The sequence below is a fragment of the Lynx rufus genome, unplaced genomic scaffold (genome assembly GCF_022079265.1).
Source record: "Lynx rufus isolate CCGP_SWC_20201006 ecotype Redwood Valley unplaced genomic scaffold, mLynRuf1.p SCAF_5, whole genome shotgun sequence".
In the NCBI taxonomy this organism is placed as follows: domain Eukaryota; kingdom Metazoa; phylum Chordata; class Mammalia; order Carnivora; family Felidae; genus Lynx; species Lynx rufus.
In genome coordinates this window covers 154,549,916-154,693,449 of record NW_025814867.1, presented here as the reverse complement: position 1 = coordinate 154,693,449, position 143,534 = coordinate 154,549,916, and the positions used below count along the sequence as shown (strand labels likewise).

At 50.9% G+C, this 143,534-nt stretch overlaps 1 protein-coding gene across 2 annotated transcripts; it reads right to left on the bottom strand.

Annotated features, from left to right (window-relative positions):
• Positions 1 to 38,970: 38,970 nt before the first annotated feature.
• BACE2 (beta-secretase 2) lies at positions 38,971 to 131,796 on the bottom strand. 2 transcript variants are annotated; one of them, XM_047099796.1, is made up of 9 exons: positions 131,506 to 131,796; positions 92,319 to 92,407; positions 80,664 to 80,880; positions 76,658 to 76,786; positions 75,141 to 75,275; positions 73,691 to 73,792; positions 68,761 to 68,910; positions 63,584 to 63,752; positions 38,971 to 40,461 (listed from the first exon to the last, which is right to left on the bottom strand). In XM_047099796.1, the coding sequence occupies exons 1-9, from the start codon at positions 131,794 to 131,796 to the stop codon at positions 40,208 to 40,210; spliced, it is 1,536 nt and encodes a 511-aa protein (XP_046955752.1). In that variant the 3' UTR covers positions 38,971 to 40,207. The 2 variants fall into 2 exon arrangements, with proteins under 2 accessions (XP_046955752.1, XP_046955753.1); XM_047099797.1 differs by lacking the exons at positions 38,971 to 40,461; positions 63,584 to 63,752 and adding an exon at positions 63,765 to 64,041.
• Between the last annotated feature and the right edge of the window lie 11,738 nt (positions 131,797 to 143,534).

The following is a 143,534-nucleotide window of genomic DNA, read 5'->3' as shown; positions in this document are numbered from 1 at the left end:
ATTACCTAAAAAAAATTTAAATAACTAAGTACTACAAGATATGGAAGCAACCTAAGTGTCCATCAATAGAGAGATGGGTAAAGAAGATGTGCTGTAGATATATAATGGGATATTACTCAGCTATAAAAAAGAATGAAACCTTGCCATTTGTGACAACATGGATAGACTTGGAGAGTATAACGCTAAGTGAAGCAAGTCAGACAGAGAAAGACAAATACGACATAATCTCACTTCTATGTGGAATCGAAAAAACCTACCAACCAACCAACCAACCAACCAACAAAAACCAGAAACAGACTCATGAATACAGAGAACTGGTGGGTGCCAGAGGAGAGGGGGCTGGGGGGATGGGTGAAACAGGTGACGGGGACGAAGAGGCACAAACTTCTGCTTGTAAAATAAATAAGTCCCAGGGCTGAAAGGTACAGTATAATATTGGAATGCCTTTGTATGGGGACAGACGGTAACTAGCTTGCAGTGAACGCTGTGTAGCAGTAAGGCACAGAATGCTGACTCATTGTGTTTTACACCTGAAATGAACACAGCACACAGTTCCCCCTCAATTCCGCATGCGTCTGTGGGCCACCTGGGCCACAGGCTCATCCGCACAGCCCTTCCCCCTCAACAGGCCCCTTCCCTCCGCTAGGTCCAGGGTTCCCTCCCCAGAGTCCCCAGAGACAGCTACTGTCCCTAGCATTCCCCGTGGTCCTCAGAGCCTGTCTCCACATACGCAAGCCTGCGTATATCTCCCTCAGCCTTTTTACACAAAAGATATATTGTACGTGGTGTTTCACAACTTACCTTTTTATGTTAGAATATCTTAGAAAGCTTTGTACATAAACACACCCGGGCTTTGCTTATTCTTCCTGAGTGCTGTGTTCGATTCCATGGTTGGGTGAAGCACGTCTCTGTCACTTTTTTTTTTCAAAACTTTATTTAAATTCTAGTTAGTTAACATGTAGTGTATTTTGGTTCCAGGAGTAGAATTCAGTGATTCATCACTTACACACAACACCCAGGGCGCATCACAACCAGTACGCCCATCACCCATTTAGCCTATCCCCCCCCCCACCTCCCCTCCATCAACACTCAGTTTGTTAAGAGTCTCTTGTGGTTTGTTTATCTTTCTCTTCTTCCCCCCACGCTCCCCACCATGGTAAATCATATCTTTAAGCCACACCCTTTATTTTGGGATGAACATATTCTTTAAATAGGTGTAGAAGGGCAGTTTTGGTTATTTTTAGTCTTTTGCACTATTAACAATGCTGCAATGAATAAGCTTCATGTATCCACGTTGGCATAAATATTGAGAAACGTTAAAAACAGATTTTCTAAAAAGTGACTGCTCGGACTTCAAGCTATACTACAAAGCTGTAACCATCAAGACAGTGTGGTAGTGGCACAAAAAAAGACACTCAGATCAATGGAAGAGAATAGGGAACCCAGAAATGGACCCACAGACGTGTGGCCAACTCATCTTTGACCAAACTGGAAAGAATATCCAGTGGAATAAAGACAGTCTCTTCAGCAAGTGGTGCTGGGAAAACTGGACAGCGACATGCAGAACAATGAACCTGGACCATTTTCTTACACCAGACACAAAAATTAACTCAAAATGGATATAAGACCTAAACGTAAGACAGGAAGCCATCAAAATCCTCGAGGAGAAAGCAGGCAAAACCTTTTTGATCTTGGCCGCAGCAACTTCTTACTCGACACGTCTCCGGAGGCAAGGGAAACAAAAGCAAAAATGAACTATTGGGACCTCAACAAAATAAAAAGCTTCTGCACAGAGAAGGAAACAATCAGCAAAACTAAAAGGCAACCACCAGAATGGGAGAAGATATGTGCAAATGACATATCAGATAAAGGGTTAGTATCCAAAATCTATAAAGAACTTACCAAACTCAACACCCAAAAACCAAATAATCCAGTGAAGCAATCGGGAAAAGACATGAATACACGCTTCTCCAAAGAAGACATCCAGATGGCCAACCGACACATGAATAAGTGCTCAATATCACTCATCATCAGGGAAATAGAAATCAAAACCACACTGAGATACCACCTCACAACTGTCAGAATAGCTAACATGAACAACTCGGGCAACAACAGATGTTGGCGAGGATGCGGAGAAAGAGGATCTCTTTTGCACTGCTGGTGGGAATGCAAGCTGGTGCAGCCACTCTGGGAAACAGTATGGAGGTTCCTCAGGAAACTAAAAATAGAACCACCCTACGACCCAGCAGTTGCACTACTAGGCATTTATCCAAGGGATACAGGTGTGCTGTTTCAAAGGGATACATGCACCCCAATGTTTATAGCAGCGCTATCAACAATAGCCAATGTATGGAGAGAGCCCAAATGTCCATTGATGGATGAATGGATAAAGAAGATGTGGTGTATCTATCTATCTATCTTTCTATCTATCTATAGATAGATATATGTATCTATATACGTATCTATATATATATATCTATATATGTATCCATAGATATACACACACGCACACACAATGGAGTATTACTCGGCAATCAAAAAGAATGAAATCTTGCCATTTGCAACTACGTGGATGGAACTGGAGGGTATTATGCTAAGTGAAATTAGTCAGTCAGGGAAAGACAAATGTCATATGACTTCACTCATATGAGGACTTTAAGACACAGAACAGATGAACACAAGGGAGGGGAAGCAAAAATAATATAAAAACAGGGAGGGGGACCAAACAGAAGAGACTCTTATTAAATATGGAGAAAAAACAAGAGTGTTGCTAGAGGGATTGTGGGAGGGGGGATGGGCTAAATGGTAAGGGGCATTAAGGAATCTACTGAAATCATTGATGCACTATATGCTAACTAACTTGGATGTAAATTTTTTTTTAATTTTTTTTAACGTTTATTTATTTTTGAGACAGAGAGAGACAGAGCGTGAACAGGGGAGGGGCAGAGAGAGAGGGAGACACAGAATCCGAAACAGGCTCCAGGCTCTGAGCTGTCAGCACAGAGCCCGACGCGGGGCTCGAACTCACAGACCGTGAGATCATGACCTGAGCCGAAGTCAGACGCTTAACCGACCGAGCCACCCAGGTGCCCCTTGGATGTAAATTTAAGAAAAAAAGCGATTGCTCTGGTATACTTTCGTAGGCTTAAAAGCCATTTGTGATTTGTATTTCTTTTTCAGGAACCATCTAGTCATATCAATTGCCCAGTCTTCTATGAAGCTGTTAGCCTTTTTCTTTTTGAGTTGTGGTAGCTGTGAGAAATACTTTGTTGACTAGACAATACATTTATATAGTCCAATTTTTTTAAGTGTCTTAAAAGATATATGGTGATAAATCACCTCCCTACTCACGTGTCCTCTTTACCTAGTAGAAACCCGGAGTTATTAATTTCTTGGATGTCCTTCCAGAATTTCTTTTGACATACCCAACCAAACCCCACCGCACACACACACACACACACACACACACACACGTGAACAAACTGTCACATACTCTGCCCCTGCCCCCACCTCTTGCTTGTCAAGATATCTTGGAGACTTTTCACTTGTGTCTACAGAACTCTCCCTCGTTCTTTCAACAGCTACAAAGCATCTGACAGCATGGCTGGACCATAATTTATCTAGCAAGCTCCTCACTAGAGACATTCTTTTCCACTTCTCATTAGGACTAACACTGTAACAAGAATCTTGGGGCGCCTGGGTGGCGCAGTCGGTTAAGCGTCCGACTTCAGCCAGGTCACGATCTCGCGGTCCGTGAGTTCGAGCCCCGCGTCGGGCTCTGGGCTGATGGCTCAGAGCCTGGAGCCTGTTTCTGATTCTGTGTCTCCCTCTCTCTCTGCCCCTCCCCCGTTCATGCTCTGTCTCTCTCTGTCCCAAAAATAAATAAACGTTGAAAAAAAAAATTTAAAAAAAAAAGAATCTTGCACGTAGAACGTTTCACTTACGTGAAATGAATAAAACAACAATAACAAAACTATCTTGGATGTTGGGGCGCCCAGCTGGCTCAGTTGGTAGAGAAGGGCAGTCTTGGTCTGGGGGTCACGAGTTGGAGCCCCATGCTGGGCATAGAACCTACTTTAAAAAAAAAAATCCTAGAAGCGGAACTGCCGAGCTTCTGCTATTTGTAATTTTGATAAAAGTTTGCCAAAACGGACCTGGATGGCTGTTGCACTCATTGACAACCATGCTGATGCACGTGTGTTTCGTCATAAAGTCTTCTCCAGGATAATTTTTCCTACTCTTGATTTTCACTTTACTTGCTTACTTGGGAAAGCACTGCCATTTAAAATGGGTCTCCCCTTATTAAAAATTTTTAAAAAGGGGGGGGGGCGGGTGCCTGGGTGGCTCAGTTGGTTGAGCGTCTGCCTCTTGGTTTCGGCTCAGGTCATGATCTCATGGTTCCGTAGGTTCAAGCCCCGCGTCGGGCTCCGTGCTGGCATCACAGAGCCTGCTTAAGTTTCTCTCCCTCTTCCTCTCTCTTCCCTTCCGCTACTCATGCTGTCTCTGTCTCTCTCAAAATAAATAAGTAAACATTTTAAAAAATTTAAAAAATGAAACAATTGTCTGATTTTTTGTTTTTACAGCTTTGGAGTTTTGCCTTACTTAGAAAGGCATTTCTCCCCTTCCCCACAGTTTCTTATTTTTTGATTAAAATATTTGATCCCTCCATATTAACTCTGATGGAGATTTTATTTTCTTCCCCTCTGGCTGGCCGGTTGCTTGCTATTTGTTGAATGATCATTTCCTAATATTGACTGAATTGCCCCGTCACCATATTAAGGCTCAAGTGTACTTGTTTTGATGTCTGGACTTTATATTCTGTTTTCTCCGCCTCGTCTCCCTCTGCTCAGGTATGAGTGATCCTTGCGTGTTCACTTTACCCATGAATTTTGGATTCAGCTGTCACTGCTCATGTTGGCTGTCCCACTCCAGCCACAGAGCCCCCAGCATGGGCCACACTCTGATCTGGAGGCTGGACCGAGAGATCTTTTTCAGCCCTCACAACAGCCTAAAGGGAAGTTATCTTAACCCCTTTACAAGTGGTAAAGTGAGAGGCGCCTGGGTGGCTCAGTCAGTGAAGCGTCCGATTTCGGCTCAGGTCATGATCTCGTGGTTTGTGAGTTCGAGCCCCACATCAGACTCTGTGCTGATGGCTTGGAGCCTGGAGCCTGCTTCGGATTCTGTGTCTCCCTCTCTCTCTACCCCTCCCCTACTCGCACTCTGTGTGTGTCTCTTTCAAAAATAAGGACTTAAAAAATTTTTTTTAATGGTAAAATGAAGCATCAATTGTCACAAAAGCCATCAGTTAGGGAGTAAGGATTCCAAAGGATTCTAAGTGAGTCCGAATGTACTAAGTTCTCCTTGAGTGTATTTGCTTGCTGAAGTCACAGCACAGGACAGGCCAGGGCCTCCTAATCGCAGTACTCTATAGTCATGGCCCCTAAGTTCTGTCTCCTTGGATCCTCAGAATGACCTGGCTTCCAAATTCTCCATCTCAAAAATCCATAGCACATAAAATGCTAAGGCCTTTTCACTTTTCTTTCAAAGAATTAGATTTAGCCTCTTAACAACTAAGCCAGTTGTTTTTCTTACTGATCCCATAGCTGGAGACTCCACGTGTTGAAATGCCTGGAAATTTCTGGAAACGAACTTCCCTTCTTCTCCTGGGGCAGGTGTCAGACGTCATCACTGTGTCTCCACATCACTCACCCTTTATTCTGCACCCTTTGGTTTCTCTACGCTGCACTATGTTTATTTAGCTTTTTGTGACTTTCCGGTCACTAATTACATAGCTCTATCTAATCTGCTGTTAAACGTGGTCATTTGAGTTTGTTGTTATTGTACAGACTTTTATTTCTAGGAATTCGATTTGGTTCTTTTTCAAAGCTACTTATAATAGAACTTTATATTATATAATTTTCTGTTTCCTGAAGGTATCTTAAAGCCTGATTTGACTTTAATCATAATTAGTGTAGCCAGGTTAACAGTCTAGAGCTATAACCTAGAGATTATTACAGTCTATACTCTGATTACAATTTGTTTGAAATCTTTGCAAGCTGTTTTCCTGGTTTGTAGCTCATGGAGATTTTTGCCTGACTGGCTGTGCATTGGGCATTGTACTTGAAAAAAAAAAAATGTGTGAAAAAACGTCTTCAGGCCAGTGAAAGTAATTTGCTCCTGAAAATATTTGCGTTTGTTTTTGCTGGGATCTGAGTCATGACCACTCTGGGACCATCTATAAAAATATACATATAGGGGTACCTGCATGTCTCAGTTGGTTAAGCATCCGACTTTGGCTCAGGTCATGATCTCAAGGTTCACGAATCTGAGCCCTGCCTTGGGCTCTCTGCTGTTAACACAGAATCTGCTTCAGATCTTCTGTCCCCCCTCTCTCTGCCCTTCTCCATCTGGCCCATGCGCTCTCTCACTCAAAAATGAATAAACATTAATATATATATATAAACATTTATTTATATATATATACGTATATATATATATATACGTATATATATATAGTCAAGGCTAGAAAACTCATGAATGACCTAGTTGATTCAAAACTGGCTATAATTCAACATAAGCTGTTCATCTGAGGTTAGTGTCTACCCTGATGGAGCTGGGCTCCCCACCCCCCCCCCCACTTTTTTTTTTTTTTTACATGGAAGGTCTGCTCTCATACTCCTTCGTGCTAATTTAGGGGATTAACAGTGCCCTTGGATAGAATGCGGCTTCCTGGCATGCTGCCCCCAGAGGTGGGGGTGCATCTTTGGGGAGCATAGGGAGGTGGTGAGCTCAGTCTGGAGTAGGGGGCACAAGGTGACTGGGATGCTAGAGAAACATCACGGTAAACAAGGAGGAACGCATTGTCAACAGGGATGCCGTCAACTGTAAGGGACAACGAGCAGGAGACAGAAGAGATAAGGGCAAGATCAGTCTACCCCCGTGACTGGTGGCCGAGGATAATGAGGACTCCTACATGACATTGACACATGCCCACAAAGGGGTCTCGGCAGAGAAGCCTTCCCTGCGCACCCAAAAGCATAAGCCCAGAGCCCCACTCCTCTCTCCCTATCACTCTTCTTCAGTGCACTTAGCACCAGCCAAGTTCTTTGCCTTGTTTGGGGAGCCGCTCAATGCCTCCTTCATCAGCACATAGGCTCCACCAAGGCGGGGCCACATCCCGCGCACTGCCGGCCCCCGGGTGCCCAGCACAGAGCCTGGCACAGAAGCGTTTCTCAACAGATCTCTGGTGAACACGCGAGTACGTGAACTAACGAGTGAACCAAGGATTCCACTGAATGAGACACAGGTCAGGAGGGCGGCAGACCGAAAGGGGAAAGGAGTTAGGACTCTGATTTAGGTACTGAGCGAGCAGGTCAAAGGCTGCCCAAAGGCAGAGTCCATAAACAGGAGGATTTACAGGAATCTGGAAAGAAGGAAGGTCACAAACAGGAAAGGAGTCATCCAACTAAAGGTAATAAAGACCCACCTGAGTTTTCTTCTGACCACGCGAGGGGCCACAAATGGAGGACACGGACAGCAGACCATATCTGTGGCCACACCGCACTGTCTTAGAGGCAAAATATATACCAGGTGTCTTTTTTTTTTAACAATTTTTTTAGAGCAGTTTTAGGTTCATAGCAAAATTGAACGAAAATAGAGGTTTCCCATAGTCCCCCCCCCCCCACCCCGTCAACATTCCCCACGGGAGGGTACATTTGTTACAAACTGATCAATCTACACAGACATGTCATAATCACTCAGAGTCCACCGTCTACACTAGGATTTGCTCATGGTGTTGTAAATTCTGTAGGTGTGGACAAATGTATAGCGACAGGTTTCCAGCGTCATAGTATCACGCGGAGTAGCTTCATTGCCCTAAAGATCCTCTGTGCTCTGCCTGTCATCTCTCCCTGCCCCCCAGCCCCTGGCAACCACTGATCGTTTTACTGTCTCCACAGTTGTAGCGAGAATGTCCTACAGTTGTAATCATACAGTACATAGCCTCTTCCGACGGGCTCCTCTCACTTAGCGATCTGTGTTTAACTTTCCTCCCCATGTCTTTTTACGACCCGACAGATCATTTCTTTTAGCACTGATTAACCCATGGTTGTTTTGGATGCACCCGCTGATCTCTTCACCGACTGAAGGACATCCTGGTTCCTTCCAAGCTTTGGCAATTATCAGTAAAGTCCCGAAAAACAACGGTGTGTGGGTTTTGGCGTGCACGTAAGCTTTCAAGTCCTTGGGGTAAAGATCAAGGAGCGTGACTGCTGGGTCATTCGGGAAGAATACGTTTAGTTTTTTTTGTTTTTTTTTTTCCAACGTTTATTTATTTTTGGGACAGAGAGAGACAGAGCATGAACGGGGGAGGGGCAGAGAGAGAGGGAGACACAGCATCGGAAACAGGCTCCAGGCTCCGAGCCATCAGCCCAGAGCCTGACGCGGGGCTCGAACTCCCGGACCGCGAGATCGTGACCTGGCTGAAGTCGGACGCTTAACCGACTGCGCCACCCAGGCGCCCCCGTTTAGTTTTGTAAGAAACCCCCCAAATCGTCCAAAGTGGCTCTACTGTTTTGCATTCCTGATCCATATCCTCACTAGCATTTGGGGTTGTCAGTGCTCTGGGTTTTGCGTATTTTAAACAGGTGCTTAGCGGTGTCTGTGTCTTAATTTGCACTTCCCTCAGGACATATGATGTGGATTATCTTTCCATTCACTTATCTGACATTTGTATATCTTTGGTGAGGTGTCTGTTAAATCCTTTGGTCCATTTTAAATTTAGTTGTCGGTTTTCTTATGGTTGAGTTTTTAGAGCTCTTTGTATATTTTGGGTGACAGTGCCTTGTCAGATGTGTCCTTTGCAAATATTTTCTCCTGGACTGTGGCTTGTCTTTTCATTCTCTTGACACTATCTTTTGGAGAGCAGACATGCTGAACTTCAATGAAGTCCAGCTTATCAATGATTTCTTTCAGGATCGCGCCTTTTGTGTTGTATCTAAAAGGTCATCACCATACCCAAGGTCATGTAGGTGTTCTCCTAGTTTATCTTCTGGGAGTTTTATAGTTTTGCATTTCACAGTTGTGTCTGGGATCAGTTTTTCTTTTTTTAATGTTTATTTATTATTTATTTTGAGAGGGAATGAGATTGCGTGAGTGGGGGAGGGGCAGAGAGAGAGGGAGAGAGAGAGAATCCCAGTCAGGCTCCGAGCTGTCAGTGCAGAGCCCGATGCAGTGCTCAATCCCACAAACTGTGAGATCATGACCTGAGCCAAAATCAAGAGTTGCAATCTTGACTGAGCCACCCAGGAGCCCCCGGGATCAATTTTGAGTTAATTTTTGTAAAAGGTGTAAGGTCTGTTTCCAGATTCGGGTTTTGGGGGGGGGGGGGTTGGGTCTTTTTTTTTTTTTTTTTTTTGCATGTGGATGTTCCATTGTTCCAAATCATTTGTTGAAAAGACTACCTTTGCTCCCTTGTCTTTGCTTCTTTGTCAAAGATCAGCTAACTATATGTGGGTCTATTACTAAGCTCTCTAGTCTGTTCCATTGATCTACTTGTCTATTCTGTCACCAACACCACAGGGTTTTAATCGCTGTAGCTTTATAGTAAGTCTTGAAGTTGGGTAATGTCAGTCCTGAGACTTTGTTTTTCTCCTTCAATACTGTGTTGGCCATTCTGAGTGGTTTCCTTCTCCATATAAACTTTAGAATCAACTTGTCAATATTCACAAAATAACTCTCTGGGATTTTGATTGGGATTGCAGTGAATCTACAGATCAAGTTGGAAAGAACTGACATCTTCCAAGTATTGAGTCTTCCTATCCATGAACATGGAATATCTCTCCCATTTACCTTTTCTTTGATTTTGTTCATTAGTGTTTTGTAGTTTTCCCCATATAGATCTTGTACCTATTTTTTTTAGATTTATACCTAAGTATTTCATTTTGGGGGGTGATAATTAAATGGTATTATAGCATTTTTAGAACTGCTGAGATTAAATGAACTGATATATGGAATGTGCTGGCACAGACAGCCCGAAGCTAGCAGGCACTGAGACATGTTATTGTTTATGCACACTGCACTTCGTCCTATAAGGCACTGAGGGTTGCCAGAGAGTCTGCTGAGTTGGGAGTGAGGTTGTTCAGAGTCCAGGCCAGCTGACCAACCACAAGGAAAGTAAAGGCTCTCCATGTCCTGGGAGGTCTCCTAGGAAAGCCATAGGACAATGGAAGAGCCGACCCTTCCAAGTTCTTCCAACCTTGGAAGAGGAAATGTTCATCTTTTTTTTTTTTTTAACATTTATTTATTATTGAGAGACAGAGAGAGACAGAGCATGAGCAGGGAGAGGGACAGAGAGAGAGGGAGACACAGAATTCGAAGCAGGCTCCAGGGTCTGAGCTGTCAGTACAGAGCCCGACGCGGGGCTCGAACCCACACACCGCGAGATGCGAAGTGCCTGTGATCTGTTTCCTCACACCTCCCCGGGGAATGGGAGGTTTGTGAGAAACAAAACCAAAAAAACAAACACCCAAACTCATTTCCTTTGCTGCTGGTTTTCACTTTTTATGAAACAATTTTTGCTGGCTACAGTGACTGAAATTTGGAGGATGAAGAGCATGGAAATCGGATCAGACTGACCCTGATCTCCTAGCTCCATCTCTCAGCAGCTGGGTGGTCTGGAGTGGGAGCTACTTTGGAGGTGGGGAGCAGATGTCCACAACACCCACCCCAGAGGTGAGAGAATACAGAGAAGGTACCAGAACGATGCTGGATGTAAGACAGGAACCCATAAATGGTCACTATTATTATTTTTAAGAGATTTTAGGAGTTATTTTATTTCTCATTGTCACAAGCAATCAAGATGAAAAATTAGCTGAATTTCAGCTTTGATCTAGAAAAAAGTTGGGGCGCCTGGGTGGCTCAGTCACTTAAGCATCTGACTCTTGGTTTCGGCTCAGGTCATGATCTCATGCTTCCTGACACGGAGGCCCCCATCAGGCTCTGCCCTGACAGTGCAGGGCCTGCTGGGGATTCTCTCTCTCCGTCCCTCTCTGCCCCTCCCCGGCTATCTCTCAAAATAAATTTTAAAAATAAATAATAAACGGAAAAAGTTAAGTAAGAGACTACCACAAACACACCGTGGGACACCTGTCCTAGAATATTCCGACGAGAAAAGATGTTTCCTAAAGGTAAGTCCTTTGGCAAAGAACACAAACCATGTCAACAGCGCGCGTAATGGTCCCAAAATGCTAAAAGGAGGAAAACACAGGATTTCTGAAACTCGGTGACTGGGAAGCGGGACCAGCTGCCATACGTTGGCGGTTGGGAACCTGGGGAGGACTGCCCTCGTCCTCCACCGCACCCCCAAGCCGTCACCCATCACTGCCGGGCCCCCACGCGGAACCCGCAGCCCCACTTTCTCTTCCACCCTCCTGTGAGGCACCCGAGAGACGGTGGCCCCCTTCCCAGCCCCCCAGACAGCTGCCCCCCCCCCACCTGGGGCGGGATCGGAGCCTGTCTCGGGATGAGTGACGCCTCACTTGGGACACGACGTCCTTTCGGGAGGGGGGGATCCTTGGAGAACTGAAAGCATCAGCAGCGAAAGGAAGGACAAAGCGTCGCACAACTCACCGCAGTCCCGCACCAACACGGGGGTCCCCCGCGGCCCCACTGCCCCGCCCGTCCCGCGCCACGCGGTTCTGGTGACGTCACTCGACCGCCCCCCCCCCTACCCCAGCCCCGCTGGATGACCCGGATGGCACACTACAGGGGCCCCCCTTCGCCGCCTCCCCTCCTTTCCGGATGCCCCCCGACGTGTCTCGTCCGCCCCGCTTTCAAGGAGAAGCACGGGTCTCAGGCCCCAACCCCACGCGCGACCCCGGCCGCCCACGTGGGGTCAAGCCCGGAGGCCCTGGGTCGGGGCCGGGTGTCCCGGCTGCCGAGAAGAAGGGGCCTGAGTCCTCCGACCCTCGCGCCGCATCCCCGACGTGAAGGGCGGCTCCCTTCCAACCCCGGGGTCCCGCCCCTGCCCCGCCTCGCCCCGCCTCGCCCCGCCTCGCCCCGCCTCGCCCGCGCGCTCTCACCCTGCCGCCGCCCTTCTCCGTGGGCCGGAGACGGTGTGCGCCGCCTCGCCATCCCCGCCGCTGGGGGCGCCTCTCCCCCCTCCCTCTTCCCCCCTCCCCGCCGCCTCCCCACCGCGCAGGCCCCGCGGCGCCGAAAGGGGACCCCACCGCCTCTCCTGCGCCCCCCCCCCCGAGTCCCGTGGGCGCCACCCCCGCCTCTCCTGCTGGGCGGGCCCCGGGGAGCCACAGGCGGACCACCGAGGCCTTCCCTCGGCCGCCCCGCCGTAGGACCCCCTCAAACTGCCTTGAGCTTTTCTGCCGTTGGGGTCGCTGAAACTGCTCAGCCAAAGGTCCCTGCAGGAGGGTCCCACAGCCAGAAGAGTGTGCCCCACAGCGGCGGGGCCTGCGAAGGGCCCCCTGCGGGGTAGTGTGAGAGCTCTGGGCCTGGAAGCCCCGTCACTGCTCCTGCTACCCGCAGGCACACACCGGCCAGGGCTGCTCCAAGCCGGGCGTGGCTTCCTCCCTGCCCTTTATAATCACCACTCATTGTTGGAAGGTAAGAGGAGACTCCCTGGAAGGACTTTAGAATTAAAGTGCTTCTGAGAAAATGCTCCATTAGCGGCCTCAATCCTGCCCGCGCAGTACTTCCGCGTATAAAGTGGGATCGGGGACTTCTTTGGTAGACACCCCCGCAGGCCCGTGGAAGGCAGGGCCTGTGTTTTCTCTGGGTCCTTCTCTGGGTCCCCAGTCCGCCTCCCTGGGTGGGGCACTCGGGGAGCGCTGGGCCACCACACGTGTGCTGAATGAATGCCTCTTGAAATGCAAAGCTGGCCCAAAGTCCAGGCTTCGCCTAACTCCACTCCTTCTGAGCAGCTGTACCAGTCAGCTCGGGCTAGAACAGGACACCTCATACTGGGCAGCGAAAACAGTACAGGTTCATTTGCTTCCAGTTCTGGAGGCTTCAAAGGGTAGGACCAAGGTGCATGAAGATTAGGTTCTTGGGGAAGTCTCTCTTCCAGGGTCACGGATAGCTGCTGCTCTGCTGTGTGCTGTGATAGAGAGGGAGAGAGAGAGAGCACTCTGGTGTCTCTTCCTCTTCTTAGAAGGGCACTAATCCTATCAAGACCCTCATGACCTCATCTAGGCCTGATTATCTACCATTGCACGGGGGGTTAGCACTTTAACATACGCATTTTGAGGGGACACAAGCCTCCGGTCCGTAACAGCGTGATATCCAAACCCAGCGCCCCGCAGCCTTCCAGGAGGAAGTTATGGGGAGTTCCCCCCCACCCCACCCCACCCCCGACCCCTGCCCCTCAATGCTTTCTGTTGCAGATGAGGACATTGGGAACCCAGTTAAGTGACTTGACTGTGGGGTATGCTGTGACTCCTGTGCTATGTATAAATCCTGTCCGTTTGAAGTCCGGATCTTCAAGAGCCCCATGTTGGATTCAACTGGGAGAAATAACAAGGTAGTATTTGGGGCACCACACTTGTGGCAGAAAACAATGCTTTGCACTCCTACCAACCAGTAAACTGTAATTTGAGTTCAGGCCACAGGGATCAGGAAGGTGATGTCACACCTTCAATTCTTCCTGTCATCAGTGTTGACAGGTAAGGTGTGTTTGATCAAGGATTTGGCTGGAGGAAAGCTGTTTTCTGAGAGAAACAAAACCAGTAAGTTCTTTCTCACAGTTTGCTCTTGATCTTAGTGAACGAACAAGTCAGAAGGCCTGGTTAAGAATGCAGAGCAGGGGCGCCTGGGTGGCTCCATCGGTTAAGCATCCGACTTCGGCTCAGGTCGTGATCTCACGGTTCGTGGGTTCGAGCCCCGCGTCGGGCCCTGTGCTGACAGCTCGGAGCCTGGAGCCTGTTTCGGAGTCTGTGTCTCCCTCTCTCTCTGCCCCTCCCCCACTCATGATCTCTCTGTCTCAAAAATAAAATAAAACATTAAAAAAGGTTAAAAAAAAAAAAGAACGCAAAGCAAAAAGTCCTCGGTCACATTGCCTTAGAGCAGCCTTGCCAAGCAGCCTGGCTTACTTTGTCCCGATAATGGTAAACCTCCTTTGAGATGCGAGCAGAAAAGCTGCTTTTCCTTTCTAGAGTGAAACAGTGATCGGCAGTGGTTAAATTAAATACACATGCACACGTCTTGCTTAGAGATGACGAGAATTTTCAAAACCTGGTTTTTAAATATTTTTTATGTTTATTTATTTATTTTTTTTTTTAAATTTTTTTTTTTTTCAACGTTTATTTAGTTTTGGGACAGAGAGAGACAGAGTATGAACGGGGGAGGGGCAGAGAGAGAGGGAGACACAGAATCGGAAACAGGCTCCAGGCTCTGAGCCATCAGCCCAGAGCCTGACGCGGGGCTCGAACTCACGGACCGCGAGATCGTGACCTGGCTGAAGTCGGACGCTTAACTGACTGCGCCACCCAGGCGCCCCTGTTTATTTATTTTTGAGAGAGAAAGAGAGAGAGAGACTGAGAGCGAGGGGGGGAGGGGAAGAGAGGGGGGAGACACAGAATCCGAAGCAGGCTCCAGGCTCCGAGCTGACAGCACAGAGCCCGAGGCGGGGCTCGAACTCGCAAACCAAGAGATCGTGACCTGAGCTGAAGTCAGATGCTTAACGGACTGAGCCACTCAGGCACCCCACAACCCGTTTAATAAGAACGCCTGCTTTCCTTCTAAAGGGAAAAACAAACGAAGTTATTACTCTTTCTTTGATTCAACTTCTTCCCATCACCGTGCACCTTCCCTTCCGCCCAGTGTGGTAGAGAGGCCGTGAGTGGATGAATCGACATTTCCTGCAGACCTGTCGCTTCGATGATTTCAACTTACAACCACAACAGTGCAGGAGAGCGAAGTTGCTGTACCCATTTCACAGATGAGGCCGCTGAGGATCAGAGAGGTGCGGTGAGTTGCTCAGTGTCCCACAGCTGGCGGGATGCAGGCTGAGGGTAGCGTGACGGTCCGCTCCTTTGTGGTCCGCCAGGGGCATCCATCACCCTGCGTCGTAAGGATCGGGTCCCCTCATGTGCGTGGGCACGGGCTCTCCAAGCCTTGTTCGTCCAGCCACTGGAAGGATCCTTGGCACACACTGCAGATTTTTCATGCGTCTGAATGAACAAATGAACGAACGACCGCGTGAATGAGCGAACAAATCAATTCTGTGGAAGGTGGAAGAACGGTGGAGATTTCATGTGATTCGACCGTAGAAGTTCCAGGTTCTGATCCCAGCTCTGCCTGTTTTCTAGGCAGCCCAGCCCGCTCTCCCGGCCCCTCATTTTCTCGCCTGTGCAACCACAGGACGATTGTTGTTATTAACCATTCACCCCCTATTTTCATAAAAATGAGGTGAAAACTCCCGTGTAGTGTCTGTGCTCCCGGAAGCCAATCACGGCCAGGGGATGGGGGGAGGGGGCAGCAGGGGACCCGTCAGCTCTCCCCGGGGTGGAGGCTGAGCCCCCCCCCCCCCCACCACGCGCACAGAGTGGCCCTCGGGGTTTTCCCAGGTCCTGACGGAGCAGAGCACAAAACTCGGTTTGTGTTCGGGCTGCTCCACACCCTGGCAGCTGATGTTAGTTAAGAACGTGTGCTGTGCAGCCAAGCAGAGGGCGTGTGAAAAGCCCCAAACACCAGCCCTCGCCCCCAGCCCACGGCTTCCATCGCAGCGGTCAGTGCTGGTGGAGGCCTGCTTCTCAGCCGGGGTTGCACAGCGGACCCGCGAGTGCATCTGACAAGTACAGAACCAAGGTCTCACCCCCGAGATCGTGATGTCATGGTCTGGGAGAGACCCCGGGAACCGACATTCTTCGAAGAACCCGAGGTAACTCTCACGTGTCCACGAAATTAGGTCCTACTGAGTTGGGATGTAGGACCCTATTTTCAACCGGGACACTATTGATGTTTGGGGCCCCATAATTATCCGCCGCGGGGCTGTCCTGGACAGAGCGGGAGACTCAGCAGCACCCCTGATCTCTGTCTGCTGGTCGGCCAGCGGCAACACCACCCGTCGTGACCCCCAACAATGTCTCCCCGGTAGGCCTAAGGGCCCCCAGTTGAGAGCCACTGGATTTGAGAATGAGGAGGGGCCAGGCACCCGGGTGGCTCAGTCGGTTAAGCGTCCCACTTCGGCTCAGGTCATGATCTCCCGGTTCGTGAGTTCGAGCCCGCATCGGGCTCTGTGCTGACAGCTCAGAGCCTGGAGCCAGCTTCAGATTCTGTGTCCCCCTCTCTCTCAGCCCCTCTCCTGTTCGTACTCTCTCTCTCAAGGATAAATAAACACTAAAAATAGAATGAAGGATGGGAGGAGAGAGACTACCGTGGTATTTGATTCTCAGTGGACCACCCCAGGTCCTATATCACCTGGGAGCTTGTTAGAACTGCAGACCCCACCCCCACTCCACCTGAAGGGGGATCCTCACATTCTCAAGATCCCTGGTGACTCACGTGCCCGTGAGTGTCTGAGAACGCGGCCAGGGCTCCAATGTTGCGATCGCTGGGAAGCAGCTGGCTTATTGCAATAGTAATTCACCGTCAGCATCGAGAGAGTAGGACATCAGAGCCTTGGAAGGTCAGCGTGCAAGGGGCGGGGAGCCACCGGAACCTCCCAGATGTGGTGGTTTGCTTCCCTGCATCAGAGCTCCGCTGGGCGAGTGGCAGGGAGGCAGGGGAGAGGTTGTCCCTGGGGTGTACCTAAGATGAGCTTTGCTTGATGGCGCTTGATGGGAGGGCCGTGGGTGGGGACAGCCCAATGAGAGGAACCCTAATGACCGTCATCACCAGGGAACTGGGTGAGCAAGTCTGCCGTTGTCACAGGCAACCCGAGCCTCCTACGTCTCCCTCCTCGACACCGCGCAAATGACAGTCATGTGAGGCCGGTGCTCCCTGCCGAGTGAAGGGGCCTGGCCCCTGGTGCGGTGAGGGTGAGGGAAGCGTGGGAGGGACTGAGCTGGCCTGGCCAGGGCCATCAGGGCACAGCGTGGCGGGCACAGCCAGGGCCACAGCCGCCGGGGAGCAGAGGGCAGGCCTGCCAGCTGGCTTTGCACTCCGTCCCCTGACAACCAGGCCTGGGTTGCCCTCCGGCCTCCCCCAGACACCTGTGTGGGCGAGAGCTGGGCGGGACACGGGTGTCAAGGGCAGCTTGGAAGGGCAGGGGAGCCACACAAGGGCAGCCTTGGGGATTTATGGAAATGGGATGGCGGCCCCATGATAATTATCCTGACTTCTCCTCTCCCCTCCCCCACCCCCCAGCACTGAGCACTGACGGCAATTATCTCAGGCATTTCACTGTGAACTTGGCTTGTTACCTAACCCTTCTGCCCTGGGCTGCGAGCTCCATGAGGAGAGGGTCTTTGACTCACTCAGAGCTGCCTCACCGGGGCCTTGGGTGGGACCTGGGCCACAGTCCCCACTCCCTAAATGTTTGTCCAGTGGCTGGAGACAGGAACGGCAAATAAGGTAGACAGGCATCATGTTGATTTTCATAACTGCGGAGGCCGCCTCTTCCTCCTTCCTCTTCCTCCGATGACTTGCTTTTCTTTATATTTCCCTGCTTTTGTGAAGTTAGTTGTAAGTGTTTATTTATTTAGTTTGAGGGGGAGAGAGAGAGAGAGAAAGAGAGCAAGAAGGGAGGAGGGGGAGAGGGAGACACAGAATCTGAAGCAGGCTCCAGGCTCTGAGCTGTCAGCACAGAACCCGACGCGGGGCTTGAATTCATGAACCGTGAGACCATGACCTGAGCCGAAATCGAGTCTGATGCTTACCTGACTGAGTGAACCAGGCACCCCATTTACCTGCTTTTTAAGAAGTTACTTGAGGGGCGCCTGGGTGGCTCAGTCGGTTGAGTGTCCGACTTCAGCTCAGCTCATGATCTCACGGTCCGTGAGTTCGAGCCCCGCGTCGGGCTCTGTGCTGACAGCTCGGAGCCTGGAGCCTGCTTCGGATTCTGTGTCTCCCTCTCTCTCTGCCCCTCCCACACTCATGCTCTGTCTCTATCTCAAAACTAAATAAACATTAAAAAAAAATTAAAAAAAAAAAAAGTTACTTGGGAGGAGGCACCTGGGTGGCTCAGTAGGTTAAGCATCTGACTTTGGCTCAGGCCATGATCTCACAGTTTGTGGGTTTGAGCCCCAGGGTGGGCTCCCACAGAGCCCACTCGGATCTTCGGTCCCGTTCTCTCCTCTGCCCCTCTCCACCCTTTCTCAAAAATAAACAACTACAAATTTTTTTTTAATAAAATAAAATTTTTTAAATAAATTTTTTAAATAAATTAAGCTTTTTTAAATAAAATAAAAGGTTACTTGGGGTTTCCCTAGCCAAGGACCCAGAGGGGTGTCTCCATCTTTCTGTTGTCAGGGGCCAGGGGCCAGGGGCCAGGGGTTTGCTTGCATTCATTCTCTTCTCTTTCAGAGACGTTAAAAACCGCTTGTAGGTGCGCCTGGGTGGGCTCAGCCAGGTGAGTCCGACTCTTAATCTCAGCTAGTTCACGATCTCATGGTTCATGGGTTCGAGCCCCGAGTCAGGCTCTGTGCTGACGTCGTGGAACCTGCTTGGGATTCTGTCTCTCCCTCTCTCTGCCCCTCCTCTGCTCTCTTTCTCTCGCGCGCACTCAAAATAAATAACTAAAAAAAAAACCTGCTTGTATTGGGGCGCCTGGGTGGCTCAGTCACTTAGGCATCCGACTCTTCATTGCAGCTCAGGTCATGGTCTCATAGTTTGTGGGATCCGGCCCTACATCGGGCTCTGCCCTGACAGCTCAGAGCCTGCTTGGTAATCTCTCTTCCTCTCTCTCTCTCTCTGCCCCACCCCTGCTCACGTGCAAGCACACAGTCTCTTTCTCCCTCTCTCAAAATAAACAAATCCTCTTAAAAAAATAAGAACTCCTTATGTCAACACTTCCTATTTCTTCTAAGAGTTCAGCTTAGCAAATGCTTCCATCCATCCATCCGTATATTCAGTGACAGAATAGGGACAAAGGTGAGGAAAAGCATGCCCCGGGTCACCTACGCCTGAGCCGCCACGGGGAGGCGGGTGTTGTATCTCCATCCTTCAGGGAGGGGTTATCAGACGGGCCCCGTCCCCCTTCCACTCACACAGCTGCTCCCCGGGAGCCTGGGAGGCCCAGGCCTGAGGCTTGGAATGGGGGCCAGTTTTAAAGGATGAGGGAAAGAAAGGCCTTATTGACAGCCGAGGCAGGGATCACGACACAGGCCACCGGGGCCGTGACAGGCATAGACCCGGGCTCACGGCCTCCTTCCTTCCGGAGGGTTACGTTCAAAGCGCCGATCCCTGCTAGATAGCGGCTGGGTGCGTGGGTGGGCATGGGAAGGGGCTGGGGGGTAAGCGGATTCGTGGGGAGGGCCACAGCGCTTTCTTTTTTTTTTTTAATTTTTTTTTTTACGTTTATTTATTTTTGGGACAGAGAGAGACAAAGCATGAACGGGGGAGGGGCAGAGAGAGAGGGAGACACAGAATCGGAAACAGGCTCCAGGCTCTGAGCCATCAGCCCAGAGCCCGACGCGGGGCTCGAACTCCCGGACCGCGAGATCGTGACCTGAGCCGAAGTCGGACGCTCAACCGACTGAGCCACCCAGGCGCCCCCACAGCGCTTTCAAGAGTGGAACCGACAAGTTTTTGCCAAGCGCGTGGCACAGAAATGGATCTCAACACACGCCCCTAGTCCACTGAGGGTTTTTACCGTCTGGAGACTCAAAACGTTTTAATGAGGTTATAAAAAGCATAGAGAAGCCCAGATAAGCCACCATGCACTCACTGATCTAGAAGAGGCATCATCTGCCCCCAGCCAGGCATGGCGCCCGATGCCTCAGCCTGCTTCCCACCAGGCTGGACACAGGCCCAGCTAATCAACATGCTTCGGGGGGAGGGCTTGGTTTCTGTCCCATCTCAGGTCCTGCTGAGACGGCCTTCCTTCCAGCGGGAGGTGAGACCTGGCCGGGGTCTGAGAATGAGGGGCAGCAGCGTGTTTCCTGAAGGCAGGGTTGGGGGTGAGGGTGTAACCTAGGCCTTGTTACTTAAGGGGGACCCTATCAAGGGAGCTTGTCACAAAGGCCCCGCCCCTCCTGGGTGGCTCAGTTGGGTAAGTGGCTGACTTCAGCTCAGGTGGTGATCTCACGGTCCGTGGGTTGGAGCCCTGCATCCAGCTCTGCACTGACAGCTCGGAGCCTGGAGCCTGCTTCGGATCCTGTGTCTCCCTCTCTCTCTGTCCCTCAAAAAAATGAATGAAAATGTCAAAAAACATTAAAAGAAAAAAAAAAAAAAGGCCCCACCCCAGACACAGAATCCAAAGGCGAATTTTAACAAGATCCTGCCACGATTCACGTCATATTAAACCCCGAGAAGCTCTGACCCAGAGAATTCTGTGCAAAGAGTATCTGCGGTCTTGGGGGTGAGAGAGACTCTGGGGCCATTATGGGAACGAGCACGGGGCAGGTGAGTGGCAGCCAGGAGAGGTTTGAAAACCACTGTTTCCTCCATCTGTCCTCCTGAGGGGCCAGCAAGCCGGGGACTGGAGCGTCCCTGCTCTCAGCCAGCTCCCAGATCCTTCTCCTCCTTGGCACGGGTGCTTGTTCCCAGTGCATGGAGTGCAGTCAATAAACAAGATGTGGGGCGCCTGGGTGGCGCAGTCGGTTAAGCGTCCGACTTCAGCCAGGTCACGATCTCACGGTCCGTGAGTTCGAGCCCTGCGTCGGGCTCTGGGCTGACGGCTCAGAGCCTGGAGCCTGTTTCCGATTCTGTGTCTCCCTCTCTCTCTGCCCCTCCCCCGTTCATGCTCTGTCTCTCTCTGTCCCAAAAATAAACGTTGAAAAAAAAAATAAACAAGATGTGACTTAGCGACTCTGAGCAGAGAGACCTGCTCCTTCCCCGGCCTGCTGGGCTGGGACGTGCACTTCTCCTTGAACGTTCCTTCCTCACGCGTGCAGGGCTCAGCCTTCGTGCTCATCCAGCACAGCAAACCTGAGACCCCGAGTAGAAAATGGACCAAGAAGGGGCGCCTGGGGGGCTCAGTCACTTGAGCATCTGACTTTGGCTCAGGTCAGGATCTCATCGTTCGCGCGTTCGAGCCCCGTGCTTCTGATCCTCTGTCCCTGCCCCCCTCTGCCCCTCCCTGTCTTGTGCATTCTCTCTGTCTCAAAAAATTAAAAAAGTTAGAAAAAAAAGAAATTCTATTTTTAAAAAATGGACCAATGAAATGAAGCAACCGTTTGCAAAATACGTGATACACAGAACAAAAAATGCAATGTTGCAAACAAGCGGATACCTCTAGAACTAGGCGGGGCTTGACAGATAATATTAATATATGTCAGGCGACCAGTCTCATCCCACTGCTGAGAGGGGTATGAATTTGGGTATCTTCCCGGAAGAGTATCCAAATACCGACAGAGCGGACAGACCCTCTGTTTCCCAGGACCCAGGGCTGCTGTCTGCACTATCTTACGGCACTGCGAGAGGGATCCAAGGAGAACGTGGGGTCCAGAGAAAACAAGCCCAGAGACGACTGAACACGAGCGTTTCCCGCTAACACGTTCAAACGATCAAAACACGAATTGGGTGCTATAATGGTTGCCACGCAGGAACCTGGCGTTCCTATTCTCCCATGCTTCTAAGTTAGGGCAAGTTACCATTTTCTTTTTCTTTTTTTTTTTTTTAATGTTTATTTATCGGGGGGGGGTGCAGAGAGAGAGGGAGACACAGAATCCGAATCCAAAGCAGGCTCCAGGCTCTGAGCTGTCAGCACAGAGCCCGACGGGGGGCTCGAACCCATGGACTGTGAGGTCACGACCTGAGCCAAAGCCGGACGCTTAACCGACTGAGCCACCCAGGCGCCCCACGACGAGTGACCATTTTCTAGCATGGCTTAGAACTGGTTCTGTCTGGACCCGGGTGCTCCGTGCTTCCTGCACTGTCACGACCTCGGTAACAGGTCCTTCCACTGAACACCTGTTACGTTCTCGGCGGGGCAGAGTCAGCCAGCATTGGTTCTGGTTGCTGGGACGGTCACGTGGACCCAGGAGGGTGCCACAGGGCAGGGTATACAGAGATGGGAGTGCAGCAGGTGTGTCATGGGATAGAGATTCGGGTCAGGCTGAGGCTGGCCTTGAGTGCTTGAATTTGCCTTTTTTCTTCCTGCTGCTGCAGTAAGCCAGGGGCGGTGTTTAGGCTGGAGGTGATTCAACCCAGAGAGAAGGCGGTGTCAAGGTGGGACAGGCAGACGGCCAGGGTACAAACAAGGAGACCAACTCAAAAGCCCAGAAGACAGGGGCGCCTGGGTGGCTCGGTCGGTTAGGCATCTGACTTTGGCTGAGATCATGAGCTCGGGGTTTGTGAATTCGAGCCCCTCGTTCGACTCTCTGCTGTCAGCCCAGAGCCCCCTTCGGATCCTCTGTCCCCACCCCCCTCTGCTCCTCCCACACTTGCATTCGCTCTCTCCGTCTCAAACAAACATTGAAAAAAGAAAACCCTAGAAGACAGATCACTGGAGCACCTGAGTGAGAGGGGGATCGATATGAGGCCTCTAGAAGGTAGAACCAAGTGACTAATGACCCACCCAGGGTGGGGAATGAAGGACCAAGAGGACAGGAGAATGACTCAGGTTTCCTGCCCAGGCTGTGGTGGGGCTGCCATTGACCAAGACAGAAAGAAGGATCGAGGGAGAAGGAATCGAAGGAAGGATCGAGGGAGAGGGACAGCAAGAAATCAATGGGCAAGATTTTCAAATGTATTTTTTCATGGTACTTGCTGATTATAAACATATATTTAGGAAGTACACAACTTGTAAAAGAATGGTTTAAATCACCTGTAATTCCTTCGTCAACGTTTTGGTGTTTTTCTCTCCAGTATTTGGTCTGTCTCTGTCTGTACGTGTGTGTGTGTGTGTGTGTGTGTGTGTGTGTGTACATTTAAGATGGTGATCTCACTGCATAGACAGTTTATATCATTTTTCTCTTAGTATAATCATTTCCTGACCTTAAAATTATTAAAATAGATTTTTAAAAGTTGCCTTGCATCGCACCCTATGGGTGTATAACAATTACTCTATTCTGTTAGTGCTGGACACTTGGATCACTGCCTTTTTTTTCCACCTTGAAAAACACAATGGGGGCGCCTGGAGGCTCAGTCAGTTAAGCGTCCAACTCTTGATTTCGGCTCAGGTCATGATCCCGGGGTCGTGAGATCGAGCCCCGCGTCAGGCTCTGCACTGGTGTGGAGCCTGCTCTAAATTCTCTCTTTCTCTCTCTCTCTCTCTCTCAAAATAAAAAAAAGAAAAAGAAAAACACAACGATATGTTTGTAATAAAATCTTTATTCACGTTTCAATAAAAAGGTTTAAAAATATTTAAATAACCAAACAAAATCGTTCCGGTAGTAAAAAACAAAAACAAAAACAACGCCTCCCCCCCCGGCAAAAAAAAACCCATTGAAATGATATAAAAATATATACAATAAATGGCAAAGGCCAGACTCCCCGGCGCGTAAGTCAGCAACTTGTCCTTCTTGTCCTGGGAATCACAGAAGCAACATGAGAAACACGAAAGAATGGGAGCCACAGAGCTTTGAACTCTGTATTTCTCCGGAAACCAGGAGCAGAGATAAGCCCAAGGAGAGATAAGCTGCCAAGGTTAGAGCCAGGAAAGCCAGGAGGCTGTGTGAACTCACATGCTCTGTCCCAATGGGACCTCCTGTGGACAGCTGGTCCCCTGCTCCCCCGTGAGGGAGTGGTTTGAAAAGGAAATTGAGGTGCGCCTGGGTGGCTCAGCCGGTTGAGCATCTGACTTCTGCTCAGGTCGTGATCTCTAGGTTCCTGAGTTTGAGCCCCAGGTCGGGCTCCCTGCTGTCAGCACAGAGCCTGCTTCAGATCCTCTGTGCGCCCTTCCCCCACTCATACTCTTTCTCTCTCTCTCAAAAAGTAAATTAAAATATAAAAAAAAAAAAGAGAAAAAAGAAATAGAGCAGAACCGATGAGCCGATGTTACGAGAAATAACATGTGGGAAATCTTCCCATCTAACAAAGAACGCTTTCCAGAAAAGGGTCTTCAGAGAGCGGATGACAAATGCGAGCGTGCCTTTCATCACCAATTAAAACAAACAAAACCAAAAACACCTCACGGAAGCAATTCCTTCAGTGAAGGAGACCCGTAATGAAGGAAAGCAAAGCAAACGTTTGAGGAGAGCAAAATAATAGGAAGAAATGAAATCCAAGCTGACCAAACTCAAGAAAGACGCAGAAGAAAAAGACAAAGTCATCAGAAGACACACACGTGGGGGAAACAATGCTTAGGAAAACAGGTGCTTAGGAAAACAGAGTGGGCAACATGGTTGGAGAGAAATGAGGCCGGTAAAAAAAAATTGGGGAAATAAAGCAATATTTTTCAAGTATTATAAAGTGATGGTTATCAAAGACAAGCAAGACAGAGATCCCATATGTATACCTGAAGTTCACATACAAGTGGGGAGGGGCCAAAGCATCGGATCGGAAGAAACATTTAACTTTCCTGGACCCCAAATGGTCAGCGTGAGACAGGTCATTATATACACATTAGAGAGCTTTTGAGTTAAGAGTCTTTAGGGTAGCTAGGGGAGAAAAAAGTCAAGTCATATAAAATAGGAGGGATAAAAAGCTGGTATCAGTTTCCCCTAAAGCCGTGTTCAAAGCCAGAAGGCAGCCACGCTGTGCCGTAAGGTGCTCAAGAAAGGAAGAGGGGCGCCTGGGTGGTTCTGTCAGTTAAGTGTTAGGACTCTTTTCTTCCCCCCCAACATTTAGTTTTGAGAGAGAGAGAGAGATGCGGAGGGACAGAGAGAGGGAGACACAGAATCTGAAGCAGCTCCAGGCTCTGAGCTGGCAGCACAGAGCCGGACTCAGAACCTCAAGATCATGACCAGAGTCGAAGTCGGTCACTCAACCCACTGAGCCACCCAGGCACCCTGGTGTCAGGCCTCTTGCTTCCGCCTCAGGTCATGGTCTCCCAGTGGGAGGTCAGGCGCGCACTGGGCATGAAGCCTGGTTAAGATACGATTCCACCCGCACTCAGAGGAAAACGTATTGCCACAAAGCTTCTATCAAGGAAACAGAATGAAAATAAATGCATTAATCATCAATCAAGAAGCTATGTAAGCAAAACAAAGAGAAAAGAGATTCATAAAACAGAAATGAACAAGGACAGTAAACAGTCGAATTAATCGGTAAAACCTTTAGAACAATAAACCCTTCAAAAAATAAAATGGGTAAGTCATGAGCTAACTGACATAATAAAAAAAAAAAGAGCACAGGGAGGGGTGCCTGGGTGGCTCAGTGGGTTAAGCATCCCACTTCGGCTCACGTCATGATCTCACGGTCTGTGGGTGCGAGCCCCGCGTCGGGCTCTGTGCTGACCGCTCAGAGCCTGGAGCCTGCTTCGGATTCTGTGTCTCCCTCTCTCTCTGCTCCTCCCCCAATTGTTCTCTCTTTCTCTCTCTCTCTTTCAAAAATAAAGAAACAAAAGTAATTTTAAAAAAAGAGCACAGATACACAAAACGAAGAATAAAGGAAAAACAAGTTACAAAAACAGGCAAAATGGAGAAAGGAACCATAAGACTGTTATGCTTAACTTGTAAGGATAATTTGGCACCCTGAATTAAAATGCATAATTTTATAAGAAGATATAATTTATCAAAACCGATTTTAAGTCAAGAGAGAAAATCTAAACAGACTGTTTCCACGGAAGACACAGAGAAAGGAGTCAAGGTGCTAGTTGGCAAAACATCAGACACAGAGAATTCTAAGGAAAATCTACCAAACGTTTCAAGAGCCAGTAATCCCATTACCACACATAAGCTCTCCCAGAGCGCAGGAAAAGGGTAAACATCCAAATTATCTTTATGAAGTGAGCGCAGCATTGATAACACCTGGCAGGCTGCAGAAAAAGGAAACGATAGACAAAACACAGTTGTGAATATGGTTCAGAAGGTGTTAAGCAAAACACAAGCAAACAGAATCAAAAGAATCAAAAAGAAAAACACATCACAACCAAATACAGGTTATTCCAGAAGGGCAAATGGTTCACTATTAGGAAATCCGGAAATATAACTCACAATATTATTAAATCTAAGGAGATAAATCATGGCGTCCTCCACAGATGATAAAAAAAAAAGGACCTAACATAATTGTAAAATTTATGATAAAATTCTCAATAAGATAGAAACAGATGGAGGCACCGTGGGTGGCTCAGTCAGTTTAGCATCCAACTCTTGATTTTGACTCGGGTCATGGTCCCAGGGCCATAGGATCGAGCCCCGTGTCGGCTCTGCGCTGAACGCGGAGACTGATTGAGATTCTCTCTACCTCTGCCCCTCCCCAACTTGTGCACACATGCGTACGTCCTCTCTCTCTCTTAAAAAAAAAATTGGTGGTATACCAGTTGGGGTTCTCCAGAAAAACAGAACCAAGAGGATGGATAGATACATAGATTTATTTTAAGGAATTGGCTCACATAATCGTGGAGCTTGGCCAAGTCCAAAATCTGGAGGACGACCAGGCAGCCTGAAGACCCAGGAAAGGGTCCATTGGCAGTTTGAGTCTGAAAGCTGTCTGGAGGCAGAATTCCATCTTTTCTCTCTTAAGACCTTCAACTGAGTGGGCGAGGCCCACCCGCAGTATAGAGGGTAATGTGCTTTACTCAACGTCCACTCATCTAAACATTAATCTCATCTAAAAAATACCTCCATAGCCACACTGACACAAACTATGAGAAATGGATACTTCCTCAACATAATAAATCATCTCTTTCTCAAGTAGTATCAGGTTTAAAGTCATGAAAGAGGGGTGCCTGGGTGGCTCAGTGCGTTAGGTGTCTGACCTCAGCCCAGGCCATGATCTCACAGCTCCTGAGTTCGAACCCCACATCAGGCTTTCTGCTGTCAGGGTGGAGCCCACGTTGACCAAACTAAGGAATTCACTACGAAAGCATGATACAAAATCGGTATATAGAAACGAGCAGATTTGGGGGCACCTGGGTGGCTCAGTCGGTTGGGTGTCCGACTTTGGCTCAGGTCATGATCTCACAGTTTGCGGGTTCAAGCCCCACATCGGGCTCTGTGCTGACAGCTCAGAGCCTGGAGCCTGTTTCAGATTCTGTGTCTCCCTCTCTCTCTGACCCTCCCCCATTCATGCTCTGTCTCTGTCTGTCTCAAAAATATATGAACGTTAAAAAAAATTAAAAAAAAAAAAAAGAAAAAAGAAACGAGCAGATTTCATATTCAAAAACGACAACCGGTTAGGAGATGTAACTGGAGAAAGATCTCATTTGCAGTAACAACGACAAAAGATTAAACACCCAGAAATAAATTTAATAAGAAATTGGCCAAGACTTTTACCAAGGAAACTTTAAAACGTCCCGAAGGAACAAAAAGGGAGAAATTAATGACTAGGAACACATTTCCTCTTCTTGGATAGGATACCTCAACAGCAGAAGGGTGTTGAGTCTCCCTAAGTTCCACTGCAAGTTTATGAGATCCCAATAAAAATTCCAATATATGTTTGGGGGAGGCATCTATACAAACTGATTCAATTGTTCATATGAAAAAATAATAGGAAACATTTGAAAAAGAAGGGCAGTATGAGGGGCTCCTGGGTGGCTCAGTCAGTTAACCATCCGACTTCAGCTCAGGTCACGATCTCACGGTTCGTGAGTTCGAGCCCCGCGTCGGGCTCTGTGCTGACAGCCCAGAGCCTGGAGCCCGCTTCGGACTCTGTGTCTCCCTCTCTCTCTACCCCTCCCTCTCACTCACGGTCTGTCTCTTTGGCTCTCTCAAAAATAAATAAACTTTAAAAAAAATTTTTTTTAAAAAGAAGGGCAGTATGAACACAGTAGCCAGGACTATGAAAACTTGTGTAAAATTATAATACAGAGGGGGCGCCTGGGTGGCTCAGTCAGTTAAGCATCCAACTCTTGGTTTTGGCTCAGGTCGTGATCTCACAGTTCGTGAGACTGAGCTCCTCACTGGGCTCTGCATTGTCAGAGGTTGAGATCCTCCCTCCCTCTCTCTCTCTCTCTCTCTCTCTCTCAAAATATATAAACATTTTTTTTTAATTCTAAGACTGAAAAAGAAATTGTAACACTGAAACAACCAGGTGCTGGCAAGTCACAGAACAGACTGATGGAAAAGAAACACAGGGGAAAGAAAGAGAACGCACAGCACAGGGAACAGAGAGTCTGGAAGGAGGCACAACCCCACGCATCATTGGAGGCACAACCACACACAATCATGCGTGCGATAAAAAGGCATCGTAAGTCAACGGAAAGGGTGAGCTATTGAATAGAGTGAGAACTGGGTGCACCTTCCAATGGAAACGCCACACCTCACACCTTGCATGAGTTTCTTCCAAATGGATTGAAGGTGAAATGTTTACCAAAAAAGCAATCCACAAATATAATCAGAAGAAAACATGTGTATAAGGCTCTTTATAAACACCCAGGTGGGAAGGCTTTTCTAACAGACTTAAATCCAGAAGGCTTATCAGAAAACATTGTGTAAAGTTGAGTATGTGTGAGTGTGCACACCTTTCTCAAAGGCAAAAACAAAACACAACAACCCAAACCCATGATATTCAGTCAAAAGACGCAATGAATGGGAAAACAAAATTGCGACTGATAAGAACCCCCCCGCCAACCTGTCTACTTTATTATTTTATCTTATTTTATCTCATTTATTTTTAAGTAGGCTTAACACCCAGCACAGAGCCCAATGTGGGGCTTGAACTCACGAGGCTGAGACCTGAGCTGAGATCAAGAGTTGGATGCTTAACCAACTGAGCCACCAGGTGCACACCACCAGCCCCTCCCCTAACATCTTAAAAATGTTAAAAGCCATCATTTTAAAAAACCATCATCCCGGGGGAGGCGGGACTTCTTATGCTACCAAGATTAGCTCAGTTACTTTGTATACCAACCCTGGGAGGGAGCGTTAGTATTAACACCATTTCACAGCTGGGAAATTCAAGCAGGAAGGGTTAGTTTGCCAAAATCACACAGCATGAAGTTAACATGTAAGGAGACTTCGGTATGTAAATCCTGTAATATGCACACCGATATACACGTGATGGTTCCCCAGAAATTGACCAACAAAGAGTTCTATGGAAAAATGGCCAAAAGATGTGAAGAGCTCATAGGAAAAGAACTCAGTTTGCTTAAAAAAATTTTTTTTAATGTTTATTTTAGAGAGACAGAGCACGAGCGGAGGAGGGACAGAAAGAGAGGGAGACACAGAATCCGAAGCAGCCTCCAGGCTCTGAGCCATCAGCACAGAGCCCGATGCAGGGCTCAAACCCATGAACCATGAGATCATGACCTCAGCCGAAGTCGGCCCTCAACCAACTGAGCCACCCAGGCGCCCCAAAAGAACTCAGTTGGCTTTTAAATGCATAAAAAGATATCCAAAGTTGCTCATAATTAAAGACATGCAAACGAGAACTACACTGAAATGTCACCCTCCACCCATCAGCTTGGCAAACATTCTGCAAGTTAAGCTACCAGCTTCCTGATGAGAGAATAGGCACACTCATGCATTACTTGTGGGAGCGTAATCTGGAATAACCCTTAAAAAGGGCAATTCGACAGCGCTTGTGAGGGTTACACATGTAGCTGTCTTCTGACCCAGCAACTTCCCCTCCTGGAAACTCACCGTACACGTGGACCTGCCCACATAACGATGTTTGTACAAGGTTATTCATTGCAGCCACGTTTGTAGAAGCAAAAGAGAGCAAACAACCCAGATGATGTCACCGAGGGACCAGTTGCATCAAGAATGTACATGCATACTGCAGACATGGAGCATCTGGGAAATACACGGGAAGCAATCTCCCAAGGTGAGCTACGTGGGGGGCAAAAAAAAGAGAAGCAGAATGGTGTATATACTTACCTTTTTATATCAAAAGGAGAGAGAAAATAAAAGCGTGTGCTGATCAATGCCTAAAGAGAAACTGGAAGGCTACACGGCAAACTCCTCTAACAGGTTACCTTGGGAGAGGTGGAGAGCAATACGGAAGAGAAAACCCAGGCGGATGAGGAGTCGGGAGTGGGAAGGAGACTTCTCATCACGCTGTGTTTTGGTTTTTGAATTCTGCGAACATACAACCTATGCAAAAAGTAGGGAAAACGACAGCTCAAACATTGTATTTTATGCCATAACACACACACACAAAAGAACACAGAAGGCACAGATCTCAGAAAGGAGATAAGATTACCATCATTTGCAGATGACCTCATCGTCTTCCTGGAAACCCCCCCAGACAAGTCAAAGCAGAACAAAACGTGTTAGAAACAATAAGTTTACTGATGTGGTCAATTACAGGATGAACATAGAAAAATCCCATTCATAATGATGACAGAAAATTCAAAACCCTGGGGAATTAAGTTATCAAGAAATAGGTGTGGATCTACATGAAATAAAGTCTGCTCGGGACGGGACAGAGGACAAGTCGAGACAAAACGACCCGTTCCCTTGGGTTCAAAGTCTTCATTTCGTAACGATGTAAATTCTCCCCAAATTTATCTATACATTTAGCACGGTTCCAAAACAAATCTCAACAGCATAGTTTTAGAAACATCACCCAATATTTCTAAAGGATATCTAGGAGAATCAGTATACAACGTTGAGCAGGATGACTAAGGGGGGGGATATTATATATTAATTCTATATTAATTCCATTAACCATCCTATATGTTAAAACCATATTAATAAGTGTAGGGGTGAGTCGGGGACCACTGCTTTTTGTGAAAAGCCTCCTGAGATTATTTGAATTTTTAATAATGATGCCAATGTAGGACTTGAATAAAAACGAATTAAAAATCCCTAAACTATTCCTTTCACCCAGGATTCCCAATTTTTGAGGTAACAGGTTCGGGTGAATGTCATATACTCACTAGATTCTTACATTTTACACACTCGCGTTCCTATTCGTTTATTTCTCTTGAAAAATGGATGCGATACTGGCGTATCATTCAGCAAACTGCCTCTCTCTCTGCATCATTTCCTGGTTTGTCCACATTGCTATTTCTTGAGGATAGATTCCAGAAGTATCCATTCAGAGGGGACGTGGGTATTCTTCAGGCTCACTGGAACGCCTGCCCCAGCTTACACGCTGCCCCAGCACCGTAGATGGCTCACCTCGTAGGCAGCGACTGGTCATTAAAACCTGGGTTCACTAGGGGCGCCCCAGTGGCTCAGTTGGTTGAGCGTCCAACTTCAGCTCAGGTCATGGTCTCGCGGTCTGTGGGTTCAAGGCCCGCGTCGGGCTCTACACTGACAGCTCAGAGCCTGAAGCCTGCTTTGGATTCTGTGTCTCCCTCTCTGTGCCCCTTCCCCACACATGTTCGGTCTCTGTCTCCCAAAAATAAATAAATGGTTAAAAAAATTTTTTAAAAACTGGGTTCACTTGATTCCTAAGTATGTAAACTTCTGCACACATTGTAAGATCGATCAAGCAATTTCACGTTTCGTGACCATCCCCCCCCCCCCCATTTGCCAGCTTTTGTGTGTTTTTCTTCTCGGCTCTCATGTTCTTCTTTGGTGTTTAACGGGTAGCTGAGGTTTGTTTTAATGAGGTATGGTAAGACAGCAGAAGCAGAAGGGGCTGTCATGAAGGAAGATCCCTGGAGACAGGAGGCGTGGCATGTCATACAGGGCCACAGGGGGAGGCAGAGGGAGGAGGAGGGGGAAACAAGAGCCTTCACTCTGGTTTCCAGAGGAAGGAATGGGCAAGGCAGGGTTAAAAGGGGCTGTCTGGCCAGACTGACTGATCTCAGCAGGCTCTGGGGCACAGAGGTTGTCCTTAATTGTCTGGTACCTGACCCTGGGGTGATCCGGGCGGCAGAGGGGGTGGGGAGAGAGTGGCCCAGAGTGTGGGAACCAGATAAAGGAGGCCATTGCGGGGTATGGGCTCTGGCTTGCTTGGGTCACATTTGGAGCCAGTGTCATTTACTCTGGAGTGAGCTGCTTGCTCTCTCTAGGAACTGGCGAACTCCGGGAGCCCAGTCTCTCCACCGCCAATAAGGTACCACATGTCCGAGCGTCGGAACACAGAAAATAAAGACATGGTTAGTACCTTTGGCTTACTGGTATGAAATTTTGTATGCGAAGGGCAGCAGGTCTTTTGCTGTTATTACTATTTTTTTTTTCTTACCATGATGACACGCGTAAGACCTTGGCCTATGGGCAGCTCTTTCTGCCCACGGGTCCTGTCCCCGTGCTTTAATAAAATCACCCCTTTGCACACCCCCCCCCAAAAAAAGACCTTGGCCTACGGACTCTTCTCCTGTGGGCGAGAGCTTCCTTTCCCCAGACCTCTCAATTTCTGTCATCTGTCCTCTCTGTACCCTTGCCTTCCACGTACAGTTCACAAGATGTTTTTAGTAACGATGCGTACCTGCTAGGGCCCGATCTGAGGAAGGAAATGTCATCTCTCTGATCAGCCAGGCCAGAATTCATCGTCCAATAAATGTTTGCTTCATCCTTCTATTTATAAATACATACATATATGCCAATGTGTAAATACACAAATATTTCTCCCAATATCTACGCAGGTAGCGTTTTTATTTTAGCATACATCAGTTCCCGTTTTTAAAAATAGTTTTCTTGGGGCGCCTGGGTGGCGCAGTCGGTTGAGCATCCGACTTCAGCCAGGTCACGATCTCGCGGTCCGTGAGTTCGAGCCCCGCATCAGGCTCTGGGCTGATGGCTCAGAGCCTGGAGCCTGTTTCCGATTCTGTGTCTCCTTCTCTCTCTGCCCCTCCCCCGTTCATGCTCTGTCTCTCTCTGTCCCAAAAATAAATAAACGTTGAAAAAAAAAAAATTTAAAAAAAAAAAAAGTTTTCTTTTTGATTCTCCATGTTTAACCTCATGAAAACAGTAGCAGAATATGGTTGCGATCACGGGTCTGGTAATCAGACAAGGTGGTTTTTCAAATCTGGACGCTGCCACTGACAGCGAGAACCCGGAGAGCTTACGGCACGTGTGACTCAGTTTCCTTCCCTGTGCGGCAGCCAAATAGGCTAGGAGGTGAAAATGCACATGTGGGGATCACCCCCCAAGATTTACTACATTTTCTAGCATCTTTTGAAGATTCTACTTCAGAGTAGAATGGAAGAGTAAACATCCTTGGATAGTTGTGGGGTATAGTTTCATTTCATGCGCACACTTGATGAAATTTGCCAACAAAGGTACACAGAATGAAAAATAACTAAAAGCAGAAATGTTATTTCACAAAGTTTTGCAACAGCACCACCTAGTGATGAGCACACAAAACCACATCCTCAACACCACCCACCGCTTAAGGAAGGGCAAAATATGATAAACCAGCATAGCAAAAAAAACCCACACTGAAATCAAATTATCTCTTTCATTATAAGGAAGCAAACGTCCTGTTCTCTTTCTCCAGTGACTATTGCTTCACTTACTAATGGCTTGAAATTCCCTTTTTTTCCCCCCCTCTTGCCTAGGTATCACCAAACGCATCTATCTAATCATTGAAAGGGGGTCTTTCAAGGTTTGGCGTAGCGGCTAGATCACAGCTCGCGGGTGACATCTGTCTTCGTTCATTACTTCTGCTTCCCCCAAGTTGGCAACATCCCTGTCTGGAAGCTGAACCCACTCGGCTGGCCCCCGATGCTTCTGGAAGCTATGGCTCGGCACCGCACCTGGTGAGACAGTGTGGTGCAGATTTGCTCGGCAGGTGGACAGACCAGGGTCCCTTCCCAGGCGAATACTTTTCTGGCCGTGTGTTCCTGAGCGTGTGACCTGGGGCTGGTTGGTCTGTCGGATTCGGACACCATCTCCTTGCAGGGTGAACAGGGCGGGGCGGCCCGGGGATCCTGTCCAGTCCTTGTGACCCCTTAAACGTGCTGATCTATATACATGGTTTAGATGGTTAGACGTGGCCTCACGTCCCGAAGTACTCTATTCTCCGCCAGGTACATCATCCCCCTACCCTCAATTTTATCTTTCACGCTTCCCAGGAACCCATCTGGCAGCAGTGGAGGCGAGCGGAACATGACACGCGCCACGGCCAGCCACGTCGGAAGTGTGACTCGAACAAAAGCATGAAAACGACTCCAAGCCCAGTTAAGTCGAAAGCGGTGTTTATTCAAACAAACCAAGCTCCTCTGTTTCCTTCCCAACGGGATACATCTTAAAGTGGAGGAGCCTACAAGTGTAAAAAGACAAGGGCTTTAGAAAACCCGACTGTGAGGTGCCCAACCACGTGGACCGTGGCCGTGGCTGCGAAGCCACTTCCGAGGCGGGGCGCGTACCTCCTCCCGCCAACTGCTGGCCTAGCGCGCCCTCGGTTTCAATCACCGTGGCACGCCCCCAACGGAGGGACATCCCAAGAGGGACACCAAAAACAATCTTCAGCCTTGTCAGAAATGCAAGTTGCACGGAGGCGTGCACGGAAGATGTTCATCTGAGACACGCACGCCAATACGGTCTGCGAAGTGCTACGGTCGGCACCACTTGGGAATCCGAGGTTTGCAGCTTCCCGGCCCGAGCAGGCACACCCCAAGGCGGCAGCAAAGTCACCCTTCTTACGGGGGGGGGGGTGGGGGGAAAGAGTCACCACCTCCAGGGACCGGACGTGGAGATTTTAAGCCTGAAGTCTCCCTGACTGTGCAAATGAAAAGGAGCAGTAAGAAATACCTCATCGCGGATGGCAAAAATTCACCTTTCATTCACGCGTAGCAGATCCCAGCCATCGCTCCGGGGTTGAAACACGCTTATTACCGAAGTACAGATGACCTACGGGCACTCGCTCAGGCCGCCTCCTCCCGGGTTCCAGGTACCTCCCGGGCTACATAGGGCTGCCAAGCTCACGGATACAAGAATGTTACACGTGACACATTAGATGGTGCATGGCCTCCAATTAGGAAAGTGAAAAAACGATCCCGATTGTAACTCCCAGCCACAAAGCACACACGGTTATTTAGGAAGGCGGATGGACCCTCCCGGCCCAGCCTTTGGCTACGGGCAGATCTTCAAGAGAAAAACGTGCAGCCACATCACCCAGCACGATGTAGTTTAGAAACGCCAGACACGTGTACGTAACACTGACGCTAAGAAACCCAGAGAAGGCTCAGGACTAGGGAGAAACGCTGTACTGATTGGCTGAAGTCACGTGTCTTTATGACACTCGAAATTCACCCCGGGAACTCACGAGACTAGAGGTTCCGCAGACAGGCTGGCGTCACTACAATCCGGCCGACCCGCCCCCAGGATGACATTCTCCCCGAGGCAGGGCGTGGGCTCAAGCGGCGGCTGGAGTTCACTAGACACGTGGGGAGCCTACGGAACTGCGCCGATTCTGAACAGAACCAGGGTGAGCTGCGAGATGTGTGGCCTGTGAGATGCCACAAGGCCACGCTTGTGCACAGGGGCACAGGGGCTGACGCTTCTTTCTGCAAGTGTCTCTGACAGCAGGCGTCCCCCGAGGAGGAGTGCGGTCAGGGACCTGTCGGGATTCTTCCTGAGTCAGGGGGCTGCCCGGCAGGGTTGGGCGGACGTGACTGTGTCTGAGTCGCTCTGGCTTTCAAGGCAACTGTCTGATGCCCACACCCCTAAGGTAACTGCCAACCACCCACTCTGGCTGCGGCCCCTCGACCCTGCCCTAGGAACATCCCAGTGTACAACCTTGAGTCTACGGCCTAAGGACTAGGTCTTGCTTGGGAGTTCATGTGTCTCTAGTTGTGTTAGAATACAGGTGTTCTAATATGGCTGTAAAGCAAGTTTCCCTTTAGAGGTTCCTTTGGAAAATTCTTGGAAAGTATGGGTGCAAAAAAATCATTTCCAGGGGGTGGAAATGAGTTGCCTATGACATCCTGGGACGTCCTCAGTTTGCCCAGCAGATCCTTCACAGCCATCTGCCGACAAAGGATCCGGCTTCCTACCCCACCTCCCTTCTCAGATTCTAGAACCTTCGAAGTCCCAATCACCCCCTTCCCTGGTCCTCGAATGAACCAATCTTCACCTGGCTTGGGCAATGCGAAGTGTAAGGGGCCGCGTTATCATGTTGCCCATGCTGACACCTGACCCGTGACTCCGGCTTGAATGTTCTTGAAGTTTCGGGCTTGCTGCTGTAGAGAGTAAATCCCACCTGCCACTGATTCAGCAACCCTAAGGGTAAGAAACGTGAGGATTCCCGGAATTAATTCGAGCAGCTTTTCCCAAACTGCGAATTCCACTTATGTAGTCGCCATACTTTGGATTACGTGTTTATTTCCCTTCCCCACTCTTAAAATGTATTTTTCCAGTTTTGCCACGTAATTGGTCAACCGACAGAAGTTCTGATCGGAAATTCTTAAAACCCACTACAAATGTATGCGAGAGCTTCTGCTGTATGGAGTCTTCTTGGCGCTAAAAACCTCGTCCCTCTCTTGGCAAAACCCAAATTCTACATTTTATGATGTTTAGTTGTTTTTCCTAAAACAGAAAAAAAAAAAACCCTCTTGGTGGCAAAGTATTGGCTCTGAACAGTTGTGATATCAATTCTAATGAGTCTGTTCAAGACAAGAACATCTGGGGAGTCCACCCAAGTATCTGGTTTCCACGAAGAAGAATAAGTTGGGGAAACTCTACTATTGATGCTTATGGAACAGGTTTTTGGGCGGGGGGGAGGGCAGGGATTTATCTCCCGTGTCATCATGAGGCCCTGGGCCAGAACTCAGAACTGAACTGTGACGGTAACCCACCACACGGGGGACCTGGAGAGAAGAACGTCACAAATTTTCATTTCCACGGGGACCTATTAAACGATCAAACAGTCCTTCCTCACTTCTTAAATAAGACAACGCTAAGTCAGAACCTTTTGCAAGATCTATCACCCACGGCTCTGCAGAGATGTCAGTGGTGGGGGCACTGCTGGGGATTACTTTCGTGATTCTGAGCCGTAACTGACCCCACCTTGATCTCCAACCACAACACTCTGCATTTCACAGGGAGTCTGGTTCCAAGTTTTCAGGAGTGGGCTGCATTCACGAAGGACAGCATTCCCAGAAGTCTCATGCGAGGGACCCGTTTCTTTAATGCCAGATACTGGTTTTTGGTTTAGAAAAAATACAGAATAGTGTGGTACCAATCACTGTGGCGCTTTTTAAAACTCCCGGGGGGGGGGGCGCCTGGGTGGCGCAGTCGGTTAAGCGTCTGACTTCAGCCAGGTCACGATCTCGCAGTCTGTGAGTTCGAGCCCCGCGTCAGGCTCTGGGCTGATGGCTCAGAGCCTGGAGCCTGTTTCCGATTCTGTGTCTCCCTCTCTCTCTGCCCCTCCCCCGTTCATGCTCTGTCTCTTTCTGTCCCAAAAATAAATTAAAAAACAAAAACAAAAAAAAAAAAACGTTGAAAAAAAAAAAAAAAAACTCCCGGGGGTGGGCAGGGGGAGGACTCAGTCCTCATCTTGTTTCTTGCTAGTTTTCAAAGAGGTCTAGAGACTGAAGACAGGACTGCATTTGGGGCTTCCAAATAACTTACCGAGAATATAAAATATCACCCTAGTAAAAAAAAAAAAAAAAAAACAACAACAAACCTATGGTTCACAAAGAAGCATCCCACTTCTCATGGGAGGGTTGACAAGGTTTGACAAAAGCATAATGCTAAGTTGCAGCTTTCAAGAAAGGACTGTCTTCCAGCATTTTCCATAGCGTGGTATAAGGTAAAAATGACACGGTCAGACCATTGCTACTTCCCTTCCTGTTCAAAGCAGGCCTGCTAGAAGGTTTCCCAAGCTCCGTATCAATTTACATAACTCGAGGAGGTGGGTGTCACGAACCAGGGTTTTGACTCAACGTCCAATTTTCGACAGCAAAGCATGACAGAAAAATGTCCCACATTCCACTGTCTATTTCATTCTGGTTGCTAACTTACACTTTTGTAATCTAAGCATTTCCATTAAAATGTCACATCCCATGACATCTGGGATGAAAAGGTGGCGAAATCTGATAGGAAACCCACAGCATTACAGCAAACTTCATCAGCTACCCTAGAGCTTGAAACTGACTTGCTGTCATCATGCATTCTGGGGACAGTGCCTGCTGGTCTAACACGAGCCCGGAAACCCAACACGAGAGACTGGAACAGAAGACATCCGTGTGAAGGACGAGGCGGCAAAACCGCCCGGGTCACCTCTGCAGTTCCCTCGTTTTAGTGCACGAGCTTGGATTTTCACCGCCAAGGGAAGACCCGGTCTGGGAGGACCGCCATCACTTCCGTGCAAAGTGGACCACAAAGCGGGAACCCATGAAAAAGCCAACAGGACAGGAGAGTTAGGCTTCCAGAGATTTCGAACTCTGAAATGTGCTCTGCAATTACTACCTGTCACCTAGCCGAGACCGGACCTGATGAGTATCCGATAAGGGAACCCCCCTCCTGCCATCCCATCTCTAGAGGGCCTCGTAACCTGCCATGTTCCAGCTGTTTCCTGAACAGAGCACAGAAGATCCACACTCTAAGATCAACTCAAACCTTCTGTTGCTGTAGTGTCCACAAGGACACCACGACATGTATAAGTGGCCCCACATCTCTGTGGTTGTCTATTCCTCAGGACGGACGTGCCCTGGTCCAGTGAGCATAGCAAATGGCTGACCCCCCCCTCCCCCACCGCGATGTAGCCTATTCTGAATATACGTGACGGTCCAGCCAGAGCAGAAACTCCAGTTAGCCCTCCCAGTAGGATTCCTGCATCCACCCAACTCACCCCAGTAGCAATGCAAAGTGAACATGGACTTGGGCACCCAAACAAGAGAGGGGATACTGGCTTTGAACTGTGAACGCTTCTAATTACATCTGATCACAGAAGGCTGACTACAGAGCATGAAGGATTTTTTTTTTTTTTTTTGCGAAGAAATTAGTTTATCAAATAAATGATAGCAAGAGGGAGGTTCCCCAAATAAAGATCGCACTGCACACCCACCTCGTCGCCGGAGACCGAACACGCCAAAGGAGAGCAGCGCGCAGGTCACGGATTTGTTCTCGCGGGTTCAGATGGCTACACTGGAGTCTAGGGGTTTTGCAGACGCGGACACATGGTCTGGAAGCACGGGAAAAGCCGAAGTTCCTTCAAGTCCTCCGCACATCTTGCGTCTTCCTTCCCCCCGAGTGTTGGTCACAAGGACGGGCATTCGGCCATTTCCCTACCTTCCTAAAAGGTAATAACCCAACCTACCTTCAGAGATCTGGAAAAAACAAACAACCAAGCCGGCGAAATAGGATCTGTTTTTCTCACCCAAACCCCACTTGTTAATTTTAAGTACGAGGACGCCTGTGGGATGATGGCCAGCTGGGCCCAGCGGAATGATGAGTCTTCCAGCCGAGGGCAACAAGGGCAGCAAGCAAGCTGCCTGCGGCCCCCACCCGGGCGCGGGGCCCCAGGCAAAGTCTCAGCAGAGGTAGCTTCTTATTTTCAGACCCACGGTACTACACAAGCACGAGCACAAAAGAGGAGGCTTCCCTTGCACTCTACCATGATGGACAACAGGCTTCCCGTCTTCAGAAGAGGCTGGTGAAGACCGTGGAGGGATGTTCTTCTCCCGGAGGATTCGAGCTCCCATTCAGACCACAGAGAGACCCAGAAAAGGGTTCTGTTTCCAACTCCGAAGCGGGCAGGATGGTCATATCATCAGGCCCCAGGTTGCTCCTCCTGCCGCCATATTGCAAGGCTCCCGTACACTCTGATCCAGGTTGAGGCCTGGTGCCAAATACCCTTCCATGCAATTAATATGAAAAGCTTCCCATCAGCTAAGAGGAGTTACGAACCATACGTACTCCCTTCTCCAGAGACGGGAGGAAGGGGAGAATGAGCCAAAGCTGGTCTTGGCTGCACACTTAGCCAGTCTGGCATAACCAGTCACATAAAGCCTGAAGCCCAATTCACTCTGTTTTGGTTTAGAATGAGGTGTTTTTTATTATAATTTTTCTTGGAAGTGAGGGAGAAGAAGGAAGCTTTAAAATCAAGAATCAAAATACAGTGAATCTGGAAGGCATCTGGGAGCAGAACAGATTTAAGACTAGTGGTTACAGGAAGGAACCCTGCCTTATGACCCCGGCTGCTGCACCTGAAACGGAATTCTCCTAACAGAGAGTTCAAGGTCGCGCACGAGCTCGGACCCTGCTCTTCATTTCCAGCGATGCCGGACGAGCGAGGACTCATCGTTGACAACCTCGGGGTCCGGGGGCAGGCGCCGACACCGGAAAGGAAGTAGCAGCAGGACGATCAGGGTAAGAAGGATGATTCCACACACGCTCATGAGAGTGTAGGAGACAATCCACAAAATGGGCTCATTCAAAGGCAGGGCGGGGACGCAGTTGCTGGCTATGTCGTCTGTTGAGAAAGGCCCAGAAATTTCAGACACTGGAGCACCGGCAATTTCTGGGGAGACAGAAAGGGGGAAAATCCACAGCTGTGAGGGGCGCGGCCCATCTCCGCCGTGTAGCGAGAGAGAGAACGCCTGCTCTGTGAGACCACGGCCTCACGGGTCAGGAGCCAGTGGCTCAGGCAGGGGACCTCTGCGTCAGCACGTTGTCACGGCGTTCAGCGCCCGCACCCGAGCACGGCACGTCCCGCGGTCTGCAGGTGCTGCACCCACGTGGGGGAGAGCGATGTGCAGAAGGGCACATCCAGAAGCCTCGGGGGCCCCGGCGAGGCCTGGCAGGGCCGCGGGGCCCGGCGGGCGAGGGCGCATCGCCCAGCGCCTGGGGAGGACGACCGAGACGGGGCGGCTGGGAGGGAAGGAGGGGAAGGAAGTAGGGAGGACAGTGGTATCTACGGCGAGGAGCTCGGCAGAGCCTGCCCGAAGCTCGGGGATGGCCCCGGAGCAGTCCGCCTGACTTCATGCCGCCTTCACGTCAGCCTGCCCCACGCTCCCTCCGGGCTCCAAGACCAGCCGGCCAGACCGGCCTGCCCAAGAGAGTCCTCCCTGCCCCGCATCTGCCCCGCGTCCCCCCTGCAGTGTATGAAGGGCCCAGAATCAGGAACGGTATGTGAGTGCAACACTGAATTCGCAGGAGACACGACTCCAGACACCGGGCTAGAGCTCTTACCGCGGACGAGGTCGGAAGGGTTCCTTCCTTCCTTCCTTCCTTCCTTCCTTCCTTCCTTCCTTCCTTCCTCTTCCTTCCTTCCTTCCTTCCTTCCTCTTCCTTCCTTCCTTCCTTCCTTCCTTCCTTCCTTCCTTCCTTCCTTCCTCTTCCTTCCTTCCTTCCCTCCGTCCCTCCTTCCTTCCTTCCTCTTCCTTCCTTCCTTTCTTCCTTCCTTCTTCTTCCTTCCTTCCTTCCTTCCTTCCTTCCTTCCTTCCTCTTCCTTCCTTCCTTCCTTCCTTCCTTCCTTCCTTCCTTCCTCTTCCTTCCTTCCTTCCTTCCCTCCCTCCCTCCTTCCTTCCTTCCTTCCTTCCTTCCTCTTCCTTCCTTCCTTTCTTCCTTCCTTCCTCTTCCTTCCTTCCTTCCTTCCTTCCTCTTCCTTCCTTCCTTTCTTCCTCCCCTTCTTTCCTTCCTTCCTTCCTCTTCCTTCCTTCCTTCCTTCCTTCCTTCCTTCCTCTTCCTTCCTTCCTTCCCTCCCTCCCTCCTTCCTTCCTTCCTCTTCCTTCCTTCCTTTCTTCCTTCCTTCCTCTTCCTTCCTTCCTTTCTTCCTTCCTTCCTCTTCCTTCCTTCCTTTCTTCCTCCCCTTCTTTCCTTCCTTCCTTCCTTCCTTCCCTCCCTCCCTCCTTCCTTCCTTCCTCTTCCTTCCTTCCTTCCTCTCTTCCTTCCTCTTCCTTCCTTCCTTTCTTCCTTCCTCTTCCTTCCTTCCTTCCTCTTCCTTCCTTCCTTCCCTCCTTCTTTCCTTCCTTCCTTCCTTCCTTCCTTCCTCTTCCTTCCTTCCTTCCTTCCTTCCTTCCTTCCTCTTCCTTCCTTCCTTCCCTCCCTCCCTCCTTCCTTCCTTCCTTCCTCTTCCTTCCTCTTCCTTCCTTCCTTTCTTCCTTCCTTCCTCTTCCTTCCTTCCTTCCTTCCTCTTCCTTCCTTCCTTCCCTCCCTCCCTCCCTCCTTCCTTCCTTCCTTCCTCTTCCTTCCTCTTCCTTCCTTCCTTTCTTCCTTCCTTCCTCTTCCTTCCTTCCTTCCTTCCTCTTCCTTCCTTCCTTCCTTCCTCTTCCTTCCTTCCTTTCTTCCTCCCCTTCTTTCCTTCCTTCCTTCCTCTTCCTTCCTTCCTTCCTTCCTTCCTTCCTTCCTTCCCCTTCCTTCCTTCCTTCCTTCCTCCCTCCCTCCCTCCCTCCCTTCCTTTCTCTTTTCTTTTTTTTTTAAGTAGGCTCCATGCCCAGGGAGCCCACCCAGGTGGGCTCAGTCAATTAAGCAACCAACTTCGGCTCAGGTCATGATCTCATGGCTCATGAGTTCGAGCCCCGCGTCGGACCCTGTGCTGACAGCTCAGAGCCTGGAGCCTGCTTCGGATTCTGTGTCTCCCTCTCTCTCTCTGCCCCTCCCCTATTCATGCTCTGTCTCTGTCTCAAGAATAAACATTAAAAAAAAAATTTTTTTTTTAACGAAAAAAAATTGTAGGCTCCATGCCCAGAGCAGAACCCAACACGGGGCTTAAACCCATGACCCTGAGATCAAGGCCTGAGCTGAGATCAAGAGTCGGATGCTTAAGGGACCTAGCCACTCGGGCGCCCCGGAGAGGATTTCTCAAAGCAAGTCTGGGGGTTATCAGTACTGCATTTCTCTACCATCAGATTTATCTGCCCCTTTCAGAAGCACAGAATTTATGTGGCATTTTACGTTTTACTTGGAAAAAGAAAACGGTCTTGCCACCCACTTCACCCATGTTTAATCGCAGAAATGAATATTGAGCCCCCAAAAAACATTGTCACTAAGCATTTGATTTTTCTGTATCTGGAAGCCTCAAGACCCTAAGGTCTGCCACATAACATCTTTTTTTGGTGAGGAAAGAAAAAGTCAAACAAACAATGGAATGATGGCCTTAGAAGAAGGGTTTAAAATGGGGGAAGAAACAGACGTGATTGGAACATTTTCCTGTTCATGGGGATTGTGTGTGTGTGTGTGTGTGTGTGTGGACTCACAGCGTCCTCTGAGTCAGCTGGAAGAGCGCAGCAAGGGACCAGAGCCTGTGTGTACCCAGGAACACAGGGGCGCTGGCCTCCTGTCCGTCCAGACGGCAGGTGCCGCGGCTGTGGTCACCATTTAAACAACAAACTCTTGGGCCATTTATATTTCTATTATAATTTCTGCCTTTTTCTCCTGAGCTGTAAGTATCCTTCACGTAGTAGAAACAAGTGGCAAGTGCCTTTCCAGAGCAGGTCCTCTGTCTTTTTTTTTTTTTTTTTTTTAATTTTTTTTTTTCAACATTTATTTTTTTGGGGACAGAGAGAGACAGAGCATGAACGGGGGAGGGGCAGAGAGAGAGGGAGACACAGAATCGGAAACAGGCTCCAGGCTCTGAGCCATCAGCCCAGAGCCTGACGCGGGGCTCGAACTCACAGACCGCGAGATCGTGACCTGGCTGAAGTCGGATGCTTAACCGACTGCGCCACCCAGGCGCCCCTCCTCTGTCTTTTAAAAAGCGTGTTTACTTTATAAATTGGGAAGCATGCTTAGTGCAGGTACCAAAACCAGCACCAGTGCAGAACGTGAGGCAATGAAAATCACCTAAAACCACTTTTGCTTCAAGATGGAGTAAGAGGGGCCACATTTACCCCCCTACACACCTGAAGCAACTAAAATACTGGACAAAATATATGATGAAACAGAGATTATCTGAAGATATTGCAAACTGCGCAAGGAGCCTGAGTCCCGAGGGATAGAGGAAAGTGGCCTTGAGAACGTTTCTGGGTTGTGGTGCAGGGAGGGGGACACGGGCAGAGGTGGGCAGCCTTCTGGGCGGGGGCGGGGCAGGGCTGGGAGGTCCAGGCAGGACTGAGAGGAGGGGCAGGGCAGAGGGGCAGGGCTGCGGGGACAGGGCAGGGCAGGGCTGGGAAGCAGGGCAGAGGGGCAGGGCTGGGGGCGGCACAGAGCAGGGCTGGGGGTGGGGGGCAAGGCAGGGCTGGGGACTGCTGGGGTTCACAAGGGCAGTGAGGGGCAGGAGGCAGCTGTAGACAGAAATTCCACACACTTCCAGAGGGCCCCCGCTGAGCCTTCAGCAGAGAGCTGACAAAATTGAGCGGAGGGCCCAAGATCCACTTGAAAGGCCTAGAAGGAACAGGGCTTGGAGCTCCTGTGCAGAGCTGACTACTGTATCTACCGCCAACTGCTCTTTCTGTCTACGCCGTGTCCCAGTGGAAAAAAACCCAAACCCAACTCGCAGGGCATGAGTCAGAGTACTAAGGGTCTCTCCTCCATCACGGGGAAAGGAACCATAGACCGCACAGCGCTCTGGTCTGATCTTAGAGGCTTCAAAGCAACACGGGCCACGGGCGCCTGGGTGGCTCAGTGGGTTGAGCGTCCCACTCTTGGTTTCAGCCCAGGTCCTGATCTTGTAACTGCTTTTCTAAAACGCGGGGATCGCGTTCTGGCGGATGGAACCCACGATCAAGGCTGACGGCAGTCCCGGCACCCGGTTGATGAGGTCGGTTGATGAGGTGGAGAATGAAACCAAAGGAGTCTGGCTACCCGGGAGGGGGTCCTCCGCAGGAGGCCCGTTTAGACAAACATCCAATATATCCGGAGGCAGTTTATCAGCCTGATTAGTAGCCAAACACATTCTGCAAGAGGCCCTGAGATCGGGAGCCTGCTTTAGGGCCATTCACAGCTGGACGCAGGGTACCTCAGTCTACCTGTTCTGTTGCCTGCAGAAGAGAGGACTTCAGTAGTCAGTAGGGGAGTCTGATGAAAAATAGTGAAGGCAGAATTCCATCACGGTCCAAGCCACATTCCGACACATATATAGTCCTTACAGACCACTTCCTAGGAAACAGTCCTTGGCTGGGTTTTAAGTCGGTCGGGTCCTAGTTTCGGCCGGCTCCCAGTGGAGGTCCCAGGGCCAGAAGCAGCCAGACCAGGGATGTGGAGGGGATCACATCAGACCAATGAGGAGGAAATCTCATAGGCGGTCGTGAAGGTTGGCAGCCGTCCTGGTGACTTAGGTGGCTGTCCCGTGCCCAAGACAGACAACGTCGTACAAGGACAGGGATAAAGAGAGGGCATCCAGTTCCTGGGTCTTACTACCAAATCGACCGGGGTCCTAACTTCCAGCCAAAGGGCGGGCTTTGTCCTCCCCGTGAAGCAGCCCTGGACTAGAGGATTACAGCCCGAGCGATTGACATCAAAGTGTTCCATGAGGACCAAACTTCTCGAAAAGCCCCTGAAATGCGAGTAAAGGAAGAAGAGAGAGGACTCACCTAGTTCGCACCGAGGCGCAGAGCCCAGAGGATGGAAAGACTCACAGCCCCACGTAAGGGCGCCGAAACGATGAAATTACGGAGTGGGGTTCGTCAGCAAACGGCTAAGAAAGAATTCTTGTGACGTCTCTGGTGCAAAAGGTGATTTTCTTCCAGCTCGGGGACAGGACCCGGGGGCAGAAAGAGCTGCACCGGGCTTGTGAGGAGTGACTGGCGATATACTTGTAAGTTAGTGGGGGTGAGGGGCGGCGTAAGTCTCTAAGGAACTTGGAAGCTAGGCTTTCAGGACCTTGAGGGGCTCGCTGCTGCCAAGATGAGGTTACCTTTGGTCTTTAATAAAACAAAACCACCAAGGCAGTAAGGCAGCCAGGAGGTCCCTGAGCAAGGTCACACTCGGCACGTGTCAGTGTCAGTGGGCTGCGAGCTGTAAGGAGATTTAACTTCAGCTACATTTCTCTTGCCTTTGTTTCCCTCATCAATCTCGGGGTTCCCGAGATCAAGCCCCACGCTATCAACACAGAGCCTGCTTGGGATTCTCTCTCCCTCTCTCTCTGCCCCTCCCCTGCTCCCGCTCTATCTTCTAAAATAAAAAAAATAAGCATTAAGGAAAAAAAAAAAAAGCAAGACAAGGCAGGACTCTAACTTAAATGTGACCCAGGAACCCATCTGAAGCACATTTGCAAGAATACAGGAGTATTCAGCACCGTTTTGGATACCTGGACCCAATTTTAACAAGCTGGGGCTTGAGTCACCAACAGGCAATTCTCACACCCCAGCTGGGTGTCCACGAATTCAACTCAATTCTGACACTGTCTACCCGGAAGCAGCATCAGATCCCACGGGTGAAGGGCTCAAGTCCTACAAAGCTGTCCCCCAACCCCCGACCTTCAGACATCAGTTAAAAGCCCAGGTTGTTACCTATGCTTCTGACTGATGAACTACAGACTGGAGGTACCAACCACCCCCACCTTGAGCTTCATTCATTTGCTAGAGAGGCTCACGGAACTCCGAGAGACTGGGTTACTTACTGAATTACCGGTTTACTATAAAAGGACAAAACTCAGGGGCAGCCAGATGGAAGAGGTGGCCAGGGCGAGGTCTGGGGGGAGGGGGAGGAGCCTCCGTGCCTGCAGGTGCCGCTCTCACCGTATTTCCACACATCCACCTGCCCCGAACCCTCTCCTTTTGGATTTTCATAGTGGGTTCGCTGCACAGACCAGATGGATGAAGTCACTGGCCAGTGGAGATGGCTTCGGTGACCAGCCCCTCCCTCCCCGGAGGCCAGGGGGAGGGACGGGAAGTTCCAACACTAATCACAGGCCAGCCCCACCCTTAGATGCTTTCCAAAGTCACCTCACTAACATAACAAAAGACAACACTCCTTGCTGGAAATTCCCAGGGTTTTAAGGAGCTCTGTGCCAGAAATGCAGGCAAATACCAAACACGTATTTCTTGTAAACTGTAACATCACAAGCATCCAACAAGGTGAAATTCACAATGTCTGGCCTCCAATAAAAAAAAAAAGAAAAAATCACCAAGTGTGCAAAGGAGCAGGAAAACACAATTCGTTAATTCACACAGAAGTAGAAAAACACAGTTCATAACAAGGGGGGAAAGAATCAATCCTATGAAACTTGGCAAGGAATGACACCCATGGTGGAATTCGTAGACAAGATATTAAAACAGCTACTATAACTACATTCCACTCAGGACGCTGGAGGGAATATCGGGCGTGAATAGAGACACAATAGCTATAATCACGTCAGACGTGTTAAACAGACAGACAGAAGCTGTAAGACCTAAGTCAAATTTCTAGAGATGAAAACTGCAATGTGCAAGAGGGGAAATGCACTGCATGATATTAATAGAATATGTATCCGCAGGAGAAAAAGACCAGTAAACTTGACAACTCGAAACTAACCATGAAACACAGAGAGGGCAAAATCCTGAAAACATAAACAGAGAACGTCGGTAAACTGTAGGGCCACACTCAGAGGACCCGGATGAGGGGAGGGATGGGAAGCAGAAAACATATCTGAAACAATGATACCCCAAACCTTTCCAAACTTCAAGGAACCAGCAAGGTCACAGATCCAAGAGGCTCAGAGATCCCCAAGCATAAGAAGCACGAAGCAGATTACACCAGTGAACTGCTGAAAACCGGTGACAAAGGGAAAATCTTAAAAGCATAGAGAGCAAAACGAAACATTCTGTACAAAGGAACAAACAGAATTAGAGCGACTTTCATGTCAGGAGTAACACAAGCGACAAGACTGTGCGGTGACAGCATTCAAGTGCCAGAAGGGAAAACCTTGTCAATCTAGAATTCCGTACCAAGCAACAGGGTCTTTCAAAGTGAAGATAAAGATGTTTTCCGACATACACCAGCTGCAAGAATTTATCACAAGAAGAGACACGCACAGCCTTAAGAAAGAAGGAAATTCTGGGACACCTGGGTGGCTCAGTCAGTTAAGCATCCTAACTCTTGATTTCAGCTCAGGTCATGATCTCAGGGTCATGAGAACTGAGCCCCCGCATCAGGCTCTGCACTAGCAGCAAGGAGCCTGCTTGGGATTCTCTCTCTTCCTCTCCCTCTCTCTCTGCCTGTCCCTGGCTCTCTCTCTCAAAATAAACTTAACACACACACACACACACACACACACACACACACACACACACACACGGATAAACCTGGAGGACATTATGTTAAGTGACATAAGCCAGACAGAGAATCTGGCTGGATCTCACCTACACGTGGAATCTAAAATAGTTCAACTCAGCAGCAGAGAGTAGAATTGTGGGGGTAGATCTTAAGTGAAGGAAGGAAGGAAAGAAAGAAGAAAGGAAGAAAAGAGAAGAGAAAAGAGAAGAAGAAAAGAAGGAAGGAGGGAGGAAGAGAAGGAAAGGAAGGGAAGGGAAGGGAAGGGAAGGGAAGGGAAGGGAAGGGAAGGGAAGGGAAGGGAAGGGAAGGGAAGGGAAGGAAGAAGGAGGGAGGGAGGAAAAAGGAAAGGGAAGGGAAGGGAAGGAAAGGAAGGAGACAGTACCTTTGTGAGGTAGGTGATGGATATGTTAGCTTCCAGGGATCATTCCACAACATACACATCTATCAAAGCATCAAGTTGTATACCTTAAATGCATATAGCTTTCATCTGTCAATTATATCTCAATAAAGCTGACCACAAAAGGAGGAAACCATCACAGCCAACTGCACCAAAACCACGGCAAAGCCAGCCCTTCGAGCAGAAATCGGTGATGTCGGATGGAAACTGGGATCCGCACAAAGGGAAGACGAGCCCAGACTCGGTGACCACACGGGCAATTATAACGACTCTCCTTTTCATTTTAAACACTGAAGAAGATAACTGGCTGAAAGCAAAAATAACACCAGTGTAGGGGGCGGTTTCTAACACATGCCTAAGTAAAACGTGTGACAGCAACATCGGGGGACAGGATGGCGAGACACCATGCAAGAACACTGTAGGTCCCTTTCCTACCCGAAGCGGTCCCCTGTGTCAATCAAAGCCACAGGCTACGAACCCTGTACCACCACCACCACACAACAGCCACAGCTCATAAACTCGCCGAGATCAAGAGAAACAAAAGTATTCAATCCAAAGGCAGCAGAAAAAGGCGGGGAAGGGAGAGAAGAGGCCAACAGAAAGCAGGTAGCGACGCGGGAACAGCATTCGTTCCCACATGAATCATCACATTAAATATAATCTAAGCCGGGGGTCGGCAAACATTTCTGGGAAGGATCGGATAGCAAATGTGTTAGGGATTTTGGGGCCGCCTAGGATTCCTGTCCCCTTCTGTCCTGATTATTTTCACACCCCTTTAAAAATGTAAAACCGGGGCGCCGGGGTGGCTCAGTCGGTTAAGCGTCCGACTTCAGCCAGGTCACGATCTCACGGTCCGTGAGTTCGAGCCCCGCGTCAGGCTCTGGGCTGATGGCTCAGAGCCTGGAGCCTGTTTCCGATTCTGTGTCTCCCTCTCTCTCTGCCCCTCCCCCGTTCATGCTCTGTCTCTCTCTGTCCCAGAAATAAATAAACGTGGAAAAAAAAAAATTAAAAAAAAAAAAAAGGAACCTGCAGAAGTTTAGGGAGACCTGCTCTTATTCTCAGCAAGAGCGCACGCGGGCCAGGAAGTGAGTGCGGGTAGAGGCCACCCCAGCAGCACGACCCGTCAGCTTGACGTCACTGGCAATTACTCCGCCCACGCGGCGAATATTTTTTTAATTTTTTTTTAACGTCTATTTTTGAGAGAGAGACAGAGAGCAAGCAGGGGAAGGACAGAGAGAGAGAGGGAGACACAGAATCTGAAGCAGGCTCCAGGTTCTGAGCCATCAGCACAGAGCCCGATGCGGGCCCGAACCCACGAACCGCGAGATCATGACCCGAGCTGAGGTCGGACGCTCAACCGATGAAGCCACCCAGGCGCCCCGAAAATACCTTGCTTTCAAGAGCACATTTAACCAACACAGGCTACATTCTGGGCCACGAAACAAGTTTCAAGACATTGAAAAGAATTCAGTTCAGGGGCGCTTGGGTGGCTCAGTGGGTTAAGCGTCTGACTTCAGCTCAGGTCATGATCTCACGGTTGGTGAGTTCGAGCCCCGCGTCTGGAGCCTGCTTCCGATTCTGTGTCTCCCTCTCTCTCTGCCCCTCCCCCACTCATGCTCTGTCTCAAAAATAAATAAAAACACTTAAGAAAGTTTTTTTAATAAAAAAAAAAAAAGAAAAAAGAAAAGCATTCAGTTCATACTGTGTTCTCTGACCACAGTGGAATTAAGTAAGAAGTCAGAAACAGAGGGGCGCCTGGGTGGCTCCGGCAGTTAAGTGTCCAACTCCTGACTTTGGCTCACTCAAGTCATGATCTCACAGTTCGTGAGTTCAGGCCCACACAGGGCTCTGCTTGGGATTCTGTCTCTCTCTCTGCCCCTGCCCCGCTTGCGCACGCGCGCTCTCTCTCTCTCTCTGAAAATAAGCCTAAAAAATTAACGAAAGAAAAATCAAAAGAACGGGGCAGTCAAAAAAGTATGTCAACGAACAGCACACATGATATGATTTCACTTAGGTTAAAAGAGAAAAACCAAACAACAAAACCAAAACCAAGCCCAGATCTCCTAGGTATGGGGAGGGGGGGGTGATTAATTGATTCTAGCATTTGCTCTTTGCTCTTCAAGAGCATATACATTTTTCATATATACACAGATACAATAAAAATACATAAAAACCCTCAACCAACTCATATTTTCTTCCATGTACACGTATTCCTTTTTTTAATCAAAAAACATTTTTTTAAGTTTTTGAAAAAACAGCACCAATTTAAGGCGGCCAGTCAAAATGTATCATCTGGAAACAGATGCATCCTCACGTATTGCAAGCAGCTGCTTCACGTTAAAAGTCGGGCGCCCCTCGGGCTCAGCCTGGCTCAGCTAGAAGAGAGTGCAACTCTTGATCTCGAGGTTGTGAGTTGAGCCCCACGCTGGGTATGGAGATTACTTAAGTAAATCAATTTTTTTTTTTTTTTAAATGAAGGGACGGGGCACCTGGGTGACGCGGTCGGTTAAGGGTCTGATTCTGGATTTCCGCTCAGGTCACGATCTCATGATTCATGAGTTCAAGGCACACATCAGGCTCCGTGCTGACAGCTCGGAACCTGCTTGGGACTCACTCCCCCCCCCCCCCCCTCTCTCTCTCTCTCTCTCTCTCTCTCTCCCCCCCACTCTCTGTTCCTCCCCCACTTGTGCTCTCTCATTCAAAATAAATAAATAAACTTTAAAGTAGTTTACAAAAATTAAGGGAAAGTTGATTTAAAATTACTTCTGGAGGGTATTTTCCATTCAGTGGATGATCTGCACATTTCTTATATATATTAATTATTCTATGACCATGGAATAGATTTTAATTTTTTGTACTGAAATTATGAGGCCATCCTACATACTGGTTAAGAGCATGGACCCTGGGGTCAGACTTCTGGGGTTCAAATCCTACTTCCCACGTATGAGCTGTGTCACCTTAGCCAACTTCCTTAATTTCTTCGCCCCTCAGTTTCCTTATCTGTAAAATGGGAGATGGCAATGGTACCCACAAATCACGGTCTTCGTGAATGGGGACCAAGCTAATAGAAGGCACTTAGTACAGTGCCTGGGGTAAGGGCAGTGCTTCCTAAGCGTCACTTGTTAATATCTTGTTATTTTAAATCTTTCTTCAATGTCTTGGGTTAAAATTGTAACTATGTGTTTTCTCGGTTCTATCTTCCAGAAGACCCAGTTGATAATGAGCACCTGAGGAAGATCCATCAACTTACCAACTATAAAAATTATCACGGTTGGGGTCTTTTCTGCCATGGCACATCAAATAAAGTGATGGTACCGAGATGCCTTTCGAGCAGCCGTGGTTCACTTGGAAGAACATGCTGGAGTTCCAGGACAGGCATTCTAGACCCAGGGCCATTTTGTGCTGCAACTACACGAAAACCTCTTACTAACTACCCCAGGCCTCAGTGTTCTTTTTTATAAAACAAGGAATGGAGGCTGCATGATTCATGTCTTTGGGGCCCCTTGGCTTTGCAATCCTTTGATTATATTCTAAGTAGATGGCAGAGGCCTCGCTCTGAAACTCTGTTCTTAACAGCTAACTTTCCTATTTTTAAACATGAATATGTACCAGATGATCCATTTTCAACCTGCACAAGGAAATTCACAGCGAAACGACTGCCACAATCCATGGTACGTCTCAAGTTGTAAAAGCTCAACTCTATACAGCTCTTGGGTGTTAAATGTCTCAATCTATAAAAAGACATGAGTGGTATTTCAGAAGCTTTGGATACATTAAGAGAGATCTGTCAATCTTAACGCTCTGTTATCCTTCTAGCTCTAGGACACTTGGCCCAGCCAACACAGAGGCATCTGAAAGTGCACCGGCCTTGAACGTCTGTCTGTCTGCTGCTGACTTGTGAGACTATCTGTACGCTGAAGCCCCAGGCCGGCCAGCACTATGACACGCGGTGACCGCCGCCGTATTTATCCGGCTCTGATCTGAGACCAGAATAGTGATTCTTTGTAGGGGTTGGGGGGGGGGGTGAGGCGAGGAGAGGCAGGGCAGCACAAGAGAAGCATCTGTGGATCTTTTTCCAAAATAACCATCACCCTCCCACCCACCACCATTCTGATACACCCTGGCTGAAAAAGGAGGGGAGGGTGTGGGCCATCATGTATTTTAAAAAGCTCCCCGGCAAAGTCCTCAAGGAGCTCCCACTCGCTGCTCTCCTTCCCACCCTGTCCCAACCCTTAGAGACAAGCCGAATCCCATAGCGGAGTGTGGTGTGACAAACACCAATTATTACGGAAACCCAATAAAAGACATCAAGAGAAAAGGGAGGCTCCCAAAGGTCTGGGCTCCACCAAGTGCTAGCTGGCACCGAGAGAGAACGTCCTCCTCCTCCCACACATAGAAAAGATGATAAACTCATATTTTTAAATATGTAGATGAGCCCGGAAATAGGTGCTAGAACTGGGGATCCAAAGCCCAGGGACAGGGGTGCGGAGGGGGATGGGCAAAAGACTTGACCCCGGCACCACGGAGATGGCTGGTAGAGGCTGGCTCGCTGGGGGAGGGAGCCGGGAAATTTCTGCCAACCAGGAAGCCGGACTCACTCTGCCCGAGGTCTGGGGGCCGGAAGGGCAAGGAAGAACCTCCTGTGAGAAGCAGAGCTTCCCTGCCACCGCCTGGAGCAGGGCTGGCATCGAAATTTACACAGCTTGGTGTAGAAATCCTGAAGTGCTCATCGCCTCACACTCAGCAGAAACAAATGCAAAATTGGTTTATGGCAACATTTTTACAACCCAAGGTGCACTGAACTCTCTCCAAAGGGAAAAAAAAAAAGCTTTCCCACTAAAGATAAGCTCACAACAAGTAGTTGCAAACCAAGTGAGAAGAAAATCTGCCACCAGAGAACAGCAGACACAAAACCAAAGAGATCAGCTCTCCGTAAACGATAGGAAAACAGAATATGCTGGAGATTACACAATAGCGGTGTTTAAAAACTCACTAAAATACTACCAAGGCTTTTTAATCAGGCTGATTGAAAAGTTCATAAAGGAAAATAAAATTGAGAAAGAACAGGGGGGGCGCCTGGGTGGCTCAGTCGGTTAAGCGTCCGACTTCAGCTCAGGTCACGATCTCGCGGTCCGTGAGTTCGAGCCCCGCGTCGGGCTCTGGGCTGATGGCTCGGAGCCTGGAGCCTGCTTCCGATTCTGTGTCTCCCTCTCTCTCTCTGCCCCTCCCCCATTCATGCTCTGTCTCTCTCAGTCTCAAAAATAAATAAACATTAAAAAAAATTTTTTTTAATGTGGCTTTAAACCTAAGGGCCTTAAAGTAAAAGACTGATATATTTAAATACATGAAAGCATTTCTTCAATAAAATCCATTATCAGGGGCACCTGGGTGGCTCAGTCGGTTAAGCATCTGATGCTTGATTTCGATTCAGGTCATGATCTCACCGTTCATGAGATCAAGCCCCTCATCCAGCTATCGGCGTGGAACTTGTTTGGGATTCTCGGTCACCCTCTCTGCCCCTTCCCCACTCATGCATGTGTGAGCACATGTGCACACACTCTCTCCTGCTCTCTCAAGAGCAATAAATTAAAAAAAAAATACTGTAAGATATATCGATTGAACAGAATAGAAAATCCAGACATACAGACCTATCTCCCCAAATACTTACTGGAATTTGGTATGTGGTAATATTCAAATCAGTGAAGAAAATGTGGATTATTTGGAAAAATGTTATAGGAACATGGGATAATCATATGGGGGGGAGGTTTAATCCATACAAACTATGTCAAGGTAAATCAAACATAGAAGTACTTGTACAAATCACGAAATGATTTCAATAAACAAGGTCATTTAAAATGTGGCTTTAAACCTAAGGGCCTTAAAGGAAAAGACTGACATATTTAAATACATGAAAGCATTTCTTCAATAAAATCCATTATCAGGGGCGCCTGGGTGGCTCAGTCGGTTAAGCGGCCAACTTCGGCTCAGGTCATGATCTCGCGGTCTGTGAGTTCGAGCCCCGCGTCGGGCTCTGTGCTGACAGCTCAGAGCCTGGAGCCTGTTTCTGATTCTGTGTCTCCCTCTCTCTCTGCCCCTCCCCCGTTCATGCTCTGTCTCTCTCTGTCTCAAAAATAAATAAACGTTAAAAAAAAATTAAACAAAATCCATTATCAGCAAAGTTTCTAAATAATGTAGAATTGAAATATGGATTATAGCTTTTTTCCCTCCAAATAGCTAATTACTCCATTACACCACAGAGATTCTACAAATCAATAGAAAACAACTAAAAACCCGACAGGGAAAAAAAAAAAAAAAAACTGGGGAAAGGATATGAGTGCCTAGTTCACAGAAAATGAGAAACAAATGCCCTAGACATTTACTTATAAAAATAAACTCCACCTCACGCATACAAAGTAATACAAATTAAAAACTACACTGAGATAACCTTCACCCATCAGGTTGGCAAAATTCCCAAAGGGGTGACAACACCTTGCTGGTGACGCTGACTGGAGAGTCAGGCCACAGTGTACATTGCTAGGCAAATGGTACAGCCAACGCAGAAAAGAGCACAACCTCCTTAGAAGGCGCTGTGACGATACCCATCAAGATGACAAAATGTTAGGGCACCTGGGGGCTCAGTTGGCTGAGCGACTGACTTCGGCTCAGGTCACGATCTCACAGTTCGTGAGCTCGAGCCCCACCTGTATCGGGCTTGCTGCTGACAGGGCAAAGGCTGCTTCAGATCCTCTGTCCCCCCGCCCTCTCTCCCCCTCCCCTGCCTGCACACTCTCTCAAAAATAAATAAACATTAAAAAAAAGATTCTTATATGTTTATACCCTCTAACCCAGCAATTCTATTCTACTTTCGTACGTGAGAATAAACACAGACAAATGGGATCCACTGCCAACACTGTCTATAACGACAGGAGACTGGAAACAACTTCAATGTATCCATAAGGAATTGTTAAATGAATCAGAGAAGAGCAACAGAAGATTACCAGGCTCAAAAAATAATGGGGAGAGGGGGCGCCTGGACGGCCCACTCGGTTAAGTGTCCGACTTCGGCTCAGGTCATGATCTCGCGGTTCAAGAGTTCGAGCCCTGCACTGAGCTCTCTGCTGTCAGTGCAAAACCCACTTTGGATCCCCTGTCCCCCTCTCTCACTGCCCCTCCCCTGCTGGTTCTCTCTCTCTCAAAATAAACAAACTTAAGAAAATAATGAGGGAACACTTGAAGTCTTTATAATTGCCTCTAACAGAGCGGGGCACTATATAATGCATTGTAATTTGAACATGATCTGGCCGTTTTCAAAAATTAAATAAAATAATGGAGATAAAGGGAATACAAGTCACAACAATATTTACAGAACAAAACTTACAGAAAAGTAAACTTGTCTATTTGCAAAAGTACACAGTGGAATTGCCAGAAATGAAAAATACAGTCGATGTAATTAAAAGCTCACTGAATAGTTTAAGTGGTCGACTGAACACAGTTAAAGAGAGAACTAGGGCACTATGGGATGTATCTGCGGAAAACTACACAGAATACAGCAAAGATAAAGAGAAGAAAGTATGAGTGAAAGGTCAAGGGACATGGAGGAAATAAGGAGAAATCTCAAAATTTATCTCAGGAGATCCAAAAGAAGTAAAAATGGCTATGAGGTAATAGTGAAGGAGAAACCAGCTGAGAATTCTCTAGGATTGATGATAAAAAACACGAATCCTTAGATTCAGAGAGCACAATGAGTCTTGAGCAAGATGAAAAACAATCTATATCTACATACATCATGGTGAAACTCCAGAAGACTAAAAATTTAACCTAAGTCTGAACAGCAAACAGAGGAAACAGAGGACCCTTTTTGGTACAACTGAAAGTGACTTTTCATCAGCAGTAACGTTGGCCAGAAGATGTTGAAACATCATCTTCAAAACACTAAGGGAAAAACGGTCACCCTAGAATTCCACCCATAGTTAAATTATGATTCAAGAATTGGGGAAAAATGAGGGCCACCTGGGTGGCTCAATTGGTTGAGCATCCAATATCGGCTCAGGTCGTGATCTCACGGTTTTTGAGTTCGAGCCCCGCATAGGGCTCTGTGCTGACAGCTCAGAGCCCGGAGCCTGCTTCGGGTTCTGTATCTCCCTCTCTCTCTGCACCTGCCCTGCTCATGCTCTCTGTGTGCCTCTCTCTCAAAAGTAAATATTAAAAAATTTTTTTTAATTTTTGAATTTTTATTTATTTTTGGAGGAGAGAGAGAGAAACAGAGCATGAGCGGGGGAGGAGCAGAGAGAGAGGGAGACACAGAATCAGAAGCAGATTCTAGGCTCTGAGCTGTCAGCACAGAGCCCGACATGGGGCTCGAACCCACAAACTGTAAGATCATGACCTGAGCCAAAGTCGGACGCTCAACCGACTGAGCCACCCAGGCGCCCCCTAGAAATTTTTTTTAACTTGGGGGAAACAAGAAATTTAAAAGAAATCCTAAATTACATTCTTCAGCATAAGGAAAACTGCTGTGTCATAATGTTCATCCATTTTCCTTTGTCGGGCTTTGAACAGTTTTTAGTTTGATGAAAATGGCGGTTTTGTGTAATAATGTAATTACTGAATGATGTGCTTTAGTTTGTTTTATGAATAAAGCTGCTTCTGGTCAGGTCTTTGGGTGGAAACACACATTCATTTCCTCACTGCGTCTACCTAAGAGTGCCGTTGCTGAGTCATAGAGTAGGAATATGTTTAACATTAGCAGAAAATGTCAAACCGTTTTTCCATTCATACTAAACAATTTCAGCAAAGTGAGAATCCCTTAACGGAGGATTAGAAGGGAACTCCAAGAGCCTACTCCATGCACCAGACTATAGGACTGCTCTCACAAAAAATCCAAGTGACTAACAACTATTTTAAAAGGAGAATTTAGCAACGTGACTGGATAGAAGATTAATATACAAACAAACCCTGTGTTGCCTGTACACCAATCAAAATAGGTATCTAAGCAAGAGGTATATGCATAAGAACTTCTTGAAGAAAACTGCAAAAACTCTGTAGGATATAATAGAAGACCTAAACAAGTAAGACTTAGCACATTCAGGAGGAGAAGACTTGTATAATAAAGATTTGATTTGAGGGCGCCTGGGTGGCTCAGTTCGAGACCCACGTCGAGGCTCACAGCTCAGAGCCCGGAGCCTGCTTCAGATTCTGCCCCTCCCCTGCTCGCACTCTTGTCTCTCTCTCTCTCTCTCTCTCTCTCTCTCTCTCTCTCTCAAAAATAAATACACATTAAAAAGTAAATAAATAAAGATTTGATTTCTTCTCAAGTTAATCTGTACATCCAGTGCACTTGCAATCAAAATCCCAATAAGGTTCTTCAGAGATCTTGACAAGCTGAACAAAAGGACAAAAGTAGCCAGGACCATCTAAAGAAGAATAAGGAGAAGAGGTGAGCCCCTGCTGGATATTAGGTCTTATTATAACTATAGATATTAAACTATATGTTATATCACAGGGGCAGGCAGCTACACCAGTGGGATAAAAGAGAATGTTCAGAAGTAAGAGATCCAGGGGCACCTGGGGAGCTCAGTTGGTGGAGCGTAAGATTCTTGGTTTCGGCTCAGGTCATGATCTCACAGTTCGTGGGTTCGAGCCCTGAGTTCAGCTCCACACTGACAGCACAGAGCCTGCACAGAATCTCTCTCTCTCTGCCCCTCTCCCACTTGCGCTCTCTCTCTCTCTCTCAAAATAAATAAATAAACTTAAAATAAAAAAAAAAATAATAGATCCAGATTTATACTGGGTCTTGGTATACAACAAAGATGTTATTAAAATTATTTAATTATTTAACTTGAATCTAAACCAAGCCAAGTTTATAGAAATGTGAGGTTAAATGAACATGTTAAATGATACCATTAGGAAAAATCCAGACAAATCTAAATATATCCTACAAAACAACGGGCTTTTGGGAAAAAAAAAAAGAACAGCTAAGAATACCATTTGGGGGGTAACTGAGGAAATCTGAATATGGCCTAGATACTACACAATATTACAATGTAAATATTGTTGGTTTTTTAGGAGTCATAATGGTATTATAGTTATATACGAGTCTGTCCTTATTTTTAAGAGATATTTGTGGATGAGGTATTATGGAGTAAAATATTTAGGAGTAAAATGTCATGATATCTGCAACCTATTTGCAAATGGCTCAAACAAAAACTACATACACACATATACTAATATATATCAAAATATAAAAATTATTAAATCTAGATAGTGTGTATTTAGAATGTCATTATTTTTAGTCTTTTCTGTATATTAAAATTTTTTATAATAAAATATTGAAAATATCAGAGGAGAAAATATATTCCACAAATGGTACTGAGAAAATTGAATGCCCTTATAAAAATTAGATTCCTACTTCACATTATGAGAAAATGGGGGGGGGGAGAAGTATATAGTATCTCTAGAAAAAAAAATCTCTATTTTCTTAGATTAAAGAAAAATTTCTTAAATAAGGTACAGAGTAAAAGCCATAAAGAAGAGATTGGTACATTTTATTTCCCTAAATGTCAATAAATGTAAGTGAAAGCTAATAAAAACAAGTAAGAGAAATCCAGAGACTAGCAGATATTTACCCCACATTAGCCCCCCAGAATTAACGGATCAAATATTAAGACTGTGTAGCCATCAATAAAAAATATGGTAGAAAAATGTCCATAAGCTATTAGTAGAAAAATTCACCATAAGAGAGAAAGCTCAGACACCCCGAAAACATCCAAAGTTGCATCATCTCAGAAGTAATCAAACTGTGACACTATTTCACACATATAGATTGGCAAAAAGCAAAAACAAAAACAAAACAAATAGAATAGAATAGTTTGAGGAAATGAAAACTCTTGTAGAATACTGATGGTCCAGCTACCTTGAGGACAAATCCAACAGCAGCCAGGAATTCCAAAGACTGGCATACCAAACCATCTAGAAATTCCATTTTCAGAAGATCTCATTCACAGGCAGAAAGATGTTCGCTGCAGTAGTGTTTATAACTGCAAATATTAGAAACGATCCAGATGTTAATCAAGGCAGGACTGGGTAAATAATCTGGGTATATTCATCCAAGAGGATACTATACAGCAGTCAAAATGGGTGATCTCCCATCAACACGGAAAATCTAGTAAATGTAATGCTGACCGATAAAGCAGGTGGACAAAGGATATATATTATTATCTATAGTACTGTGTAGCATTCACATACATTTCATGTTATTATTTTTCAATAATTGTTTCCTTAAATTTTTTTAATGTTTATTTATTTTTGAGAGAGAGAGAGAGAGAGAGAGAGAGAGAGAGAGAGAGTGAGTAGGAGAGGGGCAGATTGAGAGGGAGACAGAATCCGAAGCAGGCTCCAGGCTCCGAGCTGTCAGCGCAGAGCCCCACGTGGGGCTTGAACCCACAGACCGCAAGATCATGACCTGAGCCGAAGTCGGACGCTTAACTGACTGAGCCACCCAGGCGCCCCCGTATACATTTTAAAACACCAAAAACCCACAACCAAACAACCTATGTTGGTTGTTATATGGTACTTATTTACAGGTATATGGGAGACAGCTTCTAAGGTGACGCCGACGATCCCCGCTCCCTGGTGTTTACGCTTGTGTAATCCCCCTCCCACAGTGCACCAGGGTGGTTCTGTGCGACCAACAGAATAGGGCGGAAGCAACAGTATGCCCTTTCAAAATTGGTTGGAAAAAAGACTGTGGCTTCTGTCTTGGTTGCTCTATTGCCCTTCTACTCCCTGCAATCGCTTGCTCCCGGGTGACCAGACGACTGTCCTAAGTGTGCTCGGGGAAGCCTGGTGTGAGGTCCAAACGGCAAGTAAGGTCCGGTTGGCAAGGTCCAACCACAGGAGTGAGCTTCCAAGAGTCCCCTCCAGCCTCACGAGAGACCCTAGACCACGAGAGACCCTAGACCAGAACCACCAGCTAAGCCACTCCTCGGCTGCTGACCTTCAGCACCTGCACAAGGTCAAGTACTGCTAAACTGGGGGCTAAGTTGTTACCAAGCAAGAGATGATGAATGCAAGGTACTCATACCTATGTAGTGAAATGTTACGTGCGTAGTAATTATAAGAACGTACACGGGTTTCAAGCTAAAGGGTAATTCTGGGGAAGGCAGTGGGGTGGGGCTCTAACTCCACTTACTTTGTTTCTATGACACATTTTTGAAGAAAATATGACAAAAACGTTAGCATTTGTTAAATCTGGGTGTTCCAAAAGTGTGTACAAAGCACGTGATTTCCTGTGACTTAAATCATTTTCTTTGTTATTTAAAGCAGGTTATGAATTAAAAATAAACACTTCTAGAAAGAGAAAAAAAAAGCGGTGTCTCTCTTCCATTTATTACAGCCCCATAGACCACTGTCTGACTCCTAATTGCAGCTTGGAGGGAAGGAATTACTTTAATGGCTAAACAGTTTGCACGGGAGAGGAGACATATCTGCGTGTATTCCCATGGCTGGTGAAATCAAATGTTTAAGTACCAAAACCCTAAATATATATTTTTTAAATAGTAACAGAAAAACTTCTATAAGCACACCTGACCAAAGGATTCATGCTGAAATGCAGGAACGAATGCTGCTTTGCCTGGAGACGCTTCGTACTAAACTATTTCCAACAGCAATTCACTTAGGAGACACGGTGATTCCGCTCCCTGCGGAATTAAGTGGACGATATACGGCTGTTGCCATAGCAGCCTCTACTTTAATGGTATTTAACAAGAGAACAGAAATTGTGAGGAAAACTGCTTTCGTTCTTAGTTCTCTGGGTTATAAGAAGTAAAACATTCAGGGGCGCCTGGGTGGCTCCGTCAGTTAAGCGTGCGACTTCGGCTCAGGTCACGATCTCACGGTTCGTGAGTTCGAGCCCTGTGTCGGGCTCTGTGCTGACGGCTCGGAGCCTGGAGCCTGCTTCGGACTCTGTGTCTCTTTCTGTCTCAGCACCCCCCCACTTGTGCTCTATCTCTCTGTCTCTCAAAAATAAATAAATGTAAAAAAAAAAAAGTAAAATATTCACATCCAGGAGACAGAGTAGCATCTCAGATTATACGCTCCCAGGTAGTGCCCAGAGAAAGGTCTCCCCCAGGGATACCTCACAGGCTAAAAACAGTTAATGTGCTCTCAAAGATAAACATTATCTCAAGGACTCTGAGCCTGCTCACCAATAAAGTCAGAGGAATCTGCGTTAACGTTTAAGAAGGTATTTGCAACAAGTATGTACGTGGTGTTGGGTATTTTCTTTTTTTTTTCCTATGTTTTATTTTTGAGAGAGAGAGACAGCAAGCGGGGAGGAGAGACGAGGGCGGGGGGGCAGACAGAAAATCCAAAGCGGGCTCCATGCTGAGAGCAGAGAGCCCACTTCGGGGCCCGAACTCACAAAGCATGAGATATGACCCGAGTCGAGGTTGGACGCTTAACCGACTGAGCCACCCAGGTGCCCCAGGGTGGTTTTTTTTAGACAGCACATGAGTAGGGCCAATATTCCGGATGTAAGTTCTCCTTTCACTATTTCTCTTCACCCACTCTCCAAATTGTTATGTTACCCTTCGAGAACGCCAATGTGTCCAAACGAGGCTGTGAGGCACCGCGACGCATCACTGACCTGCTTTCTTAACCAGGATCCCAATGTTACGACCACGATTTGGGTAGCAAATAATAACTGAAACCTCCCTCTCCGGAATAAATCAGCGGAGATCGTTTGACACTCTCCCCCAAATTCTCCCGTTGCTTTTAGATCCCAGGGAAGGTCTGGTCAGGGTCGAAGCGACCAGCACAGTTAGTCAGCCTTCCTGCCCATCCTGTCGCTACGTCTAGTGTCTAAGGATGCTTTCATCTAACCCACACACCTCCACCCCTGCACTGCATGGTGGTCTTGTATTTCACCCCAGCCTCTAATCTTCTTCGGTTCCACCTCCCTGTTGCCCACTCTTTGGCTGCCTCACGTCTGCTTAGTTTTTTTCCTCTCCCTTGGCATGTTACCCACCAACTCTGAATCCAAAGTGCCAGGATTTGTGAGTTCCCTGGAATCCTACCCAGAAGCACCGTGGCACCCGGCCACTGCCTGCTTATGCGTTCTCCACGCGTCCGGGTGATTCCGTCCCATGCCACGTCCAGCCCTGGCCTTTTCCACACCAGCTTGGGCTACTGCTAGACGTACTCGACCCCCCGCCCCCACCCCGCTAAACCATGCGCTGTGCGGACACCCCATTCTAGCAAGTTGTTCATCTACAGACATTCTCGAGTTTGGGGGGATTACCCGCCCATCATCTTCCCTGTCCTCTCCTGGTTTCTCTGAACACCTGCCCCACTCTCTCAAGCTCAGCTCTAGAGAGCCACACTGCTGACTCACCCTCAAACCAGCTCTCCAAAAGAATTCTAGGAGAAAAACACGCTCCTTGATCTCATTATTTTAGGATTTCAAGAAATAGCAATGATAGGCATGGACTTATTTCACAATGAAGATTTCTTGGAGGGAAAGAAAAACACACAGCTTGCCCGTGAATCTGCTTTATTTATTTTGATCTCACCGTCAAAAACCCTGTAATTCATCCCCAAGGCCGCGTATGTTTATTCTATGGTGTGAGATACCCTTTTTTTTAATGTTTATTTATTTTTGAGAGAGAAAGACAGAGCGAGAGTGGGGGTGGGGCAGAGAGCGGGGGAGACACAGAATGTGAAACAGGCTCCAGGCTCCGAGCTGTCAGCACAGGGCCCGATGCGGGGCTCGAACCCACGAACCGTGAGATCATGACCGGAGCCGAAGTTGGAATCTCAACTGACTGAGCCAGCCAGGCGCCCCTTTGAGATACCATTTTAAATTTAACCCGAGAGACAACTATCACGCTAACATTTACAAGCACTTCCCATGTGTCAAGCACAGGACTAAACGTCTTACGTGGATTGTCTCGCTTACTCCTCTCCACAATCTTACGGTACGTCTTACTGGTAAGACCGATCAGTGACGACAGGCCCGCACCGAACAATTCAGTAGCAACTGACACGCTACCAAGAATCGCTTCCAATAAAGCGCTCCGGTTAGGGTCCTCTGTCCAACGCACGCGTCGCTTACCTGCACAGGGGCTTGCCGCAAAGCCCACCCTCTTCCGAGCTCTGTCAAAGACCACGTAGAAGCCCTCCATCACGGTAGCACCGATCACCAGCGCGTTGGTGGAAGGTGAAATGCCGAATCGGTAACATTCGTAGTTCAGGCCAGCCCCCATCATGGGCTGGATGTAAAGCTACATAAGAGGACAGAGCAAACAGACAAGGAGGGGCATGAATCGGGCAGCGTCGCGGAGCTGTCGAGGTCACGCCGCGTTCGGAACGCCCGCCCCCGCCTCCCAGGTGCTGTGGGGAGATACACGGTGGGGTGGGGTGGGGAGGGGTGCGGGGACATCACCCTGCCATCCAGAAGCTGAGAGCACAAGCGTGGTGATAAGCATCGTTGAAAGTGACGAAGGCACGTGCTCCACCTGTAACTTCACGGGGGCGCCACAGTGATGTCCGTCCGTCCGGCCAACCAGCCAGCTGTTATTGACAGAGCACTTGGCATGGCTTAGATACTGCCTCAGGGCCAGCACCACAGGGCTGAAGGACACCCCGTGCCTGCCCCCTTGAAGCTCCCCATCTACGGAGGAGGCAGGAGGTAAATGCGGAGTCGGGGGGAACCGCTCCGACAGGCCCCTCCACGGCAATGTCGCCCAGCGAAGTCTCCCCCTCAGACCTCTTCCTTCGCTTGGCTTCTGAGAAAGGGTTCTCTCCTCTTCCTCCCAACTCACTGGCCGCTAATTTCTTCACTGCAAGCATCGGAGAACTCCAGGGCTCTGGCCTCTCCTTCTGGCTGTCCCCCTGGGTGACCCATGTGGCCCCGTGACCCTAAGCACACCCCTGGGCTCTATGCTGACCCCCGAATCTTGACCTCCAGGCAGATCTCTGCTGTCATAGCCACACTCTTACGTCTTCCTGCCCATTCGCCACTCAATCGGCATCTCAAATCTAATATTAAAAAAACTGAACTGGGAACATTTCCCCCAAATGTGCCTTTTGTTTAAGGTCTTCTGTCTCAGTAAATCCGTGATTCACCCCGTTACTCAGGCCCTACAACACCGGGCCAGGATCTCTTTCCCTACACAGCAGGCCTTCCTCTGAAATGGAATCCGAATGCAATCATCGCTCCCATCCCCATGGCTACTGCCCAGTCTGGACCATCGGCATCATCTTCTCTCCCGAGCAACAGCAAAGGCTCCTCACTGGCCTAGGACACTGTCCTTGTCATCCTCTGCCAAAGAGAGCTTCCAAGGAGGCAGCAAGGCAGAAGCAGGAGGATCTATTCCCTCAAAGAGAGAGAAGCCGTCAGAGTCAGAGAGAAGATATAGCACACCTCGCGGAAGAAGGGTCTGTCCTAGCTGAGGGCCATTTCTCGCAGGGGCTGTGAAGTTCAATAAACACAAACATGGCCCTTGAGGTCCTTGGGGGGGGGGGGCAGGGCACGGAGGGGTGGGGCACGAGTTCCAGAGGAAATGAGTCAAAACTTAAAACAATCAGAGAGCAAATCATCCTTGCATCAGTAAGAAGGCTCCCTTTGTTCTTTTAACAGCAAAGTATTCAAATGCAGGCAACCGAGAGAATACAGTGGCTTAGTAACACAAAATACCAAACATTTGGAAAATAAAGCGTAAGATTACAACGTGAGTAGGAAGAAGGACCTTCTTGTGAGTACTGACCGGCCCTAAAGGGCAAAAGCAGAGGAAAGATTTGGAGGGAAAGGTCTCGAGCCCTGGGCTTTGTTGCCAGAAGGAGTGTGTGTGTGTGTGGGGGGGTATTTTCAGAGGGTGCAGCAGGGAGGGGCTGTCCCAAGGAAGGAATGGTTTGCCTCCCGGCTACACCCCGACAGCAGGAGGCAGGACAGAGCACCAGCCACAAGGAGTGACGACACGAGAGCAGGAAAGGAAACCAGAAGTCAGAGAGAGTATCTGATCAAACGGACCCCTGAGGAAGAGGAACATCACTGCCCCAGTCAGTGCAGAGAAGGCGAGAGGGAGGGCGGCTGCAAGGCAGGGAGGCGAGCAAGGACATCGCCTGCAGCGGCTGCTGCGTCCACGGAACAGCCTTGCCCTTAGAACCCTACCCGACTGGTCTGTCTGTCTCCAAGCCCTCCTTCAAGACAAGGACCCATTCATTCTGTTCCTCACTGTATCCTGGTGCCTAGGCTTCTAGGGTACAACAGGCACACAGGAGGACCTCAGGAGGTGTGCACTACGTTGAGTGAGAGGGGCTAAGCCTCATCGGCACCAAATGAAAAGCACGACTTCCCAGGATCAACTCAAATTAGGCAAAGGCAGGGGACAGATACACTTACCTGCCGTCAAAGCACCTTCACCTAAGGTTCTGTAAGCAAGCCCTAGGGAAGTACACGAACACGAGCACACACACTCCCCCAATGATTCTATAATAAAACCCAATCAATCATCACGTTGTCCTGTAACAGACGCTACCGATACAAAAACACGCAGACTGAATCTGGGATCTTTTACTCTTCCTGCGTGTCTCCCGGACGACTTCCAGTAAAGGTTCCAGACTGTAGATGCTGGAACATGCTGGGAGAGCTGCAGGATTGCTAGATCTCAGAATAAACTGTCTGCCTCACGCGAAAATAGCACCCATAGACCAATCAGGGGTAGACTGGCATTATTTACATTTTTAGGGTTCTGGGGAAAAGAAAACCAGAATTCGCCTGTGGGCTGGGGTTGGGGGCCGCTTTTGAAAACTGGCCAAAACAGATTCAGCCCATGTGCTTTTGGAAAAGAGCGCCGGAGACGGACAAAATTTCAGAGATGCCTCTGACACAACGCTTTTCTGCACTAGCCAGCATATGCCCTCCAGTACTGCTGTCACCGGAGGTCGTAGGCAGGGGCCCCCCATTCTAAAACTTTGGGGACAAGGAGCCCTGATGGCTGCCCTAAATGTTAGGAAGTGGGGGGCAGGAGTATTAGGAGATGCTCCCCCCCCCACCCCCAGCGTTGACCCTGAGGGGTGTGTCAGTGGCGCCCGGAGCTTGTGAGATTCTCAGCAGGCGACAGTTCACAACTGCCCATCCAACTGCCTGCTGTGGACGTAACAGATTTTCCGCCGAATGCCTGTTTTCTTGGTTTCTTAGGAGTCCCTGATGCTGCCAGCCAACCCCATGCCATTAATTTACCATTACGTGCTCACCTTTGTCCTGAAGCTAGGATTCGACTTTAGTTACGAACCACGCTGGGGAAATGATGCCTACCTCTCGAGGTGTGCCCAAAATGCAATCACAGCGCGCAATTATTTTAAAGACACAGAAAACACAGCACCGTATGCAGTGAGAATGTCTCTGGCAAGTATCGTGAATCTTCTTTTATAGTTAAAGGGGCAGACGGAGAAAGGGCGAGGCGATCTGCTCAAAGGTACAGTGTGAGTCAGGGGCAGAGCTGAGAACGTAACCGAAGCCTCGGGCTCCGGCCGCGTGCATCCTCTGGGAAGCCTTCTCCCGAGGCTTCTGGGCTCTTCCCCAGCAACCCTCCATTCCTGGAAGGCACGTCCCCCCTCCCCCCATATACAGTCGAGAAGGAAAAAGGCAATATTATCACTTCCTTCTTTCCTCTGAAATGACTCCTCCTGCCTTACCCCCCACCCCCCATCCCATCCTTTATCCCCAATTCACCAAGTCACAACAAAGGCACACTCATCCGGTCTGTTCAAAAAACAGTTACTACCCACTAGCCTCCCCGGCCCAGTCATTCCTGGGAAGGAACAAGGTCTTCAGTCTCCTGGTTCTTATCTTCGAGGAATTAATGTAGCTGAGGGAGAACTCTAAGGGTGCGTGCGTGTGCTTTTAAAGAAAACAGAAGTCGAATGGAAAAGGCGGCAGCGTAAAACACACCCTACAGACACGACCGCATGCCAGATGAGACGACTAAACAACATGCATTATGAGTCTGAAGGGCAGCCTCACAACGGGTTATTCTGCTCAGCGGAGGGTCAACAAAAGAGGGTTTGTCTGAGTTGGATCTTGAAGGATGGGAAGAATCTGGATATGCAGAGGGAGTGGGGAGGAGAGGGCATTTCAGGCAGGGGCTTGGCAGGAGCAAAGGTTAAGCGATCGGAGCGCGCACAGAGCCCTAGAGGACGGTGACCGGTGAGTGGTGGGTCAAGGGCGTAGCAGGGCGCAGGCTGGAGGGCGAGGAAGGGCCCAGCAAGGCCCAGAAAGCCACCGGGAATGAGGACGTCAGTACGCACGGAGCGGGGACCCACTGATGGCTCACGGCAGGCAGAGCAGGCTCAGAGCGGCCACATAGACGATTATGTGGCAACGTTTTTAGGAGAGAAAGAAGGGGGCTGGGGTACATGGGGGGCACTTGGGAGGTTCCCGAAGGGGGACCAGAGGAAGAGCCAGAGCGAGATGGAGCAGGGCACAAAATGCTGTTCGATTAGAAGCTTAGGAAGAGGAGGGGGCGCCTGGGGGGCTCAGTCGGTTGAGCGTCCGACTTCGGCTCCGGTCATGATCTCACGGTTCGTGGGTTTGAGCCCCGCGACGGGCCCTGTGCTGACAGCTCGGAGCCCGGAGCCTGCTTCGGATTCTGTGTCTCCCTCTCTCTCTGCCCCTCCCAAGCTCATGCTCGGTCTCTCTCTGTCTCTCAATAATAAACATTACAAAAATTAAAAATAAAGTAAAAAAAAAAAAAAAAAACACCAAAAACCAAAAGACGTACTGGTGCTTTGGTGGATACTGCAAAAATGTCCTCAATTCCCGACCTTCCCTTGTTGCCAGGCCCTTGCGATGGCACTGTGCAGCCCTCCCGTTGGGAGGTGGGAGCACTTCCCCCGCCCGGGCCCCCAGGGGCAGCAGTGCCGGGGAGGTGATGGCCAGCTGTGCGCCTGCTCCGGGGGCTCCTGTCTCCCCTCTCTCTCCGAGCCCCGCCACCCCCGTGTGTCAGCCACTGGACGGTGGGAGCCACTAGACTCGTGAGTGAGGCCACCCTAGACCACCCAAGCGAGGCCCGGCCAAGCACACCAGCGAGCCTGAGGAGACCAGGCAACCCACCCAGACTCACGCTCGTGGACAGGGCTGCTGGCTTTTGCGGTCACCTGTCACACGGCATCACCGTGGCGATCGACACCCCACACAGACGTGCTATCTGTACCGGCACGTCCCGCACCAAGGGCCTGACTTCCGCACGGGACGCGATCCGGGAGAAAAGCACACGGGCCGGTTCGTACCTGAGGCAGGATGGTTAGGCGGAACGATCGGCTGGAGTTCTCGTCTCTCAGGTAGATGGAGATTTTAGGGAAGTAAGACCAAGGCGTCTCAGAATTCGTCCAGCAAGCCAGCTGGGACCCGGTCCAGAAACCATCAGAGAATTCTGGAATCTGGACAGAAAGAGAGCACGTGAGAAACCATGACTCGTCTGGCGCGTCAAGAGGAAACCGCTCCCAGCTCTCCTCATCCCCTCGCCAGATGCCCGTGGCGGTAAACAACGTTTCCTCGGGACGGCCTGGCCGAGACAGCAGTCTTCTGGAAGGCGAGCGGTGATGACGAATCCCCAGCTATTAAGATCCCCCAGGCACACGGAGTCCTTACAGTCCACACGGAGTCCTAAGTATCAGGCGCTGTTCCGAGCCCTCTGCAGCAGTAATTCCTTGAATTCTCAAAAAACCCCACCAGCACAGTATCACCCCACCCCACCCCACCCCCCAGCACTTTATGGGCGAGGAAACCGGAGCACGGGTGAAGTAACGCGCCCAGGGTCACAGCAGTGGCCAACGACCCTTTAGGAGAGAGAACCTTCCGAGCCTTTCGGGCATCGCCTCTCCTTTGAACTCCAAGCGCGGAACTCATCCCGGTGCGCAGCCCTGTGGGGGGCTCTCTGCTCTCCGGCGATATCGTTCTGCTCCTCCAGACATCAGCTCAGACGCCCTCCTGTCCAGGAAACCCTCCCCACCGTGCTGCTACCCCGTCAAGCAGCTCTCCCCCTCGCTCTTTCTTCCTGCGGTGGTTAGAATTTGACATTCGTTGGTGGAACTGCCGAATTTCTGTTTCCTGCACCACAGTCTGAGTCCTTTAAGGACAGAGGCCTGCTGTCTGTCCCACCTGGCAGTTCTAACACCGGGCCCCCAGGAGAGACTCAGGAAGCATTTGCGGGAAAAGCGAACAGCCAAGGCCACACAGCGTCCACCTGGGCCTCCCGCCCTGGTCTGGATGGACAACGCCACCGGCACATGCCCACCAGTTGCCGAGTCCGCAAGTCAAACGCAACTCCCATCAGCTCACCAGGGCGAGTGTAGGTTCCGGAGGACATCTACCCGCACCTGCCAGCTCAAAGAGGGAAGAACCGTGCCGGGTGTGCCTCTTCGAAAACGGCCGGCAGGGCGAGGGCCCAGCTCAGGTCAGAACGAGAGAAGTGTGCGACAGGAAGAGCTCTAGGAGTGTATGTGACAGGAACAGATCTAGGAGAGCCTGGGACAGGGGGCACAGCTGGGACTGTGATGGAGCAAAGGCAGGAGGGCATGGGAGGGGGCGGGGCCGGGAGGGCAAGGGAGGAGGCGGAGCTAGGAGGGCATGGGAGGGGGCGGAGCCAGGAGGGCAAGGGAGGGGGCGGAGCTAGGAGGGCATGGGAGGGGGCGGAGCCAGGAGGGCAAGGGAGGGGGCGGGGCCAGGACACGGGAGGGGGCGGGGCCACGAGGGCATGGGAGGGGGCTCAGCTAGGAGAGCACCCACTTGGAGTAACAGGTGCCTGTCACTGGGGAGACAGGGGGGAGAGAGCATCTCCAAGAAGCTGAGCTGAGCTAAGGGCGGGGGTGGGGGGCCAGCACGAGATGTGTCTGAGGGAGGACGGGCAGAGAAGCTGCCTCAATGGGTAAAACCGAGGTCAGCAGTGGAGGCTGGTGGGGCGGATCGGAAGGAACAGAGGGGAGACAGAGGAAATGATAGTGCCCTGGCATCTTCACCAGAGACCATTAAGAGAGATCTGAGCTTTGTGGCAAGCCAGTAAGGTGTCCAAGTGGGATCTGCACAGGCCGCTGGTTCTTGAGTCTCAACTCCAGGGGGCGGGCCTGGCTAGAGTCACCGATGGGTGGTGATGTGGCGTAGATGGAATCCCTCGGAGAGAACACAGGGAGAAGGGAAGGGCCTAGGACCCACCCTGGATCAGGCTGGCAAAGGAGACCCCACGAAGAGGGTGCAGGGACCAGAAGTCCAGGAGGAGGGTGTTATGGAAGCAGAGAGGAGGTAAGACAGGTAAGCAGGGATGGTGTGCAGGCCAATCGGGGCAAGAACTGAGAAAACTGGGTGTTGCCGCACAAACCCTGAGTGCCATGTACTACAGGACCACACCCGGCAGGTGCAAGCCCCCCTCCACCCCGTCCTGGGCCACACAGTGGGGAGAAAATGCCCCAAAGTTTTTCGTCCTCCCACGGAACATCCAGCATGAAACTTAGTGACTGATCTGTAAAATTTCTAATGTTGGCGTTAATATATTTTCACCTTTTATAAAAGTTAAGTCGAGGTGAACTGTGTATCAGAGGGCAGAATCCCCTGCCACAGGAGCTGAGAAGGGTGGGGCTGTCATCTGCTGGACCCAGGGACGCGCTAAGACAAGGGCGGCCGGGCCTGCACCCGGGGAAGGGGGCCCCACATCAGTGCTGGGAGCGACACCGATGTGCAGACGGAGGGCAGGCCCAGGGGGGTGCCCAGTAACTCACCTAAGGGGTATAGCTCTGAATCGGATGGGGGACCATCTACCTCCAAAGAGGTGTCTGTGAGTCCAAGGGCCTCCCGGAAGGCTAAGCTACGTGTCCTCGGGGGACAGTTTTGACCCTCAGATCACAGAGTTTGGGGTCAGAAGTCACCCACAAGCAGGTATCGTCCCGCTTCTGGATTTTACAGATGGGGAAGCGCTGGGCAGAACACAGGGCACTTCACCTAGGGGGACGGGGAGCCCAGGTCTCTGCCATACACAGAACTCCCCATGAGGCTCCTCTCAAATTACAGACCTGTAAACCACGCATTCCTAAAATCCCAGCTCAACAATCCAGGCCACGAGCCCAACATCTGCACCGCGTCTAACTCCCCAAAGCCGGCCATTTCCCGGGGCGCTTGGGTGACTCAGTCGGGTAAGCGTCCGACTTCAGCTGAGGTCATGATCTCGCAGTTTGTGGGTTCAGGCCCCGTGTCGGGCTCCGCGCCGATGGTGTGGAGCCTGCTTGGGCTTCTCTCTCTCTGCCCCTCCCCCATTTGTTGCGCACTCTCTCTCTCTCAAAAATGAATAAACTTAAAAAAAAAAAAAAGAAGTCAGCCATCCCCTTAACTGGAAAGAAACCCTACGCCACGACAGGCGAGAACACTGGCCATCTGTAGTCCACGTGCACTGACCCAGGGACCCCGTCTGCCCTCCCTGGACTTTCTCGGCCCAAGACAGAGAGCCTGCCCGGGTCCTCCCCTCCCTGACACAGGCTCTGAGGTCACAGGGTAATTTTAGACAAGGCAAACACGTTCTGTAATCTCATTCCTTCTACCTCCTGCTTTTCTCACAAAGTCCGTCGCCGCCGAACGGGGGCTGTGACGCCGTCTGGGGTCCCAGCGCCTGGCAGGCGTGGCCCGCTCTCTCCCCGCGGGGCTCACACAGGGGCTGGGGTCGTGGGCCCCGCACAGGCCGGGGCTGGCCACAGGCTGGCTGGGGTCACACGTACACACGCATCGAGCATTTCTGCAGGATAAGCCCGAACACATTTACGGCCCAGAATACTCCGTCTGAAGAGGCTCATGTCAGGTCTGCTGAGGACATTTTCACTACTGAAGAAAATCAGCATATGGCTCCTTATTTTAAGCATGGTCTGATTTTCAGCCAGCGTTCTGAATTTAGGGCACTAAAAACTTTACTTGCCACTTTTTTCTGATTCAGCAGATACGAGACAAGAGAGGAGCTTTACTCTGGCTTTTGACCGCTGCTGCCTGGAAATCCTCTCAAGCTCAAAAAGGGCCTCGGCCCTACGTCTGTTTCACGGCCCCTCTTCGTCCTCTCGGATCACCTGCCGCTCTTCCCATGATAGTCTCAGACTCTTGAAGTCTGGTTCAGGACAACCAAAAGCCCCGTGCTCCTCCCCACGCTTCTGCGAGAAGCTGTCACAAAGCAGCTGCTACGCATGTTCCGGTCACTGGTTCTTCGAATCTGGCCAGTGGAGCAGTGGGACGGTCGGGCCGGCATTCGTACCAGGAGAAAGACTCTGGGTGGGAGACGCGCGCTTTTGGTGACCCTGCAAGCGTGGCCCTGTGCAGACAGAGGCTTACGAAAACACCCAAGAAGCTGAGGAAAACGTATGGCACGCGTCCGAACAAGGAGTAGCAGCGGCACCGTGGTTTGAACATGAAACAGAGGCTTCCCCTCCCCGAGCATCACCGTGTGGGGGCTTTCTACCTCGGCCCTCACGACAGCCCGGCGACGAGGGCATGGAGACTCCGAGGGCCCGAATCCCACCCCGGGCACCTAGCTACGTTCAAGCGCTTCAGACCCCTGAAGCTGTGCCCTTCCCCAGTCAATGCCTTTGGTCCATCCCGTTGCCCCGAACCAACTGGAAAGTTGGAGCCATGCTGGAACACCCGTCAGCCAGTTCTCCAAAATGCATGCCGCCCTTGGCCGTGGTTTTAATCATGATTACGCGGGCTTGATTTTGATTGACCTTCGTCTTCTGTGAATCACATTCTTTTACAGAAGTAAGGAATTAAAATTCCAGCACAGCTTGGATGAAGGCCAAAAAAAAAAAAAAAAAAAAAAAGAGTACAATTTTTGGTTTATTTGTTTTGTTTTACAAGCTGCAAATATATCCTTGGTCTACCATGTACTTTAATATAGAGTATTACCAAGTGGATTTTTTTTTTCTTAGATTAAAAAAAAAAGTCCTACACCCACTACACTATTATTTGAAACACTAAACAGCACTGCACCTTCAAATCCAAGTCCTCTGAGGTTAAAGTGAAGAAATTCTTTGCTGGTTAAGAGTAAGACTGTGAACTTAATAAGTCATAGTTTAAAAAAAAAAAAACCCAACCCCTCAAAATCCTCGGATGACGACTATTGGAGTACAAAGCAGTACCCCTCAGCACGTGGTCATGACCTGGTGGTCCCCGAGATTTATCAGCGCCCCGAGGACTCACCAGAGACGTGCGGGCCACGGCTTCAACAACCGCATCAAACACCTTCTGGGGCAGGCGCAGAAGTGTGGTGCCGCTATCCACGATGGCTTTGTCTGCATTGTACTAGAACAGAGGAGAGTTGGCGGGGAAAAGGCACAGACATGAAACTCCATAATCGATGCGTGGCTGCAGCCTACTATTGCTGTCATTGCTACATACGCATTCAGGCAGCCGCGGTCCCTCACTGGTGGCTAAATTCCTTTCCTATTCTTGGAACTTGGACACCAGCCCAAATGCTCACTTCCCGGATAAGGAAACTGAGGCCAGGAAAAGGAAGTGACGTGACCGCCGTCCACGGCTCTCTCCATGCAGAAATTCCCCCATTTGGGGGCGCTCAAATGTCCTTGGAGGAGCCCCCGAGGGCAAAGACCCACTTGTCTTTCCAGACGGGCGCGACATGTTCATTACCACGTATACAAATCATACAAAGTCAAGTGTTATCCCACAAATGGAGAAAGAGAAGGACAGAGAGTCTTTATTTAACAGACACCCGCTACCTGCATTTGACGGAAGCACAGCCACACGTGGAATCTGTATTTTATTGTAGGCCCTCCCATTTGGTTCTACCGCCGGATTCTTTAACGGCAGATAAGGGTCTCTGACGACAAACCCGGCTTTGGGGCCTATCGAAGTGCAAGGGAGCACCGCTTTATCGAGCTCTGACGGGTGTGCGTTTGGGAACTGGTGGCAGAAGGCACGGACCGTAAGGAAGCGATGGCAGGTGGGGATTTAATGAAATGCTGTGGTTTTTATAAACCATCCTGAAAGCTCGTTTGGTTTTGTATTTTTCATCCTCAACATTCTACAAACCAGGCTGACCTCGTCACGTTGTCCTCCTCATAATGCCATCGTGGCCACAAAGGAGCCAAACGCAGACAGGGTGTGAATACGGCTCATACGTGACTTGGTGCCCCAGCTCTACACGTGTGTGCCTCCCGCGAGGACAGGCGAGGTGCGCCCCCTCGAGTGACAGCTGAGCGCTGGGGAGGGTGGGGGGGAGTGGCGAATGGAGGATTAAGCTGATGATCTGAGTTTCATTTTGCTTATTTCTAGCCCCCCCCCTCGCCCCCCCGTCGCACTGACGAAACCTGCTCATTCCATTCTCTTCAACACAGTCCAGTCACCATCAGGCCCAGACGAACAGTGAAAGACGTGGCCCTTGGGACAGTCCTCCGCACACACCATTTTATGCTAATTTTCCCCTGCGAAGCCAAGTGACTGGAAGGAAACAAATTTTCTGGAAGGAGGAGTTCATGATCATACAAAAAGGCCCTGTAACTTTTAATGTAATGAATCTATGATTTATCTTGTAATGTAACAGACCTTCTATTTTTCTATTCGGGTCCCAGCGGTAGTATTTAAGCGACCCAGCCACACAAGGGTAGACACAAAGAGATCACGGTGCAAATACCTCTCTGCAGTCCAGATTAAGGCTCTGGCCTCCAATTTCCAATTTCAGAATTTCTATCTGGTAATACCACTCCTCCTTAATAGGGGTATACCAGATGTCTCCTTTGTACAAACTTGGTTCAATTCCACCCAGGACCTGAGAAGAAAAATATTTACGGGGGTAAGAAAAAATACGTAGGCATAGCAACACGTTACACAGAGAAAGCATGCGATCAGAAGGTGAATCCTCACTGGGATCAGTACCTTCACATTATTGTGATGTTACAAAACAGATAGATATGCTTGAAAATTAAACAGGGAACGTTTGGGGGCCATGTATCCAAAGGTCCAACAATATCATACCCTAGTCTAATCGAGATGCTCTGGGGGTTTCCATTATGTAAAGGAAGTACATACAATTTAGCCTTATGGTCTCGAGACTTCGCTTCCTCCAAACACATGAAGCGAAATAGTTAACTGCGTTGATTGACGGGAATTTAGTTCCTCAGAGGACTTAGACTTACTGTCTTGCAATTGTGCGTGGAAAGCAGAACAAAAGAGCTTCCCTACCCAAAACTGCATGCTGTCAAACTATAAAACATCGCCCCGTGAATCCTAGGCTGCCCTCTGTCCAGAAAAGGGGGTACATAAGGTATTAAGATCATGTGTACTCGGGGCGCCTGGGTGACTCAGTCGGTTGGGTGTCCGACTTCAGCTCAGGTCATGATCTCACGGCCCATGAGTTCGAGCCCCACGTCAGGCTCTGTGCTGACAGCTCGGAGCCTGGAGCCTGCTTCGGATTCTGTGTCTCCCTCTCTCTCTGCCCTTCCTCCACTCACGCTCTGTCTCTATCAAAAAATGAATAAACGTTAAAAAAAAAAAAAGATTGTGTGTACTGTTAGCAAACGAAAGCAACTGGGCTTGCTTCAATTAGAGGGGTTGTGGGCACGTGCCCCGAGGTGCCCTTCTTGTACTTCGTCCCTGTCACCTCCTGCTTTAGACATCAGGGTGCAGGGCTCATTGAGGGGACGCCCAGGCCACAGCATATCCACAGCGCTGATGGCTTTGATCTAATAGAAAGCTTTCCGCTGTGTGCGAACGTGTGCGCACGGAGAGACAAAGGATATACAGGTGTGCCTGTCTCCCCACCGCACTGATGACATCACCAGCATTTCCCTCTGCTTCCCCAAGGCAGAGAAAAGCCCGCTCACCGCACCCCCTATGGTTCCTCACCTGCCCCTCCCCAACCCGCCAAAAACTGTTACCCTTCAAAGAAAAAAAATTTTTTAAGAAGCTTTAATGGATTTGGGGGAAGCAATGACAATCATCAGCTTTTGGATGGCAAGGTAATTAGGAAAGATAAAAATAATTCCCAATTGTATCCATTTTCTAAAGGTTCTAGAACAAAGTTATCAAAATTCCACAGGACTTCTGCATGCGCCCACGTCTACTATTCCTATCACGGTGTCAACGAAACAGAAAAAACTGCCCGATTGATTTGTGATTTTTTCCCCCCCTTTAAGACTAAAAGATACCCACAAGACTACCTCCGTTGGTACCGGATCCAGCGACGGGCAGTCCCGCCCCACACATCTGCATGGAGAAGACGTTGGGGATTCTTGCTTGTGCCACCAGAGAATCAAAGAATGTCTCCAGGGAACTTGACGGCTGTAGGAGGGAAAACGGCGACGGCACAGATGAGTGACCCAAAGCAGACACCACGCGTGACGTACCAACTGTTTTCCTAATTTGTCTCATGGCTAAACAACAAACAAGCTGCAGTAATTCAGAAAAACCTACAACAGACTTCCCACCAGGCGGCATTTTCCCCGCTGGAGCGGCTCTGTTGTAAAAATAAGACAGTATTTCTAAAATTGGAGCGATACGGTAGATTAGCGAGGCCCCTGCGCGGGGATGGCACGCAAAAAGAAGAGGGTATTTGTAGAGCAACCACGACGCCGTCTCACTTGTCACCACGACTTTCCGGGAGGCAGGGGTGAGACGTGGAAGTAGGTCGCCGAGATGGGTGGTGAACTCTAATCATGGCCATCTCAGAGTAACAAGAGAGCGGTCTCCAGGTGCGGCCTTGTGGCTTCAGAAAACGTCACTCACTCCTTTCAGCCACGGTCGTCTGGCGCGCCGCGAGACATCTCTGATCACAGCACCCACTGAACGCCGGGGAGCAGGAAAGCAGCAGGGAAGGGACAGTCCTGGGATCCTCAGGTTGAAAAGCCCCTATTCCCTGCTGGGCCCAAGCGGCCCGTGCCTCCCTTCCCGTGGCGCTGGCAGTCACTTGGGCACCCCCAAGTCTCCAGGACTCGGAGGAAGAGGCACGGTGTGCGAGCAGCTCTGAGCTGGGGGTGGGCCTCCCCCTGGTGGTCTCAGGGCAGGTCAGGGACCTCCGGGCAGATTTTTGACAACTGGGAGATACCAATCACTTGGAGTTGTTAGTTTTTTAAGTTTATTTCTTTTGAGAGAGAGAGAGAGAGAGAGAGAGCGCAAGCTGGGGAAGGGCAGAGAGAGAGGGAGAATCTCAAGCAGGCTCCGCGGGGGTCAGCACAGAGCCCGACGTGGGGCTTGAACCCACAAACCGTGAGATCATGACCTGAGCCGAAACCAAGAGGCAGGCGCCCAACCGACCGAGTCACCCAGGCGCCCCTCGGAGTTGTTGGTTCTTGACGGAAACTCGCCTGTGGTGGCACAGGTGCCACTGGCACATTCTGACCCCCGACGGTCACCGTCAGAACTATTTGCTGCCTGTAAGAATTAAAACTGAAATTCTGGAGGGAGTAGGAGAAGAGCCCACTGGCAAAGAGAAGTCTTCCCACGTATTTAACTCTGTTGTCTCTGGCCTCCTAGTCCTGCTTCTGCAACTCTCTTCCAGGAGTCGGCACAATCTCTGTACGCGAGGTGGGCAGAGGACTTGGCATCTGGGTCGATGTTGGAGAGACAAAGTCCCCTCCTGCAGGAGGCCGGGTGTGGTGCTGACCCAGGCCGCTGTGCCTCCGGTCACCCGCACGGGAGGCAGCGAAGTAAATAAACGCTGCCTGGAACTAAATTCTGGCTCCGTCCCTTGCCAGCCGTGTGACTTGTTCCTTTGTTTCTTTATCTGGAAAATGGGAAAATAATAGCCTCCTAGAGCTGTCGTGGGACTCAAATGGGTCCATACGCACAAAGGGCTTGGAATAGTGCCTGGTGCCCGGCAAGGGATCCACTGTTACTCTGTCGAGTCACTTTTCAGAAGGACGGCGCCTCAGGATCCCTCTTGAGGTTTAAAAACATACAGGTGCCAGGATCAACCAAGAGAACCGGATTCAGGAGACGTGTAGGGGGAACCGAGACACCACACGCTGTGGTGGCCGCTGAGTGGCTCGGCCAGTCTCTTCCAGACCCCAATCCAGACTGCGCCGCCTGGCACGGGTCTCCCGCCACGCGCCTCGTCCCACCCATCCCGCGACTGTCTCCCCCAGGCTGGGACGGGACCCCATCGCTGGTAATCTCGGAATTTCACGCACAAAAAGGTCACGTGGGAAGTCCGGACACCCAAAGGGACCCCGGAGTCATTACTTCCCAGGAAGTTTATTATCAACATTATCAATTCCGGGAAATTCAGCTCCATTCTATCACCCTCCAAATGACCCGCCATGACACCAACCGGGCACACACCTTTCGCGGTCAATGTCAGGTAAACAGGGAATGGTTTGTCCCTGGTCACGCTGTCAGGGAAATCGTATTTAGGAAGGTAGGTGATTGGGGCGCCTGGGTGGCTCAGTCGGTTGTGTGTAGGACTCTTGATCTCGTCGTGGTTCACAGGATCGGGCCCCGCGTGGGGCTCTGTGCTGACAGCTGGGAGCCTGCTTGGGATCCTCTCTCTCTCTCTCTCTCTCTCTCTCTCTCTCTCTCGCTGCTCCTCCCCCTCCTCTCTACCTCTCAAAATAAATAAAAATAAACTTAACAAAAAGGAATGTAGGTCAAGAGTCTGCAGATTTCCCATTAAGCTCGCCACACAGTGCTGAGAGAAAAAGGGGGCTCCAGAACCCCCCCAGGGTCTGCAGACGGGCTCTGGGCAAGGAAGGTAAGCTTCTCTGACCCTCAGTCTGCACAGCCATAAAATGGGAGAACACGGCCTTCCAAAGTTGGCCTCATGGGAAGGTCTCGAGATTCAAGGGAACCAACATCCTGTGATGGGCCTCACGGACGGTCTCTCCTTGAGAAGCCACAGGGTTGGGAACCTCCCCCGACCCCTCCCTGCTGCCCCCTCCCCGCCTGGCCCCCCCTGCACCGTTTACTAGTGGGCTTGGGCTGGAATAAACGTCCTTGCAGGGAGAGAAAACAGGCCTCCCCTCCTGGGCCCTCACGGACCGCGGGGGGCTCTGCCGTTACTGGGCGGGTAGGTCCCACATGCGTGCGCCTTGTGGTTTCACACTCTGCTCTGGCTCCGAGCCTGGCACCGCACAATGAGCAGGGCAAGGTGCGGTGCCCACTCACCCACTGCAGACTAGGTGGGGTGACCTCCCGCTTTGCTCAGGTGTGCACAGCCCGAGCCCCGGGCACACCCTGGCTCCTAATCTGCTGGCCTCTGGCTCCCTTCCTGGTGGAAATCCCCGGGCCTGTGAGCAAGCCCGCCCCCCCACGCTCCTGCACACCAACGTCCCTTCCTTTGGGCCAGCCTGAGTCCAAATGTTTGGAGAACATTCAATTCTGTCCTTCCCATTTTGTGCAGGTTCTGATGCTGAAGAGAGCGAGGGTTCCGCGCTTTCCCCCCGCGCCTCCTGGGCCACTGGCTGGCGGTCCCTAGGACGTGCGTTCAGGCCCCACTCGGGCTCCGGGGGGGGGGGGGGGCTCCGCAGGGGTGTCTGCAGCCACAGCAAGAAAGCACGACGCTCTCCTCCGTGGTGGGGAGCCTCCCGGCTGAGGTTCAGGACCTCCTGCAGGCTCCGTGTCTCCACGCGAAGGTGGGAGTTTAATAAATGTCTTTTCGGGGCGCCTGGGTGGCGCAGTCGGTTGAGCGTCCGACTTCAGCCAGGTCACGATCTCGCGGTCCGGGAGTTCGAGCCCCGCGTCGGGCTCTGGGCTGACGGCTCAGAGCCTGGAGCCTGTTTCCGATTCTGTGCCTCCCTCTCTCTCTGCCCCTCCCCCGTTCATGCTCTGTCTCTCTCTGTCTCAAAAGTAAATAAACGTTAAAAAAAAAAATGTGTTTTCTTTTGACCCTACCCGAAGAAAAACCCCTCACCACCATAATTCAAGTGATTCAGGTTCTGTTAACATTTTTACACGGCAGAAGTAAAACAGGCAGAACTAAGACAAATGAGGGAAAGTAACGCTTTGGGTGTATCTTGGCAGGAAAGTTCGAAGGACTGCACCGTTTACCTTAAGCTTCACAGATGCCCAGAAACACGATGCGCTGTGTGACCACGGTCTGCTTCCGCCACGGGAGTCTCACGGACCGCCTGTGCCCCGCGGCCCGGACCCACCCGCCACCCGTCCGAGCACTGGCCCCAGACGCGTCCCACCTCTGACTCACCCAGGTCCACGCCGGCCTTACCTTGGCCAGGGCAGCATACGCGAGTCCCAGAATCCCGTTCCATTTGACGCCGGGCAGAAAGAAGTTCTCGGATTCGAAGATGGTGGCAATGTTGACAAGAAATGAACCATTGAAGCCTTTCGGGATGGTGACCACGTCCTCCCCCACGAAGCCTGTCCAGCTCCCTTGCGTGTACTTCACAGTGACGTCAAAGCCCTTGGAGCGGTACGTGCTGGACCTGGCGGAACACGAGGGAAGGCATCGTGTTCGTCTGTGAACCCGCGTGCTGACACGGCGGCCGGTCCCCGTGGCGGAGACCGCTGTGCTAAGCGCCGGGGGGGGCTCTGACGGTCAACTCTTCAGGACTAACGGTGGCCCTGCCGACGAAGTGGCATTTCCCACAAGACACGATCGCTAACGTTTGGGTGGCAGTGGTTCCGTGCCATGTGTGAGGGAGGTACCAGGGTCGACATCTGCCCCTGTGAAGCCAGTAGGTCAGGGGCTTTACTTAACTGGATGAGCCTTTGAAGGCAGAAATCAAACCTGGGCACCCGCCTGGCCCTCTGGCTTCACAGGGGCCCTGCAGTGGCTTCTCTGTGACACAGGGAGGGGCCGCGGGCAGTGGCCCGGGGTTCAGATTCACATGTACAATCAGTGTGAAAATACCCAGTGATGCCCTCCACCTCCGCGGCCTTCCTCCTGATGTCACAGACTCCTTCTCCAGGTTGTCCCCAAGGCTCCAAAGCTCATTATACTCCTACCAAAATATGGGCGATACCAAAACATGAAGGGATTCAGACGATGGTCAGGGCAGAGGAGGATCCTGCCCTTGGGGAGACCGACAGTAAACAAACGAATACACAAAATTCCAAGTGGTGACAAAGAGTGTTAAGGACTCTCCAGAGGTGACCTGGAGGTGACCCAGGCGTCTGCAAAGCAACCACATGTGTGTGAGACATGCACAAAGACAATGAGCCACACAGGAAGGACATTCGGGAGGGAGGACAGCAGGTGTCAAGGCCCTGTGGTGTCCCAACCTGTAAGGTAATTCTCTTACCCAGCTGAGTTTAAAAACTCTGCTGATGTACAGCAAAGGACCCAAAGAATGTCTCCAGGCAAGTACTGAGCATTCACACCACACTCACCCCAGGCAAACTGTCCACTTCCTCAGAGAAGTGTCAAATCACCAAACAGATCAGTGGAAAGTGCCCCCATTTGCCTGTGGTTTTTATTTCGCTGATTTATCACTGAACGCTCAGTCCTTGTTGTAGGATTACATGGACTAATGCAGTCTTGCCTGAGGTCAGGAAGGAAGTTAAATCGGAGATGATATGACCTCTTTTGGGTGGGGGGGGTGGGGTGGGGTGTGGTGCGCACATCTCTTAAGCTTTAAATATATTCGACAGTTTTTAATTCGGTAATCGCGCTTCTGAGAATTTGATCCTAAGGAAACGCCCATGCTGCAGGTGGAGATTCAGGTACAAAGACAGCCATTATGTTTTATCTGTAATAGCAAATGGTTGGAAACAACCTAAGCGCCCAGTAAAAAGGAAACAGTTTAGCAAACCATACTATATCTCTATGATGGAACATTACATAAAACCGAAACAGACTAAGTCATTTTCAACGACACAGGAATAAGGGACAAGAAAAATGTCGGTGGCTCCCTTGGGTGGTGGGGTTTGTAGGGGAGACTCCCCTCGTTTTTTAGGCCCATCTACAATTTCTGCATACTTAACTTCCACAATCAGAAACAAAAAAGAGTTATTTTTAAAATGTCTGGCAGCTGGGGCGCCTGGGTGGCGCAGTCGGTTAGGCGTCCGACTTCAGCCAGGTCACGATCTCACGGTCCGTGAGTTCGAGCCCCGCGTCAGGCTCTGGGCTGATGGCTCAGAGCCTGGAGCCTGTTTCCGATTCTGTGTCTCCCTCTCTCTCTGCCCCTCCCCCGTTCATGCTCTGTCTCTCTCTGTCCCAAAAATAAATAAACGTTGAAAAAAAAAAAATTTAAAATGTCTGGCAGACACGGGGCACCTGGGTGGCTCAGTCAGTTAAGCATCTGACTCTGGACTTCTGCTCAGGTCACGATCTCGCACTTCGCAGGTTTGAGCCCCGCGTCGGGCTCCGTGCTGACAGTGTGGAGCCTGCTTGGGATTCCCTCTCCCTCTCTCTCTGCCCCTCCCCTGCTGGCATGCGTGGGAGTGCCCTCTCTCTCTCAAATAATAAACTTTACAAACGGGCAGAAGATTTTTGGGGAAATTTGATCTCCGTTCACTTCGTAATGGGATACAAACTGTACAGAATGGCTGCTTTTGATATTTGCCCTCTTAGATCGCTCTGCCATGATCTCTAAGGGGCGGCAGCATTAAGTGACCACCTCGTGTGCACCTGTCTCCTGACAAGGGAGAACACAGAAGAGTGAGGGTGGAGGGGCCCACGCACGCGGAGAACTAGGGGACCCATCAGAAGTCGCACGTGTAAGGCAGTCAGGTCGCTGAGACGCGGGCACCCGAGGGTTGCTGTAACGCCCAGTTTACCGCCAGCGCTAATTCAGGTGTGCCTGATGTGTAGCAGGGGCTGCACGCAGCGACGGTGACCCGCAACGAAACCACTGAATTATTCGGGCCCTGCTGACAATCTCGGGTCATTCCTCGAGTCCGCAAATCCACCACTGCTAACGAGAGCGGCTACCTAGGATCCAGTCCAGGGTCAGCACACTGTTTCTGGAAAGGGCTAGAAAGCAAGTGCTTTACCTTTGGTGGGTCATGTGATCTGTTCCAACTCCCCAGCTATGCAAATCTAATGAGGACGGAGGCCACAGACAGTACATAAACAAGGCACGCTGTTGTATTCTAATAACGTTTTATGAACAGAAACACACAGCAGGTTGGGTCGTAGCCTGCGGGTCCTGGTTTGCCAACTTCCGATCTAAAAGATTAATTATCTCGGGCGCCTGGGTGGCTCAGTGAAGCGTCTGACTTCGGCTCAGGTCAAGATCTCGCGGGTTCATGAGATCGAGCCCCGAGTCGGGCTCTCCGCACTGTCAGGGCAGAACCTGCTTGGGATTCTCTTCCTCCCTCTCTTCTCTCTCTGCTCTTATGCTGCTCACGCTCTCTCTCTCTCAAAATAAATAAAAAGGGGCGCCTGGGTGGCACAGTCGGTTAAGCGTCCGACTTCAGCCAGGTCACGATCTTGCGGTCCGGGAGTTCGAGCCCCGCGTCAGGCTCTGGGCTGATGGCTCAGAGCCTGGAGCCTGTTTCCGATTCTGTGTCTCCCTCTCTCTCTGCCCCTCCCCTGTTCATGCTCTGTCTCTCTCTGTCCCAAAAATAAATAAACGTTGAAAAAAAAAAAATTAAAAATAAATAAATAAATAAATAAAAATTTAGAAATAAAATAAAAAGTCTGCCTTAATAAATGTTAAATGATCAGTTATCTCCCCAAAACCACCTGAAGTACCACAACTGTCTTTTGAGAAGTTGTTTTATTTCTACTGTGCCCAGAGTATAGAACACTCATTAGAATTTGCTAATATCGTCGGAGTCTGAGCCAGCCTCTTACATGTATTTGGCGTGTTTTCTACACTATCCTGACCAGCTCGCTACTCCCCTCGTGGGGGAGGCATTCTGGATATTCCAGTGCCACCCGCAGAGCTGAGAGGCAGGTGATGTCACGCTGACTGCGTTCAACCGCTTATTAGCTGTGTGATACGGGCCAGGTTGCTTAACCTCTCTGTGCCTCTGGCTGAAAGGCGACAACACAGCACCACACCTCGTGCGGTGGTTTAAGTTTGAGGAACAAGAGTTAATACTGGAAAGCGTTTAGAACAAAGTCCCTGGGACACAGCAGGTACGCAACGAAAATAGCTGCCATTATAATAATTATCTAATCACTTGCTATCTTTATTCAATCTAGGAACTACTATTAGAAGAGGTAAGAATTTTTGTTCCCTGAAAACGCTCCTACAGAGTTACTCTTACTGAATTCCCAAAACGGTCTCATTTGGAAGTCCAGCCATCCCTCGGAAAGGGGGTTAGTCTGTCGGACGGCTTGGTTAAGGTGGTCAGGAGCGGCGGAGGGGGCTTGGTGTCTAAAGGCAGAGTTCTCCTGCGTCCTAGAGAGATGCGGTCCAACAGAACTGGCCGCAGTGATGGAAATAATACAAATCGGTGCTGTCCAACATGGTAGCCGTAGGGGCCACTGAGCGGTAAAATACGATTGCAGGGTGACTGAAGGGGTAAACTGATTTCACCTAACGTTACGTATTTTCAACAGCCACATGCGGCTAGCAGTCACCCCTGTAGAAAGCACAGCTGTGGACAACGCGAGAAAAAAGTAAATGCATGCTGTCTGAGCTCCCCGAAACGAACCTCAAAGGGCAAACACCTCAGGGATGAATGGTAAGCAACTCTGAGGGTTATGGACACATAGTTTCCAGGACTGAATTAAAAAAGAAAAGTCTTCCTCTGCCTTCATGCTCTAACATCCTACTCGTTGGCACTAAAATGCTGTGGCTCTCAAGGGCTCCGCTCACTAATTAGTGACACTGAGAGAGAACCCCACATTGGCTCCTCCCGTGGCGTCCATTCTGGGCGCTCAGAAACCCCAATCGATCAAGGATGCAGGCAGCCAGGAAAACGTCTGCTCACGGCAATAAAACCCACTTGGAACCGGGGGCGCCTGGGTGGCTCAGCTGGTTGAGCGACCGACTTCAGCTCAGGTCGTGATCTCACAACTCCTGAGTTCGAGCCCCGCATCAGGCTCTGCGCTGACAGCTCAGAGCCCGGAGCCTGCTTCGGATTCTGGGTCTCCCTCTCTCTCTGCTCCTCCCCCACTCACGCTCTGCCCCCCTCTCTCTGTCAAAAATAAACAAACATTAAAAAAAAAACCCACTTGGAACCCAGTTCAGGAGGCATTCTGCCTCTGAGTGTTGCCCGAACACAGGAGTGGAAAGTGAAATCAACGAGCAGAGGAGAAAAGAGCCACAGAACATTGTAGTGTTTTGAAAGAAACCCCCTGTTGCTTTCAGAGGACGTAAAAAGAGAAGGTGTAAGGGCAGAATTGAAGAGTGGGGTCCTGAGGTCTGATCTGGTTCTCTTAAACCACCGCACCCCGGGAGCGTGGAACCTCCGGAAGAATGCAGCCAGGGGCTCTTCTGCCTGTTTGGGGGTTTGGAACCTACCTTTGGGGTTGCTGGGCTGGCCCAAGTGACCAGATACTCCCTTCCCTTCTCTGCTCGCTCTGGGAGTGACCAGACCAGAGTGGGTGGGGCCATTGATGGCCCTTGGGGCTGCTCAGCTAGCCTGTCTATCCTGGAGACTCGTCAACACCCTCAACAGTGGCCAAAGCTTATGGGCTCCAACAGTCCCGTCTGGGACAGGCAAACAATGGGTGGGCTTGAGAAATGATCTAAATCATCAAATGTCCGCATCGTCGCACACGGAGACATGAGGCATTTCTTGGGGGCATCAGGGGTCCAGCTCAGCCTCCTTCAGTTGGCCACCGGTAGTCCCCTAACATCCTAATTCTACCGACAGGCATCGACTGCTCCTTTGCCACGACTTCCCTGGGGGCTTCACCCCGCATGGAGTATGGGAGGAGGAGACATTTTAATGGAAAGATGTTTAATTTCCAGAAGAGATTAGTAGAAGGTCAGGGGAATGAGTATGTTGGCTCTTTAATCAAGCCAATTGGCCGGAGGCTATTTTATTGGCTAAAAAAGAAGTACATCTAAAGAAATACACAATCTTCTTTTTGCCATGTAGAAATTCATCGGAACGTTTGCCACCATGAAAGGAGGGCTTCTGATGGGAAAAAGCTACACAAATGATTAATGGTAGTCTGACGGCTCATTCCATAAATCAAAGAACTCTTGTCAAAGAACCCCAAGCCAAAGCTCCAATTACTGGGAAATGTTTCAGGAAGCATTAAACCTGAATATCCAAAGACTGGGGGACTTGAATCAGAGGCTGACAAACCCAACCAGGAACCTTATTATAACTGAGGGAGATCAGAGGGACAGGCAAACACAGAAACATCATAGAGCGGGCAGCTACATCTCAGAAAAGAACCCTTTGTCAGAAACTAAGGAGGGAAGGGAGAACGTTCTCTTGGCATCCATCAAATACAATGGGGGAAAGCATACCGTAGGCCAACTGTAAAGTCAGCTCAAAGCAACAGGCAAATTAGTAATACATAATTTACACAGAAAATGCTCCTATCTTTGCAATATTAAATCTGCGTCAAATAGAAGCCTGGGAGAAACATGGCGGGGCGGGGGGTGGGGGGCACAGAGGAAGGGAGAGAAAAGAACGTTGGCGTAAATCTGAGCGAGTGCTTAACCTGCAGATGCCCGCTGTTAGTAGGGACACCACTGACTGAGCAGAACCGGCCCCAAACTCAGAAATGTGATGCTTCACGGAACAGCCCTCTTAAAAGGCCGGCCAGAGGCCCAAAATGTGGGTGATGTCTCCTGGGTACTGAGAACTTTTCAGCATCACCTGTGAACCAAGAAGGTGGGCTCAGGTCTGGGCGACAGAGCCAGGGGCGTCCCCCGCCCGCTGGTAGGTTCTGTTATCTCTGCTCGTCCACGTGTGGACAGCCCAGGAGACCCTTGAGGGCCCCAAAAGCTGGTAGAGAGCCCTCAGCCCTCCTGGGCTAGTTAGCGGGAGGGAAGGCTTAGCCATAGGGGGAGCTACAGACGTTCTCACGAGTTTCACCTTACACGAGGCTCAACACCTAAATATGAGAAACAGAAACATCTGCCGCCTGACCACAAGCCCGGCCGGCAAGGTCAGCGGCGAGGTTAGAAAGACGTGTCCTCCCGAAGCCTGCGACGGGACCACCGTCCGGCCAAACCGTGAACAAAGCGAAAGGTAAACGAGAAAAGACCCCCGCAGGCTACGGTCGGGTAAATACCGTACACCGTATTTGCAACGTTGCCTGCGACCTACCCCGGTTTCAATAACCGCATCTGCGCGGCAGAAGGGACTGGCTTGCAAAGTGCTCTTTTGGCCTTTTGACCCCTGGCTGTGGGCGCTTGCCCAAGCCCTACCGTCTACCCACTGGGAAGGGAACACTCATCCACAGGGTTAAATCTGCACACTTGAGGGGCGCCTGGGTGGCTCAGTGGGTTGAGCGTCGGACTCTTGATTTCAGCTCGGGTCATGATCTCACGGTCCGTGGGTTCGAGCCCCGCGTCGGGCTCTGTGCTGACAGCTCGGAGCCTGGAGCCTGCTTCGGATTCTGTGTCTCCCTCTCTGCCCCTCCCCTGCTCGTACTCTCTCTCTCTCTTTCAAAAATAAATAAACATTAAAAAAAACCTTTTTTTTAAAAATTGCATCCTGGGGGGCGCCTGGGTGGCGCAGTCGGTTAAGCGTCCGACTTCAGCCAGGTCACGATCTCGCAGTCCATGAGTTCGAGCCCCGCGTCAGGCTGATGGCTCAGAGCCTGGAACCTGTTTCCGATTCTGTGTCTCCCTCTCTCTCTGCCCCTCCCCCGTTCATGCTCTGTCTCTCTCTGTCCCAAAAATAAATAAACGTTGAAAAAAAAAAAAATTGCATCCTGGAATCTAATGCGAGTACACACATCTCTCAAATGTTGGCTTTACGCTGCTGAACTTTCTCCTACGGTCTCTCGTGTCTGCAGATCCGTGATGAAAACCAGAACTACCCCAGGGGAGGAAAGCCACTAAAGACACAGCTGAGCCTCGAATACGAGGTTCAGAGCATAGGGAGTGTGCTGCACATGCGTGTTCTGAGCACAGGGCAGGTGTGGGGACACCAGGTACGTGTCGCGACTACAGCCTGCAGTGTGAAGAAGACGGAGGGCTAAGGTTGCTATGCCACCCAGATACATTTTTTTACGTATTTTTAATACGCATTTGCACTTTCCATTTTTTTTTTTTTTTTTTTTTTTTTTTTTAAATTTTTTTTTTTCAACGTTTATTTATTTTTGGGACAGAGAGAGACAGAGCATGAACAGGGGAGGGGCAGAGAGAGAGGGAGACACAGAATCAGAAACAGGCTCCAGGCTCTGAGCCATCAGCCCAGAGCCTGACGCGGGGCTCGAACTCACGCACCGCGAGATCGTGACCTGGCTGAAGTCGGACGCTTAACCGACTGCGCCACCCAGGCGCCCCGCATTTGCACTTTCCAGAAACGCGAGTCGACCCGGGGAAGGTGACACTTTTGGGGGAGGGACAACTTTACCAAGATTCTTCGCCTGTTTGTTAAATCATGTCACCAACCCAAGCCGCTCTGGGGGTCTGAGTCCACTTCAACCCTCCTTCTCCCCGTCTGCACCGGCTGCTGCAAGGCCCCCGGGGCTGCTCACAGCCTCGTGTGCCCCCATCTCCCAGCCCTCCCACTGCAGCCGACCCAGAGTGTGCACAGACCAAGGTACAGACCACCTCTGTCCACATGACCGCTTCGCATCCTCCCCGTAAGGTCCCGGGGCGTCTAGACTTAACACATGCAGGTAAGCGATACTGCCTTTCCAATTCATTCAGGGCATTCCCAAATACTTGCTAGAAAAAGGGGGTGTGCCAGGGCTGAAGGTTCAGGAACTGTTGACCTAGAAGCTTGATCTTGGACAAGTCTCTTGGCCGCCTGGGCCTCCTGTGCTACGTGAATAAAATCGAAGTCTGGACCAAGTCCAAGTCCTGCTCTAGGACGAAGCAGTCCAGACTGAGCAGCTGGGGGCAGAGGATGTGGATGGACGGCCCATCAGAAGGGGAAAGGGCAGAGGGTAGCCCCCAGCCCCGTGCACACGCGCGCGTGCACACACATACGCCCCCCTGCTGCACATCTGTGGCTACAGCAAAAGCTCTGGGGCACCCACAAGTCTTCTTCTGTCATAAACAGTCACTGGCTGGGAAGTTCGCCCCGGAATTTCAGTAACGACAGGTTCTCGGTGCACGGGGTCGTACACTAAGCCACAGGCTCTTTGAAGGACGGGCCCACGGGGTATCTGGTGGCCCCACGAGGCCTGCCTAGCACCTGCCACCACTGCTCTCCGGCTGTGCCTACAGAGGACCACATCTGTTGTGCCACCAAAATGGAGACCGAGTTGTGGCATCGGGAGAAGACAGGCGGGCACTTCTCCCACACGGGGCGACGTCTCCTGCCTTACTATCGACGCCCACAGTTTTCTGAAGCTTCCCAGTTGTTATTTTCCCTCAACCAAAGTTGGGGGAACAGAGACTGTGGACGAGGAAAGTGAGCAGGGAGGCAAGTAGACGACGGGCAGCAGGGCACTGAATGTGGAAGCTCAGGGTCTGGCAACGGCTCACCGGCCTGAGGAGCCAACCGCATTCCCCTTATTTGTTTTCTCTGTTTAAGGTTAAACTTTAGGGTCACAAAAAGAGATGTGAAATCGAAATGTGCACGGCATTTGGGCAGCAACGGCACCCAGAAGACGGCGACTCTGACCCCGTGGGCTCCTCCGGGGCCCAACGCTGCCACGAGGCCCTGGGGGCCGTCCCGGGAGCCCAGCGGGGGCTGCCCGATGCCATCCAGGCTCCACACTGTTCTCAGGCGCCTGCCCCGCAACGGCAGGCTTGGAGCCCTGTCCTCAGACTGAATGTTCTGTGCTCCTTTCTAAGCGAGTCACAGAAGGGGTCCCAGTGAACCACACCTTGACCACCATTGAACTTCGGGACAGCAAAGGTGGCTCTCCGAGCAAGCCCAGGCCGCGGTCCGGAACAGCCTCACGCTGACGCCTGACGCTCCCCTCCCGGCTCGAGCCCCCCCCACATCAGGACTAGAGGGGATCGAGGACCGTCAGAGGACGGTGTGCTGTCTGCAAGCCGGGTGTGACTACAAAAAGGCCGGCTGACTCAGATTTTTATCAAGTTGATGCTAGGAGAAGGCACCACAGCTGCTAGGAGAATTCTCGTGTGGATTCCCCTGGCAGGAGTTCATACCTGTGTGTACACGCATACCCAGACAAGTACACGACTCACAGGAAAACACGCAACCATATACTCACAGCGAGATCGACACATACACAACCGTATACATATATGCATATATCTACATACACACAGGTGTCTACACATGCACACGAAGGACCCACAACCATATGCACGTATGCAAATATCTACATACACAGATGTCTACACATGCACACAAATGACCCACAACCATATACACGTATGCAAATATCCACATACACACAGATGTCTATATACACACACACAACCATATACACAAATACATACACAACCATACAAACGTATGCAGGTATCTACACACAACACAAAAACATATGCATACACATAAATATACAATAATCACAGACACATACAGATATGTACATATACACAGATGTCTACAAATACACAATGATACACATCATATAGACACATAAATATACACACAACCATATATACGTATGCACAGATGTCTATACGTATACAAATATATACAAATACATACAACCATACACACATATGAATATACACACAACTATTTACACATCTGCACAGATATCTGCACATATACACAAAGACAATCATATACACATACACAGATATCTACACATCTACATACCCACAGATATATACACAACCATATACACATATACACGAATATACAATCATATGCACAACTATACACACGTATGCAGCTATCTACATATACAAATATTTACAGACACATAAATATACACACATACATACACAGATATCTATACACACAAATATATACATACACAGATATACACACACTATATGCTCAAATATACACACAACCATATACACATATGCACAGATATCTACACACATACAACCATATACACATACACAGATATCTGTGCATCTATACACACACAGATATACACACAACCACATACACATACCCACAGATATATACACAACTATATACACATATACACATATATAGAACCATACACACATACGCAGATATCTACACACACAAATATTTAGATACATATAAATATACACACAATCATACACACACGATATCTACATATACACACGTCTACACATACACACAACCATATATGCATACACAGATATCTACAAATACACACACAAATGGACATGCAACCATATACATATACACACAAATAGATACACAACCATACACACGTATGCAATATCTACACATACACACAAATACGCACACAATTATATACAAATATCTACATATACAGATGTCTACAAATACAAATACACACAACCACACACACAGACGAGTACATACAGAACCATATACAGATATCTACACCTACACAAATATATACACACATATACACACAACCATATACACATACATACAAATATACACACCCATCTACACATACACATATACATTTACATACACATAGATATATATACAACCATATACATATATACACAAATACACAATCATACAAATGTCTACACATACACAGAAATATGTACACACACACAAATATACACACAGCCATATACACAAATGTCTACACAAATAGACGCATGCACACAGGTCTACATATACACAGATACCTAGGCATACAAATATACACGCAGATGTCTACACAGACACACGAATACATACATACACAGATCCCCCTTTAAACAACACAGCCTTTCGGCTTCTCTTATGCCAGTGTCTGCTCAGTATTCACGCGGTGCCCCGAAACCCTGCCGCGCCCAGCCACGCGCCCGTCACTCACCTCTCCGTGTCAAAGTACGAGTCTATGTAAGAATGCGGGGCACCTGCCACGGCGAAGTTGCTGCTTCCAGTGTCCACGAGAATCTGCAGCTTTTATTTTGAAGGGGAAAAAATAGAAACTATCAGGTTACTGGAAGAAGGCAATGCTCTCGAAGAATTCTTTCTAAAACTAAGCACTAAGAACAAGGTATTGCTTGGAAAAAAACTTGTATCAATGAGAAATTTGTGTTAAAAGTCGTTATGAAATTGAAATCTGAACAGTCCGTTAAGAAGCTAACAGCAGGGAGGGGCACCTGGGGGGCTCAGTCGGTTAAGCGTCCGACTTCGGCTCAGGTCATGATCTCACAGTTTGCGGGTTCAAGCCCCGTGTCGGGCTCTGTGCTGACGTCTCAGAGCCCGGAGCCTGCTTTGGATTCTGTGTTTCCCTCTCTCTCTGACCCTCCCCTGCTCACGCTCTGTCTCTCTCTCTGTCTCGAAAATAAACATTAAAAAAATTTTTTTTAATACACAAACCTTAAAAAAAAAAAACTGCTAAAAAACATAAGCTATTGATGAGATAACCCAGGTGGGTAAGTATTTCCCTAGAATTCTCTCAACACTTACACAGCTGCTCTGGGAAAAACCCTCAGTTTTGCCAAATCCAGTGTTTTCCACGCTTCTCTCACGTGACCCCCTCCCTCAGCAGTCTTGCCCAGTCAGCCACCCTGTCCTGGAAATACGGTCTTCGTTCTGGATTCCGGGACTCTACGCTCCCAGTTTTCCTCCGACTTCCTGCCTGCCCACTTCAGTCTCACTGCCGGGTGCCTCTCCTCTGCCCCGTGTGCGGGAGTCCCCCACAGGTTGGCCCTGCAACCGCCAGGCACCAGCCACACTCGCCCCGTGGCAGCGACCTCATCAGTCTCACGGCTTTGCCCTCCACACGCCCGTGACTCCCCTACATCTCCCACGCGGGCACCCCCAGGCCTTCCCCGCTCAACACCTCCACTTGGATGCCCAACAGCCATCCGTTAGGGGTTGAAATGTGTCCCCCAGAAAGTCACACCGCGGTCCTAACCCCCCAGAACCTGTGACTGTGACCTGACTTGGAAATAGGGTCTTTGCGGATGCCATTAAGATGAGGTCATTAGGGTGGCCGTCATCCGACAGGACTGCGGTCCTTACAAGAGGAAAACACCATGTGAAGATACAGACGCACAGGAAGAAGGCCAGGGGACAGGGGCAGAGACTGGACAGAGGCAGGTGCAGCCAAGGGGCACCAGAGACTGACGGCCACCACCGGCAGCCAGCAGACGCAAGGAAGGACTCGACCCAGAGTCCCAGAGGGAGGGCAGGCCGGCCGCCACCCTGACCTCAGACTTCTGGCCTCCAGACTGTGAGAGGAGGCATTTCTGTTTCAGACCACCCGGTCTGTGTTTCACGATGGCTGTCCCAGGAAACAAACACACTGTCTCACGTCTGACGTGTCCAGAACCGAGCCCCCGGCACCCCCAGGCCTGCCGCGTCCATAGACTCTGTTTCCATTTTGTTAACGGTGGCTCCGTCGCGTCAGCTCAGGCCACACAGCGTGGCGACACCTTCACCGCTTCTCTCCCCCATGCCCCACATCCAGACCCCCTCCTCCGGGCTGTATTCCGCGCCTGCCCGTCTCTCATCACCTCTGCTGGGACCAATGTGGCCAGTGGCATGACCGTCTCCCGCCTTTCCCAACCAGGGTCCCCGTTTCCTGCCTCAGTCCGCTCCACCCAGTGGCCACCGTGACGCTACAAAAGCGTAAGTCAGAGTGCACCACCCCCTGCCCTCCCTCAGCTCGACAGCCTCAGTCCTCACACCGGCTGCCAAGTCTCCGGCGCCCCGACTTCACTCCACCCCCACCATGCTGTTCCGTGGACATTCCAGACCGGGGCCGTCCCTGCCCCCCGACCCACTCCTGGGGGGACCCGGAACGCGGCGTGCCCTCCCGGGGAACCCGCAGTGCACATCCCCCCATGTCCTCCAAGGCTTTACTCAACGGGCACCTCTCAATGTACCCTTCTGAATGGCAACTCCCTGCCTCTGCTGGGCACCCCCTTCCCTTCCTCCCTCTGCTCCCATGACGCCTCATGCCCTCCTGGGGTAACAACAGCAATGGCAGGCATCTAGCAGCACCTACTATGTGCCAAGGACTCAGCACCTACTATGTGCCAGGAACTCCTTACAGTGCTGCATAGACACTAACGTGCTGAACCCTCACGAGGGCCTTCTGAGGGCAGCGTCGACGCCCTTATTCACAGATAGGGCAAGCAGGTGCAGGGGGGCTGACCAACCTGGTCACGCACAGGTGTGTGCGTGGCAGGGCTGGGCCTGAACCCACGCCGTGCTACTCCAAACACATTATTTTAACCCAGCTACCCACTTCCTGGCTCTAGGAGCTACCCATTTCCCCTTCACCCCACTAGCGTGTGAGCTCTGAGGCAGGGATATGTGCTATTTTGTTCACTGCTCTGTCCCCGTGCCCGGAACGGGGCCAGGCACAGAGGAGACGCTCAAATATGTGTTGAGCGAACAGCTAAATGATTCTCAAAGGTTAAAAAAAAATCAAAGACACCAACTTTTCCTTTGAAAGACAATACAGATTCGGGAAAAAATAAACAAGGTACGGTTGGGGCGCCTGAACGTGCTGTGGGCAGGCTCCGCGGAGGCCCTGTTTTAGGCTGCCAGGCAGACAGCAATGCTGGCTCCCGCTTCCCCGATCGAAGTGCCCTGGCCTTCCCCTGCAGGAGACTGCGGAAATGGCCGGCAGTAACGACCCGTCCTGGGAGCACCTGCCCTGGAGCTGTGGGCACAGCAAATGCACTGCCCACGTTTTCCCAAACAAGAGCCAATTCTGTGACCTCAGAGGGTGCCCTTCCCAGCACTGAAGATCCCATCCATGACACTTGGCGGAATGGCGGACAGATCTGGGGCCTGAGGCCTGACGTGACTCTAACACGTACTGAATAAAGAGATGGTAAAAATCACTCGATACGCCTTAACTTTAGGAAGCGAGTTCTGCCCTTCGTCTGCATCTACTAACACGGAGTCACTGGAAAAGGTGCAAAATCTCACTCCCCTACAGAGAGGAGATGTCAGACAGCCTGCAGTTTGAATAAAAATCATCTGGTTCCCCGTTCAAGCACGTGATGCCCAACAGCCCCGCGGCTGTCGCCAAGTCTGCGTGTACTTGGGCTGGACCGGAAAGGAGCTGCAGAGACCTGGCGTGCCTCCAGCAGTCAGGGCAGGTGCGCCCGGGGGAGGAGTTCGTGCGCAGGTCAGCCGGGAGGGCCGGATATTCCTACAGGGCAGAGCTCTCCGCTCCCACTCTCCGTGTCAGTGACTTGACACAACATGATCCTCAAAGCAGGCTTATCAGAATCTCTGTGCAGGTTTTTAAAAAGTCCCTTCACATTGAGGCACCTGGGTGGCTCAGTCAGTTAAGCGTCCGACTCCGGCCCAGGTCATGATCTCCAGGCTCATGTGCTTCCGATTCTGTCTCCCTCTCTCTCTGCCCCTCCCCCACTCGTGCTCGTGCTCTCTCTCTCTCTCTCTCTCTCTCTCTCAAAAATAAACGTAAAAAAAATTTAAAAAATAAAATAAAAGTAATAAATAAATAAACGTAAAAGCAATCCCCTCAAAATCAGTTCTTTTAAGACAGGAGCCCATCCCACATACGTCCGACTCAATACATTTTTCCTAATCCTATGGCTTCCCATGTCCCATTTCCATTTTGATCCTGTAGTTTACGTTTTCATGGAGGCCTCACGCTTAGGATGGCTGATGAAATCGTCGGCCGCTGGTGACTGAGTCAACCTCCAGCCCGTCTGCCCTCCCGAGGGGAGCCTGAACTCCCAACTCTCCTCCCAGGTTGGTTCCCCATCCCGAGAGCAAGCTCATTAACGTCACTCAGGTGTGGGCGGACGGGGGCTTGCTCTGAATAGCAGTCCTATCCCTGGGGGAGCTCCTCGGGCTTCAGGAGCTCTGCCAGGAACTGGACCAAGATCAAACACAGATTTCTTCTAGTAAGACGCAGTATCACATATGGCCAATGTGACAACAGCAAGGATGGCACCTTTACCCATCCTGGGAACGAACTGCCAAAATGCAACCTGTCAAGCACCAAGGCTTTTGTCCCAGCAGCAGACACTGGGTCCAAGCTGACACACGCTCAGCCGTGCAACACACGGGATCCCGCTTCCAGATTTAAATGGTTCCTGAGGACAAGAAGAGCTTCTCAAGTTGCTTGGAGGAAAGCAGCAGAGAAACAAAGGAGAAGGGTAAAACCCCAGGACTCCTTCATGAGGCCAATCGGGGAATTCGACACCTTTAAAACCAGGGAGTGAGGGGCGCCTGGGTGGCTCGGTCAGTGAAGCATCCGACTCTTGATTTCAGCTCAGATCATGATCTCGTGGTTCACGGGTTCGAGCCCCACGTGGAGCTGTGCACTGACAGCGCGGACCCTGCTTGGATTCTCTCTCGGCCTCTCTCTCTGCCCCTCCCGTGCTCATGCTCCCGCGCCCTCTCAAGTAAATAAAAGAAGAAAGTGTGGCAAGACATATCAATCACCCGAAAAATAAAATAAAACAAAACAACAAAAAACAATTTCACAACAGTGAGGAATACTTCATCTGTCATCAAATCACAGGTGAGAAAACTCTAGAATCCTGAACATGAGCATCCTTCCTGCCCACACTCATGGTCGGTCAGGAAAAGCGTGCCATCTTTACGAGCGCTTCTGGGTCTCCAAGCACCCAGCCACCCAGCAGGAAAGGCCGGCTGCCTGGGGGCATCCCACCTCCACACCGAGTGCTTTTTCACAACAAGCGTGGTCAGAGGCACAATCGCCTAGGAGAATTTCTGGGTAGACATCCACCCCCCAACAGCCTCCGCATCTTACCAGAACTTTCACACACCCCTGCGCTTACGTCTACCGCAACAAAGGCCCGCTTTGCAGAGGCAGGGGGACACGAAAGCAGAGAAAGCTGCACCAGGATACAGACTCCATTCTTTTACACAGCCGACTCCTAACCGTCCAGGCATCTGGTACGACCCTCTCTTTCCCAGCGAGTTCAGCAGGGCTCAGCTTGCAAGAAAATTCAATTCGAGTCATGGCTCGGCGAAGCCGGCCACCTCAGTCGTTCCTGGAGCAAAGGATCTGAGGAGAGAAATCACCCCAATAAATGAGGCAGCCCAAAGTCAGGCAAGGGACGGATGTCCAGGGAAACCACCGTGGGCTGTGTTTCAAGTAACGTCTCTGCACAGCAACAAGCCGACACTTTTTTCTGTGCGACGATGCTGGAGACAGACGTCGTGTGTGCTGACGTCCCGCCATAGCTCCCCTTTTGGGAGGAATCCAAGCCACAAGGGAAAAAAGGTAGTGCCACTCGCCCCGTACCTCTGCTCTGCAACAAGCTGAACCTCCGAGGCTCAGGGTACCGGTTTCTTAGCCTCACTCCACGCATTCACACCGCCTTCTGCGGCATCCTTCATCCTGAACTTCCAAAAGCATTTCCTGCCTCCTTGGGTTCAAGTCCACACACCCATGATGGTCTAAACCCCAGGACGCTCAGCCCTATCAAGGGACGTTGAAGATGCAGATAGATTAACATTTAAAAAAAAACAGAAGGTCCAGAACTGCAGGAATTGACAGGACAAATTTTTTGTCGCTCCGTAAAAACAATAAAAACTCCAAACACTCCCTGGAGCCACTGCCCTGTGCCTCCCAGCACAGCCAGGCATCACTGAGCTAAACTTCCGTCTCGATTACAAGCCTGTAAGCAGCACAGGCAACTACTGACCAGTGCCCCCTGGAAGCTCCAGGAACATCACCTTCCTGGTTTTCCCACCACAGCCCTCCTTTCTCATCCCCCCTGCAGATACTTCCCTCCTCTGTGCTCTTGGAAACGCCGTACACGTTGCTCCTGGGAATTCTGTGTCCCCAGCCCCTGGTGCACCGTTTCCACACTGGACGGCGCCCCACGGTCTTCTCCAGGGGACATCCCAGCACGGGGCACCCTGCAGCGGAGCAGGGCCTGGGTGGGATTCGCCGCTTCGGCCCCAGTACCTTGGACAGCGCCCAGGGCACCTTGGCCGCTCGATCAAAGTTGTGAAAGCCGTGAACAAGTCGCTGCATATTCTGGGCAAAAGAAACTTGTTTATTCATTTATAAGACAAGTCTGTATTGCACACCCACCAATAATACACAAAATATCAAGAAGGCAAAAGATCTGAGACCGTCTATTCTAGAAGACGAGAGAGAAGACGTAGGAGACTCCTACTACCCCTAAGCAAACACTTTTCCCTGTGGCGTGTACTTCTTCAACGATACTCTCCAAGCCCAGCAGCCCCGGCTAAACCCGCGCGATGCCATTCTACAAAATAATCCTGAAGCAAGGACACCATTCGGCACACTGGCGGGTGAGGACTGGACAGGTTTCGAAATGTGAACGGCCAGTGTCTTCACGACAATGTGCTTCTGAGCCACTTTGCTGAGCGGTGACAGAGCCCCGGATCCAGGGGGCCCCACCTCTCACGAGCAGTGACACAGCCCCGGATCCAGGGGCCCACCTCTCACAAGCCTGCGTCTGGGCAGGACTCCACCTCGCTGCCTGTGCCTCGCTGCTCCCTGGTGCAGACTCTCAGTGAGCCAGCAATACCTGCTTGTGCCAATCACACATGCAACTCTCTGCAGGAGGTGGGAAGACTGAGGTCAGTCCTCAGTGGCCACCACCACAAACTCCAGGACATCCCAAGGGACCTCTGGCCAAGGGCTGGTTCCAGAGCAGTTTGAATCTAACGGGTTCTTCAGGACGTTCCCTTTAGGAGTGTCCTTGGGGACAGTCAGGACTTTATCCTCACGCCCTGGCCTGCCTAGACAAAGCTCACTCATTTTTAAAATGGCACCTGCTGTGGGGTTTTATTTTCCTCATTGTGTGTTGGTGCGACGCTGACGGAGTCCAGGCTGTCTGGGTCTTTACTGGCCTTCCTTTTCTCCAAGTAGCTTTACTCTCAAAGAGCTTGAAAATTGCTTGAGGGCAAAACAGATTTTCCTGTCTCCTTTTGTCATTCCCCACAATGACTACCTCAGGCATCTGCTAATCAGCTGACCTGTAGGGGTAAGAACACACCTGGGAGAAGGTGCACCTGCCAAGAAGCTGGAGGGAGATCGAGATCAAACTCCTGATATATGTGTGTAAGTATTTAGGTTTTCTAGAAATGGCTAGGGGGGGCTCACTTCATGTCCCAGGTGCTCTACAAAATAACCACATGTTTACCTCTTAAATATCCAAGGATAACCAATGTTAGAACAAGATGATGGGGGCACCTGGGTGGCTCAGTCGGTTAAGCATCTGACTTCGGCTCAGGTCATAGATATCACGGTTCATGGGTTCGAGCCGCGCGACGGGCTCTGGGCTGACAGCTCGGAGCCTGGAGCCTGCTTCGGATTCTGTGTCCCCCTCTCTCTCTGCCCCTCCCCTGCTCGCACTCTGTCTCTCTCAAAAATAAATAAACATTAAAACATTTTTAAAGGAATTAAGACAACAGCAGAGGTTTTGGTGCCCACCCGTGTGCCCTGGTATTTACTGGAGCTTCCGGTACATTCTCTAGCTGCAGCAGCAAAGACCCTTCAAGCATCCAGGGCGGCATGAAGTGCCAGGATGTGAACACAGCATCGGATGGCCTGAGACCTCCACCTGCCGGCTCCTCACCTGGACAGCTGGACAGCGCGCTCTGCCGCCTCCCAGAAGTCCGGGCAGCCCCAGACCCAGCTGTTCCCTGCAGTCACGGGCTCCTCCCTGCCTCACTGCCTTGCCCCCACCAGTGTCTCAGGGCAGGGAGAAACTCGAGAAGGGTGACTCCAGCAAACCTTGCCTTATGTGCCCCAGAGACCAAATATGCTTAAACTCAGAGACCCTGAACGGAACGAAAGCCAAGCGTGGTCAGGAAAGCGAAGAGCCCTCCAAGACGACGACCCACCTGACCGTTCTACCACCAGCCGAAACCTACATCCAGACTGTGCGTGTCTCCCACTGTCTGTCCCTCCTTAATCTTCTGCTGATGCGTGGGGCAATCACCTCGCAGAAAGTCATTTGCTCGTCGCTGCAGGAGGGCAAAACATCGCGTTAAAGGAAAGAACTGGGTGACGCGTCCAGTTAGCGATTAGCAGCTGGAGATCTCTCAGATATCACTGTCTCTTTTTCAGCAGGTTAACAGATAGGAAAATGAGCAGATCGTTTAAATAATGGCTCATTGAACACAACGATTCCTAATTACATTAGCCGCCCATCTGCTGAAGTCGGCCGGCAAGCAGAACCCGCAAGCAGCGGCATTTTCCGGCCCAGCTACGCGGGCTGTTTGCCCGCAGTTATTACGCGTGATTATAGGCGCTGATCTTGTTAACCAGGTTCTTTCTCCGCTTCGGTTCTGGAGATGAATCTCATTTACTTAAACACATCTTGTTGAAGAAAGCAAAAATAATTGCCACGCACCATTTCTCCAGAATCTAAAATTAAGGTTGTTTTATAAAGAACGGGATGGGGGGGGAATCACTTTCAAAGGGCCCCACTTAACACAAACAGATGTTACCGAACTCAGCTAAGAGGAGCTTGATTATACGATTTATTCAGGCTCTGCGCTCACGCACGCTTGGGCTTTCACTACTGCAACGAGGCTCCTACTAGAAAAACACACGTCAAGGGCCACATGGATTCCTCAGCTCCTTTTGGAGGAAAAAAACAAAACAAAACCAGCAGTGAAGGTTTTCCACAGGGTGCTCAGGGCTTGGCAGGTTAATTCTGGCCGTACAGGTGGAGGTTAGGAGCGCGGGATCTGGGGTGCGGGAGGGTTGATGCGGGGGTCCCTGTTTTAAGAACCGAAGTCAACCCCAGATCAGACACAGCTGATCTCCTTCCGGACACAGGAGTTACGGCTCCCTCTGCAGTGAAAACCCATCCCCGGGTGGTTTTACCCCAGGGAGGGAGTGGTCCCTGAGTTTTGAAACTTTCCAGACACAACCCCCCCCCCCCCCCCCCCCGTAGCAAGACTGGAGAGGCGAAGGGTGGGGGAGATTTCATCACACATCCAGAGCCCGGGCCCTTAATGGTGTCCATTCATAGGCTGCTGGCTTCAGGTTCATTTTCCGCCAACGGTCCCAGGATACGCTCTGCACTTTCTCTAAAGCAGAGCAGCATGACCATATAGTGGCTTCAGGGTCTGTGACGCCTGGATTGGGGCGCCAGCTTAGCCTCCTACTGGCTGGCTGTGGGGGCTCAGGTAAATGACACACCTTCTCCGGGCGTTGGCGTCCCCATCCACCCGTGAAGCGGAAGGCTAAAGGGTGCTGTTCTGAGGGGCACCTGAGATCGTTCATGTGTGGTGCGCCCAGAATTGTGCCCTGCTCACCGGGATGTTTTAACTTCTCAAAGGGGTTGGAGCGACTCTGTCCGCCCTCGTCTGCGGGCTGACTTGCATCGCGGTGTATCAGCGCCAGAACTGGTACGGGGTCCCCAGCAGCCCTCCCCGGGGAGGGCACTGCGGCCACTCCCCTGCAGCAGGCGGTGCCCACGTGAACGCGGCCATGTGCCAAAACACCGGGGTGGTGGCCCGGGCGCCAGGAGCACCCACACTCGGCTCAGACTCTAAACCCCAGGGCCAGCGAGGCCGCTGCACTCCACCAGTCCTTCTTCCACACTCGGTCCCCTGGGGGACTGGGACCCTCCACCTCCTTTCCTCTTCCCTCTGCCTCCATTTCCACGAGTCTCTGTGTCCCGTATGTTCCATGCGCCGGACCTTTCCTCAAGCTGTTCCGCTTCCTCTGCCTCCTTGGGTCACCCCAGCGGCTTCGATGCGCTAGCCCTGAGCACAGAGCTCAATAGAGGTTTGCTGAGTCAATGAATGAGTGGTGCTGTCTGTACTCAGAGCTGGAGCCAGTTAATTGCCGCCCTCCGGATGGGTTTTCCTAGGGTCTGATGCCCTCAGGGCTTCGGGGGTTCCACTGGGCTCCCGGTTTCTCTCCCACGGCGCCTCTAGTGGCCGTCCTTACCCTCTGGGGCCACCGCGGAGTGGAAGTCACACTTGGGTGATGGGTGACGGGGGAGGGGGGCTGTAGCAGGACCCGCGGGGCCCGCGCCCCACCCTCAGCAGCCTGACCGCCCTTCGCACCTCAAGGCTAACCAGCAAAGGTGATGTTGGTGAACAAGATCCTGGTGAACAGCCTGCACAACTCTGAAGCTCTGAGTTCTTGCACACGCTTCTCCCAGCCAGCCCCTGGGAGCGCAGGAGGGCGGCAGAGAGATGGGCTTTCCCGCTGATGGGAAGTCCACGTGCCCTGGCCCGGCCCCCACAAGGCAAAAGAACCCTCTAAGCACCTAGGGTCTCAAATACCCTTTTGTCCCCCGTGGAAGACGCAATGGCGGTAGAGCGTGCGGGCGCAGCCCGGATTCCCCACTGCCCGGCTGCGAGAGGTCACCTGGCCTCTTCCCCCAAGGCCACGCCCTTCCTGGGGACAGCCACAGATAATGACGAGTGACACTGGATAACAAAGGCCTGGCCACGTCCGCCCAACTCGGGAGGGCTCTGTAGGGCCCTCCTAGCGCCCGAGTGTCCCGAGGGGGGACAGTCGAGGCCACCTTTGGGCTTCATCGGCCCCCTCTGCCCACTCCTGCTTCCTCGGCCCCTCGCGGACCCTAAGAGCACTACCATGAACGCCCCGCAGCTACACTCTGCTCAGAGCCTGCTCCCCGGAGCCCAGCCCACACCGGCCCTCTCGGCTGGACACGTGCTCCAGGAGCACTTCTCCAAGGGCTTCCCTCTGAACAGAACCTCAGTAGGTGCCTAAGCCTGGTTCGTAAGTGGGGAGTCTCCAAAGCAGAGGCCTGGGCCTGCCTCCCAAAGCAGACACAGCCAGATGCCTCCCCAAGCGTCAAAGGCCAGGGACAGAGGCCCCCCCCCCCAGTGAAGCGGTGAGATCTGGTCTCCACTTGGCCACTAGCTGGCCGTACAGTCACTTTTAAGTTCTGTGTAGTTAAGTAATCTCTACACCCGACGTGGGGCTCCAATTCACGAGCCTGGGATCAAGAGTCGGAAGCAATTCTAGCTGAACCAGCCCGGCGCCCGGAAACAGTCCTCTTTGGCCCGGAGTCTGCTCATCTGTGAAACGGGAGGGAATAGTTTCAGCCTTCGAAATCCGTGCGCCTAAGTCTAGCTGTCGCCCACAGAATTCAGACAAGGAAGGACATCTGCAGCCTGGGTCTCCCCCAGTGTGCAGGGGCACCCCACAAGGCTGGGCTTCCTCCGGGCAGAGTTGGCCTAAGGCTCAGCCCCCGGCAGCCCGGAAAGGGCATCGGCCTCCCGGGTCCAAGGACGGTTTTCATTGTGAGTAGCAACGGCCTCAGAGCACACTTGGAAAGAGGCAACAGAACCCTCTAAACCCAGCTCCAACGCCCGAAGAAGGGTGGGCTGTTGGCTACATCTTCGGGAATCAAAACAGTCCGGGGGTCTGGTTCGCTGCCCCTTGGACACAGAAGTCAAGCACAGACTCCTGGGGGCACTGCCACAAGCAGCCTCACATCGACCAAGCTTCTGGGAGAAAGGTGGAAGCCACAACGCTTGCTTGTTTGCAAAGGGATATTCCGTGACAGGTGGCCTGGATGATTCCATTTGCTTGCCCGGCCCCTCCCTCTGTGTAGGTAAACTGGGGAGGGGGCTGGGGAGGTGGAGGCCTCTCTTCTATGGAGATGTCACAGCCCCGGACACCTCCCAGGCTGGAGTCTCCCTTGGCCTCTGGGCTTATGTAAGCTACCTGTTGTCAGGATGCAATTACACTGACAGAGGAAGGCGGGTATTTAAGCAGTCATGTGTCAGAGTTACAAGGCTAGACCTCGTTTACTGAGGCCAATGATAATAATGATTCTCTTTGCCGTGGAGAAGAAAATTCACGCTAAATGGCGCTTTTTAAAGAAAGCACTATTAAAAAGTTCAAAAGCAGTGGCTGGCTCAGTGACTTTGGCTCAGGTTATGACCTCACGGTTCGTGGGTTCAAGCCGCGCATCAGGCTCTGTGCTGACAGCTCAGAGCTGGAGCCTGCTTCAGATTCTGTGTCTCCCTGTCTCTCTGCTCCCTTCCCCACTCACTCTCTGTCTCTCTCAAAAATACACATTAAAAAAATTTTTTTAAAGAAAATCATTAAACAAAATAAAATAAATAAAAAGCTCAGAAGCAGGTATGTCCCATATTCGGGTGACTGTGGAGGGAGGGAAACTTTTATTTCCAGAAGGCAAGGTAGCCTCTTCCTTCCCAAAGGGACAACTAACCGCTCAGTCCCCAAAATCCATTATAGGTTTCCAGGGATCTTAGGAGGCATCGTTTTAGCTTAAAATCAGCCCTTTCTGCACATTTTCCGAAGGAGTTTAAGCAGACTCTCATCAAAGGTATGACGTCTTAACTCTCAACATATTTCCGGAGTTTCACTAAATGCTCCCTTGTGCTCAAGAGTTGGTAACCGCAATTGAGAAGCCATTTCAGATCTAAACTTTCCGAAAAGAGACACGGGATTAACTTCGCCCAGGTTCCCACGTCCAAGTACTGCCAGTTTTTAGTCAACGTTAGGAAGAAAGACAAAGCGTTTACACTTTTACTGCGGCAACGGGCAAGACCGTCAAGTTACTGTTATTACAAAACGGCTGCTTTTGGCCATTATTCTAGACAGCAAGAGTCATGTTCTTAATCGCGGTGAAATACACATAATGTTTGCCACCTTAACCGTTCTGGAGTCTGTAGGTCAGCGCTGTTAAGTCCATTCACACTGTGGTAACAGCCGCCCCCCGCCGTCCACCTCCAGAACTTACTCATTTCCCCAAATTGAAACTCTGTCGGCTGGAAACACTAACGCCTCGTTCCCTCCTCCAGCCCCCACCACCCTACCTGCCGACGCTGGGACTCTGACCCTCTAGTGGGATCCCACAGTTTTTCTCTGTGTCTGTCGGATTTCGCTCAGCATCATGTCCCCAAGGTTCATCCACGCTGTACCCGGTGTCAGAATGTCCAGAATGTCCTTCCTTTTTAGGGCCGAATAATAATCCACCGTATGGATATATCACATCGTGGTTATCACTCGTCCGCCAACAGACACCCACTCTGCTTGCACCTGTTGGCTATGGCGACTAAGGCTGCTGAGAACACGGGTGTGCAAATATCTCTTCGAAATTCTGTTTCAAGTCTTTGGGGAAGATTATTTTTTCCGATAAATATTTAGTGAGCAGCTACCATGTGCCCAAAGAAGATTGGGTGTGCATTCCAGATTTCACCACCTAACGTTGAGACAACAAACAAAACAAAACAAAACAACAACAACAACAAAAAACCAAACAGCTTTCTCTGGACGCCTGGGTGGCTCAGTCGGTTAAGCGTCCGACTTCAGCTCAGGTTATGTCCTCGCGGTTCATGAGTCTGAGCCCCGCATCGGGCTCTGTGCTGACAGCTCGGAGCCTGGAGCCTGCTTCCGATTCTGTGTCTCCCTCTCTCTCTCTGCCCCTCCCCCACTCACGCTCTGTCTCCCTCACTCTCAAAAATAAATAAACATTAAAAAAATTGTCTTTTAAAAACAGCTTTCTCTTTTATGATGGCCTTCAGTCTCTGCTGAATCAACTGTAGGACGGGAAATGAATGAAGCACACACAATCAGAGATTAATTACTTGAGGTTTATCCACTGAATTAAAAGTTTAATGTCTAAGTCCCTTCCCTGCTACACAACACACTTAAGAAAAATAACTCCCTCTGTTTTATGATGCTGTTTGTCAAAGGTACCATAGTCAATGTGAAGTGTGTGAAACACAAAAGAATGAGACTAGGGACGTGAAATGCCGACTTACACAACCTGTTACTGTACTGTGAATAAACAGCACTGAACTCGAGTTAAAACTCACCGGCCATGGGAATGCAAGCTGGTGCAGCCACTCTGGAAAACAGTACGGAGGTTCCTCAAAAAACTAAAAATAGATCTACCCTATGACCCAGCAATTGCACTACTAGGCATTTATCCACGGGATACCGGTGTGCTGTTTCGAAGGGACACATGCACCCCAATGTTTATGCGTTTATAGCAGCACTATCAACAATAGCCAAAGTCTGGAAAGAGCCCAAATGTCTATCGATGGGTGAATAGATAAAGAAGATGTGGTATATATATTCAATGGAGTATTACTTGGCAATCAAAAAGAATAAAATCTTGCCATTGGCAACTACGTGGATGGAACTGGAGGGTATTATGCTAAGAGAAATTAGAGAAAGACAAAAATCATATGACTTCACTCATATGAGGACTTTAAGAGACAAAACAGATGAACATAAGGGAAGGTAAACAAAAATAATACGAAAACAGGGAGGGGGACAAAACAGAAGAGACTCCTAAATACGGAGAACAAAAGGAGGGTTACCGGAGGGGTTGTGGGAGGGGGGATAGGCTAAATGGGGGAGGGGCGCTAAGGAATCTACTCCTGAAATCATTGTTGCACTAGATGCTAACTAACTTGGATGTAAATTTTTAAAAAATAAAAAAAATAAAATTGAAACAAAAAGCAATAAATATAAAGATCCAAAAAACACAAAAAAACAAAAACAAAAAACCTTCACCGGCCAAACGGACTTGCCAGGTTAGCCTCACACGGTTTTATGAAAATACACGTTCAATACGATCATGGAAGTGCTTTGGAAGCAGACAGTGTGACTTAAACCCTAAGCGTCGCAAAGGCACGAAAGCCATCTAGTAACACTGATGCTTCTACGTAAGGGGTAAGGGTAAGGGTAAGAATCCTTGTACTCAGCTTACCGTGGAACGGGACCGAGCCTTTGCAACGACACCTTCTCAAAACCGAAAGCATTAAGTTGGTTTTGCATCATGTCTTTGCACTGCTGTCTGATGGGCCCAAACCGGGAAGGTGTCACCCAGAAAGGCCATTGTTTTGGGTTTGCTGGCCTTTGCTAATTTCAGGCCAGCCATTTAAGAAACAGGCTACTTCTATGTGATTTGTAAAAGGCTTTGATGGTCTTTTCTTGTGAAACCCACGAGGGGAAAAAAGTGTTTTAATAGGCATATGGCGATCAAAGAGATCATTCTCCGCTAAAAAGATTTTTTAAAGCCCTTCCAAGTAAATTCCTCTCAGGAAAGACATTAAATCTCCATTGATCTCCACATTTTTACGGTGTCCAGATATTTTGAAAGAATGCTAACCCAAAAGAGAAGTGACAGATGCCTCCCTCTTTTGTCTCCACGCCAGCGAAATACAGATATTTCCCTAATTAGGGTACAGAACAGCCGCACACAAATCTTCCAGAACATTCTAGAGGCAGGAAAAACTAAGACTTGGCTAAAAAAGAATGCAACATACTAACCTTGGCAAGATCTCCGACATACGTGTGAGAGAACCCTTCTGTATGACATCTAAATGCCCTTGATGCAGCAAAGGTAGAGACAGATCCCACCCACCCCTCCCAACTCCCACCACCACCCTCTCAGGATGGCACACCACCGATGCCCCCGACTCTCTTCCGCATCGTCAGCACATCCCCCCAGGATCGCTCCCACCTGCTTACGAACAGGCTGTTCCATTTCCCATCTGGACAAACACAACAACCCACAACTGTCTTCGCCTGAGAGCTTCCTACAACCGCGGCCCCTGCGCACCTGTAGGGAAACCCCTTGTGAGAGGTGACTGTGCTTGGGGCGCCTGGGGTAAGCGTAGGACTCTTGGTTTTGGCTCAGGTCACGATCTCAGGGTTCGTGGGTTCAAGCCCCACGTGGGGCTCTGTGCTGACGGCGCGGAGCCTGCTTGGGATTCTCTCTCTCTGCCCCTCCCCTCCTGTCTCTCTCAAAAATAAATAAATAAACTTAAAACATTTCAAAGAATGAGGTGACTGTACTTATTCACGGCTTCAAAGTCCTCTGCTTCCTTCTCTCTTGAACCGCTGGGGACAGCTCTTACCCACATCACACACCAAGACCAACCGCTAGACCTCCCGCCCCTTGGCCATCAGGGCATTTGGACCTTTCCTGAGTCCCCACCTTCCCCCCCCACCCGCCCCCCGGACACGACCACTTTCCTGTTCCCCTCCCATCCCCCTACTGCTTCTCCTCGGGCCCCCAGCCCATTCCTCCTCACCTCCCCAGCCTCCAAGTTCTGGGGTGTCTCAGGGCCCGTCCTTGGACCTCACCTCTGTGTCCTGGCTCACGCCGCGGGAGACCACGTCTCATCTCATGGCTTCACAAGGCTGCTCTCACGGTGACGCTCTGCCTGGGACCCCTTGTGGAACCCCACATGCATATTCAGCTGCCCCGAAGGGATCTCAATTTAGCATTTCCAAGACTAATCTCCTAATTTTACCTTCTTGACCACGTAGCTGCCAGCCACCTTTCCTCTTACTGACACACCGGCGTGCTCCACATGGGGCCTCCTGGGGGCACCTCCAACACGCAAGCACACATCCTCCTCAGGGCCTTTGCCCTGGCTGTTCCCTCCGCCTGGAACACCCTTCCCCACATACCTCACTCCCTCTGTCTTCAGGCCTCTGCTCCAGGGCTGCCTCATTGAAGACCCCTCCCCCGACCACCCCGCAGCACCCAAGAACACCCCCCCACGCCCAGCATGCCTTTGTCTGCGTTTCAATCCACATTCCAAGTAGCAGCGTATTTACTGGATCGGTCTCTTCTCCCTAAATGTAACACCAGATGTGCTGTGGCTGTGGCTCACTGCTGTACCCTCCGTGCCTGGGCGGGGTCATATGACCACTGACATGTGTCAGTGCGCATCAAATATCTGCTGAGAGTGTTTTGTCGCAAGTGAGTTAGAGTAACTGCCTTACCAGTTAACCAAACTCGGACACCAGGCTGCATTTCATTGAGAAACATAAAAACAGAAGAACTGAATCTAAGGGGGTCATCGTTTTGTCCACTGGAATCACCCCAGGAACCACTAGATATAATCTCCAACCCAGAGAACAGAACCTGGAATCCATACCATTCTTTGAATGTTTATTTATTTTTAGGAGACAGCGCATGAGTGGGGTGGGGGGCAGAGAGAGAGGGAGACACAGGATCTGAAGCGGGCTCCGAGCCGTCAGCCCGGAGCCCGACGCGGGGCTCGAACTCACGGACCGCGAGATCACGACCTGAGCCGAAGTCGGACGCTTAACCAACTGGGCCCCCCCCCAGGCGCCCCTAAAGCGTTCCTTCTCTTTAATACAGGAAGGATGCAGAGGACACTCGTCATCATGGGCCCTGAGTGACGTACCGAATGGCTGCATCACTCTACAGCACACCGGAACCTAACGTAACACTGTGTTAACTATACTTCAGTAAAGAGCACCTGACTCTCGACTACGATACGCGTCCACCGCACATCCGTGCCACGATACACACAACGCTGGATGACAGGCCCCCCGCCCACTTACCACAAACACCTGTGCAAACAATTCACAAAGCCGTCTTACATGATTTCACTATTCCTTACAACATTAAAAACTGCATGAAAGCCAACATCAGCCCAAGACCGGATTTGTGCCTGAGAAAGACCCGCAAGCACGCTGTCCTGTCCGGAGCGTGGAACTGTTAGCATCCACCGCAGGTTTTAAAACAATCACCTTTTAGGGGCGCCTGGGTGGCTCAGCCGGTTAAGTGTCGGACTCTTGGTTTCAGCTCAGGGCGTGAGGTCACTGTTTCGTGGGTTCGAGTCCCGCGTCGGGCTCCGTGCTGACAGTGTGGGGCCTGCTTGGGACTCTCTCCCTCTCTCTCTGCCCTTTTTCCCTGCTCACGCCCTGTCTCTCAAAAATGAAGAAATAAACTTAAAAAAAAAAGAAAAACAATCAACTTTTGGTGCTAGTCACTAACAACAGGCCTAAAGGATGCCGCGAGAATACGGATTACTGCTTGCGATTGCAGAAACTGACACACTTTTTCTCCTCCGCTGTCAGAATAGCTAGGCCTCAGAGAGGAGTGTGAACACACACTTGGGAAAAGCATTCCACCTCCCGATCTCCTGCTCTGATTTACACGACAGCCCGCGGCCGTGGCCCACAGCTCCCACCCGGCGCCCAGGCACACCTCGCAGCTCCCGCACAAAGCGGACGTTCGCACCGGCCGTTCTGTCTTAAATCTCCTCTCCCCGGAGGCTGCCTCTGCCAGGTTTGAGATCAATGAACTGCGAGACAGGCGAGACGGTTAAGAGTCCAAGCTGAAAGCCTCATACACTTAAGTGCCAGGCCTCGTACAAAACATTCCAGTCCTTCTGGTTTCAACTGCTCAGAAAGGCAGGTGGCTGGCTGGCCCCGGCCCCCGGATCGCTGGCCATAAAAGAAGCCGTAATTTTCTGAGGCACCTGAATGTCACAATTTCTCCCAAGTGGATGTGTCTTGATTTGCGAAAAATAAATAAGCTTAACTCTATTAAATGTGCTTCTCCTGGGCGCCAGGGGCGGCTCACGCATTAGCATCTGACTTTGGCTCGGGTCGTAATCTCACAGTTTGTGAGTTCGAGCCCGCATGGGTGAGCCCTTGCCCCACGAGCAGTGAGCCCTTGCCCCACGAGCGGTGAGCTCGTGCCCTGGGTGAGACCAAATTGTTCCTTCCCTCTCTCTCTGCCCATCGGGGGATTCTTCCTCTCTCTCTCTCTCTCTCTGACCCTCGCTCACCTGCACCCTCTCTCTCAAAAAACATATTTCTCTTAAATCTGCCATTAGTGCGGTAAGAACAGTCATTTGACCTGCAGCGTGCTATCTTAGCATTCGCTGATTGAAGAATACAAGACTTAATAGGAGCTGGGGTTTTTTATTTGTTATTTTGAGGGAGAAAGAGAGAACACCAGCAGGGGAGGAGCAGAGAAAAGGAGAGAAAGAATCCCAATCTGGCTCCGCACCATCAGCACAGAGCCCCATGCGGGGCTCGAACTCTTGAACCACAAGCTCATGACCTGAGCCAAGAATGAGAGTCGATGTTTAACCGATGGAGCCACCCAGGTGCCCCAGACCTGTTTTTTATGGTCCAGAAAATAAAGCCTGATGGGATATCACAGCAAAAGAACATTTCTATCAGGGAAGGCCCGCCCCCCGTCCTCCTTCCTTGCCCGGTGACCAAGGGCAGTGTGGGAAAAGCGGGGAGACCTCCGGACGGCCACGTGCGCTAGGACCCCGTCGTGCACTGGGACCCCATCCTGCGCTGGGACGGAGGCAGGGCGTGTCAGTTGGCTCAGACTAGTGTCTTAACAGAAATTCACCTCCTCATAGCTCTGGAGGCTGGAAGTCCAAGGTCAAGGAGTCAGCGGGGCCGGTTTCCTCTGCGGCCTCTCTCCTGGGTGCGTGGATGGCCACCTTCCTGCTGCCTCTCCAGGTGGCTGGTCCTCTGTGCCCGTGCACCCTGCCACCGGCGCCCTCACCTCTCAGAAGGTCACGGGGCAAAGAGAACCAGGGCCTGACAGCCTCTTTTACGCAGGCACCTTTCAAAGGCCCTACCTCCAAATACAGTCACATTCGGAGGTACTGGGTTTAGGGGGGGCACGCAGGGGAGACACACAATGCAGCCCTAACAGAGGCCGGGCCCACGCAGCGCTGGGACACGGCCGAAGATCACACGGTTTCAGTCCAAGTCCCCACGCGCAAGCATGCACAGACATCCAAACCCAGAGTAAGACGGGAAGGACAGACGGGATGACCCTTGTCTTCTCTGCTTCCCGGAGCTTCTGCAGCTCAGGACGCTTGCCAGAGACCAACTGAGGCACGCGGTGCCTGAATTTAAAGTTCCAAAGATTTGCCTTTTGTTTTTCCTTTTTTTTTTTTTTTTTTTTAAGTAGGCTCCACGACCAAAGTGGGGTTTGAACTCACAACCCTGAGATCGAGGGTTGCACGCTCTACCGACTGAGCCAGCCAGGCGCCCCTCGAGTTCCCAAGATTTGGACAGACTCGTGCAGTAAGCAAAGTCCTTCACGTGTCCCCCTCACCAGCTGCAGGAAGCTGAGCACACGTAACAGGAGAGGGGACTCTACTCAGGGTTCACAAGAGGAGGCTGTCTGCAGGGGTGGGGGGGTAGGGAGAGACTGTCCACAGGGGTGTGGAGGGGGGAGGGGCCGCCCACAGGGTATGGAGATGGGAGGGGCCGTCTGCAGGGATGTGGGGGGTGTGCGCAGGGGGTGGGGGCTGTCTGCAGGAGTGGGGGGAGGGGCTGTCCGCAGGGGTGTGGAGGGGGGAGGAGCCGCCCACAGGGTATGGAGATGGGAGGGGCCATCTGCAGGGATGTGGGGGGGGTGTGCGCAGGGGGTGGGGGCTGTCTGCAGGAGTGGGGGTAGGGGCTGTCCGCAGGGGTGTGGAGGAGGGAGGGGCCGCCCACAGGGTATGGAGATGGGAGGGGCTGTCTGCAGGGATGTGGGGGGGGGGTGTGCGCAGGGGGAGGGGGGCTGTCTGCAGGGGTGGTGAGGAGAGGCTGTCTGCTGGGGTGTGGACGGGGAGGAGGGGCTGTCGGCAGGGGTGTGGGAAGGGGTAGGATCACAGAGCCAGGTGTCCAGGGGCCCGCGGCCCAGGGAGGAGGGACAGGGTGGGCCGGGTCCTGGAAGAGGTCAGGGCTCAGCAGCTGCCGTGCTGGAGGGAAGCCCAGCCACCCTGAACCCGGAGGGGAGAGGGGGTGGGATTTCCACACCAGCTTCTCTCACCCCTCATCCCAAGCCAAGGGAAAAGGGAGCCTGAGCAGTGCAGTTCATAGAAGCTGGCCCCCAGACCGCGTCCCAGGAAAACCAGCTCCCCCTTGGGGCCCCCCGTGTGGTGCCATGTGCACTCGGTCACCCAGATCAGATGCCACCCGCACAGGCGTCCCTAGCACCTTGCTCCTAGCCGGCCTCTTCCCCCTCCTCCCCTTTCCAGCAGCATCCACCAGAAGGAGGCAGGGAGGCGGGCAGGAGTGAGAACCAGAGGGAGGACGGAGGGGAGCCAGCAGGCTGGGGGGGGGGGGCCCACACGCCTCCCCACCTACGCAGGTGGGAAAAGTCAAGCAAATCCAAGCCGCACCCTGACTTCTGCGGTTGCCCGTAAAAAAGCGGACGGCGCCACAACTCAGGGGGGCGTAAGTGACACCCGCCGATGGGAAAGGGGAGACACCACACGCAGGCTCTGCCCGGCCATCGCCGCTGGGAGTTGATATTTATGGTTTAGACAAAGCTTCCGACCGCCCGGTGCTATCCTGGGGCTGCTCCGGGAGAAGCGCTTATTAACCAAGGCAGCCCCGCACATCTTCCAGAAGGCCGGGCGTCCGAACAGACTGGCGGATGAACCAATGAATGTCTCTTTCCTAGGCGTCTGCCTATGCTATTTCAAGACACCCACGAACTCAGCTCATCGATGAGCAGTTTCTCTTGAATCGAACCAGCCCCACCCCCCCTTACAGGGCACCCGAATTCTCACGGACTAGTGACTCTGAAAATTGGCGGAGAAACTAGTCCGCCAAGAAAAATATTCTTCGGGCGCCTGGGTGGCTCAGTGGGTTGAGCCTCCGACTTCAGCTCAGCTCATGATCTCACAGCTCGTGAATTCGAGCCCTGCGTCAGGCCCTGTGCTGACAGCTCGGATCCCGGCGCCTGCTTCGGATTCTGTGTCTCCCTCTCTCTCTGCGCCCCCCCCCCCCCACTTGCACTCGGTCCCTCTCTGTCTCTCTCAAAAATAAACATTAAAAACAGTTTTTTAAAAAAGAAAAAGTTTTGAGTACTCAGCCCCATGCATGTATATATCTAGGACTTACATGCTAAGAGCGAGTTTAGCAGTGGTTCAGGGCACAAGATAGGGGCCCAGGCCAGCTGTTTTGAAATCCTGGCTCTGCTCGCCCACCAGCTATGCCTCAGGTTCCTCATCTGTGAAATGGGGATGATGAATCCTAAACTTTCACCTTCCCTAATGTCAATCAGTAGTTCTAGCAAACAAACCAGAAGGTGCTACTTTTCTCTAGGTGGTTGGGTTTTTTTTTTTTTTTTTCTTAAGTAATTAAAATTCTTTGGAAGATTTCTACACAGGTAATAAATGGTCTCCAAGGGTTCAAAAGTGTTTATGTACATAGCAAACATACCTTTCTGGTGGCAGAAGTTAAATAATGATGGAAACATTTAAAGATATCATCTTTGGGGGTGTGCCTGAGTGGCTCAGTCAGTGAAGCATCTGACTGTTGATTGTGGCTCAGGTCATGATCCCAGGGTCGTGGGACTGAGCCCCACGTCGGGCTCCACACACAGCACGGAGTCTGCTTGGGTTTCTCTCTTTCTCTCCCCCTCTCCCCCGTTCATGTTCCCACTCTCTCTAAACAATTAAATTCAATCTCTCCTTAGGAGTTTCTTATGAAAAAGCCGTTTCTAATGCGGTGTGAAAATATCACCTTAAAGGGGCCTGTTTTAATTGCTTATTATTTTTCTTCAGTATCTGCTAAGTAGCAAACCACTGCCAGTCACCCTGTAATCACAATAAAAGCCAGCCAGTCTGCAACGGTGGCTTTCTGGGAAGTGAAAGCACGTAACTTATCTTTAGAGGTCTTGATCTTTCCAACATACCAGACGGATAATGTGCTGGAGCCTGGAGAATGTTCTGCGGGCTGTCAGCAGAGAACAGGTGACGGAACAAAGGCAGCGCTCACGGAGCCGCACAGTCACCCAGCTCTGGGGGGCCTCTGTCCCGCACCATCGGGGGGGGGTGGGGGGAGGGGAGACAGGCGCCTACACACGCCTACCTGCTTTCCTAGACGCATGCTACCCTCTTTTCTCCATCTGGCTTTCCTGACTTGAAGGTGTTTTGTCTTTGTTGTTTTTGAGCTTATTTATTTATGTTGAGAGAGAGAGAGAGAGTGAGCACAAGCAGGGGAGGAGCAGAGACAGAGGGAGAGGGAGAATCCCAAGCAGCCTCTGCACTGCCAGCATGGAGCCTGATGTGGGGCTCGAACTCACGAACCGGGGAGATCACGACCTGGGCCGAAATCAAGGGTCTTAACGGACTGAGCCACCAGGAGCCCCTCCTCACTTGAAGTTTTGAACGACAGTCCTCACTCACAGCTGCATCGCGTCCCACAGTGTAGACCAACACTTCCCTCCGGGAGTCGCCTTTCCACAAACATCCGGGTTGTCTCCAATGGTTTGTGGCTGCAGGTGACATCACCATAGCCTTGGGGGATGCTTTTCATGCCCTCCCCCCATAACCTGTGTAAACCCGCAAAAGCAAATTTGTGAGTCAAAGGGCAAATGCGTACATAATTCTGAGACATTTCCCAGCCCCCCTCCAGAGCCTTTGTATGATGGCGTCATATTTTGGTAGAACGTTGTCGTCACACGACTGCCTTCAAACACGCTCTGAAACTTGTTCTTCCCCATCCTTGAATGAAGTCTTGGGCAAAGGCTGCATTCTTCCAAAAGCTTTGTGGGAATTCATTCATTTTCGGGCATGATCGGCCGAGCCCTGTCTAAGGACAAAACTCAAGCTCGTCCAGTATGGTAGACCCGCCTTAGGCTCAGAAATCCACCCTGGGGAAGGGGAGGCATGACTGGATGTACTTCTGTTTCCCCACCTGGTTCACAATAATGCCTGTGATTTCCCCAGGACTGGAGCCAAAGGAAAGGGGGGTTGAGGGAAGAACGTGTTCATCTGACTTCACGACTGGTACATCCTGGAGGTGGCCGATGTCTACACCTTCAACTCTCATCCTGCGGGGTATTCAGTGGGATCCTCAGAGAGCCGGGAGCTCCCCCGCCCCCATGCCCACCAGAGAGAGCTCCCACCTGCCGGTGTGAGCAAAACCACCGCCAGCCAGCTGGCCACCTAGGCCCCCTCATCTCAGCTCTGCCACTGTAGAGTGAGACCACTTACAACACATAATCCACCATCCATATGGCTGCATTCCAATAAAACTTTACAGAAACAGGCGGATTTGGCCCATGGGCCTTAGTCTGCTGGCCCTCTCACTCCTCCTGGTGGTCCTAAGCGTCTTGCCAATAACAGCAATAAAGACATTAAGGAGAAGACTTTTTTAGACTTGTCCTCCTCTTCTCGGGAGAGGTTAAGAAGAATGACAAATTGGGGCGCCTGGGTGGCGCAGTCGGTTAAGCGTCCGACTTCAGCCAGGTCACGATCTCGCGGTCTGTGAGTTCGAGCCCCGCGTCGGGCTCTGGGCTGATGGCTCGGAGCCTGGAGTCTGTTTCCGATTCTGTGTCTCCCTCTCTCTCTGCCCCTCCCCTGTTCATGCTCTGTCTCTCTCTGTCCCAAAAATAAATAAACGTTGAAAAAAAAAAATTTTTTTTTTTTAAGAAGAATGACAAATTGCATTAAGTAATTTTTTAATTTTTATCTTAGAGAGCACACAAGCAAGCGAGAGGGGCAGAGGGAGGGAGGGAGGGAGGGAGGGAGAGAGAGAGAGAGAGAATATCTTAAGCAGGCTCCATGCTTGGCGTGGAGCCCAAAGCACAGCTTGATCCCACAACCCTGGGATCATGACCTGAGCTGAAACCAAGAGTCGGGACACAACCCGCTGAGCCACCCAGGGGCCCGTCAAGTATTTTTTTTTTTTAATTAGTAAGCTATTTTTTTCCCAAAAACTTCTGATGGCACATCATTTGGAACATTTTTGGCTGCAAGTAAAAACTAGATTTCAAGTGGCTCAAACAAGTGGGGATTATTCTCCACGTCCAGAAGTGTCTAGAGAGAATTGGTATTAGATCAACACCTCACAGAAAACCAGCGTCAAATCTCTGCTGCTCCCCCCAAACCTGTCTCTCAAGGTCAGACGCTGGCTACCTGTTGACAGGCTTTCACCTTCATCAATGGCAGGAAGGAGCAGGAATTATAATCCCAGCCACATCCATTGTTTTAATCAGGAGAAGCTTCCCAGAAATCCTCCAGGAGACCCCAATTTACGTCCCACTGTCCACCGCTATGGGCTGAGTCACACAGGCCACCGCAGGCCAGAGAGGAGAGGATTGGGAAGGTGTTCTGATTTGACCACCCAAGTGAAAGTATCGCTCACTGGTCAGGTAACAGGGTCACTGTCACCGCCATGTTTCAAAACCCAGGCACGCATGTAAATAACAAAAACTCACTCTATACACGGTCCACACACACAGCCTTCCTTTTGGTCTTTTAATGCTTCCCTTGAATTGATTTACTTTAAAAAAATTTTTTTTTAATCTTTATTTATTTTTGAGAGAGAGAGAGAGAGAGAGAGAGAGAGAGAGACGGAAACAGAGCGTGAGCAGGGGAGGGGCAGAGAGAGACAGGGAGACACAGAATCCGAAGCAGGCTCCAGGCCCTGAGCTGTCGGCACAGAGCCTGACACGGGGCTCAAACCCACGAACCAGGAGATCATGACCTGAGCCCGATTCGGACGCTCAACCGACTGGGCCCCCCAGGTGCCCCTACATGATTTACTTTTTTTTTTTTTAATTTTTTTTTTCAACGTTTATTTATTTTTGGGACAGAGAGAGACAGAGCATGAACGGGGGAGGGGCAGAGAGAGAGGGAGACACAGAGTCGGAAACAGGCTCCAGGCTCTGAGCCATCAGCCCAGAGCCGGACGCGGGGCTCGAACTCACGGACCGCGAGATCGTGACCTGGCTGAAGTCGGACGCTTAACCGACTGCGCCACCCAGGCGCCCCATGATTTACTTTTTTAAAGTAGGCTCCACGCCCAGCGTGGGGCTTGAACTCCCAACCCTGAGACCGTGAGTCACATGCTCTACCGACTGAGCCAGGCGCTCCTAACACTTGCCTTTTAAATATGAACAGTCAGCCACTCATCCCCGGACATCTGAGGAAAGAGTCTGTGGCCTGTGACACAGACCAGACCAGGCCCCTAAGGGCAGGATTCAGGGGCAGCAGAGAAAAGGCAGGAAGCGGGAAGAAAATTCAAAAAAAAAAAAAAAATCGCAGTAATTTCCTCAGAGAAATAGCAGATATGCAGTTTTGGAGCAAGAATAAAGTACAAGCAGGAAATGGAACATTCAGAGGAACAAGAAAGCGCTCTCGAAAGTGAAAGTGAAGGTGGCAGCCGTGAATGTGCCATAGAAGCAAAGACGGAGGGATGGGGACAGGAGACGGAACCAGAAGTTCAACACCTGGGTAACTCTTCTTGGTCCCCCAGAAAAGAGAGCGGACGTTTTACTAGAACATCCCTCAGAACTGAACATCCTGAGCTTCTAGACCGAAAAGACCACGTGCCCAACATTAAAGAACCAACCAACCAACAAAAACAGCCATTCGAAGGCACACTGCCATGAAATTTCAGACCACCAGGCCGCAGAACGCCGCTTTTCCGGTATCTCCCTTAGCTCACTATCTCACACATGGTTCGCTTACAACGAATCAGAGACCAGAGTGCCTGGGGGGGGGCTCAGTCGGTTGAGGGTCCAACTTCGGCTCAGGTCATGATCTCACGGTCCGTGGGTTCGAGCTCCGCATCGGGCTCTGTGCTGACAGCTCGGAGCTTGGAGCCCTGCCTCCGAGTCTGTGTCTCCCTCTCTCTCTGCCCCTCCCCTGCTCGTGCTCTGTCCCTCTCTCTCTCTCTGTCAAAAATAAACAAACATTCAAAGAAAGAAAAACAAAGAATCACAAACCACAGCTGCAACAGCGTCCGTGTGGAAGGCAAGGTGACACTGCGCGTTGTGGAGGGATGCTGTCTGTCCGGCTGGAGGGGCCAGAACTGCTGGGTCTGTATTCACTCCTGGGGCAGAGGGGGGCAGAGGGGACCTGAGGTGGGGCCGGCCCCCCAGCAGCCACAGGAAATGTGTGCCGCTGGCAGAGCTGGGGTGGAGCGTGAGGCTGAGATTTGAGGCTGGGCAGGCCCCCGCCTCCCCAGAGGCCTGAACACGAACACTACGATGTTTCACTTGTCCGGCCGGCGGCATGGCTCACAAACCCAGGACAGCGAGGCTGGTGTTCACAGAAAACCCAGGACTGGGATGAACAGGTCCCCTAGTGAGTGAGCCAGCGAGGCACCAGCTCAGAGGTGGAGGGGAAGGTGGGGATGGTCTCCGCCCTCTATAAAGAGCCCAGCAGGAGGCCTGCGGCCCCACCCACCCAAAGACCACCAGTCTCTCCCATCTGGGTGGGGTCACAGAAACTACCAGGTCCCGCGCAGGGGTAAGGAGCCAAAATGCACATACGTCTACAGACTTTAGGGCGACAGAACATATCTTAGGTATTTCTGAAATGAGCATACATTCGAGGACTGGTGTCAGACAGGGTGCCTGGGTGGCTCAGTGGAGCCCGACTCTTGATTTCAGCTCGGGTCATGAGCTCACAGTTTGTGGGTTCGAGCCCTGCGTCGGGCTCTGCACGGGCAGCGCGGAGCCTGCTTGGGATTCTCTCTCTGCCCCTCCCCTGCTTGCCCGCCTCCCCCACCCCTCAAAATAAATAAATAAACTTTAAAAAAAAAAAAGAAAAAAAGAATTGGTGGTGGGGCACCTGGGTGGCTCAGTTGGGTAAGAGTCTGACTTCAGCTCAGGTCATGATCTCACAGTCCGTGAGTTCAAGCCCCGCGTCAGGCCCTGTACTGAAAAGCTCAGAGCCTGGAGCCTGCTTTGGAATCTGTGTCTCCCTCTCTCTCTGCCCCTTCTCTGCTCGAGCTCTGTCTCTGTCTTTCAAAAATGAATAAACGTTAAAAAAATGTTTTTAATTGGTGTTATATACACTATAAGCACACGGCTGGATGATAAATCCTTAGGCTTCTGTAAGCTTGTGGATTTCACGAGAGTGTCAGGGTGTCTGGGACCTGACCCTGTCCTGTACCCCTTGCTTCACTGCCTTCAGACATCGCAAGGCACCTGGCACGCAAAAGTGTTGGAAGTCTCGGGTTCAGAGCACTCGACCTTCAAAGGAGGTTTTGTGGTTGTTTTTAACCTCAAAACATCATCTCCCTTTGCCCTCCCCCCCCCCCCCCCCAGCACCAAGCATTCTCCCTTGCTCAGTGCCCACACATCACATCCTCCTCTTCTGGAAAAAAGTTCAAAGTACGCGTCTCAATGAGAAGCACACTCTGGACTGACTCACAGAGGCTTCCGTGAGTTAGATTCTAGAGCGCTTTAGGAAGTTAGGATTTTAAAGCAGCGTTTCCAAACTGCTTTGTGAAAGGCCGAAATGATGCCCTCAAGTACATTCAGTGACGGAACGTATTCCTTCTTTCCGTGCCCAGATATTAGCCTAACCGGTGCCAGCCACAGCTCCAGCGGGAGGGCTGCGGCGGCCGCAGCAAACCCCGTGCTGAGCCAACCGTTCCGTGTATCTGACCCTCAAAGCCCCAAGCGCGCGGCCCCTGTGACCGCCTGGTGGCCTGCTCTAACCAGCTGTAGGACCACAAATGCCAAAGGTTAGCCATTAGTTCGCCCACTCTGGAGCAGCCTCGGGCACACACCTGCAGGAGCGGGGGTGGGGGTGGGGGGAGGGGGACCCCAGCGTCCTTGCCCTTCACCTGGGACCCCTAGTCCGTTGGGCATCCTCTCAGAGACCCTCAGGGGGCTCATGTACCGCTGCCCACACCTGCAACCTCTCCCCGCACGCTCCCCTTCCCTTCTCCCCTCCCCCACCCTCTACACATGAATCCCGGGATCACCTGCCAAATACAGCACCCATCCACACGCTTAGCTCCTTCTGTCCCTGGGGAACCTGACCGAAGACACCGTTAGAAAACAAGCATCGGTCGTCTGGCGTCCCACCTCCCTTGGGCACTGAGCGTCATTTTCCTTTCTTTTTTTAATTTTTTTTCTAAGTTTTATTTATTTATTTTGAGGGAGAGCATACAAGCAGGGGAGGGGCAGAGGGAGAGAGAGAGAGGGAGGAGAGGGGGGGATTCCCAAGCAGGCTCCGTGCTGTCAGCGCAGAGCCGGACGCGGGGCTCCCCGCGAACCGTGAGATCATGACCTGCGCTGAAATCAAGAGTCGGACGCGTAACTGACCAAGCCACCGAGGCGCCCCCGTAATTTTCTTTTTTAATTCAGAAATTCCTGGCTAACCATGGTTAGCTCGCCCCACCCACTCTTCACTCCCTACGCGCACACACACGCACAGGCACGCATACACACACACACACTGCCTCTCTAAGGACTCTGCTCTAATAAAATCTAACCCCAAAGCGCAATTTTAAAATAGAGGAAAGACGGGGGTGCCTGGGTGGCTCAGTCGATTAAGTGCCGGACTTCGGCTCAGGTCACGATCTCACAGTTCGTGGGTTCGAGCCCCGCGTCAGGCTCTGACAGCTCGGAGCCCGGAGTCTGCTTCGGATTCTGTGTCTCCCTCTCTCTCTGCCCCACCCCCACTCATGCTCTACCGGGTCTCTCTCTCAAAAATAAACCAACATTAAAAAAATTAAAAAAAGAAAATAGAGGAAAGATGAGCTACGCCCAAGGCCGACGCATCCGTCGGCAGCACCCAGGGCCCACGTGCATTCGCGGTGAGGGACACTGCCCAGTGCACAGCCCTTGCCTTCGCCTGCCTGGCCTCACCTGGTTCCCTCCACGTCTTCCCACGCTGCTGGCCGCAGCCAAACTGTACTCCCCCGAAGAACAGGGCCTGGCACACAGTAGTCACTCAATAAATGTGCCCAAGGAGGAGACCCGCAGTGCTGGAACCAGACAGGGCTTTGAAGATCAGGGGAGGTCTGCTGGCTCGTGCCCACGGCAGATGCTTCTCGTGGGCATTCTCCCCTCACTGCTCCCAGGCCGGCGCGGGTGGCAGGCCGAGTTACCAGGATTTCTCACCCTTGGCATCGGTGACAGTTCAGACCAGACCATCATCTGCCATGGGGAGCCGTGCCGTGCCTTCCTTGCAGGACGTTCAACAGCGTCCCTGCCTTCCACCGGATGCCAGCGGCACCACCCAAGTTGTAACAACCAAAAAACATCTCAAGACAGTGCCCAACGTCCCCGAGAAGGCACAACATCCTGGGAGAGAAAACCTCTGGGTTAGACCTATTTGCTGCCGGGTGTAAAAGCTCTCTTCCCACCCCCACTGGAGAGGGGCTGGCAAGCACAGAAACCAGCACCACCATATTCCCTTTCCACTTTAGCAAAAATAACCACCGTCCCACTAAAGGGAGGGACAGCAAAACAAAATCAGTGGCTGGAACCATTTCTAATAACTTCTGACTTGCCCCGCGTCTTACAGAGCAAGCTTTCTAGGACACGTGTATCAGTGAGAAGTCTGGCCTCCCCAGACTGCCCGATCCACAAGCCCAACAGTTAGGGCTGATCGGCAACGAGGTAGCCACAGGATGGGAGAGGAAGCCTTGAAACAGACATCAGCCCAACCAGGAAACCGGATGTCTGCTGCACCCAGGAACTGAAAAAGGAGCGCTTGTATTTACACACTTTTTAATTTCCATTTTGTTTTTCTACTAACTCATTTTTATCGCTTTACAAATTATTGCCCCGTGACAGACTGAAAAGTTAAAAAGGACACCGTCAGCACACGTGCCGTGAGAGCACGGTCCCTGGAGAAAACGTTCCCCTCGTTTCCAACCTGCCAAACACAAAGAAGCTTCGGGAAGGCAGTCTGCTTGAGGTTGCTGAACCCGCAGAGGAGACACTGACCAAATAACATTTAGGAAGATGAAAAAAGCTACTCATGCCAGGTTCCACGCAGACAACCACCACGCAGAGGAGAATCTGGCCTCTGTCCTGCTCACAAACAGCGTCCCCGGGCTGGGGCCGAGTGCCTGCTTAAGGGGGACCAGGGCAAAATGCAGAGGACTCACCCAGTACACGGGGGCTGGGTCCTGGGAAACTACTTCGACCCAGCCCTACCAGGCACTCTTAGTCCCTCCCGGCCAGCTGTGACCTGTGACCCCTGCCCTCCCCTCCCCCCAGGGTGCGGAGCCAGATTCTGCATTTTAACAGATGCCCGGGTGACTGCACACAGCTGAATGTTAGAGCTTTCGCGAGCGCTCAGAACTAAAACAGATCGTAAACGCTGCGTGTTAGAGCCTCTGAAGGGATCTCAAGTCACCGGGTCGAATTTACAGATGAAGAAACTGAGGCTCTGAGAGGTTCTCCCACACCAGCACTTGGCAAGCAGCACCTCTACGGTCAGCACCCAAACACCTGCTTCCCAATGACTGCACAGCTCTGCCGGCTCCCCAGGGGCCTGTCCGGCTGGAAAAAGCTTATGGTTTCCGGGCGCGGCCTGATGTAGCGGAAAGGGCTCTGGATGCCCACGGAGGCTTCTGGAATCCACACCTACCTTCCCCGAGGAGCTTGTCTTCTTACCAGGGTCCTGGCTGTCCTAACCTCTCTGCTCCCGGGAAAACTTTTTGATTCGGTACCTTCCCCCGTTTTCCTCCACGGCACCACTTTCTGAGGGCCTGGCTTGTGGGCTGACTTTTTGTTTGTTTCTGGGGTGGGTTGCAGGGCTGGCAAACTGAAGCAGTCCCCCCACATACCGCCAATAAGGCCACTTATTCAGTGCGCGTGCGCTTTGGAGGCGCTCCTGGCACTGGGGAGCACGAGCCTGGCCTTAGTGAGGCCAGGTATAAATCGTGGTGCTGGAAGGAGAGAAGTTTCCCACCGCCCTTTACGGCTCCCTGGAATGATGAAGCTGGCCCAGGGCAGCACTGCTTTACTCTTCAGACAGTGCTCTCTATCTTCCTAAAACGGCAGTGCTGAGGTTGTGTATTACCAGGTACAGGTATATGACGTGCCATATAATAAAGATCCCAAAACGTCCAACCTGTGACCGGTGCTGGCTGGTGTGCACGAACTCATAAACAAACCTCCTAGCTGAGTGTCTTGAATGTGGTTACACCAGCAAGCCAGGAGCATTTTGTCCTCCTCGGGGATCCCAGGGGCGAAAAAAGCTACCGAATAGCAATGGGTAAATAAACAAATAAATAAATGAATAATCAAATCTTCCGTTTGGGCCAGAAGAGGACAAAGGGCCCCCACGGGGTGGCCAACCCAGCCACGCATCACACACCAGTTCTCCACGGCTCAGGAAGGGAGCTCGGAACACGGGCACACACCCTTGCACTCTACCCGCAACTACGCACACACGACGTCACAGAAGCTAAGCGGGGCCATCCACCTGCCTCACAGCCATCCTGCTTCCGGGTAGTATCCACGGTCACTAGCATACGATGAGCCCCGCTGTCAACATCGAACCCAGGCTGGGCAGGCAGAACAGAGTGAGCGGAGGAATCCACGGCATATGGCAATGGAGCCAAGTGTTTGAGTAGAGGCCTCACTGCTGGTCATACAAGGAGGCTCTTGGGTTGGAGACAGAAGTGCCCATCGTTGTGAGAAGGGAGAGGATTCACTGTTAGAAATACCAAGGGACACCTGGGTGGCTCAGTCGGTTAAGCATCTTCTGACTCTTGATTTCTGCTCGGGTCATGATCTCACGGCTTGTGAGTTGAGGCCCCGCGTTGGGTTTAGCACGGACAGTGTAGAACCTGCTTGGGATTCTCTCTCTCACTCTCTGCCCCTTGCCCAGTCTCTCTCTTATCTCTCTCTCTAAATAAATAAACTTAAAAAAATTTTTTAAAGACATACCAAATAAACGCCGTGCTGTCTAGTTAAATAGTAGGTTTATAACCTATTGGAAATATGTACAACCCCCCCTCCCCACAATGGAGTCCCCAACCCTTAGACATTTCACTTCCTGGTTCTTCTTCCCTTCTCTGTCTCACGGGCTTATTTTCGGGGGCTTTGCAATGAGCATGCACCAAAGAACAAAGGGAGGAGGGACTGAAAGTCTCTGTGTCACCTCAGGGAATGTACGTTTGTTCCAACCAGACCACTTTTGGCTTTCCGTGGGCATAGGCGAGTTCCTGGTAAGGCTGTAACCCCCCTAGTGCTCAGCCAATGAGGAACCAGGGGAGGGACTCACTTCTATAGTGCTCAGCCAATGAGGAACCAGGGGAGGGACTTGCACGCGAGGAGATAAATTGTCTGCTGTAACTGCCCTGAGTGTGCCTGTCCGTCAGACACCTGCTCTTGCAAGAATGTTGATTAAAGCCTCGCTTCACTGTGCTTGAGTCTCCGCATCCCTCCTTTGATTGGGTCGGTGGGCTTATTTCTAACATCATCGCAATGGACGCACCAGCTACTCCTGCTGCACTCTGCCTGGGGCTGGGGCAAAAGTCAGCGCCCACCAACCCCCACCCTCAGCCTAGGTGGACCCTGAAACCCAGGGCCAAAGGCTTGACCTGCTCATACCGTGTCTGTGATATAAAATAAACCCAAGGGCTGCCAGGCGCCACAGGGAAGGGAAAAAGCCACCGCCTTGAAACTCCTGTCCTCGGGTTCAACACAGCATGGACTACCACCGTGGAGAAATCACTCATCTCGCGAGCTAACCTTAAACCTCCCCTTTTCAAGTTTTAGTTACGAGACGCCAGCAATCATTCCAGGAGGAGGCAGGAAGCCCAAAGGAGGTTAAGCCCACCTATCTGCAACAAAGGAAGTCAGAAGTTGAGAAAGGGCTAGATATGACAGGTAGGAGTACTACAAGTGAAAGGTGTATATTCTGTATCAACTATGTTCAATAAAGACGGGTGACAGATGCCTTATAGTCTTTAAAACATGAAATACAAGCTTTCAAGCCTTTTACATCTTTGTTGTTCCCAACATGAGTATTTCTTAGTCATAGGTATTTAAAATACCAGTGATCCGAGCTTACACAAATGGACTTTGCTCAAGTTAGGCAATGATTCTGGCAACTCGAGAATTTGTGCAACGTGACAAGAAATGTTTAAAAAATATGTTGAGTCCCGGGGCACCTGGGTGGCTCAGTCAGTTGGGCCTCAGACTTCGGCTCAGGTCACGATATCATAGTTCCAGAGTTCGAGCCCCGCGTCGGGCTCTGTGCTGACAGCTCGGAGCCTGGAGCCTGGAGCCTGCTTCGGATTCTGTGTCTCCCTCTCTCTCTCTGCCCCTGCCCCGCTTACACTCTGTCTCTCTCTCAAAAATAAATGAACACTTAAAAATAAATAAATACATTAAAAAAAATTCTTGGCAACTGAAACATGGGATAGAATGAAAGAAAATACACAGAATGACAAACTCAGAATGAACTTCTGGATTAAAACTCGCGTCCCACTGGGGCACCCGGGTGGCTCAGTCGGTTTCCCCCACAAAAATTATGTAGAAATCCTAACCCCTGGCGCCTGTCTTTACAGATGTGGAGAAACTAAGATGAGGTCAGACCGGATCAGGGTGAACCCTAATGCAATGACCGGTGTCATTCTAAGAAGCAGCAAATTTGGACACAGAGACATACACGGCGGGGGATTTCCTGTGAAGACGGAGGCAGAGGCTGGCTGCTGGGGGAGGCAGGAGAGGGAAGGGGATCCTGGCGACACCTTGATTCCGGATGGCCGCCCTCCAGAGCAGTGAGCGAACGTATTTCTGCTGTTTAAAGTCACCTAGTTTGCGGCCATTTGTCACAGCAGCTGCAGAAAACTAAGAACTCAAAAGATCGCCAACCGATAAGAGCAGGGCAGCACAGGGCGGCCGATCGCCTGTCCTCGGTCACGAGTGTGTGATGCCACGGCGTCCTGGAGGCTCCCCGCAAAACCTAGGTCATCCACGGGTAAATTAAAATGGGTATTTTTTTGAAAGTCCAGATGCAAAAGAGGGGTAGTGGCCCGGGGAGCTGGGCAGACCCCACGGATCGATACCCCAGCTGGGCCTCTCACCAGTGGGACCACGGACAGATTGCTGGGCCTCTCGGGATCTCGCTCTCTCCATCTGAAAACTACTAAGTCAAGTCACTTACCCGCCCTTCGCAGGGCTGTTTGCAGGATTAGAGGAGGTGACCTGTGCAAAATGCTTAGCGTGGGGCCCAACACCCAGTGAGCCCGAAATAAAGGTTAGCTATTAATATTAACGGTCGCTAGCGACTTCTCAGACGGTCCCTCTAAGGTGCTTTGCGCAGATGTCTCGGCCTGGCCTTTCCACCTTCCGCAGGAGGACTTGGATATTAATTCTTTCTCTAGAGCTCAGGAGCTGGCACCTTCCACTCACAGAAACTGGTGGGAACCTAGCCTTGACTTTCTTGTTCTTTTAACCCCAGACACGTCATTGTCCGTAATATTTACCATCTCACTGTGTTCCAGCAAATGTATTCTCGGGGGACGCCGGGGCGGCTCAGTGGGTTAAGCGTCCGACTCTTCATTTCGGCTCAGGTCATGATCTCCCGGTTTGTGGGTTTGAGCCCCGCGTCAGGCTCTACGCTGACAGCTCAGAGCCTGAGCTCAGAGCCTGCTTGGATTTCTGTCTCTCTCTCTCTCTTTGCCCTATTCTCTGCACGCACGAACACATGCTCTCTCTCTCTCTCTGTCTCTCTAAAAAATAGATAAACATTAAAAAAAACAACAACGCTTATTCTCGGTGCCCATCCCTTTTTCCAGCCTTGCCTGCAGTGAGGCTTAATGTAATTCAGGGACACTGGATTGCTTGTTCTAAAAAAGACAAACTCCTAAACTGCATATCCTTGGCACATATTTTCAATCCAAAGTCTTCCAAACAATTGTGTACTAAGAAGTGATAAGCCAACATGCCGTGATTAAAATGGGAGTCCCCAAAATAATTTTGTAGCTCTTTACATTCGAATGGTTAAGTATGAAGATCGTATTTCTGTCTGTTTCATCCCTATTGGTGGAGAGAGGACAGAACAATCCTTCAACAGAAACCCCGAGGCCTTTTGAGGCCATTACCAGGTACAGAGCTGCAGACCCCCTAGCATTTCCAGTGGGTTTATCGTGTCAGCATGGAAGCCTTTTTTTGGTTTGTTTAAATAATGGAAATTGCTATCATTATCATCATTTTAGCACGCCATTATTATTACTAATACGACCAAACCGTATGGTTCAAGCAGAGGCGGGTTCTCTACTGTTCGAACGAGGTCACATGATGGTATCCAACACCTGGCCCGCATCCCCATGCCCACGTGGTCCTGCTCTCCCATGGGCTTCGGGGCAGATGCCCGTGATGTCTTGGGGAGTATCAGGCAGGACAGACCCCCCCAGTTCTTGATTAAGGCATGCGGGGACCGAGCACGTGTGCGCGTGTCCAACAGTTGGCTCTCCCTTGGGAGAGCAGGGACCTGCGTGGCTCTGGTTCCTGTTGACCTGTGGCTCTCCCCCGGGCACACCTGGGTCCAACTCTTCATCATGTCGCCCTGAAGGAAGGGAAAGGACGAAGGGGCCGCGGGGGTCGGAGTCCCTCTTTGGTCACGTTATTAAGTCCCTGACACCTTGGGGTTTAAGGTCCAGGGAGCTCTGGCTGGACAGGGAGGGTACTTGGAGGCCAAATTTTTCTTTTTAAAGGGAAACGGAGGGGAGCCTGGGTGCCTCTGTCTGTTGAGCGTCCGGCTCTTGCTGTTTCGGCTCAGGTCAGGATCTCACGGTTTGTGAGTTTGAGCCCCGAGCTGGGCTCTGTGCTGTCAGCCCAGATTCTCTCTCTCTCTCTCCCTCCCTCTTTGCCCCTCCCCTGCTCTCTCTCAAAAATAAACAAACTTTAAAAAGGGAAAAGTAAAATAAAGGAGGCGGGAAGGAAAGGGAGCAGGAAGGCAGGGGCCCAGTGGTGCGGAACTCGGCTTCTGGACTCCAGCCACCTGGGCCCGATTTCTGGCTCTCTTTCTTGTCCCATCCCCTGGGCCAGCCATTCAACCTCCTCAGGTTTGTTGTCCCATCCCCTAAATGGGTATCAGAACTGGGAGGTGGTTGTGAGAACCCCCAAGGAGAGCACCCGTGAGACACGCAGCAGGCTGCTTGCCACGAGGGGAGCCCTCCGAACGATGTGCGACTGTTACTTCTCCAAAAATTCTTGGTTATTTAATGCTTGAATTTACAATTTCATTTTTCTCTCCACCTAAGCAAGTTTTATTTTAGGCTTAGGAGAATCAGCAGAGAATAAATGCATAACTCTTGGCCATTAATAGAGCAGGAAACCTCACTCCGAGTTCAGAAGTCACCCCAGGGCCTGCTGCAAACACCCTGCTGGTGGCCAGAGACATTTCGGGAGGAGACAGGGAAGAAATGAATCCCAGTGCACTTGTCACTAACACCTATAGTAGGCATTTGGAAAGATCGTACACACGGATGTTGCTATAAAACAGCTTATTACTAAATCAGGCCAAGAAGGAGGAACAGAATATTTCATTCCCCGTCAAATGTAAAAATTAAATCTGGATTGTTAAAAACAGCCTTCCCTGGAAACATGCTAATCTTTAACTGAGACATAACCTTGAATGAACTACTCCCTTGGCCAAGGTAAGGATACAAACACGAGGCATTCAATACATTCCTGTTATTTAAACTTCATCATTTTAAAGTAAAGGTCACCGGGGCGCCTGGCTGGCTCAGCCTGTAGAGCACGCGACTCTTGATCTCGGGGTCGTGAGTGCAAGCCTCACGTTGGACCCAGAGCTTACTTAAAAAAATAATAAAATAAAGGAAAGGTCACTGCATTAATTAATAAAGAAAAGCTATCATTTATGAAAGTTTTTGTTGTGAGAGCCCCAGAGAAAGCTTTTTTTTTTTTTTTTTAAGCTTTTCTTGAGACTTTTTTTTTCCCCCATCCCCCTTCTCTCTGGCCGGAGGCAGACTTCAAACCCCCTTTTATCACAGCACCCAAACGGCCCTCATCTTTACTTCAGTACAAAGAATTCCCTTCCACTCAAAAAATTAACAGGAGCTCTTGCCCTCAAGGCACACATTCCCAAGAGGAGAGTCATTTCCGGTCCCAAAACATCATCCTTAGGCCACAAAAGAGGTTGACCGTCAATATCTTGTGAAATCTTGGGAAGGCAGAAAAGTACAAAGTTCCCACTACCAGCTGGAGTATTCACGTGGTGGCTTTGACCAGCACCAGCCTCCGCGGTCAAGTTAAGCTTCCTCAGCTGACTCCTTCCCCCTCCTCCCTCCCCACCATCCACCCCGGGAGCCACCACTTAGATGAAAGGCAAAAAGCAGAGTCAAAGTTTTGAGCTGAACACATTTCTGAAGGGTTTTGTTTTTTTTTTTTTAAACTAATTAAGCAAGTATAGAAGTTATTCTGCAGTTTCTTTTTTTAAAAGAATTAGCATGGCGCATCTTTCCTCTTCAGAAAAGTCTTGAATAATTTAATTAGAATTACACCCAAGTCATGAGTGTGTTCTATTTATGGGGGAATCATAGCTGAATTAAAACCCAAATGACAACGTTAAAAATAAAAATAAAGTATCTTGAGACTGTACTCGATTGATAAGAAAAACCTGACTTCACATCACACTTGGATTAGGTAATGTGTTAGGAGGAGGAGAGCCAACTCGACTCCTGAAATTTTCCTGTTCTTCAGATTACCGAGCCTGGGGCCACTCACTGGGTTCTCGTTACAAAAAAAAAAAAAAAAAAAAAAAAAGTGCTAATAAATGAAAATCAGATTAAGAGAAAAAGAATGCCGCTTGGTTTTATTTTTATTTTGTCCTCGGGAGGCCACTCGGTCCCCGGCAGCCTGGCTCAGCCCCTGTTTGCTCCGCAGGCGCCCGACCGCGTTTTCATACATTCGGCAGCCACGTGTGCGGACGCCGGGCTCGGTGCAGAGAGGCTGGGCGGCCGGACCGGCGAGAGCACGCCGACGAGCCAACTCCGGGAGAGGGACGCGGCCACGCGGCCCCCTCCGCCGGGCGCACGCACACATCCTTCTCCCCGGGCGCTGCGCCGCCGGGGCCGGCCACGGGCTCCCGTGGCCATGAGACAGCATGGGGGTGGGGGGATCGTGGGGAGCAGAAGAGGAACCCGAAGTGAGCCCCTTGGCGGCCTCGGCATCGCGCCCGAGGCCCACGGCGCCGGCTCCCCGCTCGCCAGGAGGGCTGCCCCTTAGAGGCGCTCGCCGCCCGGCGGCTCGGAGCGGAGGACGCACAAGTTCTGAAACACTCGCGCACGCCCTCGGCAGCGCCCCGGGGCAGGACGCCCGGCCGCCCCGCGTCCCCGGGGCGCGCGCCCCGCTCCCGGCCCGGCGGGGGCCCCTCGGCGTCCCGCCCCGCCCCCCAGCTCTGCCCTGCCGGCGTGTGGTCGGGGGCGACGCTAAACCGCGCGCGGGCACCGCCGGGCGCCCCCCGCCCCACCCCCCCCCCCCACGGGCCCCCCGGGAAACCCGCGGCTGCAGCCTGGGGGACCGCAGGGGCGGTGGGGAGCGGGCGAGCGCCCACCAACCTACCTTCTGCGGGGGGGTCCCGATCAGCATCTCCAGGTAGTAGCCGCGGCCGGAGTCCCCCTGCAGGTTGTCCACCATGGCCAAGAAGTTGGCCGCGCCGCCGGCGGGCTCCAGGGCGAGCGCCAGGCCGTCGGCTCGGGGCGCGGCGCGGGGCGCGGCGGGGGTCCCGGGCCCGGGGGTGGGCGCGGCCACGCGGAGGGGCAGCGTGAGGGGTGCGGGGGCCGGCGCCGGGGCTGCGCGCAGGAGCCAGTGGGCCAGCAGCGGCAGCAGCAGCGCCCGGGCCTGCGCGCCCATGCCCGCGGCGGGGCCCGGGGGGCGCGCGCGGCCCGGCCCGTCCCGTCCGGCGGTGGCGGCGGCGGCTCGGAGGTTCGGCGCGGGGCTGCGGGCAGGGCCGGGCGCGCACGGGGCGGGCGGGCGGCGGCGGCGGCGGCGGCGGCGGCGGCGGCGGCTGGGAGGAGCACCGCGGGAGGAGGACTGCAGGAGCGGGAGGAGGCGCCGGAGCCGGAGCCGCCCCAGCCCGCGCCGCCAACTTGAGCAAGTTGGTCGCCGCTGCCCCCTCTGGCGGGCGGCGGCTGCCCCGCAGGGGCCGGGCCCCTCCCCCGCGGCCAAGGTCACGGCGGAGCGCGGGGTCCGCGGGAGCGCCCCGGGCGCGCCCCGCCCGCCCTCGCTCGTCTCGAGCCGCGCCTCTTCCCCGGGAAACTCGAGTCCCGAATTTCCTCGGAACGCACCCCGCTGCTACGGCCAACGGATGTGACGAGGCTCATCTGATACCAGGGGGAAAGTTTCGGGAACCCTTAAAGGGGCAGCAAGGGCCTGAACTGGCCCCGGGACCCCGCGCGCGAGGGGGCCCCGCAGGGGTGGGGGGGTGAGTGGAGGGTCCGAGAGGAGAGTGGGGAATCGTCAAAGAGCCGCGAGCGTCACCAGGAGTCAGCGCCTCCCCTCGCCAAGTTCCTCCCCGCCGCACTTCAGCCCGGCGGAGTCTGGCTGCCTCTCTGGGCATTTTCCGTGCGCTGAACACCCACCCCCATCCCCACCCCCATGCCTGCTCACTCCCGCTTCCTTGTCCCCACTTCGGCCCCCCGGCAGATTTGGAAGAAATCTGAGTGGAGGCGGGGATGGGGGAGGCAGGGAGGACGCGAGAGCTTTGGAGACTTCTCCGTAGAAATCTTGGGGGTGGAGGGGATGGGGCTTGGATGCCTCTGCTGGCTGCCCGAGCCTCGGCTCCCCCTGGCGCCCACCGTCACCGCCCGGGAGGTGGTGTCCGCTTCTGGCTTTGAGCTTGGGCTTCTCCGCCCCACGCTTGTCCGTAATGCAGATGGGAAGCTGGCGGGAGCTGCTCCCTCACCTCCCCCAGGACTCCCTCAGTCCACCAAGCGAGTTGCAGTCACGATGCAAAAATCAGGGCCGCCAAGGCTGCACGTTGCCTTTCAACCCTCCGCTTCCCCCACCGCCAGCTCCCGGCGGATTATCTAATTAATACTTGTTTAGCCGCAGACACCAAGACCAAAGAAGGGGCTCAGCAGTGCCAGCAACGAGGGTTATTTTATTTTAGGTACTAAACGCGGGGGGGGGGGGCAGTTACACAAACTAAGGTCCATTGATTTCCACTGAAACAAGGAGCAGGCGAATCTTTTCTACCTCCTCCAGCTGAAATATGCTGGCTGTTTTAAAAAACAAACAAGCCCGTCTTCAAACAGTGGGAAGGTTGGAGCAAAGCTTCGCTCCTCGCTGTAATTTCCAGCTACTTCTATCCAAGATTTGATTTTTATTCCTGTCTTCTCGATTTTAGAATCAGGTCTCGCTCTGCAAGAGACCCATATGTCAGAGATCTTCGGTTGTGCGTATAAAAATCACATTTTCCCCAGACTGTATCCCAACTTTAACAAATCCCCAGCCTCAAAAAAGAAAGGCCTGGTAGGGCCTGTGATATAACCTAAATTGATATCCCCATAAATCTGCATAGTAATTCCAGAGCTATTATATTCATATATTCACATTTCGAATTCAAGGTTGTAGACGAAGTATAATTTTTAAAGAATGATTATTTATACTCCTTGGTGTCCAGTCTTGAGGGGGTCCAAAAAGAAGTGCAGACAGTTGTCGGAAGAACACAACCTTGGGGGAAAAAAAAAAAAAAAGCACATGCAATTTATTAAGGACGTTGGCATAGGGGCTACCTGACTGGAAGTTCAACATCAGAGACATTTGCTCTCATTATTAAAAACCACCAGGGAAGATTTTGAAAATCAAGTCTAATGAAGGTGTGTCCTTTGTGGGACTCCGGCCCCCGCCTAGTGTGAGCATTCATGAGCTTTTCACTTTGAAAAGCCAGTTTAAGTTTACTGGAAACAGACGCATTAAGATCTGGTCACAGGGGACCTCATGTAGTTTTCATGGACGCTGGAGCTGTCTTCTCAGAAACGAATAGGGCTGAAGTGACTGCATCTGATGACTGTCCCCACGGCCGTCTCTGTTACGAATGGTCTTGCAGTTCTCGGCCCGACCCCTCCTCACAACGAGGGTGCAGCCTGGGTCCGGGAAACAATAGTTTTACCTCCCAGGTGTTCTCCCTGGAACCTTATGTGGCAGGCCTGTCATTCCGGAGCCAATTAGGGGTTCTTTATGCACTCCCCGAAGCCCTTCTCTAAGAAAGAAGCTGTGTCCCAAAGCACTGGGGAGCGGCAGGGAGAAGGTGGACCCCTCACACCCCCCTGCAGCACCCCAGCATTCCCCAAGAATCTCTGTAAGAGCCACCATTTCAGCCACACTTTCTGGGTCCACATGGGGAAACCGAGGCCTACGAGTGAGACTGGCCCACCCCGCCTTGCAAAGAGCAAACGTCCTCACCCAGAAATGCCTGGCCCAGCTGAGGGTGAGAAAGGGTCTTGCCCTCCTGCCCAAGGAGCCAACCAAGGATTCCTTCCAGGAATAGGTGTTGCTTGGTCACGAAGATTGTCACCGATGTGTCTGTTGACGTTCACTGGTTCTCAGCACTAACTCTGAGCTCCTTCGACACCAACAATTCTCACACTTTTGGGTCTCCCTCTTACTCCCTTAAAAACTAAGGACCCTAGGGGCACCCGGCTGGCTCAGTGGAGCATACGACTCTTGACCTGGGGGTTGTGAGTTCGAGCCCCACACTGGGTGTAGAGATTGCTTAAAAATAAAATCTTTTAAGATTTTATTTTTATATTTTAAGTAATCTCTGGACCATCTCGAGTTGTGGGGCTCGAACTCACAACCCGGAGATCAGGAGTGGCATGCTCCCCGGCCTGAGCCAGGCAGGCGCCCCAGGAACTTTTATTTATGTAGATCATACCTATCAATAGTCACCAAATTAGGAATTAAAACAAATGTTAACAATATGTAATAATGCACTTAAAAAATAATGTAACAAACCCATTATACAACAACATAAAATAACATTAATTTTTTTTATATTTATTTTTGAGAGAGAGAGAGAGAGAGAGACAGTGTGAGCAGGGGAGGGACAGAGAGAGAGGGAGACACAGAATCCAAAGCGGGCTCCAGGCTCCGAGCTGTCAGCACAGAGCCCCACGCGGGGCTCGAACCCACGGACTCTGAGATCATGACCTGAGCCGAAGTCGGACACTTTTACCGATTGAGCCACCCAAGGTGCCCCCATCAAATACCATTTTAACGAAAACTAACTTTTTCAAAAAGTGAGAAGAATGATTATTTTGCATTTTTGCAAGTCTCTTTATCTGGCTTAACGGGAGGCAGCTGGATTCTCATAGACCCTTCTGCATTCCGTCCATTTGGAAACCTCTGGAAAATTCCACCCAGCCCGCAGAACCGAAGGAAAGTGAGAAAGACAAGTAACACTTTACTGTCATCATGAAAATAGCGTTGAGCTAAAGGGCCCTCTGAAAGGGTCAGACCATACTCGGAGAATCAAAGGGCCCTTTCCTGTGTCTCTCCCAGGGCCTCCCAGACGGAGCAAGACGCCAACCCCCTACAGCCCAGGGGAATCTTATCAGCTCATCTCTTTAGTATCCTGTGGTTTCCTTTTCTGTCTGCCTCATGGTTCCTTCTCAGAAACTTACAAACATGCAGACAGCCCCCACTTCCCTTTTGGTAAAACCCATCTTGACCCCACTTGTGAAGGCTGCTGGCTTATCTCCCTCCCCGTGCAGCCACCCTTCTGGAAGGTGCTGTGTGCCTCCTTATCTCTACTTCTACCTCCTTGCACTCCTCACCCTAACAGAGCTTCGCTCCTGGATGGACGGGCTTGTAGACAGGTCTCCAGCTTTATTCCTACCCAGCCCCCCGGCGGCCCCGAGCACTGGTTCCTGCGCACCAAGCCTGCCTGCTCCGTGAGGCACCTGCGGGATCCCACCCGGCAGTTGGTTTGGGGCCGGCCTCCGGAACGGCTGGTTTTAAAAGCTCCCCAGGCGAACCAGGGAATAGAGCGTGGGAGAAAGGGAATAAGGTGTCCGACTGAAGAGGTCTGGAGACTTGTGGTCCTGAATTGATTTGGAAATTCCAGTAGGTACTCCTGAGGTCGTTCTTAAAAAAGTAAATAAACCTTGGGGCGCCTGGGTGGCTCAGTGATTAAGCATCTGACTTCCGCTCAGGTCACGATCTCATGGTTCGTGAATTCGAGCCCTGCATCGGCCTCTGTGCTGACTGTGTGGAGCCTGCTTGGGACTCTCTCTCTCCCTCTCTCTCTCTCTCTGCCCCTCCCTTGCTCACACTTTCTCTCTCTCTCAAAATAAATAGATAAAACTTAAAAAAAAAAGAAGAAGAAGCCTTGCTGTGTCTACTGGAAACACCTACATACGATGAACATCTGTAGTGCCTACATTAGGGCTTCTAAATATCACATCCCCCACCCCTTCCCCATAAAGCAAACGGTGGCTCCCCAGAGAAGGCTGATCCCAGGTCTGGGGACGAAACTGAGCATCATGACCCTGGAGCGTCTTGTCTTACCAGGAAGCAAGGATGTAACCAAAGGCTCTGGAGGCTCTGTCCAGAGCTAAGGCAGAGCCTGGACGATTCAAACAGCATTCGAAGTGGTAACTGCAATGGCTCAAAACACTTCAATTATCTTGAAACCTATTCGATCATAATGTTCTTTGAAAAAGTACATTGATTCTTTTGGAAGCATGCTAAGGAACCCAATGTGTTATTTTCAAAAACTGGCAGAGAGGGGCTCCTGGGTGGCTCAGTCGGTTGAGCATCCAACTCTTTTATTTTTTTGGGGGGGGGGATTTTTTTTAAGTTTATTTATTTATTTTGAGAGAGAAAGCACAAGCAGGGGAAGGGAGAGAGAGAGAGAGAGAGAGAGAGAGATAATCCCAAGGAAGCTATGCACTGTCCACACAGAGCCTGATGCAGGACTCAAACCCAGGGACCATGAGGTCATGACCTGAGCCAAAGCCAAGAGTTGGACTCTTAACTGACTGAGCCACCCAGGCGACCTGCATCTGACTCTTGATTTCACCTCAGGTCATGACCTCAGGGTTCATGGGACCAAGCCCTGGGTCGGGCTCTGTGCTGACAGCATGGAGCCTGCTTGGGATTCTTTCTCTCCCTCTCTCTCTGCCTCTCTCTCAGTCTCTCTCCTCTCTCTCTCAAAAAATAAATAAATAAACTTAAAAAAAAAAACTGGCAGAGAAGGGAGAAGAATCACGCATCTATTGTCTTGACTTTCCTGTACAAACTACACCTCAGTATAACCAAATAATTGGTGAGGGGAAACTTCCCATCATAGAAGGTTTGCAGCTGATACACGAAGAAGAAAGATGATGGGCTTGGAACACTGTCACTGAGCAGCCCTTAAGGGGTTAATGGATCCCTGGCTGAGAACTTCACAGACAAAGCAGAGGGACCACCCAGCATTCCGTGCTTCCTCGTGGAAGTCCACAATGCTACCAGTGAAACGTTCTCGCCGGAAAATCGAACCCGAATCTGATTAAGCCTCTACGTCACAGGTTGGCACCTGACATCCGGGGGACCAATTCAGCCCTGCTGCCTGTGTTTGTGAATAAAACTTTATTGAAACGTAGCCATGTCTGTCTGTTTCAGCAGTTGCTACAGAGACCATGTGGCTTCGAAGGCTCACATGTTTACCGTCTAACCCTTTGCAGAAAGTTTGCCAAGTCTTGTTATAGATCAAAAGAGTCCCAAGACCCTTATCAGTCATTTGCAGCACAGGGATCTTCTTTGGCTCATGACTAAACAAAAAGGAAAAGTTACTTGTAAGACAATTAGAGAAATTTGAACACCGGTTGGATGATGTTATGGAACTATTACTGATATTTTTAGAGTATTTTAGAGTAATGGCATTGAGAGTGTGTGTGTGTGTGTGTTTAACAGATATTATTTAGATCAGACATGCTGCAATATTTATGAATGAAACGAGATTTATTTCAAAATAGTATCGGTTGGTAGAAAACATGCCAGTCCTCTCAGTGAAATATATACTCCTAATAATAACTGTTAGCAGGCACCATGATCATTCTCATTTTACAAATGAGATACTGAGGCAGAGTTGATATGTTTTTTGTGTGGGTTTTTTTCTTTTTCTTTCTTTCTTTTTTTTTTTTTTTCTTTGAGAGATCGTGCGAGCAGGGGAGAGGGGCAGAGGGAGAGAGAGAATCTAAAGCAGGCTCCGGGCCCAGCGCAGAGCCCAACACAGGGCTCCCACCCACGCCCCTGGGATCGTGACCTGAGCCAAAATCAAGAGTCAGCAGCTCAACCAGCTGAGCCTCCCAGGCGCCCCCAGAGTTGATATTTGACTGCTGAGTGGTGAAAGTGGGATTCAGATTCTGGAGACCTCACAGCCTGTGCTCCTTATCATGTGACCTTTCTGAGAGACCACAGGATGGTCTAGCTGGAGAGGACCCCAGAACACTGGCCCGGGGAGCGTACAGAAGGTGAGGAGGGCCAGGTGGTCCTGCAGACGGCATCCCCGTGGCTCGTTTAACAGACATGCTGAGCCGTCCTTTGTGCCACTGACCACATCAGAGCTGGAGCCACCTGGGACAAATAGCCCCTTCCATCAGAGATGACAGGTTAGCAAGGTCACACCACAAATACATTTCCTTTTTGGAAACACGACTCCAGCTCAGGTGGAGGAGAGATGGGTGGTGGTGAGCCCAGAGACAGAGGGACCGATTAGGAGGCTGCTGCAAGAATCCGTGAGGAGGGGACAAGGGGCACAGAGAGGGAGCAGTTAGCATTTAGCGTGGAGAGGGTAGGACTCACTAGCGCTGTCCAGACAGGTGCACAGCAGCTCCTTCCGTGTGCTCAGTGCCCACTCACTGCTGCTAAGTTTTCGCAGCGATGTGACTCTTGCACAGCAAGAAGCAGGCAGGGCACATGTCCCCGTTTTGGAGGGACAACGAAGGACAGCGGCGCTGAGGTCCCACCGCGCCCTGGGCGCTGACTGCATCCTCTGTCGCTCCAGGGCAGGCGTCCTGTGCCCGTGCCGCAGTGAGGGGCGCTGAGGATCTGTCTTACATCCCAGCAGACAATGATGAGCTGGATCTGAAGCCTTCACCAGCCGCCGAAGCCTGGGTTCTTCTACCTGGACGAGGTTCCCTTCTCAAAGGGACGAATCAGGCACATTTTAGCACAGGAGGAAATAAGACTCACGTCAGGCTTCCCTTTAGATACCAACTATCCCGGGGCGCCTGGGTGGCTCGGTAGGTCAAGTGTCTGACTCTTGGTTTCAGCTCAGGTGATGATCTCACGGTTCGTGAGTTCGAGCCCTGCATTGGGCTCTGTGCTGACAGCGTGGAGCCTGCTTGGGATTCTCTGTCTCTCTCTGGTCTCTCTCTCTCTGGCCCTCCCCTGCTCAAGCTCTTTCTCTCTCTCTCCCAAGATAAGTGAATAAACATTTAAAAATTTAAAGAGAGGAATAACTCACCAGTCTATTTCACCTATGTTTTATGTTCACACAGGAATGGCCAAGTAGGACTATAAACCTCTTCCAAAGATACAAAACAAAACCCCTAAGTGATAACAAAGCCTCATGTCATGGGGTAATGGTAACATATCTCTCTCTTTGTGGTTCACGAAATGATGATTTCTTTCTGCTCAGGTGTGTATTTGACCATCGTGAGAGTCAACGGCACAGAACAACCTATGTGGGCGTACTCGCTGGGTAGGAATCAGCCAACGTTTACCTTCCCTGAACATGTCTTGGATGTTAAGACTTGCCCCCGGGTTGTGTGTTTCTGGGATCTGGGGGGTGCCTACCCGAGCTGTCAGCCTTCCTCAGCTCCAGGGCTTGGTCAGAATGGCCTCGTTCCCTCTCTGTAACCACACAGCTCCGTCCTTCCCATTGTTCTGGGAACCGCTTCCAGTCCTCATTCTGGAGACTGGGGTTTGGTTGGGATCCCACAGGTGATGCTGGGTGGGGGGACAGTGTGGGGGGGGGAGCGGGAATCCTCTTTGCCAGAGTTAGCATCCTTCCGGAGTTCACAGCTCTCCCGCGTACTTGGAATTTTACATCATCACGATTCATTGATATTAACACCAAGGCAGGCGGAGTCCCTGAGTGGCGGAATCAGAAGCGGGTTGGTGGCCACAGACGACTCGTTCGGCTGCAAGCACGTCTTCTTTACTGTGTCGTATTTGTTTTGGTCAGCTTCTGAAAGCCTCTTTGCGTCCCTTTCCCGGTGAAAGTCTGGAGGAAGACAAATTCGAGCATCTGTTTGGACAGGGGCCATTTGGAGAACGGGACTGTCCTCTGTGTGGATTTATGAGTTTGTCGGAGCACAGAATAGGAGTGCAGAAGGGAGGCAGTGAAGGAGACAAACAAGGAAGAAGGTGTGGAGAAGAGGCAGGTGAGTCTCTGCACCCCTTCCCCCCCGCTCCCAGCGTCAGTCAGATCTGGGTCATCTCCGCTGGAAGGAGAAGTAACGTGGCCTGGAAACCACCCCCTCAAGGTCGGGGTACAGAAGCCCATCCCCGACCAACAAGCTCAGGGTGTGACGGCCCACGATGGGTGGTCCGGGCAGGGTCGGAGGAGAAGGCAGGTGGTCCCCTAGACCACAAAGAGGCAGGGCCCTCCCTGTACCTAAAGTAGCCACGCCTAACATCTGACCTGCTTGCCCCTGTGGGCTGCCTGCTGGGGGATGGGGGTACAACTCCTGGTCTGGTAGGTCCCTTAGTGAACAGCGAGGACCCAGAGGGGAGAGGACAGGGCTGCAGGTCACGTGGGGATCCCATAACAAAAAGGAGGGGGAGGGAGGCTGGGGCAGCCCCGAAAGGCCCAAGCTTGTCTGGCCCCTGCCAAGAGCTTCTCTGTTGTTTCCCTGTGACCTCTTAGAGACATGCCTGGAGTCCCATCAGCAGAGGGAGGCTGGAAGGATAGGTGGGCAGATCTGGAGCAGCTATGGGAGCACTCATTAGAAACATCAGAAGTCCCATCGGAGTGCTGCGCGCAGGGTGGCCGGCAGCCTTTGCCTGCAGAGTCAAGGGCTCAGGACCACCCGCTAGGCTCAAAATGGCAGCCGCTCTTAGCCGTTGCCCACCTGTCTCCATGCTGCCTCTGCACCATTTCCAAGGAGAAGCATGTCAGCTCACCCCACCCCCAGGTTCATTCTCCGCCCTCCCCTGGAGACCCCCACTGGTTACAGAGAGAGTCCAGGCTAGCCCCCCAGTTGCATCCATCTTAGCGTTTGCTTATGCGCGCAATGAGAAGCTCCCAGACTCACGAGGAGAGTCTGGCTGAAAGAGGGCCATCGAGCCAATACTTCCTGAGCTAATTTTGAGCTAACATTGTTTCCCCCTCAGGGAAGTCTCAGAACCTATTACACGAAGGAAAGAAGAGATTTTACTGTGTTTATTATTTTTTTGTTATTTTTTAAAAATTTCTTTTAATGTTTATTCATTTTTGAGAGACAGAGAGAGCCAGAGCTTGAGCAGGGGAGGGGCAGAGAGGGAGGGAGACACAGAATGTGAAGCGGGCTCCAGGCCCTGAGCCGTCAGCACGGAGCCCGACGCGGGACACGAGCTCAAGAACTGCGAGATCGTGACCCGAGCCGAAGTCGGACGCTCAACCGACTGAGCCACCCGGGCGCCCCGAGATTTTACTGTTTTGAAAAGAATGAGCACTTGGAGCTCCAAGAAGAGTTTTCGGAGAAAGAGGCATAATGTTTGAGAAGAAATGAAAAGCTGAGCAGGGACAGCAGCAGGCAGAGAGAGCTGAAGCCCGTTGTGCTAGATGAGCCGGTCAACATAACTCTCGTAACTTGGGGAATTGTTACAACCCCAGAGCAAAAGGGCCGGGGAGGGAGAGCCACGAAAGGCAGTATTTACGACCGAGGGAAACCCACCAGATCTTGTCTTTGACTTTGCAGAAGTCCAGGGAGAAGGAAGCTGGCGGAGGTGAAGAGACCTACGAGAGTTCCTTGAGCTGGAGACGTCAGACCACAAGGGTTCACCAACGTCCGGGTGGGGTGATTTCAAAAGGCACTTGGGAATTCCAAAGATACACAGGAAATTGTTTGCACTGTGTGCCCCACGACAGGGGCTCCTCTGTCGAATACTGAGTGGCGGGAGACAGGCGCAGAACGCACCCAAGGTAAAAAGAGATCGGTCCCAGATTCTGTCCATCCCGCGGGAGGGAGGGGAGGACAGCACGAGGTGCGGGGAGGGGAGGTGTACAAGCGAGAGTGACCTAGGGTAGCGTTGAGCTTGCGGTTGAATCTGGACAGCTGTGGATAATATGACCAGAAGACGTGAGTCGTGTGACGGTTGAGAAAGAATTCTTGAAACAGAAGAGGCTGGTGGACAACCAAACTGCTGGAAGTTTCACCTAGCTCTCCTAATTGGGCGGGACGGGGGTGGAAAATGGGGGAAGGAGGAGGAAGAGGCCTAAGTCTGGCCTGGGTGGGGCGGGGCCGGATGGGGCTGGTGGCCGGGAGGGTGGGGAAGGTTATCTGAAGAGGGAGGGACACCACCCTGGTCACACTGGGGCTGAATTCTGAATCTGTTTTGCCTCCTGACGCGGCCTTCCCCGTCTGTGAGGGGGGAGATAAAGCCTATTTCCTTGGACACTGGGAAATTAAGACACAACACATGCCGATCATCTCACACAGGGCTGGCACATTTTAAGCGCTTTAGCTGTTATTTTGTTTATTTAAAAAAATTTTTTTAACGTTTTTTTTCATTTTAGAGAGACAGAGTGTGAGCAGGGGAGGGGCAGACAGAGAGAGAGGGAGACACAGAATCCGAAGCAGGCTCCAGGCTCTGAGCCATCAGCACAGAGCCCGACGCGGGGCTCAAACTCACAAGCAGTGAGATCACGACCTGAGCCGAAGTCACACGCGTACCCAACTGAGCCACCCAAGGGCCCCGTTACAGTTATTGTTATTGATGGTGATAGGGAAACATAGGTCAAACCATATTTTAAAAAAATTTTTTTAATTTAAAAACCTAGGATTTCGGTGATGTCATTATGAAAAATTACCAGAAACTTGGGGAACCCGCTGGCTCAGTCGGTAGAGCATACAACTCTTGGCCTCGGGGTCATGAGTTCAGGCCCCATGTTGGGCATAGAGCTTACTTTAAAAAAAAAAAAAAAAAAAAGATACCAGAAACTCTTTCAATGTACCCTTCTGGGCGCGTGCGGGCCTGGTCCTGTGGAAGGAGCCACCTTCCGGAAGCCCTGGGAGAAGAGGGTGGGGTTGGAGCCTGGCTGACCAGGGCTGGGTTGGGTCAGTTATGGTGGGTGGGGTTCGTTTGCTGTTTTTCTGGAAGGTTGGGGCTCTTTCCCCTCAGGTGGGTGGGGGCCGAGTCCAGAGCCAACAAGAAAGTCACAGGAAAGTTATGCTTCCTGCAAACAGCAGGACGGAGGCCTGTTTACACAGTGGGATGGCAAATATTCGTTTTTAAACCATAGTCACAGGATTTGAATGACAAGCCAACGGGGTACACAGCTGTTCCCTTCAGCCATCCAATCTCCAGCAAAGGCCCACCCATACTCTTGCCTGATGCGGAGAAAGGGGCCAGAGTGGCCGCTCCCGGAGACCCGGGCACCTGGGGCTCTCACC

What these genes read in the sequence shown, in the direction of transcription:
- BACE2 (XM_047099796.1), bottom strand. Translation starts at nt 131,796, where the DNA reads ATGGGCGCGCAGGCCCGGGCGCTGCTGCTGCCGCTGCTGGCCCACTGG. An exon ending in TTAATCTGGACTGCAGAGAG is followed by an intron (nt 73,793 to 75,140) that starts GTATTTGCACCG and finishes CCTCTGTTCTAG; the next exon opens with TACAATGCAGACAAAGCCAT. An exon ending in TGCGGCAAGCCCCTGTGCAG is followed by an intron (nt 40,462 to 63,583) that starts GTAAGCGACGCG and finishes CTGTCTCCCCAG; the next exon opens with AAATTGCCGGTGCTCCAGTG.